This window comes from Excalfactoria chinensis, chromosome 4 (genome assembly GCF_039878825.1).
Source record: "Excalfactoria chinensis isolate bCotChi1 chromosome 4, bCotChi1.hap2, whole genome shotgun sequence".
NCBI lineage: Eukaryota > Metazoa > Chordata > Aves > Galliformes > Phasianidae > Excalfactoria > Excalfactoria chinensis.
The window spans coordinates 13,077,719-13,196,018 of record NC_092828.1 but is presented as its reverse complement, the minus strand read 5'-3'; the positions used below and the strand labels follow the sequence as shown (position 1 = coordinate 13,196,018).

The window sequence follows — 118,300 nt, the reverse complement described above, 5'->3', positions numbered from 1 at the left end:
TTAATAAGATCTTCCAGTCCTCACGATTCTATGATTCTGTGGAGCTGGAGGTGTAATATCAGCTATCAGCTTAAGCCACAGTTTCCTGCCCAGACCTTCCCATTTCTGTGCTCACTGTTTATCTGAGCTCTTCTTCTTGCTCACTGTACCTTTTTTCCCCTATCCTATTTGTTAGCTAAATCCCAAAAAGCACCTGGCTAATAAGCCATACAAAAGTTACTCCTATGGCAGCAATACCCCCATAATCCACGCAGACTGCATTCCACTGAACACAACGGGGTCACTGGTTTAATCGTGAGGTTTGTAGAAGTATTTGTATTGTCACTGGGCAGGCCAAGAGATCCTATGGTTTAATGCAAAAGCTGTGTTTGAATGAAATGCGCAGTCCCTGTGCATACAACATCACTGCCAGGGGAAACAGCACGCACAGCAGAACGGCCGTGGCTGGGACTGCGTGACCCAGGCACTGCCTCCATGCACTCTGTGGTTTAGGATTCTACTGGGCAAAAAAAAAGGATGTGAAATGAGGGAATCCCTGCTCTTAAGTTCCAAAGGTTTTGAGTGATGGGCATTTTGTAGAAACGCGTCATGTTTGAGACCCAAACATTCTTAATGCTGGTGGGTATAACAGAGAGAGAGGCAAAATGAAGATGATATGAGTGCTGACAACCTGAGCTGGAAGGGACCCACAGGGATCATCGAGTCCGACCCTTTGCTATGGATTTGCTATCCATAAAGATGGACAAAGGTCCGCAATCACTGTATAAATATGAGCAGTTCTGCACCAAGGATGGCGAGGGGTTGGCTTGGTGTAGGTAAGGACCAGAAGCAACAGAGTACATTTAAATGTTGGTTCAAGTTCTGCGTGCAGTGAGCTCAATTGTTATAGGAAAATAAGAGAGAGAAAGAAAGATAGGGAAGGAAGGGGAAGAGAGAGAAGGGAAGGGAAAGGAAGGGAAGGGAAGGGAAGGGAAGGGAAGGGAAGGGAAGGGAAGGGAAGGGAAGGGAAGGGAAGGGAAGGGAAGGGAAGGGAAGGGAAGGGAAGGGAAGGGAAGGGAAGGGAAAGGAAGGGAAGGGAGAAAGAAAGAGAGAGTGAGAGAAAGAGGGATAGAAAAGGGGAAAAGGGAAAAAATAGAAATTGGAAACACCGTTTTGTTGGAGATGGGCAGAGGAAAGCTGTGACGCTGTACCTGATAACACCAAATGAATCCATGCTACGGGCGTTATTAAAAGCCTGAAGCTTTTCATGCAGCAAATGCGTTCAGTGTAATACAGTGAATATTCGTAACAGTGCTCCAACAGACAGCACGCACACGAATGGATGGAGCAGAGCAGTTTAGGTGGCACACGCATGACTTTGGGGCACTGTTCGATCCGTTTCTGCTTCCGTTCTTCTATCAGAGACTGCACATGAATCCCACCCCTGAAAACTCCTGGAAACAGATGAGAAGCCGAATGTAGGAGTTACACATCGAGGTATTTATTGCACTGGGAAACTCGGAAGCTTCGGTTACTGACTGTGAGACTCACCTGGCCGTTTGGATGTGTTGCTTTGCTTGTTATTAGCAAATCCACTGAATCCCTGCCCGGGCCGTTTTTCTGTCCTGCAGGAAAATAAACAGGTCGGAAGATGACAACATCTAACTGCGCAGCAGCGGCAAAGCTAACATAAAAGCAGGGACGGAGCGGAGGAGCGGACTGACGCGTTGCCCGGGGACGGCCCCGCTGCTCCCGGGCCGTGCGCTGTGAGAGTCCCGGGTCCTGGCCGGGGTCCCTCGGGGCGGACGGAGCAGCGGGAGGAGCCGTGAATCGCTTCGCCCCGCGGCCCCGAGCAACGCCACGGCCGGCAGCGCTCCGGCAGCTTTGCGCTTCGGTTGTAAACGTCCATAGGAATGTTGTTGCTCGGGGCTCCCAGCCCCAGGGACATTGCTTTTCCCCATATAAGGACTGTGAGCGGAGAAGGGCACTGCCGCCCGCTATTAAAGCCCTCCGAGCTCATTTGCAAGTCCGTGCGATGAAAATCCCTTCTTGCCGCCGGCCATCTGCACGCTCCCCACGTTTGATAATTCGGTTCAAATCCAAAAATCAAGATTATTTTTTCTTCTTAGGGAGGGATTCGGGCGCTGCATCCCTGCCGCCGGAACCCACGAGTCCGGAGAGGCGCAGGGACGGGGCTACGGTGACCCGACGGGGCTGTCACCGCCGTGCGGCCACGTTACCTCGCCTCGGAAATTGATGGGCGTCATTTAAGAAATAGAGTCGAAAGCAGACGAGATTTCCCCGCAGAAGCAGCGAGTTGTACGATACGAGCCGGCATTCGTTGGTGGCACAGCCCAGGTGCAGTCGGACCTGCAGCCGCTCCTCGGGAGGGAGCTACGTTTGTGCCGTTGCCGTCTCCCAACGGAACCCTGGGAAGAGCCGTCGGAGGCTGCGGGGTTTGTATCTCCGTGTATGTCGGGAGATGCAGGGACATGGTGATGGGATGATCTCCCCAAGCAGGACTCCGCTACCAGAGGGGAGACTGAAGACTGAATAGAAGGAAAATGTCATGGTAAAGGTGGTCAGGCGCTGGAACAGGCTGCTCAGAGAGGCGGTGGCTGCCCCATACCTGAAGGTCAGGCTGGACAGGGCTTCGAGCACCTGATGGAGCCGTAGGTGTAGCTGTAGGTGTCCCTGTTTGTTGCGGGGCAGTTGGACTAAATGGCCTTTCAGGGCTTCTTCTAACTCAAACGATTCTATGATTCTGTGACACGTCCTCCTCTGTTCCGGTGCCTCAGCGCAAGAGTTGACGGTCACCTGAGAAATGTTTGGGCTGATAGATAGGAAAGTATAAAATAAAGTAAAATAAAGTAAAATAAAATAAAGTAAAATAAAATAAAGTAAAATAAAATAAATATTTTTAAGAGAGGGGAAAAAAAAAACACAGAAAAAAAATGGAAAAAGGAAATAAAAGTAAATAAATAAAGGAGGAAAATAAATGAAGCAGACGAGCGCAGCCCCCGCTCCCCCGGAGCCCCGCAGCGGGCAGTGCGGCCGGGCCGCCTCTAGGGGGGGCAGCCGCCCGCAGGCAGCCCCGGCCCGGCTGTTCGGGAGCGGCACGGCGGGGGCTGCCCGAGGAGGGTCCGCGCGGAGGAGCCGACCCGGGATCCCCGGTAAAGCGGCCGTGGCGGCGGGTTCGGCTCCGTCCCTCCCTCCGCTTCCCCTCCGCAGGCGCAGACGGCCCCGCCGCCAATCCCCGGCCCTTACCCCGCTCCGTTTCCCCTCCGAGCTGCTGATGTGAGGCCGACGGATCTCCGGGGTGTGAGAATAAAGGTCGACATGAAGGAAGAAGGAAGGAAAAGAACGAGCGCGGCTCAGAGCCCCGCGCCGCTCGGGCAGCGCCCGCACAGCCCCGCACCGCGCTCTCCGCCTCGCACACCCACGCGGGTGACGCGCGGTACCCGAGCGCCCCGCGGTCTCGTTCCGTTCGGTTCCGCTGCCGTCTCTTTCCGAAGCGGCCTCGGTCCGGTCCCGCCGTGCTCCGGACGGGTCCCGCCGGCCCCTCCCTCGGCCTCCGCGGCCGCCCCGTCCCGCGCCGCCCCCCCCGCCGGGCCGGAAGGGGTTAAAGCTCCGAGCGCCCCGCCGCGCGCCCCGCGGAGCGGCATCGCCCCGCGGCGGGGAGCCAATCGGAGCGCGCCCCGCGCGCCCTCCGCCCAATGGGGAGGCGCGGGGCCGGCGCTGTCACTTGGCGGTGAGGGATGACAGCGCCGCCGGGAGAAAAAGCGGAGGGCGGGAGCGGGGCGGGACAGAGCGGGGCGGAGGCAGCGCCCGCGCCGCCAGGGACCCGCGGCGGCGCCCGGTGGAGCGCGGCCCGGCCCCGGCCCTATGGGCGGGCGGGCCGGCGGCGCACACAGCCTGCCCCCGCTGGCGCCCGCCCTCCCGGCGGCACACAAGGGCCCGGCAGCGGCGGCGCGGCCGCGGCCGGAGGCGGCGATGCGGGCGCCCAGCTGAAGTTGCGGCGCCGTCGCTGCTCTCCGCCCGGGGCCGCCGGGCCATGGCCGTCCGCGGCGGCGGCACCGGCACCGCCCTGACGCCTTTCTCCATCCAGGCCATCCTCAACAAGAAGGAGGAGCGCGCCCGCGGTTGGCGGCTGTGCTCTGCCCGCGCCGAGGCCCCGCCGCCGCCCGTCCAGCGTCCGCCGCCCGCCTGGGACTCGGACTCGGCGCTGAGCGAGGAGCCCGAGAGCGAGCGGCGCTCCGAGGAGGAGAGCGCCGGGGGCAGCGCGCGGCCCCCCGAGGCGGCGGGCAGGGGGCGGCCGGCGGCGGAGGCGCGGCCCTCGGAGGCGGCGGCGGAGCGGGACCGGGACGGAGCGCGCAGCGACAGCGAAGCGTCGGCCGCCGCCTCAGGTATAGCGGAGGGAGGGGGGAGGGGGTGCGGCGGGCGGAGAGCGGGGAGGCGTGGGGGTGGGCATGGACGTGGGGTGTCCCGGTGCCCGCGGGCCGTGACGCCGCGCTCTGCCCTGCCCGCAGGTCGCGGCCCGGCCGAGGAGGAGGAGGCGGCGGGCGGGAGGCTGCTGGCGGCCGAGGAGGAGGCGGCGGCGCCGAAGCCGCGCAAGAAGCGCTCCCGCGCCGCCTTCTCCCACGCGCAGGTGTTCGAGCTGGAGCGGCGCTTCAACCACCAGCGTTACCTGTCGGGGCCCGAGCGCGCCGACCTGGCCGCCTCCCTCAAGCTGACCGAGACGCAGGTGAAGATCTGGTTCCAGAACCGCCGCTACAAAACCAAGCGGCGGCAGATGGCGGCCGACCTGCTGGCCGCCGCCCCCGCCGCCAAGAAGGTGGCCGTCAAAGTGCTGGTGCGCGACGACCAGAGACAGTACCAGCCCGGCGAAGTGCTGCGGCCGCCCTCGCTCCTCGCCCTGCAGCCCTCCTACTACTATCCCTACTACTGCCTGCCCGGCTGGGCCCTGTCCTGCGCCGCGGCCGCCGGCACGCAGTGAGCGCCCCGACGGCACCGCCCCGACGGCAGCTCCGCGGCGTCCCGGACAGTATTTATTGCTATTTTATTGTTATTTTTATTATTAATATTATTCGGACGGTCGCTCAGCTTTCTCCCCATCCGCCCCGGCGGGCCGAGGACTCGCGGCCGGGCAGCGCCGCTCTATGGGATCCACGCTGCGGTTCGGCGGCTGCGGACTGTTGGTTTCTTTGCTCCGTCCCTCGTCGGATTGGCAGAGACTGGCGTGGGAGAGACAAAGAGAGAGTGTGTGTGTCGGGATGGGGGGGGGGGGGGGGGGGGGGAAACACCCAACGCGCCGCGGAACCGAGCGCAGCTCCGAGGAGATGAGAACGGATCCCGGGGGGCTCTGAGAGAACCATGAGCGGGGCCGAATGTACCCAGCCTCTCCTACCCCCCACCCGCTGCATAGGATAACCTTGTCCCCAAGGGTGAGATCCGCCCCAACGCTCCAGGCTTCTTCTTCTTCTCCTTTTATTTTCCTCTTCCTTTTATTTTATTTTATTTTATTTTCTATTTTTTTTTTTCCTGAGATCTTTCCGTGTTCGGGGAGGGGAAGATTCTGGATGTTGTCGCACTTTCCGGTTGTATTAAAGTTCTCGTCCTTCTTATTTTTATATTCAATGGGAATCTTTCTAGGCAGGCTTTAAAACAAGCAAACAAACAAAGCAAAGCAAAGGAAAAATCGCTGTAAGGGGAAATGCTGAATGCCACCAAGTGCCTTCTGTTCTGCAGCCCTCCTCACAAGTGTAATTACGGGCTCTTTTCCCTCGAGGTAAACCCATCGCTTTCTTCCTTTCTTTCTGTTTCTCCCTTTCGTGGCACTGTGCACTCAACGACGTTACCGACCCCCCATTGAATCGTGAATGTGTGTAAGCAGCCCGCTGTATTTTTGTTTTGTTTTGGTTTTTTTTGTGTTTTTTTTTTTTTTCTTTTTAATTTATAAATGTTACGTTCCCACCTCGTTGTGCCGCGTGTGTCGTTCCTCGGCCTCTCGCGGGGGGGGGGGGAGGGAGGAGGGTTGTGGGGGTGATGCGAAGCTCCGTGGGCCGCTCCCGGGGAATAGAGGTTGGGTGCGGCGGACACGGGCAGGATACGGCGTGGGGGACAGCGGGGAGCACGGAGCCCGTCGTTCTGGCGGAGCCGGGACGGGAAGAGCGTTTACAAGCTCGGCGATGGCCGGAGACGGCGCGCAGCCCGACTTCGTGCACCCGCCGGGGCCCCGCAGCCGCCTGCAAACGGCCCGGGACGGGAGCGCGGTGCCGGCGCTGGGGCCGCGTTCCCTTCTCCGTCATCCCGGGCCCCGTTTATAGTTTCGCTCTTCCCAGGCTCCGTGCCGCAGCGCTGCGGGTGGGACCCAGCGGGGATGCACTCAGCGAAGGGCCGGGATCGAGCCGCCCGCTTCGGCGTTGGGTTTGATTTCAGTTCTTTTCTCGTTTTTGCCCTTATCCAAGCGGACGGGGCGCAGCCGCAGCTGCGAGCTCAGCGGGTTCCGCAGCCGGTGGGCAGGGAGCCGCCGGGGCTCTGCATGCAGCAATGCGGGGGGCGCTGACAGCGCCGAGGCCCCATCCTAAAACTATTTGCCTTTCTTTCTTTCTCTCTTTCTCTTTCTTTCTTCTTCTTTTTTCTTTCTTTTTTTTTTTTTTTCTTTTCTTTTTCTTTTTTTCTTTCTTTCTTTTTTTTTTTTTTTCTTTTTCTTTCTTTTTTTTTTTTTTTAACCATTTCCTCCCACCTTTCTCTCTTCTTTCCCACCCGGGAAAACGAACAGGGCTTTCCCACCATGAGCAGAGCCCTACGTGCCCCGGCTCCGCACCCCGTTCCACGCCCCGTTCCCTCCCGCAAGCCCCTCTCGCCCCCCACGGACACGGAGCCGCCGGTTCCGACGGCATCACTGAGGGCAGCACGGGGTCTCGCCCTGCAGGGCGGGCGGCACCGGGTCACTGTCACACCGCTGTCCCTCGGTGTCACTGCGTGCTCTGTGACGGACAGAGCTCAACCCGAGGCCCTCCTTCCCCGCAGCGCTCTTCGTTTCGTTGTTTCCCTTCGTGGCCGCGGGCGGATGCAGAGCGGGAGGGATCGCCCGATGCGGGACAACGTGCGGGGACGGCGGCACAGCCCCGAGCTGCGCTGTGGGAGCCCGAACCGCTGAGATGCGCTTTGTGAGAGACGGAAATGGCTTCAACAGTGGAACCGGGTGAGGTTGGGAGCAACGTTCGGCACCGAATGTCTGAGCGCCTCCGATGCCGTCTTTCGGCGTTGGCAAAACGGGAGAAACGTCGCTATTTGCATCGGGGAAATCGAATCGATGATTTGATGGTATTTCGCGGCAGTTCGGGGCCGTTCCTGTCCCCGTTAGAGTACGATGTGAAACACAAAGCAGCGCTTTGTGCCTTTCTGTCTCTTCCCGATGATAAACCGCAGCGCACCGCCCGGAGCGGCTCCGGGGCCGAAGGGATCAGCCCGGTTTTAGGGCACCGCTCTCAGCCCCGAACGGGTTCGGCACCGCAGCGCAGCCCCCGTCCCAGGGCAGAAATCCCCTCCCGGCGACGTGTCCCGGCCCCGGGCTTTGCCCCAGAGTTCGGTTCGGCTTCGAGACCGTGGGAATGTTTTACAGCCGGCCGTGAGCAGATTGCGGAATTAGCGAAGGGAAAAGCAGAAGGAAAGAGAGATCCGCAGCTCCGGACAATGCGATTGTTGCCATAGAATGTGAATGGCGTACATCTCTGCCTGTGTCTCCCCAGGCGCCTGTGTCGGGGTTGAATCACTTTCATGGGCTCACGGAGCGACCCCGCGACCCGAGGCCGCCTGTATGCAGGTGCCCCCCCCGCCACGGGGAGATAAACCAGGAAACCACGGGCAGTTCCCTGCACTCACACAGCGCTCGGGTAGAGATCAGCCTCTCACCTCCAGGAGGGAGAGGATCCTCGGGAGCTATTGGGATGCCCATAGCCCGCACGCTCCCTGACCCTGCGGGTACCGTAGCCAGAGAGTGCCCCGTGCTAGTCTGCTTTGCAGGATCCTGGCGGCTGTGGGAAGGGGCTCTGCCCGGCACCCCTTGGCCCGAGGGTCGCAGGAGGGCTGTTCTGTGCCTCTGATTCTGGGATCGCTCGGCCGTCCGAGCCCCAGGGGCGCTGAGCAGCGGCCGTGCCCTGCATTAACGGGGCGTCCATAGCGAGGCCGGCCTTAGTGTCGCTGTCTAGGGGTTTCTTGGGAACGGGGCTGCGGAGCTTTCAGGTACTTTTAGCCCCAAATGTGGCTCAGTAGCAATGAGATCGAAAGGATGGAAGCGCCCTGCGGCGGGCAGAGCCCTTCCTGACTGGGACAGAGACCGAGAGTGTCCCGCAGGGACGAACTGTGCCACCAACGAGGGATGTCTTTCTTGATGGGAGACAGCGGGGAAGGGGGAGTAAGGGGGGGAGGAGAAGTGAAGAGCTGTATGCTGGTGCCCGACGGGGCTTCAACCTATCACTGCTGTTATTATTACCATTATTACTATTATTTCTATTCCCGTACTTCTAGATCTGAATCATTTCTATTTCCGTTGTTTCTATCATTTCTATTTCTTTTCTAAAGCAAACACCCAAAGCACGGGAGCCCAAAAGGCTCTACACTCTAGGGATACGCAAGCGGTGTCCCGGCACAGAGCTGCCCCAACCCCGCACAGGGGCTCCCCCCGCGTTGCAGAGCGGAGCTGTGCGCAGCCCTCAGGCTGTCGGCATTCTGCCCGCAGCTCTGCGCCGCGCCGCTCCGCACACGGCCGGGGAAATAAAGCCTTCGTGTCGCAAAGGACTCGAGTGATAATTGGGGATGAAATGCGCGTGGAGAGGACTAATATTATTTTTGGCTTGTGCGGGAATAATACAGATTGGTGAAGCGGGGGAATAAAGGAGAGGAGGGAAAGCTGGCTCGGGGCTCGGGGAGCAGCGGGCTGGGGGAGCGGCACGGGCAGTGCTGGGGGTGCGGGAGGAGCGCGGGGCCGCTCCCGGACGGTGGCACCGCCGCACAGAGGAGATGGCGTTGTGCCGCCGTTGTGCCGCCGTCGTGCCACCGTTGTACCGCGAGGCTCTTCAAGGAAGCAAAGCAAACAACTGTTTGGCTTCGGCTAATTAAAAGAAATCCGTTATTGTTTTTAAAAAGGACGATTCGCAGCCCCTGTTATCCAATTAGGAGCCAACAATCGCCGCGAACGGGAAATTTCTGCTGCTTTTTTCCCAGAGAAGGCAGCAATAGAAAGATCCGTGCGGTCCTTTGGTGGTTGCGAGCGCTGCCCTGCGGGGTGCGGGCCGTCACTCTGTCAGGTGTCTCCGAGGCTGCTTTAATTTGTTTCCATTTTGACCAATTTATCGGATTACAGAATAATAACGATGCCTGGGAGAGACGGGAGCTTTGCTCGCTCACAGCGGAACCCTTTAAGCTGTGCTTTGCGCTCTGCAGCCACGGCCCCGCGGCCCCGGGCGCGTTGGGCGGATGGCAGCGTCTGACCGAAAGTAGTGCCGGAGATGCTCAGATATCCGCTTCGTTGTTTCTGACTTTTTCTTTCTTTCTTTCTTTATATTTTTTTTCCCCTGTTTTTATGTTGCTTTTAATTCCGAACAAACGACTTGGAGAAAGAAGAATTAGAAGCGAAGGGAGAAAAAAAAATATAGAGCGAACACTCTCCTTAAGGGGGGAAATGAAAAAGAAACCAAACAAAACAAAAAGCCGACAACGACATTTTATCTTATGGGTAGAATAGAGAAATGGAAATCGCTTGGAAATTGCTCGTCCCTCAAGAAGAATCTCATTCTCAAAGCCCTGGTAATCAGAGGCCCCGGAAGCTGCGCGTTCCCTTTGCCGAGGGCCGGGACACGCGGGTTCGTCCCTCGCGGTGCCACCGCGCAGCGCTGCGCTGGGCAGCTCCGCTGCTGCCCCCGGTCAGTGCCCGCACCGACAGCGGCTCCGGCACCCCCCCCCCACCCCCCGTCCCTCTATCGCCGCTGTGAAGGAGCGGGGAGGGTCCCTCCGTGCCCGCCGTGTGTATTTGTAGTTTGATTTCACACGTCAAGGGTAATTTCTTCATACGACTTAATGGACGCGGCTTGACATCCATAATGATCGCTAATCATTCAAATTATTTTTGCTAGCGCCCAGACATGTTCCAGTTGTTGTGATAGATCGCGTTTCACCCATAATGACGGACAATTACCATTTCTAATTCGCCGACTTTTGACACCTAAATCCACGCACCATATGTGTCTATGCGGCCGCCGGCCCCGACGGCTTTCGCTCCACTCCGCCGGGGATGCCCGGCACCTGGGATGCCCCCCCCCTCCCCGGCCCGAACCCTTCCCCAGCAGCCGGCCCCGGTCACCGCGAGCCCCTGCAGCAGCTCCGTGCCACGGATGACCCTCCGAAAGCCGGAGGCTGCCTTGCGGGCGATGGCCGCACGCTTGTGCCTGCACAACGATGGGAGCCCCGGCTCTCATCAACGTGAGGGTGTACAGTCCTATAGAGGGAGAGAAGGAAAGGGCGGTGCGGAGGATCAGCGGTAAAACGAACTGGAGCGGAGCTGCTTTCCATTGAGAGCCTTTCCCTGGTGTCCCGGTGCGGGGTATTTTTCACGTCCCCGCGGGCGTCGGGACTCCCCTGGAGCACCTACTGTGCCCCCCACCGCCCCTCCACCCCGGACACGCACCCCGAGTATCATTTCTCCTCATTTTTAATTTAGTTTGATTTGATTTTGAACGAATCCCAACGAAGGGTGGGGATGGAGGGGCCGAGGTCGGATCCCGGCTATGCATTGCTGTCCCGCACAGCGCGGTTTGTTGTCGCCGTTCCGGGAAACATTGTCAGCCCCGCAGTGACAGCAGCAGAGATGTCCCAAGAGAAGCCCTTCCGGGCACCTGCTGCCTGGAAACTGCGGATCTTCATTTTAAGGAAGCAAGCGGTCTATTTTCTCAGTTTCTAAGCGCTTTCGCATAAGGACTCTGCGGGGGTTGCCTGCCTGAAGGTTTCCAGGGATATCTTCTATTTCTTCCTTTCTTTCTTACTTTATTTGAGGAGGTGGAGGAGCATCGTATCGGCGTGGCCGAAACAGGTTACAGAGTTGCCCTGACGGCAGCTTTTGAAGGGCCAGATGCTGTTCTGTTCCCTCTGCTTGTCTGGAACCTCTGCACCCCTCCTCCTGCTCTTGGCGGACCTGCCCAGGTTTGGGTCAATAGGAGAAGCTCATGAAGAGCTCTTATTTGTTTTTAATTACATTCACAACGACAAAACTGTTCATTACTTTTGTATATTTTGCAAGTTCGCGTTGGTTATTTCATGTCAGAGGTCTTCCTTACTCTTTCTTCCATTTCTTTTTTCTTTCGTTGTAGAAACAGGCTTAGCGCCATTCAATTAGCATAAATAATAATAATAATAATAAATAAATAAAGCCAGTGCAATTCTGAAGTGTCCTTGTTCGTGTAGTGAAGCTCAGTGAAAACTTTGCTCGGCTGCAAGCGAGAGGCTGAGGGTCCAGAACGGTATCATGCAAAGTAACAGTCCCACGGCCCTCGGTGGGAGCAAGAGAGCGGCAGCGTTGGGAAACAACCCCCAAACTCAGCAGAACAGGAACTGTTGGCTACCATCATGGGGTTGGACAGACTGATGCGGTCCCCACCGAGACCTTGCCAGGTGTCTGGGCTCCAGACGGATCAGTTTCTGCGAGGTTTGATTTGGGGTTTCGGTCACAGGTTTTGGACCACGGTCACTCTTTCTCACCTTCACCTGCTCACCCGTGTCAATTGCAGTGAGCCTCCAAAGGCAAGAGACAAAGACACGGCATTTAAGAACTAATTAATACACTTTCCTGTACGCCTTTGACAAAGATTGGGCGCTAACTACACGCGTGCCTCTCGCTAGTTACGGAGGGAGCTGATATGAATACCCGGGGGAAAAAAATATCCGTCTTTTTAACAACCTAGAGCTCTGCTCTTTGCCAAGAGAAACCTAGGTGAAAAAAGACAAGCAAATTTCCATCGACAGAAGGTCGGCTTTCCTTGGTAACTTCGGAAGATACCTGTTTTATGCTTCTACACACCAACTCAAACCCGGAGGCTTCAGAGATCTGCAAGGAAACAAGATTTGTACTGCGGCAAATACATTTTCTTTATCCCTTCCGTGGGGTATTTTCCGGGTATTCCGGGAACACAAAGGACCCTTCGCTTCCACAGGGAGCACCAAGCGATCAGTGATGCCCGCTTCTGCCCCATCTCCCCGGGGCACAGCCGAACGCCCGCAGTCTCTTTGGCACACCGCGTGTGACACTGCCACCTCGTGTTCTGCAGTGTACGATATCTGCTACAAAACAGGTCACTGTCACCAAGTTTCAAAGGAAAGGTGTACTTGCAAATAAAAACGGTAGTAGATTCTGCATACGGTTTAATACGAGCTCTCAGAGGGAAGTGCCAAGTGCCGTTTTTTTCTAAGACACTACACTGCAGCATGAGCTTCTACCCAAAGAGCAAATTTAAGCACATTTGAAATCCGTTGGAACTTCTCAAAGGAGAAGCAGGCTTTCCTGCATCTATCATGCTTCACGTCAGGCTTTGCTGATCCCCCAGGTCTTTCCAGTGTCCCGCTGAACATGTGGGAATGGTTATTTGCCATGTCTTGGCAGCAACATCCAAACAGGGAGGACAGATGATGTGAACTGAGGGCAATATACTGCTTTATACCCACCAGGAAACAATGAAACATTTGGGGAGCTGGAAAGGGCAGGGTGAAATGAGGACAACAGAGGCATATCTGGAAATGCAGGAAGTCTGACAAATTGTGACTTTACTTTTAAATTATCTCACTTATTTTTCTTCCTTACAGAGAAGGCCTATTGACATGTTAATAGGAAGGACCCAACAGCTGTTTAATCTTTTCATTTTTCCTTTCCTTTCCTTTCCTTTCCTTTCCTTTCCTTTCCTTTCCTTTCCTTTCCTTTCCTTTCCTTTCCTTTCCTTTCCTTTCCTTTCCTTTCCTTCCCTTCCCTTCCCTTCCCTTCCCTTCCCTTCCCTTCCCTTCCCTTCCCTTCCCTCCCCCTCTCCCTCTCCCTCCCCCTCTCCCTCTCCCTCCCCCTCTCCCTCTCCCTCTCCCTCTCCCTCTCCCTCTCCCTCTCCCTCTCCCTCTCCCTCTCCCTCTCCCTCTCCTTCTCCCTCCTTTTGGTAAGCTATGACCTGGATTACTTAAACAGAGTTTTCTTTTAAAAGTAAAATAAGTGTAAATTGCAAATCACTGCATCCTTTTGAAAGTATTTAAGTCATATAAGAATGGTGTAATTAGAGTAAGTGATGAAAACTTTATGGTAAGAACTTCAAAACATGTCAAATTATTAATGAACAACTTGAAGAAGGTGTTGCAAATAATGTTAATTAAAAATGTCCATGTGCAGTCCCTTTGAGGGCATATGTATAAATATCTAACAGTTTCTATCAGGGTCTCAGTTTATACTGAAAACGAGGAAGTCCTTATAATTCATAACTATTAGGAGGCTTTATGAATGGTCTTTCTCATATTTCCCACTGGAAACTATTAGATAATCTGTTTTTATTGTACAGAGCCAAACATTTGGCTTAGTATTTTTGTTTTAGCGCAGACCACAGAATCATGGGGATATTAGCCATCTCATAATTTTTAGGGGTGCCTAAAACCGTGTACATTTATTTTCGTCTTGAGAGTTTCTTAAAGTTACGATCTTTGATCCTTGTTCTCCTAAAAATGTTACCCAAGATACATATAAAACAGGCATTAAAGGAGTTTCCTACCCTATGTTTCTTCATTAGCCATCTACCTTACCACCCACCAATGCTCTGGATTTAAGAGTCTACATAATTGAGTCTGTAAATTAATAAAAGCTCCAGACAGCTGGAGCAACCAAGCAGTAGATGGTACATTGGCCTTAATGTTCTCATATTAGCACATTAAACAAGAAGAAAGGGAGCTTTTAATTGTGCCTTTTTATTTTTAATGACAAGACATATTTCTTCATGCAAAGTTAGTTAATGTGGGGGGTTGGGGGGGAAGGGTTGGGGGTGGTGGGGAGAGGGGGGGGGGAATGACACAAATCCAAATTAACAGAGATCTAACAAAAGGACATCTTCTGGACTGAAACACTGTAAATAGGAAGCAGTGTACCTCAGGCACAATCTGAACTGGTGCTCAGCATTCCAAACTCTGAGTTATGGAGTTACTCAGTGTGTCAAAATGGCAGCTTGTAAATGTAAATTTTATTAAATGCAGAGCAATAAATTTTTCTAAGTTTCTGTCATTTTGAATTTTAGTGGCTCACATTGAGGCCTCCAGCCTTTTAAATCACAACTTGTACGAACACAGCTCTACACCAGTCACCATCCTTAAATGCATGCTTTTAAAAGCTTCATTATTGCATTTGCTCACAAAATATCGTTGTCAGAATCCAGGTATGCATGTCTCATGTCAATGATAGGCTGACAGGCTTGTGCCTTCTGTTATGTTTACATTGCATATTGTATAAAGCTTTCTTCTCTTCGTTCTCACTAGGCAGAAAATAAACCAGGGTTAGAAGTGATATCATTCTTCAGACCAGCCAGATTTTCTCCTTTGATCTCAAAAAAATTCTTTACATGCTCATGGCAAGAGTCTGGCACAAAGATCCTTGGATTGCACTTGAGAGTCATCAAACGATTCAGGGCAAATGAAAACATACCAACACACACCAATTAATGCTAAAATCTAGCAAGGAATATTTTGGAAAAGCTCTTGGATGACAAAATGAGATCAGTGGAGATCTCTGGTAACATTTCAATGCATTAACAGAGCTTCAGGACGAGGAGGTTTCGCGTAGGCGAAGGATCTCAGGAACTTGGCCAAAGAGCTCAGACATTTATAAGAGCAATTCTCTTTTTTCTTTCCTTTCAGAAGATCACAGCTGCCACTGAAGCACCAAAGCAAAGTGTCAGAATTGCACAGCATCCAACAGGTTTATGATTGCCAGTGAGAATCTAGCATTGAGCCACTTCACTTGATGTGCTCCAGTTGTCACATCCACACGAGTTTGTGTGCAGCAGCTGTATGTGCGCATGTGTTTGTCCATTGAAGGGAACCCTATCAAGTCCAACATCACATTTTCTTACACAAATGTTTACTCTAGTTCAGAATAACCAAAGTAAATCACACCAAGCTTTTCAAATGGCATCGCACTGTGAGAAAGATGAGGTGGAGTCAGCATAATTGTATGCCTGCATCTCGTTTCTCTTAGCACTCCAGGTTTGCATTTTTCATAGTATTTAATTTTCATAGTATTTCACAGTATTTCACATCCATTACAATGTACGAGTGATGAAATTATTTAATATATTGCCAAGTGAAAACAAATCTCTTCATTTTGTCATTAACTAGAAGGCATTCTCCCTGAAGAGAAATTTGGTAAAATACATAGGATTGGAAACACTATCAGATGTTACAAGGGTATGTGGTAGAAGCCTCAATACATTGAAAAGAACACCCAATCTCCTGTTAGTAACACTCGCACATTGTAGAAACTTTAATTACATTGTCTACTTAAGTACAAAATTAGTTACATAAATTCTATCAATGACATTGTTTAACTTTTTTTTGTGGGGTACTTCCCATTAATCTCTTCCTTACTGATCGCTTTCTGTATTACAGAATCACAGAATCACAGAATGACCCGGGTTGGAAGGGACCTCAAGGATCATGTAGTTCCAACCCCCCTGCCTAGCAGGGCCACCAAACATACGCCTTTACTAGATCAGGTTGCCCAGAGCCCCGTCCAACCTGGTCTTGAACACCTCCAAGGACGGGGCATCCACAACCTCCCTGGGCAGCCTGTTCCAGGACCTAACCACTCTCCTAGTAAAGAACTTCCCCCTAACATCCAACCTAAATCTTCCCTCTTTTAACTTAAAACCATTTCCCCTAGTTCTGCTATTATCAGCCCTTTCGAAGAGTTTGCTCCCCTCCTGGGAGTAAGTTCCCTTCAGGTATTGAAAGGCTGCAATGAGGTCACCCCGCAACCTTCTCTTCTCCAGGCTAAACAAACCCAACTCCCTCAGCCTGTCCTCATAGGGGAGGTGCTCCAGCCCCCTGATCATCTTCGTGGCCCTCCTCTGGACCCTTTCCAAAATCTCCATATCTTTTTTGTACTGAGGGCTCCACACCTGGACACAGTACTCCAGATGGGGCCTCACAAGAGCAGAGTAGAGAGGGACAATCACCTCCCTATCCCTGCTGACCACCCCTCTCCTGATGGAGCCCAGGATCCCATTTGCCTTCCGGGCTGCCAGAGCGCACTGCTGGCTCATGTTAAGTTTCTCATCTATTAGGACCCCTAGGTCTTTCTCTGCCGAGCTGCTCTCAAGGACAACTCCTCCCAGCCTGTACAAGTGCCTGGGGTTCTTCCGGCCCAAGTGCAAAACCTTGCACTTTGCCGTGTTGAACCTCATTAGGTTCACCCGAGCCCAGCTTTCCAGCCTGTCAAGGTCCCTCTGAATGGCATCCGTTCCCTCCACCGTATCGACTGCACCACTCAGCTTGGTGTCATCAGCAAACTTGCTGAGGGTGCACTCCATTCCCTCATCGATGTCATTAATAAAGATGTTAAAGAGCACCGGTCCCAAGACAGACCCTTGAGGGACACCACTCGTTACCGGCCTCCACCTGGACATAGAGCCATTGACCACCACCCTCTGTCTGCGGCCTTTCAACCAATTGCTTATCCATCTAGTTGTCCACCCATCAAATCCAGTTCCCTCCAATTTGGAGATGAGAATGTGATGGGGGACCATGTCAAAGGCCTTGCTCAGGTCCAGGTAAATGACATCGGTCGCCTTCCCTTCGTCCACCGACGCCGTCACTCCATCATAGAAGGCCACAAGATTAGTTAAGCATGACCTTCCCCTGGTGAAGCCATGCTGGCTGTCTAGGATCACATGCTCGTTCTTTATGTGATCAAGCATGTTGTCCAGGAGGATCTGTTCCATAATCTTCCCAGGCACGGAGGTGAGACTCACCGGCCTGTAGTTACCCGGGTCCTCCCTGCTCCCCTTCTTGTAAATGGGAGTGACGTGACCCTTCCTCTAGTCATCCGGGACCTCACCTGACAGCCACGACTTCTCAAATATGATGGAGAGCGGCTCAGCAACCACCTCAGCCAGCTCCTTCAGGACTCTGGGATGCACGCCATCTGGCCCCATAGACTTATACTCATTCAGTCTAAGGAGGCAATCTCGGACTTGCTCTACCCTTACAGTGGGGAGGGATTTACCTCCTTGGTCCCCACATAGAGGTATGGGGGTGCAAGACTTAGGGACGTGAAAAAGACTAGAATCCTGGCCACCAGTAAAGACAGAGGTGAAGAACTCATTCAGCACCTCAGCTTTCTCTTCATCTGTTGAAGCCATTTCTCCTTTTAAATTTACCAAAGTAGGTATGTCCGTTTTGGCCTGTCTCTTCTGGCCAATGTACCTGTAGAAGGTTTTCTTATTGTTTTTCACGTCCCTCGCCAAGTTCAGTTCTGCCTGCGCCTTCGCTTTCCTGATCCCACGTCTGCAAATCCGGACGGCATCCCTGTATTCTTCCCGGGTGACACAGCCTTGTTTCCAGAGCTTGTACACCCCTTTCTTCACCCTCAGTTCTCTCAGCAGGTCCTTACTGAGCCATGCCGGTTTTCCACCTCTCCTGCCCACTTTCTTAATCAGGGGAATGGAGATCTCTTGTGCTGCCAGGAGGGCATCCTTGAAGAGCAGCCAGCTCTCCTCAACGTCCTTGTCTTTGAGGGCAGCGCGCCAGGGGATCTTGGCCAGCATTCCATTGAGTAGCTTGAAGTCTGCTCTTCTAAAGTTCAGCGTCCTGGTCCTGCTCTTTGCCAGGCCCACATCACTTGAGATCACAAACTCAACCAGGGCATGGTCGCTGGAGCCCAGGCATCCTCCAACCTTGACGCCTCTGACGATCTCCTCAGCGTTGGTGAGCAGCAGGTCCAGCAACGCTTGACCTCTGGTCGGTCTGTCCAATACCTGAACCAGAAAGCTATCATCAATGGATTCCAAGAGCCTTCTGGAGCTCTTGCAGCTCGCCGTGTGGTTTTTCCAACAAATGTCCGGATGGTTGAAGTCCCCCACCAGGACAAGAGCCCGTGAGCCAGACGCCTCACGCATCTGGAGCAAGAAAGCCTCATCAGCAGCCTCCCCTTGATCAGGTGGCCTGTAGTATACCCCTAATACCAGCTGACCTTTATTAGTCCCATCTCTAATCCTAACCCACAGGCTCTCAACCTGTTCTTGACTGTTTTTCATGGGGAGCTCCTCACAGTTTATCCAATCTCTGACATAGAGAGCGACTCCCCCACCCTTCCTACCTCGCCTGTCTCTCCTAAAGAGTCTATAGCCATCGATGGCAGTATCCCAATTGTGGGAGTCATCCCACCATGTTTCTGTGATAGCAACAATGTCATAACTTTCAGAGTGCATCATAGTTTCCAGTTCCTCCTGCTTGTTACTCAGGCTCCGTGCATTAGTATAAAGGCACTTCAGCCGGGCTGTCCGTCTCACCACCTTCATAAGCGATCCAGGATCTGCTAGAACAGCAGCATCCCCAGCATCCCCCTGCCCTACTCCCTCCTTTTGCACTTTGCAATCATTGCCCGCGGAGTTCAGTACAATCCCTCGAATGAACCGTTCAACCCCAGCAGCCCATGTTTTGCCCCCTTCCCCCTTCGTTCCTAGTTTAAAGACCTGTCAATGAGACCCGCTAATTCTTCAGCTAATACCCTCTTACCCCTCAGGGACAGGCTGCGTGCATCAGCAGCCATCATGCCAGGTGCAGTGTAGATTGCCCCATGGTCAAAAAAACCAAAATTCTTGTGTCTGCACCAGCTCTTAAGCCATCTATTTAAGAGATGGGTTTTATGGATCCTCCCTGTACCTTTTCCTGACACCACGGGCGTAGAAGAAAAGATCACCTGCACTCCGGCTCCTTCAAGTATTCGCCCCATTCCCCTGAAGTCTTTCTTGATGGACCTCAGGCTTTCCTTGCCAACTTCCTCACTGCCAGCCTGAATTATTAAAAGTGGATAGTAATCTGAAGGCTGAATCAACCTAGAAATTTTCTTTGAAATGTCCCTGACCCGTGCCCCAGGAAGGCAGCACACTTCTCTGCGGGTAGGGTCGGGCCGGCATATAGGGCCTTCTGTTCCTTGCAGAAGGGAATCACCTACAACAATCACCCTTTTGTTCTTACGTGTAGAAGCAGTCTTGAGGCTTCGGGGTGACCGCTTCACCTGAGGCAACTTCAGGGGTGCACCTGTCTCCCCACTCTCACTAGTCCCCCCCTCAAGTTCCAGGGCCTCAAACCGGTTTTGCAGAGGCACCTGGGGAGCCGAGGATGGTCGGGGTGGGGGATGCCCCTTCCGCCGAGCAGGTACCCGTTTCCACTCCTCCTCCCTTCTCAAATTACTGCTGGGGGGAAGAGAGGACAGGGGGCTCGCTGCAGTGCTGCCTGCTGGCTGGTTCCCCTTTACCACCTGTGTATGAGGTGGCAGGGACTGACATGCTCCATTAGGAGCTTCGGCTGAGTGTTGAGAACTTGAAGCTGAGAGGGACTGACACCACCAGTCGATCTCCCTCTCACACTCTTTTATAGTTCTCAGCCTCTCTACTTCTTCCTTCAGGTCAACTACGAGGCTGAGCAGGTAGTTCACCTGGTCGCAGTGAACACAATCACTGCCTCCCTCACCCAGCACTGCAAGGGCCAGGCTCTGGCACTCAGTACAGCCAGAGACCTGCACTCCAGCATCTTGGGTTGGGGGCTCAGTCTGTGTTTCCGCAGACATTTTGGCAGCAACCTTCCTATGAGGCATGTGCAGGACCTCAGTCTGGGTCTCTGCAGTCCTCTTGGTTGCTGCCTCCCGTTTCTGAGAGATTGGGACCCTTGTCTGGGCCTCCTCAGTATTTGTCTGGGCCTCCTCAGTATTCCTGGCAGCAGCCTTTCGCCGGGGAGCACCCATGTTGAAGCAGAATACTTACCACAGCTGAAACAGGAAGTCAAGAGGTGCACGAGCCCTGCCTCCTCCTAGCCGTCTCTGGTGGGCAGAGACTTCACAGAGACTAGGTTGTTCCTTCGCCCCTGCCCTCCTCAAGGCTTTTTAAAGAAGAGGCGAGGGTGGAGAGCCGTTGCCTTGGCAACGCCCCCTCCACGTGTAGCCTGGGAACGCCCCCTCCACGTGGGCCGCTCTCTCTCGAGCTGCCGGGCTGCTCCTACCTCGGAAAGTCCCTGGATGAGGGAAGAGCCGAGCGAATCCCCTGGACACCCCGCGATAAACAGCCTCAGCTCTGCCAGGGGCAGCTCCGAAGCAGCGAACCACGGCGATCAAAAGACCAAAAGAGTCCACGGCGATCAAAAGAGTATTCCTCTGTTTTCTAATAGCTTGGCTAAACCCAGATCTGAGATAATCATACCATAAAGCTAATACAGTTCTGTTTAGAACACCTATAGTTTTGGCACTGGTAAATTAAGTGTCCTCAAAGATCAAACACCTCCTAGGTGAGGTTGGGAGCACACTGACTAGTGCTGAATGAAAGTGTTTTGAGTGAGACGTGGGTTTTGATAACACACCAGCAGAAAATCAATACAAAATGGAGTTTTGAGGTATCTCAGATGCTATTTTGCCTGTCAGACTCACAGATTATCAGCAGTTTTTTTCTCATTTTACTTTTATTTGTGTGCAATAAGAAAGATGGACAGGAAAGGTCTCTAAAACTACAGCCTTTTGTCATTCCAGCTGAGCTACATTATCACAGAGCTGCAAGCCTTACTGTATTAAATAATACCAATAATATCCAAGATGGTATGTTTATTAGAGCTCCCCTTGGCCAGCTGCTGACTCTGTCTGAGATGCCCCACTGCCCAGCCAGCACATCAGCTGGTTTGCTGCATATCCAAAATTGCAGAAGGAATACTTGCCCAGGCTTGCTGCTCAGGGCACGGCTGAGTCCTCAGTGAAGATGAATTCATATGAAGGAAGGCAGGAGGCTGTGGGATGGGAGATGTGGGTGCACATTTGTTCCTCCCAAACTTCTTGCTGCGGTGGTAACCGCGGGCAGAGGTGTGGAATAAAATAACGGAGGGAGTGAGGATGATAACATCTTGTACTGCTGCAGCTGTTTACCCTCTGTGAGTCAGAGCCCTCTGTCACTCTGGTTGGTTAGTGACAGGAATGCCTGCTGGGCACAATGGATGTTTCAAAGTTGATTAAGACATTATGTTTAGTTATTCAGATGGGGATCATTCTTCTGTCAAAGCACAGCGTATTTAATGGTGCAGTCATCCTTGTCTTATTTTGCTGATGTGTTGCACTGACGTGGCAAACAGTTCATGGAAGTAGCATCAGGCCTGTTCATCTCCTGCCCTGCATCGTACATAGGCATCAGAAGCACAACAGAACATGAGTAGGAGACTACTATACGGTGAACAATCTCAGTTCACTTAAGCAGTTTACACATCTATAGCCATTGGATCATATTTGCTTCTTGAAAATTGCAACTTTTCAAGTTTGACATGAAGGAAGAATGAGGAATTTGCCACGGTCATAGAGGAGAACAGGGAAATCATGAGGTGGCTTTATTCACTGTGACAGGCAACTGTACTGGGTCACCAGTACCTTCCAGTTGAGATACTTACAGAAAAGCAGGTGGAACCATGGAGGAGTGGAGGAACAGGCTCTCACATCTCCACATCTTGATCTTGGTGTAACCGGACTGATAACAGACTTTTGCTATGGGGGCTCCTTAAAGACCCGCATAGATGCATAACCATGAGTCTATCCAAAAGAGATCTCTTTCTGGGAGAAAAGCTGCTGGAACAGAAGTTCAAGTTTCTCCAAGCAGATCACAACTCAGAATATTTTTCCATGCTATAGAGAGACCAGTAAAAGAAAGGCTAGGAGTCTTGGGAACTAATTAGGTGAGATCACATGGAAAACATGGTTGGCATGTGCTGCAGTGAACACAGAATTGTGTGTTCAGGTATAGCAGTCACAACTATAACACTTGCAGTTTAGTGGTGGAGATAAATGCATTTCTGGAGAGGTCAAGGTAAGAAGTCCTGTGTTCTAATCTTGCATTTGAGGCTGACATCATATATGACTTTGAGTAGGTCTTTCAGACTTGGCAGAAAAGGGGTTGTAGTGAATTTCCCATGCCAAGATTCATTCAGCTCATGTATGTCCAGTTCTTTGGGTAGAGATCAATAAAGAACAGTGATAGGAAGACTGACCATAAAAATGACTGAAGGGATACATTCATTATCATGGATATTTAAAAAATCAGTTGCAATCATTTATTTATTCAGTAAACAGAGTTTATCTTGTGAATTGTTCACAAGGAGATGATATCTTCATAGATTGATAGATTATATAAAAGCGTTTACTGATGTACTTCCAACTGATTTCTCTTGGCATAAAGTTCAGGGTGAGAAAAGAATAATTGACAAAACCCTTGGGTAAGTGGAAAATATGATATGTTGCAACACAGATTTACTTCGGGTAGATTTTGTCGGATTGATGTGACAGCTTTCTTTGCTGAAAGATCTTTTTAGACAAGGGAGATATCATCTAGGTAGGTATAGTCTATGTGGATTGACAAAGATAGCATATCTACTCATCAAGTGAGAAAGGTGAAAATCAGTAGATAAACTAAAATGGGTAACTAGCTGAAGGGATAATTATTGTGGTATTACTGAAAGAAGATGTATCACGTCAGTAGGGATGGGCTACCTCAAGGATAAGGTTCACCTGAAACCTTGAGGAATACATTTCATGATAAGCTCACCACAAAAGCAGGATCAGTCTAGTGAACTGATAAAAGGATTTTTGAAAGGTATAGCAGTGGCTACAGAACTGGGCCGAAAGAACTCGACAGCTGTGGACTGGAATACTTGATGTGGGATAAGGTTCAGATATATAAATTGACTGCTTTTGGAAACTAGCAACCAAATATTCAGGTGTGTACTACAATGGAGTAAATTTTCTTCATGGCAGCCAGTATGGTGCTATGTCTTGAACTGGTAACTAAACCAGCATTGATAACACATCAGTGTTTCACTGTTGTTGAGCAAGGTTTGCACAACACCAAAGTATCTTCGCTTACTCCCAGTGAGGAAGCTGGAGGCAAGCAACAAGCTGGGACAGCTGACTCCAGCTGACCATGGGGATATTCCATATCATATGGTATTGTGCTCAGAAACGGATGCTGGGGGAAAGGAAGAGGAAGTAAGAATGTGCAGGATTTCTTTTCCTAAGAAACCATTGCATTAGCTGAGGCCTTGCCTTCCAGGATGCAGCTAGACATCTGTCTGCTGATGGGAAGTAATGAACCGCCTCATTTTGCTTTGCTTGTGTGTGCAGCTTTGCTGCCTTTGTTTCTACCTATGAGTTCTTCTTGGTTCCATTCTTCTGATTCTTTAGATTCTAAAGAAGACACTGGTGATTTAGGCATTACCTTCTGATATTACCTTCCTAGATTCTATTAGATACTCCTAGAATTGTTTTCCATGTTCATTACAAAAGGATGAAAAATGTTATGACCTGACTGTTCACCAGATTGGTAACAGGTCAACACTGTGAGAAAGAAACAATCCTCTATTATTCTAATGAGAAGGGAAATTTCAGACTTGCACTGACTCAGTAGAACTTAGACTTACTTTGTGTGGATTTAAGTTGTCTCTCCTATAGATGAGATCTTGTTCTCTAGATTGTTTTGACCTCCTTTATTTCTCTAGCTGTTATTATTTAGCCTGGCTGTATCTGGACTTTCTACTGAGTTAGCTAACACACTTTCCTTCAACAGTGAGGAAAAAGTGTTTACCACACTGCAAATGTGGTGTGGCTTTACTAGCAAATTTGGCTAATGGAAAGACCAGAGAACCTGTTTGTGAATTCACACAACCAGAGAGCAAATTTCCAGTGTGGGTTTTTCATGTTAGCTATGGCCAGAATTTCTGTTAGTGTCTTAAATACCGGCCAGGTGATATTTAGCCATTTTCCTTTTCACAGTGTAGGGAAAATTTAGCACCCTTCACAAATAAAAGAAAAAAAAAAGGGAGAAAAAAAACACCTAATATTTACTTCACTCTTCTCTCCCTGGCATAGACAATGCAGAAGAAGATGTGTTATTTAGTACCAGACGCCTTTGCCTCTTTTGCGGCAGGGTGGATGAGGTTAGCCATCTCTTAAACATTTAGCTTGGCCCCCATATTCCCATGCCTGGTGAACCTCACTGGTTCCATTTTAGTGGGTATTTCGTGGAGAACAGCTGGCTAGTGGTTCTTCCCCATTTTATTATGCAATGTAGTTCATAAAAGTGTCGGCCTTTGGTTTAACCATATTCCTCTGTGGAAAGTCTTGTTCACTGCAGCGTCTGGGCCAGAGACGTTTACATCACTGTAATCACCAAGCACTTAAGACAGTTATTCCTTAAATGACCTTGGGTTAGCAAGAAGCAAAATGGAAGAATGCTCGTCCAAAAAGCAAGTATTTCCAACTTGAGTAGGAACTGTTTTTTTTATGTGTATTAAAAACAAATGATTATTTACCATTTCCATTCAGTTGCCTGTCTAGTCAGCTGCAATAATTATTCAGTCTGACTCAAGGCACAGTAAGCAAACAGCACAGAAGAAAGATGACCTGGCAAAGACATTAGAGATTACACCAGTGAAGAAGAAACTAGTAAAAAATAGAAGAAACAGCAGAACAAGAAGTAGTGGCTTGTAGTGGAGGACAAGCTCTCAGACAATCAAACAGAGAAATGCGTTGTTCCCATCAAGTGCCGAAGCCACAGTGCAGATGAGAATGGCAGAAAGGCTGCAGGATCTCACACGTGCTGTTCCTTTTTCTATCAGTCCAATATTTACACCTCATTCATGTTGACCCCCACCTAATGCCAGTGTTTGGGAGGAGTAAACCCAGCTCTGACACAGGGAAGGATGGCACAATTTCTCAATTCTTTCTATAACTATTTTCCATGGATGTAGTGATTTTAGTTTGTTTTGCACCTGAAAATAAAGAACCAGATTGAATTAAGATTTTTTTTTTAAATTTATTTTTTATTAATTAATTTATTTTTTTTTAATTCACTGTGTGCTGATAAAGGTGGGAGATAAAGTAGTAGCCTCCGGCAGCAGCAAAAGCAATCAGACTTAACTTACAGACACCTGAAAGTCTCAGCTGAAAGTGAAAACCTACCTTGACCACACATAAGCCTTCTGACATCTGGCTTGTTTTTCTCAGCAACCTCTCAGGGACTCTTGCAAGGTGTTTCACATACCCAAGTGTCCACTGACTGAGTACTATCAGGTAAGGGAAATGAAATTCTCTCCCTTTATCTGAAGCATAGACATAGGAAACTATCCTTACAGTTTGGTTTCGTATGCAGAGGGTGATTTTATTCAATAGAAAATTATCAGCCTAACAGGCTGAAATGTGACTGAGGATGGGATTATAATTAGCTTAATATTTAGAAATTAGATTTAATTTGGAGATTTTCAAATTACTTCCATCTCACTTTGTCAGTGAAAATATTCTCAGGGCTATTAGTGATGTTTCTTCATCGAGGAATAAGATACAATATGTAGAGAGTATAATTAATATCAAAAGAGAAAGTATCTAAATACTGATTATCTACTGAATACCATGCATTTAACTTCCATGCTGTTGGGTGAATAAGGGACTCCTACAAGAAAGTTTTATTCCAAGGCAATTTTCAAGGATTCTTAGCATCCAATCAGTGCTGAAGAGAAAATTCAAATTACAAACATGCTTCTATCATGAAAAAAAGAGTCTGCAGTGTGTTCAGTTTGTTAATTCCAGGACTTTTCAACATAGCTCATATGTGTCCTTAGGTACAGAGTATCAGGCAGCCCAAGACCAGCTTCCTTCCAGCTATAAAAAGTTGTTAAGGCTTAGAAAATAATTAGTTAAGAACGCACTTTCAGAACTATGTAATTTAGTCTCATACACAGATTTTTAACAGTGAAAAAGAAGTTTAGTCAACCACTTAACACTTGCAATATAAGTAACCCATACACTTAACAAATGCAAGGAGGCTTTTCGGCCGAGATGTCTGATTGTGTGTTTCTACCAGTGTTATATTTCCATTTTAACTTGAAAAATCATACTTTAATATCTAAGCACTCATCTAAATAGATAAGTGATGCAGCCTCAGGACATTTAATCTTGCGGATGCTACAGCAGAGATGAAATAGCTCTTCTATATTGTTCACTCATTTAGATGACAAAGCTAAAAAAATCAGGAGTTTTTCTAGAAGAAGAATGAACATGTACTGGGAAGGAACGTAAAGGTGCTGCGTGCTCTGTCAGTGCAGAGTGGACATTTTGGTACACAGCCCAGCCCTTCCCTCTGGGCTGGAGCCTTGGCTTACCCAGCACGAGTTCTGCAAGGGCTGGGGCAGCAGCAAGGCTCTGGCACCTGCGTGCAAAGGTGTTCCTTGACTGAACTGTGGTCCTCAATGTGGGAAAACATTAAGCTTAGCTTCTGGTGGAAAAATTGTAATAAAAATGAGAAGCCTGGCTTGTGTTTTACTTGCTAACCTAAGCTATGAGAGCATGGGTATTAACATCTTTTCTGGAGAAAGGAGGGAGAAAAAAGCCCTTTTGCTTCATGAGTTGTAGATAGCTTGATTGAGAAACTTTAAATTCATCTTTTCCTGTTCATTTTCAAGGAGACTACAGCAGAATCGGCTGGAGTGTGGATGGTTCCACCAATATTCCCAGTGGTTTATAAGTTGTCTGCCCTGATCGGAGTGTAGAGCTTTTAAATGCCTCATGGTAAGAGCTCAGCAGCCCTGTATGTGAGGAGCCTTCAAGGAAAGTTCCACATTCATCCCCAGTGCCCTTCTTCCTGACAAATGCCACTTGGCTGGCTGTAACCTGATGCTGATCCTGTGACATTCCTACTTAGGACAACTTGCAGTAAGATTACACTGAAAATGATTCAAAGTGGAAAATACTTGATGAGTAACATGCTTAATTTGTTGGGTTTTTTTTTAAGCATGAGAAAGTGACATAGACGTGTGTCTGTCTGGTTTTCCATTAGAAATTTGGGCCTTTTCTCCACTTTTTTAAGCAATGTCACTGGGAAAGCTTTTGGCCTCAATTCTGCACACAGATGAACACACGAGTAATTTTCTTTGCATAAGGAATCGTGATTCCACTGAGGATTCAGTAAGACTGTGTACTTGTATGACTGGAAACTTCTAACAAGTCTTCCAAGCAGAAAACCTGAGAGAGAGTGAAACAGGGATGATTATCATCCAGGTGTTATACAGAGTTGTTTTAAATACTCTTAGCTTGGAATCGCATCAGGTAAATATAATTTACATGATTTATGTTGTCACTTCTGTTCAAGTTGTTTAAAGCATACACAAATAATTGTTATTGGCATATTGGAAGGGTGTGTCACATATGGGTGTGCAGAGCTGGCATTATTGCATGCATAGAGTCTGGAATAAAGAACATAATTCTTAAAGTAGCTGATATAACCAAGCTGGGAGGGAGGAAAAGTTTTTGGAGGAAAAGTTTATGAATAGAGTTGTACTGACAAATCGTTTGAGCAGCCTGAAATATAGCATGACATTCCATGGGGACATGCAGAAAGCAACACATCGAAATACTTCAATCATTCAAACCTTAAAGTGAATGACATTTCGATAACAGGAGGGGATTCAGAGTATTTATTATTATTATTATTGTTTTCAGTAAATCAGAAGCAGTATGAGTCAGTAATGTCATACTGTGAAGAAAGCAAACCTCATACTGGGATATGTAAACAGGAGTCTGGTATACAAGACACATGAAGTAACACTTCCACTCAGCGCTCACAGAGCCTCAACCAAAGTACTGTATGCAGGTTTTGGCACAACGCTTCAAGTAAGTGGAGAGGGGCCAAAGGAAAGTAACTTGAATAATCAGAAGTCCAGAAAAGACAATCCAGGGAACGATGGGAAGAAGGGGAGTTGTTTAGTCTACAGAAAACAAGGCTGAAGACAGTTTTCAAACACGTGAAAGACTGCTGTCAAATGGAGGTTATAAACCGCTGGTCATCGTGCTTAACAACACAATGGTTTTCAGTTTGGTTGGGGGTGAATTGTTATTACTGTTTATCTACATGGATGGCAAAGCTCTCAGCAGATAGAGACATCACAGTTTTCAGTGTCTATCTGGAGGCTCTTGGAAGCAGCTGACAAAGATGGCTGAACTGCAGCTTGGAGACCTGCCACCTTTCTTAGACCTGTTAAGATGGGTCACAGGCCACAGCTTAAATTATATCCAAAGGCAATCTCCCAGGGACTTGCTTATTTATTATGTCCTTTCCTAGATCGGGAAGTGGCTGGACCAGAGCTGCCCTTTGCCGGAGGTTAATGGTGTGGAGGGCTGCAGGGTGAGGGGCGGGCATCCCTCTCAGCACAGGGTTAACGTGGTTGGTGACGGCACACTGGTGGAGCTTCTGTCTGTCTGCAGTGTTTTGAGCTGCAAAGGGAGAGTGCACAGTTCTGACTTAGCCTTGATCCAGCACTTTTCACCTCACTGTTTTGGATTCCTGTTGCTGCTTACAAATAATTGGAAAAAAATAATAATAATAATAAAAAAAATCTAGCAATAATTTTTTTAAGGCCGTGCCTGAAACTGGGTAGGAATTAAGGCTGTGAGAAAGGAGCACAGCGGTATTAACTCGGAGTTCTGGGACTCCTGATGCACCGTCGGACTGAGATCTCTCGGAGCGGCCGCCGGCAGCTCTGACCGCCGGCAGACCCGCGGCACCACTCACGTCCCTCAGCACGTCGGGGGCAGCAGCCGGCAGCCAGAACCAATCTCAGCCCCCCGACATCCCTCCTCACGCACTCCATCCTGCCGTCCCCGACCAAGCCCGCAGGCGGGGCCTCGAAGGCCTCCATCCCCGCCCCATCCCCGCCCCATCCCCGCCCCTTCCCCGCCCGCCGAGGCGGTCCTGGCTCCGCCCCACGCCCTCTGACCCCGAGCTCCTTAGTTACCGCGCGGGGCGTCACTCCGGGCCGAACCACTGCCGTGCTGAGCGCGGTGCCGGGCTGAGCCACTCGCCTTCCTGCTAGGGGGGGTGAAACGGAAAGCCTCACAGCTGCCCCCTGCGTGCGCCCGCGGCGGCTGCCGGTCTCGCTGCGCCAGCTCCTGTCCTCTCCCCCTTCCTCTCCGCTCCGTCGTTGGTTTCGTCCGGTGCGGCCCATAGCGACGGCGGCCGCGCTGAAGGAAGATGGCGGCTCCGGTTTGGGCGCCGCGGCCAGCTCCGTGATCGACGCTCGCTCCTTCCCTTCCCCGCGGCGAGCATGTCTGACTCGGAAGAGGAGGAGAGCCCGGACCGGCAGCTCAAGCTCGTGGTGCTGGGGGACGGCACCGCAGGGAAGGTCAGTGCCGCGCCTCCCTCCCCGCCTTCCTCCCCCCGCTCGCCCCCTGCTCGGGCCCGCCGTTCTCCGGGCGCAGCTCCGTGTCCGCTCCGCGCTCGGCGGCGAAACTCTGGGAGGTTTCGGTATCCTCGGCTCTACTGGCGGGGCTTGCCAACGAGCGGGCGTGCGCGGCTGTAATCTCCTTCTCCTGAGCTTTAATAAACAGAGCGGCTCAGAGCTGCTGTCCCGCTGTGGGCCGCGCGGTGCCTACGGGGAGCTGCGAGCAGGGAGCTGTCGGGGTGCGCTCCGTGCAGAGCGCAGTGCCTACGGGGCGCCCGCAGCGCTGTGCGTCTCTCTCATTAGGAGCAGTATGTGAATGAAAGCTGCACGCCAGTGTTTACGCCACAACGTGATCAGTTGTGATTACAACCCGCCCTGTTGTTATACGGGGCCTGAGGCCTCTTGTGAGATGCTCCCATAAATACTTGTTTGGTTGCGTATTTGAAGAACGCAGGTTTACCTCTTGCCATTCATTTCTGATAAGGGAGGCAGGAAGTTTGCCTCGTGCAGTTCAGATGGAAAGCAGAATTACTCCAGGTGGAATTACTAGAGCTGCACACCCTTAACAGAAATAAGGCAGCAGTAGTGTTATGTTCGTATGATGCAGTAGATGGACTGTGTGATGAGAGAATAATAAATGCACAGGAGCGATGGCTGGAGTGCTGTTTCATGGATGGCTTTTGCCAGGAGTTTTCCGTTCAAATGGAAGAATCCTTTCACTGCTCCCATTCAGCGCCTTGTGGTATCACCTCTTGCTGAACAGGGATTTTCCTGCATTCTTGAGTTTTGATGCAGGCTCATGCTGGTTCCCACCCCTCACTTTGGAGCTGCCATTCACCAAATCTCTGCTGGCTCCAGCAATCCTGCTCATTGAGTGCAGCTTATTTTCCGCGAGCAGCAGCTGCATTGTGGTGGGCTGCTTTTCCTCCTGTCCCCCCTAGATGATGCTGTAATAGAGGCTTCTTCCAGTCATCTTTATGGCCTAGCAGCAAACATGTGCAATAATGGATTTATTGTAAGATCTTGTAAAATAAAGAAGTGATTGGGTTTTGAAGTGGAAGGGTAAAACATGCCTAGTGATATTTCAGGCACCTTGGAAGACTAAATTGTTGAAGGCTCCTTTTCTTTGTTGTCTACTCGTTTGGCTGAAATGTTGAAACATGCATACGTCTATATGTTTTCAACTAGCCTGCTTCTCACATCTGTTTTACAGCTGGTCTTTGCACACATACATACTTAGTCTCTCATTTGCTCCACAAGATGTTGTTTTTTCCTCTTCTTCTGTCACTGGGATCACTGGAGAGGTGTAGGAAATAATGGAATGTATCTTTGAGATATCGCGTATTGTGTGCTTAGTGTGAGACTTTTCAGATTTGGCTTCTTTCCGTTGCTTTCTTCCCCTCCGCCCCTTTTAAAACATATTTGATTTCCTCCCTCTTGGCCATCTGGGGCTGTCTGGTCTTCAGTTCTCCATGAGAAAGGGAAAGAAAAGACCTCGTTGTGCATCAGCAAGCTGAAGGTGGAAAACTTTTCTTCTTCACATTGTCTAGAAGCAGCATGATTAAGGTTCTGCTGAAGTGTTGGTGGCAGTTTTAAAACAAATCAGTATCAGTCCCAAGCTAAGGGTAATATTTATGTTTACTCTATGTAGGAATTCCTTCCTCTGTAAGGTGAGGGAGGGGTGTTGTGCTTCTATTTGCTAATTTCATGGTGGCTCAATGAATAACAGAATACTTAGTTTTAAATCAAGGAGTATGCACTGCTGGGGCAAACTTGAAGGAAGCAAGATTAGAAAGGGAGGAAGAAAGGAAAGAAGTGTGAGGCAGTAAAACCTGAAAAAGCATTAGAATAAAACGAAGGCAGTAAGAAAATCGAGGAAGGTAATGGTTGGTTCATAAGATATTAATGAGAGAGCAAAGGAAACAAGCTGAAAAGAAACTCGGAATCAGAAGCAGAGGTAATGTGACAAGAAAAGAATCCAAGAATTATTAATAGCAATTGGTTTCTTGCTTCTGATGGTGAGAAGGATCATAGATGCCTAAAGCTGTGTATATAGGTTCTAAGTCAACTTGCTCTTCCCACGCCAAAATGATTTTTTCCATTCAAATAAACAAGGTCAAGTGTGGATTGGAAGGGAAAAAGCAGACATTATCACTCATGTGTTCCTTCTCTTGCTATGCACAGGTTGGTTTTTATTGGAGTAGGTAACAGTTCTGGTTAGAACCACACCTGTCCTGGTCTACTACTGTTGAAGAAAGTTTTGGGCCACTGGAAGCAAATGCAGTAGCTTTTCACGGGCTGAAACCGGGGCTGTGGGAGAAGGGGAGAGGCTGAGGTTCTGCCTTTTTGCCATCCTTTGCAAATGGAAACTGAAACACCTTATGTCTTCCATTAGTGGATGATGAAAATGAACTCAGCCTGCTGTAGGGGTATTTGCACGTGGTTAAATGTAGGCTGGAATATGGAGTGATGTCCTTGTCACTTTAGGCTTTGTTCTGATACCTTCTTGAAGTGTTGTGCTAATTCTGGATCTTGTCATGCTTGGGTTCAATACATTTGTAAATGTTGACTAAAAATTGTCACTGTTCCATTTTGAAAATGGAAAACTGCATCAAGTGTCCTGTGTGGATGGAGCTATCTTCATAGATAAATGCTTGACTCTAGAAGTCCTGGTAGTCTTATCTATGTTAGTGAACAAAGGTTTGTCAGTAGTTAGGAGTGGAAAGGCTTTACCTTCAGGTGACAGAACTGCTTCCTCTGCTTGCAAAAGGCTTCTTGTGCCCCAATCCACAGAGCCAGACTCTTCTCAGTCAGAAATTCCGTGTTGGACAATTACTTGTTTTTATATTAGTTTATTTTTCTATTTAGCCGAAGATTTTCATTTTGTCTGTCTTAAGATTCTTGCCAGCAGGGATGGTACCCAAATGTTGCTGTGCTTGGAGAGCTACAGTTTGGTCTTTGAGGAGGGTGGGAAGGGATGGATAGATGCTGCTTTTTGGTTCTCAGCTGGTTGGTGAAGTTGTCATATGAATGGAGATTTGAGACTCCAGCACAGTATGCTTGCATCCCATTCATTTGGCTTTGGTTTTAATTACTTAGGACAGTGATACAATCCTTTGGCTTTACTTTCTGAAAGCGTAACTCTATGGGATTTCATTCGAGGGATTGCCTTTGGCAGGCTGATAGTAAGTGTCAGAGCTGCCTATCACTGCTTGTTCTGTTCCACTGCTCTGCTGCTATTTCGTTAATACTTCTCTTTTCTTTTTCTGTTTCTGAGTGTGTGGGTATTTAGGAATGGCATGTCAGCACAGTTCCCGGAGTCTGTTGATGACACTGAAAAATATAAACAAGAAATTCTCGTCTCACCTGCACAATTTCCTTATATCTTTATTTCCAAAACAGCTCCTCAAATATCCTGTTGTATTTCACTCTCAGAATGGTGTAATTTTTTTGTGTGCGTATATTTACTGTTGTTTTGGTTACTGTATGTCAGAACTCAAAGAACTTCAGTTGCTGATGAAGGGGGGCTTGTAAGACCAGGATTCAATGCTGCGTTGCTATTCAGAACAGCATACAAAGTTTATTTTATTTTTTAAAATGCTTAAGTGTGTGAATGTACCAAACTAGGCTAAAGTCAGGGGAGAGGTGATGGCTTGCTTGGCTTAGTAGTGGTGTGGTGGAACAAGGCCTTCTTGGTATTATGTTGTCTTCTGATCTCTGGATTAATGGCTGAGAGTTTCTGCATTGAACCTAATCTTATTAAAAAAAGTGTTCTAACCATCTCATTTGTTTTTAAAGGTACAGTTCTGCTGGACCATTATTTAACTTTGTTTTACACAGATAATACCAACCCTATCTTTACAGGCATAACTGTTATGCAGCCTTTCATGAGAAGCGTGGTGAAGAGCAGCTTTATGACTGATGGGGTTATTTGTATTGCTGAGGTACTGAATGTGTAGTGGGATGATTCGCTGTTTGCTGTGGTGAAGGAGCTGGAGCTCTTGCTTGCGGTGTTTTGTGGATAAATGGTTGTTGTGTGAATAGAGAGCTCCAGTCTGGTAACCCAGCGCTAAGGTTTATTAGAAAAAAATTGAGAAGGGTTTACTCAGTGAATTTCTGATATAAATTCCTTTGCATGCAAGAGCACGGTGGAAGAAAACAATTTAAGAGAGCTTTGCTATGCTGTTGATAACTTGCTGCTCTTATTGGTTGACTGTTAATTGAATGTATGTTGTTTATTTTTGCTAACACCCTTAGAAGCCCACAGGGGAATATTGAATGTCATGGAGTGATAAAGCTAATATTTACTGAGCCCTTAAACAAGAAGGGAGTGGCTGCTTATTAAATAGGGATCCAAATTAACATATTGGAGAAAACAGAATGCTGATATAGTCAGATGATATTTTAGTTTGCTCTCTGGATACTGATATTCTTTTATGGAAAGGAAGAATGTGCAGTAGATATGGTGTATTTATTTTTTCTGTGGTATTCTTATCTTTAAGGTCCTGACAGATAAAAATAATGTCTTTATAATACTGCAGTGCTAACCATTGGCATTAAACAAATCTAAACATAAGCACTACTGATTTTACTGAATATTACAGAATAAATTTGTCTTGAACTGTATTTTTTTTTGTCTATGATATCAGTATTACTGTCACATAGTTGTAGGCAGCACAGTCTTCTCATGGCTCATTCTCCATGGTCTTCTTCCTTTCCAGAATGATATAAATATATAACCATAGCCATGCAAGTTCACATTTACTTCTTTCTGCTCCCATTTACTTATTTTTAATTTCCTCTGGGCTTGAATTCAGTGAAGTAAATTAAATGCTGACATAATCTTTAATTTATTTATATTATATTAATTACTTCAAAAACATATCTTCTAATCTGAAATTATCACTTATTATATGTGTGGCAGTGATAAGAATGTCAATGTGATTGAAAACAGTGTATCTCCTGTTATTTACTTCACAGGTAATTGTATAGTTGAATACATGTTTGCCTGTTAATACTTGAGCTTTAATACTCCAGCTCTTCTGGTCATGTCTTCGTGCCAAAAAGAGTCAGTTATCTTTTCTCCCTGTGTACGTTTGACACATTACTAGCATAATTCAGATCTTTGTTACAAGAGGTCCGTTAACAGAACTTGCTTATTCTCGCTTTCTTAGGACTGTCAGTGCTATTTTACTATTGCATTTTTAGCTAAATGTACTCTAACAGCAATCTCTAACAGCTGACATGACTCCCATCTTCAGGTCTTGATGGGTTGAAGTCTGTCAGAAGTTCCTTTTTGTTTGTTTGTTTTCAGGCAGGATTTTGTGAAGCTCTCAAGTTTCTCTGTATGTGCGAGTATATAAAATATCTTCTATTTGTCTGCATTTACTTTGTTTTTTATATTTCAACAAGATATTTTACATCAACAAGAAATTTCATGGCGTGTGTCACTAATTGGATGCTGGTTATGTTAACTACCTGACATTCATATTCAATGTATTTTTCCATGTACAAACTTTTCATTTTCTCTGTAATTGCATTTCTCTATTCTCTTAACACTAGATTGTGCTGCTTTCATATGGAGATCTTAAATTGCCAGTGAAAGAATGGAAATGCTGTGCTTTGTTAATTCATGCAAGTTATGTATCCTTTTAGCTGTATGTAGTAAAAACTGATTCTTTACTGTGCCTTCAGGGCATTGGTCTACTTTTGTAAATCCATGTAATATAAATTGACGGCATAAGTTTCCAAAGCTCTGTCTAGAGGAATGATTCTGCAAATGTGCATTTTTAATGCGGGTTTAGTCTTCTCTTTGTTGAGGTGTTTGCAGTCTCTCCTCCTGTCTTAGCCATTGTGTAGTAGTTGACTCTGAGGCTTCATTGTCCAGTGGCAGAAATCTTGCCTTGTTTTGGGTTCCCTCTGGGGCTCTCCACTGTGCAGATATCTACTTTTCCCACAGCCTCCCCTCCAGAAAATAACTGGTCAGGGTTTGGGGTGTTCTGGACCCTTGTTTGAGAAATGCACATTTATCGAAAACGAGCTATTCAAGTATAGATAGTGTCTCTTAGTACACTCAACTTGACACAAATCTAACGGCACCTCATTCAAATCTGTGTAATATTTTATGATATGAAAATGCAGTGTCTTTGAAATGCCGAGGAAATATGTGTCTGCTGATTTCTGTGGTGGCTGTTGCTACCTCCTCTTGTTGTGTTGACTCTATCTGGAATGCTTAACAGTACAAATCCTTCAGCACTGTTAGCATGCGTTGATTTAGCAACTGCTTAACTATATTTCATACTTCTTGGTTTAACTTCGAGCTTTATACTGTTTAAAATGACAACATAATTTGATATTGTTCTGTTTTAGACATCCTTAGCCACGCGTTTTGCCCAAGAAACGTTTGGAAAACAATACAAACAAACCATAGGACTGGATTTCTATTTGAAAAGGATCACACTGCCAGGTAAGAGAATGAAGACACTATCACTGAAAGATTAGGGCACAGTAAAAGCCGCAGAAACAAAGTAATGTATACTAAATATGCTCAGTACACTGCTTTTTATTGTAAAATAGTTAAAAAAGAAATGTTACTAAGTAAAATTCCTCCAAACGTATTCTTGCCAGGTGACAAAGAGTTGTGTATTTGCAATGTGGGTTTAAGATCTGAAGTTAAACACTGCTGTCTGTATTCATGAATTTTGTTATCTCTAACTGCCAAGCATAAAACAATGAAGTGGAACTTTAAGTACGCTTGTTGGGAAACGTATCTGTGTTTTGAAAGAAATAGTTTTATTTTTTGAAATGAAATACATGGTGTATTTGGGTTGTGTGTGCGAAGCATAATGCAGCTATGGAATCGCAGCGCTCTAATATGTGAATGCTGTTTTATGCAAGGCAGCATGAAATTGCTGGCATTTAATAGACCACTAAAATTTAGGGTCCCTCGGCACTCATAAAAATACAGTTTGAGCATTCAAGATGTTTCAGTTCGCGACGGCAAAGAAACTATTTAGATGCCAATTGCAGCACGCAGCGTGGAAAATGCAAAGAAATAATTCAGAAAGAATAGCTGCTGCTAGAAGCTTGTTTCTGAACAATTGGGGTTTAAAATAAGTCTTTTCAGTGACTTGCGGTTACTCAGTTTCCAAGCCTGAAAGTTTTTCATTAAAATCAATTTCTTCTGTTTTCAGAAATCAAAGTTAGAGAAACGTTAGATGATGGAAGTTGTAGTGAGTGTTGATCAATTTGATGTAAGTTCTGTGTTTTTTTCCTTGGGAGGTGGAGGGAGAAACTAACTCAGATAGTTAAAATATTAACTCTAACTTAAAGTTGTGAGAAAATACAGGATTCCTCAACTTAGTTTCTTAAAAATTACATTGCCAGTAATATTTCTTGATTATGTTTATATATTTTCCTAAAGTGAAACAGAATGATCTTTTCAGGCATCCTTATGATCCCTGATTTGCTTTGGTGATTTTGCTGCTTATGGCGATACTTGCAAGTGGAATATGTCCACAAATCATGCCGTTTGCATGCTCAGAACTTGTATTTTGCAAGTTTTTTTTTTCCAGTAGTTAAGCATGCAGAAGCTATTAGTACAGTACTGGGATTCTAAATGTTCTTCTTAAGTAGAAAGCATAGAAAATTATCATCTACTGACCCATTCCTATTTTACTTCTAGTTTATTTTTTAATCAGAAAGTAGATAAAAATAGCACCAAAACAACAGCAAAGTCTTTGCATCTGTTTTACTTGTTTATTGTTAACAAAGTACTAACAGGCATGGAACGTGTTCCTGTTTGGGAAAAGGCATTTTTTCAATAGGTCGTCTTTCAGTTTTTGCTCGTGCCCATATGTGTATGTAGGGAGATGTAAATCGGTATGTTTTATAGGTAAGGTGGGCTGGTGGTGGGGGGAGCAAGAGAGGGGGGTATGATTTCTAAATACTAGTGTGGAAAGCATTACTTAAGTAAATGGATTTTTCTGATTTCTTGATTAGTTCTGGGTTGGCAGAGCCGTTCTCTTTACATGAAACATTAATCCACGCTGCTACACAAGAATTATAACGTGTATATCGGTAGGAAAACGAGCTGTGATTTCTCTGTAGGAGAGCTGGCAGTTGGCTGTTTTACAGTGCTTGAGATTTGCTCTTCTCCTCTAAGCAATGTTTCAGAAGTTGAAATTACCGATTACTACAATCTCATGGAAGTTTATATCGTGGTGTATTCAAAATCCATCTTCTTCAATAAAATATTGACATTGTTATTTTTAATAAGAAGTCTATTTCTCACCAGTTCTTTTAGGAACTAATGCAATCTTAAAATAAGAAAGGAGAATATTTTACTTGCTGAAACAACATGGCTTGATGCAAATACTAATCTCTTGACTATTTATTTGTTTGCTGTTTATTTCATTGTTGACTTAATTTAATCTTTAATTGTGAACACTGTCTTCTATTATTTATCTGCTGAAAAATTTATGCAGTTTGTTTGAATTTTTTGCCTTTTTTTTTTTTTTTTCCTTTTCCAAATGTTAATTTGTAAAGTGTATTTTGTGATGCAGTACTTTGTGTAGTCTGGATTCAGCAGTAGTGTAGGTTTTACTGCTTAAATAACTTGTATGTTAGTCAGGGGTTCTGCTGATAGAAATTCTGAAGTGCCACAGTCAAATACCTGTTAGGGAGGTTGTGGGTGCAGTCCAGTAAACAAGATTCTTCTGTGAAAAGGGTTTTTTAAGTCTTCAGTGCAAGAAGTGGGCAGGCTTGTGTTTTAAGTTCCATCCTGACTGTGCAGCACTTTAAGTAAGGTTAACCAGTGCACCAAGTGTACCTCTGCAGGGTCAGTGTTCAATCAGCCCAGTGGCTTCAGTTCATACCTGAAATGGCTTGGATACCTGCACTGTGCTGCCTTAGCTATTTTGGTTTTGTACTTGCATGCTTTTTCTACAGACTAAAGTAGTGCTAGCATTTTCCTGTTCTGGGATTCTTCAGTTACTTTTATTGTACGTTAACTTTGTTTCTAGGAATTGTCTTATTTTATATGTAGGTTGTTATTTTGTTCCCCTTCTCCATTGTGTTCCTATTTAGTATATTAAAAAGCAAAGCAACAAACAGATTTCAGATTTCTTCACAGAAAACTTTTCTCTTGCTCTCATAGTCACTTATGGGTTATTTGCTAGGCAAATGGTCTGGCATTCTTCCTTCTGTCAGAATAATCTTAACGCTTTTTTTTCCCCCTAGAATCGGTCTGAGCACAAAGCAAGTATTACAGGATACATATATATATATAGGGGAAAATTAAACATTGCACAGGGAATGATCAACAGGATTTCAGTAAGGCTTTAATTAAGAGCCATTTCTTCTTTTGTTTCTTTTTTCTGTTGTTAGTAAAGAGAAGTTAACAACTCATAATGAGTATTTTCAGGCGAGGAGTAGAATGCATACAACCAATACAATACTTCAGCATGGTGGGCTTCTGAGAATATTTGTTGGTTTACCTACTGAGAATGCACAGTCATTTCGGACTGCATGTTCACCAGTTCATCCCATCCAGCTGATGGAAGACTTACCTGTATTGTTTGCAGTAACTTCTGTTATGTTGTTTAAAAAGAATCAATCAATAAATAGTAGATGCATGGTCAAAACAAATAAAGCTTCTTATTCTATGAAAGGTTGCCTCAGCTGGAGTTTTGTAATGTATTTACCAAGCTCCTTTTGCAATTTCTGTATCTTAATGTTGATGGAACTGTGTGTACCTTAAGAGTACTCGGAATAGATAGTTTCATGTTCATCCCTGCATATTTGACCAAAGTAGAACTTTAGGATATTTGTGTTTTTAACCAGATTAAAACATCATAAAAAGTGTAATGTGGAGTAATTAGTAGCACAAATAGCATATATTCAGCTATATAGTTCTTATTTTATTTATAGTCATGGAATGCTGGGATGTATTTCCAAGGAGCATACTTGCACAACTAACACGTAAGGCTGTTTGGTTTAAATTGAAGGCTGAACAGATCATGTTGCGTGAAATAAAGTTGTTAATAACTTGAAGTAGCTGAACTGAAAGTATGTGTTACCAGTCCAAATTACTGTATTTTTTCACTCAACTCAAATGTTGTGATAGAGGATTTGTCGCAATGTATATCCTTCTTGGAGTAAAGTTCATAGCTGTTTATGATTGAGTACATAGGATTGTTATTACTGTGAAATTATGTGGAGATGAGAAACATTTTAGTTATAGGGGCTTACTTATTAGTTTAGTGCTTTTAAGACATCAGTGCAGTTTTGTATTATAATGTTAGTAAGCATGTTGTAACACAGGCTGCTGTGTGCACATGCATAGACTGTGGATTTGAGTTTTTGGCCTCTAAAATATGTATGACTTGCAGGGTATTAAATATTCTGCTGCTTTTTTTTTTTTTTTTTTTTTTTTTTTAATTTTTGTAACCCTGTTTTGAAAGCCTGTTAACAGTTTCAACAGTCTTCAGAACTGATATTAAAACTGTTTAGAGTAGAAAGGCAGATCTGTTCTTGGTGTAGATTCTTGGAAGATGAAATTATGTAAATCATATTTAACTTGGTTGTCCGCTTTGGGGTGGTGGATAGAGGAAATTTAGTTGGCTTTGGCAATGTAGACTTGTATCTGCATCTCTGAGTTAATGTCAACCACATAATTCTTTACAGTAATTTAAAGAGCATCACTACCAAAATACATTTACTCTGTGAATTTTTCTTACAAATGTGGAGGTGGAAGACGAAGGGGATACAGAACGTGAAACAATATGGTTAGGTTGACACAAGTACCTTCCACTTCCAAGTGCTGCACTGTAGAACTTTCTCTGTGAAGTTATTATGCATTCCTTGAGTAAAGTATGTTGTATAACTTCTAGTCAGAATGATAAACTTTGTGTACGATTTTGTGAAGTAACTATGTTGGAATGTGAATATTTAGCTATGGTTTTATGACACTGTAATGAGTTACCTGGACACAAGTGACATTTCTTTTCCCAAATGACGGTTGTCTTTGTCTTTAAATTTGGTTACTATTTGTGTTATACTTGTAAAAAGCTATTACTGTTGATATGCTAAGAGATATTACCTGCCATGATAATATAAATTAATTGTATCTAAGCTTTCCAGGTTACACAGTAATCTGTATAATTTTCTTTTCCAGGAAATTTGAACGTTACTCTTCAAGTGTGGGATGTAGGGGGACAAACAATAGGAGGCAAGATGCTGGATAAATATATTTATGGAGCTCAGGTACAGTATTGATTGTGATATAGTCATTATGTGGAATTAATTGAAACTGTGTTCTCAAAATTATGAATAGCTTGCAGTGTGTTGCTTTGTAGATCTTGAATCTGCTGAATCTAAACATAATTGATATTAACATGCTATTATAGGTTGTTTTTTTAAAGCTGATTTAAAAAGCAAAGGAAGTGTGTGCATTTGTAGATCTGAATAACTCAAGAACAGATGTATGTTTCTGTGTTTTTTTTCTCTTGAGTTAAGGAAAGCAATCATAGTAAATAGTAAAGGTGATTTGAGTATCCACATGGCTGATACAGTGACTGCTTTTAGAGGAGATGCCTCCTGGGGAGAAGAAGTAGAAGGAGGAAATTAAGAGCAATCCTACACCATTAAACTCATACATACAACTGAGGTTATAAGAGGGCAAACAAAAGGAGACAACCAGGTAGCTAAGTGTTTCCACAGAACTCCAATCCATGAATATTTGTTTTATTTTTATTTTATTTTTAAGCTAAGTAAGCAGTATAAAATGAGTGGTAGATTTAGGTAGGTGCTTTATATTATAACAGAGTTATGAGCTGATTTAAGAGGAAGTACTATTTGCCAAAGTTTCTAACATGATTGATCCTAAAACGTACTCTGTTCTTAAACTTGGAGTTGGTAATGAAAACAGTAGGCATCACATGTTTCAATATTGCATTTATCAGAAAGCAAATTCATCCTTTTTTAAAATCTACAGTAATTTAAGCACAAAGAATATGGAATTCTAAAACTTGGATAGAAGTTTTGTACTGATAAAGACAACACAGGAATGATTAATTAGGGAGATTAGATATTATTAGTTGCTAAATTCATAAGTTTGCCTTTATTTAATCATTTTGTCACTTTCAAAAAAGATCTAAATGTTTTCAGCTGTTGCATCTGTTCTATAGTTTTTTTTTTTCTTTTTCTTATTTCTCTAATAAAAAAAATTTGCTGCCTGTGAAAGATACACCAAGCAACAGACTTCCATGACAGGCAGAATTTGATTAATCACAAATTGATGCCATATGCCCCAAGTAAACTCAGTGAAAGAAATAAAAGGCAATTAACCTTTTTCCTATATTGAGTTTGGTGATAAACCTTAGGAGTTCCTTATGAATGATGGTACATCATAAAGTTAATAATGTCAGTGCCCCAAAGTAGGTGAAAAAGTTATCAGTAAGTTTAAAGGCACAGTGATATGTTTTTTAAATCATTCATTAACAACAAAAAAAAAACCTGCATTCAATCTCTTTTTGTTTCTCCCACATCTCTTCATTGTAAGCCTATTTTTTTTTTCCCCAAAGTCAACTTCTTTATTAGATTTCTAGTCATTGGAGCTGATTTTCAACATGCTTTTCTATTAGCTTTGTAACAGCATCTTTTGAAGACAGATAAAACTATATTTTCATATATATGTAAAACACCAAGAGTAATTCTGAAAAGCACCATTTTCAGCTTTCAGGCAGAAGCTTATTTAATGTTGAGCATCTGTATCTTTGTAAAAGAAGGAGAAAGATGAAGTAGAGTAAGTAGGAGTATTTAGAAGGAAAAATATTCTGTAAATAGACAGTAAAGCAGCAAGAAACAAACTGGGAGGAGCTAGCGTGGAATTAGCAAGGTTAAATTAGGTCCAACCAGCTTGATTGCCTTCTATGGCACTTTGCAAAGAGGGGAGCAGCATATGTCATTTACCTTGACTTCAGCAAGATCTTTCATGTAATTTCTCCTGGTATTAATAAAATAAAAATAAAAATAATAAAAAACAACCAAAAACACAACACCAATGGAGATACATGTTGAATGTATAGATCACAAAATGACTAGTGAAGTGTACAGAAAGCTGGAAGTTTTCCATAGCTTGATGCCTTTCTGGTGTCTGCTTATAAATTGATTTCCTTAGGGGTTGATACTATTTAATGTCTTTTATTAATCCTGTGAACAATGGAACAAAACATTGTTTGTAAGTTTGAAAGTAATGCCAAACTGGGGAGGAAAGGTCAATGTGCTGAAGGTGAGAGCTGATCCTGAGAGAGACCATGATATATAGTAGGAATGGGTCTGCAGAAATGTGGTTCAGAGATGGCAAAGACCTTCACCCAGGACAGAATAACCTTGTGCAGCAGTATTTGCTGGGAATCAACTGAAGAGTGACCAGTGAAGAGCCACCGAAGCTGTTTAATGGATCGGAGCATCTCATATATGAGGAAAGGTTGAGAGAGCTGGGACTGTTCAGTCTGGAGATGAAAAGGCTTGCCAATGTGAAGAAGGTTAAGAAGGCATAGCCAGACTCCTTTTATTGGTGCCCAGTGATAGGCAGTGGTCACAAACTGAAGCACAGTACCGAAGATTGAGGAACACTGATTTTACTATGACATTTACCAAGATCTGGCAAAGGCTGCTCAAAACAGACTGTGGATTCTCCCTCTGTGGAGATGCTCAAAAGTCATCTGGACATAGTCCTGCACAGGTGCTGTTGTATTGGACTAGATGAGCTCCAGGTGTCCTCTCCATCTTCAGTCGTTCTGTGAAAAGTCTTTGGAGGTAGAGTTCTTGAGGGGGAGAGGTTGGGGGATGCAAGTCAAACAAAGTGATTATCCTGTTCTGTGACATTTTTGTGGCTACACTGGAACACTGTGTTCAGTTTTGGCTTCCTCTGTACAAGAAAACTTTTTAAATACTGGAGAAATTCTGGCAAAGGCTTCTATAAAAGAAACATGTATGGATGTGTTATACCTGGTCAGCTTTTGTGGTGCGACTGGGATTTTCAACATTTCAATTTTGAAATTCAAACAGTGTACATAAACATAAAGCAGACAGTTTGGATGTGCTCTAGAAATTGTGTTCATCTGCATGTATTTTGCAAGTCTGAATCATTCTAACTTATAGTATGTGTGTAGAACAGCACGTGATGTGCCTCCAGTGTGCATCATGCTTTGGTATAGTACTTGCAGATAGCTGTAGCATGGTTAACGTTGTTGCTTATCTGGATGATGAGACTCAGAAATCACAAGTGGCTGAGCTCTTGGCTTTCTGCTCAGCAATTCAACTGTGTGGTAGACCTACCTAAAAAAAATAGACTGTCTGTAGGTGGAAGTTTTGAGAATCTGCACCAGTTTAAATCATTCACTCAGTTGAAACGTGATCAGGACAGCAGGGGGAGTATGCAGGGGATCCATGGGTACTTTTTTAGAAGTTACTGGAAGTTTTCTGATTGGAACTGAGCCAGTTTTACGGGATAGATCGTATAGTTAAGTCATGGTTCCATTTTTGATGGAGGTCCCTCATCTCCTTGTCATCTTTAAAAGTAAGAATGCCAGATTTGACGATGAGGAAATACTTAATTTCCTTGCATGGTTGCAGTCAGAGAAACTGCAATTCGCTTGCTGTCCTAAAACACTTGATTTTTTCCCTTTTTTTTTCCCCTCCCCATGGATCTAAAACTGCCCTTCCCATGGATCTGTTTCTGCATCCTATCGTGGTAGTTGAATTTCGCTGTTGAACCAGTAGAGTTCTACAAGCTGGAGAGAAGTCTTTGATCTTTATAAATGAAAGTTGCTAAGAAATGACTTTTTTTGTCAGCACCAATTAAAGCACGTTTATCTCAGAATTGCGAGAGGCCAAGAGAGGTTAGATAGTTACCACAGCTGAGCTGATGAACAGTCCTATTTCACGTGACTGAGTTGCCACAATATAATGTATTTAAGTACCCATATCCTCAATATTGTTAAGATAACAGTGGTTAATTATGAGTACATTGTAAACCTTTTTTTTTTTTGTCCTGTAAAAACAGTATTTCTGCAGATTTGCGAGGTATTACTACTCAGCTAAAATTCAGTTTTACTCCAGGGGAGAATACTAAAAATTTGCTCTAATGTTTCATAAGTATTTTAAAAAAAAACCATACTGAAATCTATTGTAGAAGTAGGGTGGATGGGGAGAAGCCTGAAGAGCAAAGCAGTTTTTGTAGTTATTGTTTTCTGTTGCTTTCTTTTATTGTGACAAATTCTGACATGAACTTGACATCTTTTAAGTGTTGATTGTCTGGTATGAATTTATTGCCTGGTTGAATATTGTTACAGTACTTCTGTAATTGCGGTTCTCTTGTATAATAGTACTGTTGCCGTATGTGTGGTAAATATCTCAAATGTTCACATCTCTGAGCTGTAATTGCTGTCCCTATCCATATATCCAGTTTGAAGTATCCTAACAAGCTGGCATGTGCTACCTCATCAATTGGTTTGTTAACAGAAGAAAGAGTACTGCTCACTCTACCTTATCTAGAGACCAAGGAATCATTTCTGCAATATTCTCAGTTCCCAGTGGCTTATTTTTAAAATATATCCTATAATTCTGAGAAAGAAAGTACTCATGTATTGTGCTCATATAAACAAAATGCCTCCATTATTAGACTGCAATTGTGTAAGCAGGGTCTATTTGCTCCATTGCTTCAGATGAGAGAATTTAATGTGCTGTTCATATGGAGAACAATATGCCATGTTTTTAACCTTTTTCATGGCAGAGAACATGCTACTTTTTTGTGTTATTAAAGAAAATGCCAGTGTTAATTTTCCACCTCAATTCCTCACGTACAATAAGGAAATAGCAGATTTTACAGTATATAGAGTACAGAATGAGTAGATAGTTTGAGCTTATGGAAAATATATTTCTTTTGTGAAAGCAATGATGGAGTTTCTATCTTCGGTTAAAAGAAAAAATGAGAAATTTTAGCTGTGGCATTATGCCTGGTCCTTATTCACAGCATATTAAGCTGCTTAGAGAGTGCTTTTGTGGCAGAAATCTAGGCAGGAAGTATTCTTTATGACTTGGATGGTGTGCTGCGTTTTTCCCAGAGTCTGAAATGTTGTATTTGCCAAGTATAACAAGTACTGACAAGGTTCAAAGGAGAGAATGGTTGAGAAACGAAAGTGCTTTCATGGCAGTGGTTTATTTCATGGAGAAGGGGGCAAAAAGGAAGTCAGGTGAGCTCTAGTTCCAAACTTCATTCAGTAATGTCTTTCATGGTAAATCCACCATGAATGCTCTTTCTTCTGAACATACAGGGCAAGAGCACCTGTAGCAGTGTAGCATTTTGTGAAGAATTAGTAGAAACGGAGTTAGTCAACATTAAATGCTTAATTCTTCAGCGCTGAAGACACTGCTGACTTGACTCCTGTTGCAAGCAGTGTGCTGTGTTCACTTATTTGCAGAGAAAGGAAGTGGGGACTAAAGGGGGGATCTCAGTAGGATCTGTTGCCCTCCTCTGAAGCCATACCTGCATGAAAGCAGCTTTTCCTTTAACTAGTCATAAGCTCTCATTCAAACTTACAGCCACTGTTTACGTTCCTACTGTGAAGAACCTATCTCTATTACCTCAGTAGCCTCCTCATGGATATGGGAAGGCTGCACAGGTGTTTCTTCTTCATGTTGAAACAAGTCTGGTTTCTTCAGCTTTTTATCACAGGACAAGTGCTCCAGCCTCTTGTTGTCCTGGTGGACATCTGCTGAAATTACTGTGGTATATTGATATCCTGTGGAGCCTAAAACTGGATATGATCTGACAAATACTGCTTATAATCAGATCTCTTGCTCACGTGGCTAATGCAGCTCAGAATCCTGCTTGCCATCCTTTCTGCCAGGGATCATTGCTGACTCTGATTTGGCTTGCTGTTTACCAAGACCTGACAGTCATTTTCAGTTCAGCTTTACAGTCAGTTCCCAGCCTGTGTTATCTATTGCTCCTCAGCTAAGGTGCTCTGCTCCTTGCTGAATGTTGAAAGGTTCTTGTTTGTCCATTCCTTGAACTTGCCTATGTATGGAATGGTAGCCAGGCCCTTAAGCATACTGACTTAATCCTCCCAGTTCAAGTGTCATCTGCAAACTGTGAACACACAAAAAAGGACTCATGCAATCTTCTCTTGAACCTTTTACCTTCATTGTGATGCTTGTTATCCATCAGTCTAATGTTTGTTAAAGCATTCTAGGTTTTTAAAAAATTTTCTGATGTAAGGATTTCTAAGCTTTTGGTGCTGTTATTTATCTTCTAACCTACCCTTTTCTTGACATTGTGTCCAAATCTGGATGCAGTACTTCACCTGGAATGTTTCATGCCAATGTGATAATTGTTTTTGTGGCTACAAAATAAGATTCAACCACGATCTACTGTAACTCCTTGATCCTTTTCTGTAGAACCTGTTAGAAAGCCAGGTGTTTCCTATCCTTGTGCTGTTGATTATTGCTTCCTTTGAACTTGTCATGGTACTTATTGAACTGCATCCTATTATTTTTAGACTGTTTCTCATCTTATAATCTAAACTTACTCAAATACTACTGCAGTCTTTGCTAGTTTGTTGTAGCCTTTGAAATTAATGCTCGCACTGTATTTTGTCATCTTGTGTCATATTAATGAAACAGTTAAGCAAAGCCTGAGCCTGGACAAACCTCAGAAAAGCCGTGCTTGGAAAATCTTTTCTGTTGACAGTGAACCATTAAACCAACTAGTTTTGTGTGGATCTTTTTTTTTTTTTTTCTTTTTTTTTTTTTTTTCTTTTTAAGAATATTAATGAATATTTAATGTGAGGGACAGTGTGCAGTTGCAGGGATATTTTCCAGATGTGAGCTCTACAAGCACAATAGAATCCAATTCTAACGTTATTCCTTATGAACAAGATACTCAACAATGCTTATTTGGAGTATTTGTTACTTGCAGCCTGGCCCGCAGCCTCTGAAATACACGAGGCACTCTCTTTTTCTTTCACCTCGAGTACTGTGTCCAGTTTTGGGCACCTCAGCACAAGAAGGACATGGAGGTACTGGAGCAGGTCCAGAGAAGGGCAACGAGGCTCGTTAAGGGCTTGGAGAATCAGCCCTATGAGGAGAGGCTAAGGAAGCTGGGGCTGTTTAGTCTGAGGAAGAGGAGGCTGAGGGGAGACCTTATTGCCCTCTTCCAGTACCTGAAAGGTTCTTACAGTGAGAGTGGGGCAGGTCTCTTCTCACTACTGACTTGTGACAGGACGAGGGGAAATGGCCTCAAGTTGTGCCAGGGCAAGTTTAGGTTGGATATTAGAAAGAACTTCTTTACAGAAAGGGTGGTTAGGTACTGGAATGGGCTCCCCAAGGAGGTGGTTGAATCTCCATCCCTGGATGTGTTTAAGAGCCGTTTGGATGTGGTACTCAGGGATATGATTTAGCAGAGGTTTGTAGTTGTGGTATTGTTTTGTGGTTGTTTTTTAAGAGATAGGCTACTGGTTAGGCTGCGGTTGGACTTGATGATCTTCAAGGTCTTTTCCAACCTGAGTAATTCTATGATTCTATGATTTTTCTTGACTTTTGACTGCATTTTTAGTATTTCTTTGAAAGGCAAAAAGATTGCCAATACTGCATCTTGCTTGTCTGCTACAGCAGTTAAGGGAGGCATATGGCCTTTCTTTCCAAAGGAGAGTGGAGATGCAGTATGTTGGTGTCACGGGCACAGGTAAATCTAGGTAATCCATAACCCGGAACTGGAGTATGAACCTTTCAATGCTCCATACTGCACATGATGTTATGATGTAGAATATTGACAGCAACACCACAAAACCATGACAGTTGGGCAGTATGTAGGAATATGTAATTGAGCGTGTTTTCTGTTGCAGAAATAAGTCTCTGTCCAGTGCAATTTTTACCTTGCTATATGATTCTATGATTTGTAAGAAATACCTTTTTTATTTTTCATATTGCACATGCTTTTTGGCATATTTCCGACATAAATAATTGTGCATCTTCCTGAATTGCCATTTTATTCTGCTTTTGTAGATCAGCTAGTGTTTGAATTTGGATCACTTGTAATGCAGAAGAAACACTGTAATAACATGTTTATTATATCAGCTTGTACTGACTCTTGTTTAATTCCTTACAAGATAAAATGTGATTAATTTTAAATGACCTATTTTACTATAATAATAAATTAGACTTTACCATGTTAAAAATATTTTTACAACTTGTAACGTTTTAAATGTATTTTTTCTTCAGGGTATTCTTTTGGTGTATGATATTACCAACTGCCAGAGCTTTGAAAATTTAGAGGACTGGTATAATGTGGTTAAAAAAGTGACTGAAGAATCAGAAATGCAGCCACTTGTGGCCTTGGTTGGAAATAAAAGTAAGTTATTTGTATTTAAATATTAATTGGAACACTCTGGATATTGCTTTCCATTGAAGAAAAGTCACAGGGCATATATCACTAGTAAATTGAAACATGTGCTGTCTTGTGCAATCTTATGTACGTATGGCATATTTGGGTGCACCTCAAGGTTCTGGGCGGTTAGGTTGAGGGACTTGTTGCAATCTCTCTGCCTGTGTTTTCTTTTCTTGGAGAGCAGCATGCAGGAGTGGAAAGATCTCTCATCCATGTTTGAATTTGATAGGGCTTCAGGATATAATCATGGCATACTTCTAGAATGGAGAGCTGGGAAGCATTCCTGGATCTGATAACAGGTATATTTCATGATTCTGTATATCAAGAGACTGGTAAATTAAGGGCTGGTATCTATTACTTAAAGTAAGCACGCTGGGCATGATGTTTATGAGTCATTTATTAGACTTTTTTTACATGCTATTTCTGATTTTGCACAAGGTTACTTGTTACCTGCTGTTCTTTGGGATTATTATTATTTTTAACTTCTTTTTCATTATATAAGTAAGATATAATGTTCTTCTGCCCAGCAAAGTATACCACTTTATGCAATCATCACCTGTTTAGTTCCCCAGATAGATTCCAAATTCCTTCATTTCCAGTTAAGAAATCTAGAAGCATCCTTATTAGCATATCTGAGGTTTGAATCCTCACTCTCACTGTTTTTCTAATAAAGATGAGAGCAACATAAAATAGTTGCAGAAATAAAGTGGTGGAAGCAGACTGGGGAAGGAGTTTTTAATTTCAGAAAACAGCAGGAGGAACACTGTACTTGCTACCTACTTTCCTTTCCAATATAAGTTGTATATAAGGAAAGAAAGCAAAGTATTGCTTACATGTGATCCTAAGGATGCTTCTTGTTGCACACATGAGCTCCTTGGTGTCACTCAAAAGAAGGTATGTGGGAGATGCTTTTTACTTTTATTAGTTTCAGCTGGGTCAGAATCGTTTTCTTTAGAGTGTCTGGTATGATGCTACATTTTGATTCTAGAAGAACAACAATGTTGTAACACTCTGATGTTTATAGTTGCTGCTCTGAGCAATGTTATAGAGTCGAGGCCATTCTTACTAAGGTGCCCATTCATCAGTCACATCCAGTTTCCAGGAGGATCTGTTCTGTGACCTTTCTAGGCATGGAGTTCAATCTGACTTGCGTGTGGTTCCCTGGGTCTTCCTTTTTTCCTTTTCCTTCCTTTTTCCTTTCTTCTGAGCATACGTAGCTTGGGCTTAAGCTCTCATTTGCAGCTTACCTATTTATTTCAGACAGCATTTTTCCATTTTGAAGTGGTCTCACCTGGGATTCTTTTGTTGTGCTTCAGGGAAAAAGGAAAAGGGAATATAACTATAGTTAAAAAACAAAGACCAAAAAACAGCAGCTTGGGGGGAGAAAGAGAAGATGAAAAGTTTTTTTCCTTCCCAGTGACATATAGAAAACTGTTCACTAATTCTATCAGATAAAATTGTTTCCTTGGATAATCTTGTTACTGAAAGCAGGTTACTTCAAGTACAGCACTTTATAAGGATATAAGCCTTAGTGATTTGTTTGTTTTGTTACAGTAATTTGGAATCACTCTTAAATTTGTTTGGAGTTTCTTCATACCACACCACAGAAAATGTTCAATTGTGATTTAAATGAATCAGTGCTAGTTTTGACTTTTCCATTTTACTGTCTACTGCATTAGATTAAAAGAATGAATATAGTAAGCTATTTTATGTCCGTTGAAAGCATAATAATTAACCTCAATGATTGGAAAATCCTGCTGTGATAGTAAGCAATTAAGATTTACTTATGGAACACTAGGAAGATAATTTCTACATACAAAGCTCTATTTGGTCTGCAGTCTCTCATCCATCAGAACCTTAATTGAAAATAATAGAACAATGTGAATTGAGATCTGTTCCTACTGGGTGCTTTATATATATATATATATGTATATATATAATGTATATATATACACACACATACACACACACACATATACACATATATACACATATATATACACACATATATACATACATACATATATATATATATACACACACACACACACACATACATTTCACTCCTTCCCTTTTTTTTTTCCATCTGTAGTTTCTATCAGGGAGAGTAGAAAGCTGATTTCAGTCATGTGTTATGAAAACTGAATCTTGCCCAGATCTGCATTGTTCTGCTTCCTCTTGTTGGCAGTTAATCCTCTATCTTCCTCTATCTTCTTATCCTTTATTTTGTGCATCTGTAAATGACCAATAGAATTATAAATTTTAATGTCAGATTTTTTTTATTAATCATAAATCATGAGATCATAATCTTAAATTTTGCATTTAAGATTAGAATCTTAAATGTTACTTTCTTTGTAACTTTATTTTTATTTGATATGAAGTATATTTAAGCTGTCCTTACATCTGTGTTGCTATATCCTGCTTAATTTGTACTTGAAATAAAGGTCTGAGCCTCACTGTAAAGATTAATGAATGCTTTTGAGCTTCAATGCAGTAACTTCTAAGATATGTTGCTATAGAATACTTTGATTTACATTGTATGTTTCAAATTAATCTATGGTTATTGAGTGAATAGAGTTTATTTTTTGCTCTTTGCTTACAGGTAGTAATTCACAATGTATCTTCTGGTCATTAGTGTGAAGTAGAGAGGTTTCATGGTGTTATGTATGACTGATGTATTTCTTTCCTGTCTACCTTGACTACTACTTTATATATTTCCCTTTGCACTAATCTATGAGCAGACTCCTCAAGTGTCCTACCAACATTTTCAGTGGATATATTGTAAACAAAAATTAACCCAGGTTGCATGGGAGCTACACTCACTTTGATTTATAGTTACCTAGATGGTCTTAGGTTATCTGTAGCTTATGTAGGGGCTAGGAATTATCAGGTACCAGTGTATAGTGGATGGATGAATGATTTCTATCCCTAGAGATATTAACCAGATCCACTCCTCAATAAAGACTAATAACTCAGATTTTTAAACAGTCTTCATGACAGATGAGGGCACAGAGGAGAATGCATCAACACTAATTAAGAATGTTGACCGTTTGTTCGTCTTAGCCATGATTAATTGATCTTGGAGTGGTATCTCTGAACAGGAAGTGATATGCTGTTACATTGTGAAGTTTAAAGGTTATGTTTTAGTGTACCCTTTAACTTGCATTTACATACAATGTAAAATCTTTTTACCTATCTTATCTGAATTCAGAAAGAAACATTCTTCATCCCTGATACCTGTAGTGTTTAGTATGCTGTACTAATGAGAATGTGATCTGTAACAGGACATACCCAGTCTGGGTTTGTACTCATTTACTGCCTCAGCCAATTAGTCTCTCCATTTGTACTCAGGACATTTCTTCATTAATACTCTTTATGGAACTCTAGCATATTAATGTTTAAAATTACACATTCACTCTCATTCCTTCCAATCTCCCTCAACTACTTCCTGTTCTTGTTTTCTGTGGGCTTGCCCTTGTTAGGTTCTTTACCTTTATTTAAGACAAGTGTTGAACAGCATTGCGAAGACCCGTGTTCTTCAGAGTCTTATACCTGATTAAACTGAAGTTCCTTATGCCTGACAGCAGGTCCCGCACATACTCATGGGATTGGAGGGTAAACTACTTACATGTAGAAATTCCCTTAAAATGAAAACCTTGTCCTGTGCTACGGTCGATTTACCAACTCATTTGAATAAATGTAGAATGCTACCCTGTTTTAAAATATGTATAGAATGTTTGTCTTGACGAACTTGTAAGATTAATAGAAAATTGCAGTCATATATTTCATTTTTTTTCAGTGGCCAGTTGATTTTTATGAAATTGTCAGTTAGCTTTTATAAAATTATTTTTATCTAGAAACTTTAATAAATGGTGAAATTACAGGTGAGAATGATTTTTTTTTTTTTTTTTTCATCGTAATGTTATATTTCTAACACAGTGTCTGAGTGTGTTAGATATTACTTTAAGGATGGGAGCAATCCAGAAGCATACAAGATTTTGAGCAATAAAATTATGTCACTGAGCAAGCATCTATCTTGGGAGATTCTAATCATAAACCATGCTTGACATCATAGTAGTGGAGCTGGCTACCATCAGCCCAAAGTAATCTATTGCTGTTCTACTGCCATGTGGACAAATGTAGTAAATTATGATACATATGCTATAGGTGTGGTTCTTCTTAGAAAGTTACCAAGCTCACAGAAAATCATAGAGAAAAAAGGGAAAAAGAGTGTGTGTGCAGAATGTTTATTGCTATTCTTTAGTACTTAGATGTATTCCCTTGCCTGAGAAGGGAAGGCAACTGATGGGAGATGTCATGAGGAGCTGGATGCATGTACTGCATTCTGGCTCAGATCTGTTGTAATGTCTGTTGCATTTGGTCACAAATCAGCCCATGTTTTAATTGTACCCTTCTTTCAGAATCCTTCACAAAGTCATCACTTAGATGGGAAGTCATGGTGAATACAGCAGCTGCTAAGCCAGCTGGTTAAAACAAGGCTGTTGCTGCTGGGGAACCTGCATGTGACTTTGATGGTGGCTCTTTAGGGATGGAGGTACTTCAACAAAAAAGGAGAGTAAAAAGGAGAAGTCTGTTCTGTTGTGCTGCTCAAAAGACAGTTAATGATCATTGTCGTCTTCTACCGTGCTTGTCTTGAGATGACTTTCTGATGTTCAGCAGATAGGGTTGGCCAGTAGGGAACATGCTCAGTTTTCTGCTACAGTGTGGGATGAGGCTGAATAACATGTACATTTTACTCATAAAGTTATTTTGCTCTTATACCAGCTGTCCAAATCTGAGGTATGTATGGTTAAGCAGAGTGCTGATGAAACAGGTGAACAAAGCTCAGCAAGTTTGCACTCACTTAAACCAGGGCAGATTAGATATTGTGTGAACTGCTTGCTGGAAATAACAATTTTAACATTCTAGTTGTGTGGTATTGTCACGGGTTAACAAGAAACTGGGGGTAGTTAAGAATAGTCTAGTTAGTACTCTGTTCTTATGCTATGCTTTCTTACCTCAATGAGTGTGGATAACTTGGTCTCCTCACAATCCCGTGGTTAATCTTGAATCTGCTTTTCTCTTCTCTCTCTTTTTTTTTTTTTTTTTTAAAAAATATTTTTACTTACATATATACACACACATATATGTGTGTGAGTATGTATATATTTGCTTACATAATTTTTGTGTGCTAAGACCAGTTTCAAAGAACTGGTAGATCGTTGTTTGTGTGATTGGAACTCAAATGCTGGTGTGATAGAAGTACCAGTAAATAGTATGTTCTCATTCGCTAACAGTTGTGCTTAAATTCAGAAAAATCTTTAAAGATGTCACTGAAAATGGAAATAGAAATAAACTGTTTAAATACAGAGGTTAGAACAGTATATATGTCCTATTTTTATAATAATACACAAACGAAATGCTGAGAGATCTCTTGCTGTTTCCATGGATCTTGTCCACAGTTTATTTAGTGATGTAGACACACATCTAATAAAAAAGATGCTGCATAAACCATAGTCCAGGCTGAATGTGCTTCTGTTTTTGGTTTAGGTAGAAATGTTTTTTCTGGCTGCGTCCTTCATACTTAGGTCTTCTTACAACAAATGGAAAGCCCTTAATTGTACCTCAGGGAATAGTTAATCTACAGTGGACATATGGTGGACAAAAGCTGAGTCTAGTAAATGAAAAAAATTATAAACAGAAAATGTGTGAATGTCTGCACAGACTGAGAGTCATGGGAGATACCGTGCTGTTGGATTGTAGCTTATTTTAAATAAGTTAATTTGCTATTCTTTTTTATTGTTATGTAAATGGAAATCACTGCAGCATAAGCTACATGGTTTTGAACAATTCAATGTCTGTTTTACTGGATTGAAAAAGAATCAGAAACAAAAACCAACTCAAAAAACCACACGCACACACAAAAAAATCCCCAACAAACCTGTTTTTAAGCCAGGACAGAATTTCTGTTCTTTGCAAGTGTTCCATCTCTGCCTTTGCCACGTGATATAAGTGCAGTTTGACTTCACTTACGGACTGAAGCTCTCTGAAATTTTTAAAAGTTATAACTTCTGATTGGGGGCAGTTAATCAGTGTTAACCCTGAACAGCTCTTGGGCTTTATGGATTCCAGCATTATATGTGGTTGCACTGCTCCAGCAAAAGGTTAAGTATTAATGGAAAATGTTCACAGCTCTTTTACTTAAAGAAAACATGTTACTTGTAAGTTTTCTTTTGATTTTACTTTTACAGTTACATTGAATGTCTTCATTCATTTAGCCATCCATAAAGCAAATATTGTTGCACATGCAGTGGATAATAAGTCTTTTTAGGACTACTTGTGTGGTATGTCACAGATCATTAACTGCAAGTAACCACCTGACTTAAGGGAAGTCTGGAAGCATCATTACAGTGAAATAAGCTTTTATTTCTGTATCACTGCAGCACATTGATTTGTAGGAATGTCTCCATTAGCTACCGTGGAAATATATTCTCATATATTATTATTAAAGGAAGTTGATGATAGAGAATAACCAATGTTCAAGTGTGAATAGGGCGTTAGTGCTAGGATTTTGGACAAAGCAGGGAAGAGAGACAAGTGCTATTGTGGCATTATTTTCTGTTTAAAGCAGATGAAACTTACCTTTTTTCAACTGCTTCACAGTTTTAGAGTCAGTAAAATGTAGCAACAGTTGTACTGTGTTTGTGTGTGTGCTGCAACTTCAACTGAAATGCATGCAGTAACTGAATATATTTACTACTTTGTACAAGCAGAAAATGTGGAAGAGAAGTTTCTTCCAAACCAGCAGGGAAAACATAAACTTTCTCTATTTAGCCCAATGAATTATAAAAAAATAATTAAAAAGGATTTTTTTTTTTAATTGCAAATAACCAGTAATTGGTTCTGATCAGGTCAGAGGATGAAGGGTAGGCTATGCTATTAAGGAGGGTGCTTATAACAGATTTATTAATAAGATTAATACCAGTTTGTCATATATGAAGGATTGCAGGTCTGAACCAATGTCCTGAAACTGCTTTAGATAAGTTGAAGTTCTCACAGACTTTAAGATAACACTGCAGGAGCTGTGTTGCTCTTCTGCAAAATAATTTGCTGTCAGATCCAATCTTATTCAGGTTAGTATTTCTAATGCTTAAGTTTTTGATGGTGTAAAATGAGCTGCATCGCATTTTCTACATTCTTCTGCATTTCTCAGTGTGGGGAATCTGAAGATAAAAGAAATTGCAGTTGGTTATACAGATGTAAACTTCAGAGCAATTCTAGTGACCTCCTGAGCTGCTCCAAGTTTACTCTGATGTTTTCATGACTAGCCCATAGACAGTAATACTGTTTTGGATTACTCTTTTTTATTTTTTTCCTTGCAGATCCACGTGGTCTGTCTTTTGCATCAAATATTGTCCAGTAGGTTTACTTATGCAATAATACTGTATTCGTATGTGCTGATTAGAATTCATACATATTTTGAAATACATTTTTCATGTGTGTGGGTTGCTCTGAAAGTAATACCTCCTATTTATTTCCATGGGACCTACAACAGATACAAAGAACACAGCACCACTATTTGATAGAGCAAATTCTCAGCTACAAATCATTCAACATGGTCACCACCATTAGCTCTGCATTTTGTTTAGTGATGAACAGGAACCTGCATGCTGCCTTCATAACAATCTTCATCAGCAGAGGTGACCACTGTTGCCAGTGCTGAAAAGCACCACCCACCATCTTACTGCGTTCACATCCACTGCTTGGTCTTCATAAACATTCAGCAAATGTTGATGAATTTCTCCATGCAGAAGAAATGGTATCCACTGACATTCAATCTGATGTCTTTCCTTCATCTGCACTTCCATGTCAGACACCATTTTGTCAGGCTGCCCCCCTGCTGCCACCTGTCACACAGCAACAGAATGTAATGGAATGTTGTCAAGAGGTTCAACCTCTACTGCTGTACCACCAACATCCAAAGAGAGCAGGGCACGGGAGTTGTTGGTCAGTCTGTTAAGTAGATCGTTTCTAAGATTTTATGTTCTGCTGCCCACGTAGAAAATTGTCAGTGTATAAAGGCTGGTTTTGCTTTCTGTTGGTTTGGCTTTCATTCTCCTTTTACATCTTCCATGAATGATGTATCACAACAAAAAAGAAAAATCTACCGTGTCTGTCTGATTCTACACTTGTTCAATTATAGAGTATTACTGGAGTTTTCAGTTTTGATCCATCAGTCAATTCAAAGAATACTGTTGTGGCACTTTATTGTGGTACAGTTCTTTAAGAGCAGTATTTACTTGTGATGCTGTGAAGACAGATATTTTCTAGAAAAGACTGCATCAGGAGTTGTAAAGAATGCAGTGGGAGTTCAGGATGTGGAAAAGCTCTCTGTTTTCCTACAACTTATTTATTGTGTTCTTTACTCTGCTTTTTGTGCTACAGTAACTATAACACCTACTGATACCTATCAGGAGCTGTTACTGACAATGGCTGGATTTTGTGATGTTTGAACTTGGGGTATTGCTTGTTTGTTTATGTGTAAGCATTTAAGAAATTGTCTTAAGCTACACAGAGCAATTCACATAATGAAGTTAGAAAGTGTGATCACTGTAAAATCTCTGCATTGCCAGCTAATATACTGCCAAATTGTTGATTATTGATTTTCTCGGCCTGGCTTTATAAAGAATAAACCTCAACAGGTCTTTGGCTTACACAGTACCTTCAGCAATTTTATTTTGGGAATGGCATATCAAAAAGGTTTTTAGATCACAGAATCATAGAATCACACGGTTGGAAACTTAGTTACTGGTGTTGTTGCATCTTTAAGTGGCTGATCACTACAGTAATAATGCTGGTTTCTGAGCACAGCCAGTACTTTTTCCAGCTGCTTTATAGTGATATCTTGAAGCTTAAAATGTAATCTATATGGGTAAGCCACAAAAGCCACTATATATTAAAGCAGACTCTGACAGTAAATCAAAATTGAACAGCTGGCAACACTACTAAAGTCATAAACTTATTTATTAGAAAAACTAAACAGAAGAATTATATTAGAAAGAGAGGAATATGTTCTACAGACCAGTGGATATAGTTTAAAACCTGGAAAGTGCTGTAGATTATGGGCCCAATTTATTAACATCTGTTCTGGCAGTTTCTGTGAGATCCTTATGTTCTTTACAATAAAAGTGTGAAACATGTTTTTTCCCCTCCCTGCACCCCCCCCATACTAATCATGCTTTTCTGCAGTTCATAAAACTTGCTTTGGGCCTTATGTAACTGGGCCTGTCTGCTTTACACACTTGCTAGAGTAATTACTATTCGTGAAAGAGTAAGTACTATACTGACGTCACAGTCCCACGGTACACAGTTCTCCTGGCTTGTTCCAACCAGTCTTTTTGGCTTCAAAAGCAAGGAATGAACACCAAAGTTTCCTTCATATATTTAGACTTAAAGCATGGCAGTGAATAATGGAAGTGAGTCACTAGAGAGTAAGATGGACAGCAAAACGTCTTTTATGTGGTCACAAAGTTCTCTATAATGGAAATGTACTTAAAAGTCAGTTGTTTAATATATTTCATATCTTTGCACACAGGCAGTCACCAGAAATAACTTTATTGTTCATTATCTCTTAATTTTGGAATAAATGATAATATAATGAATATTTTAATAATATTTTGATTGTGATATTTCCGTGGCATACATTTCTGCCCTATTGACAGCTGTCTGGCAATAAGCTTTAAGTTATTTTGGATTCTGCTTTGAGTGGGAAATAAGAAACAGAACATCCAAAACTGACTGCCCGTCAGTTGTGCTGCTTTGCCTTTGAAATGACTCTGACTGAGATAAATTTTAGAGATTTTAGCAACATAAACCCTTCTGTATATTCAGGTTTGGCCTATGCAGCACAGGTGATGATATTTTGCACTCTAATTCTTGCTTCATGTCTGGCAGTTAGACGGAACTCAAATAGATCATCGTGAAATGTTGACAGTTTTATTTTCGCCCAGTGCATAATCTGCTAGCATGCCAAGCACTGCCGCCATCAACAGAGTGTCAGATATTAGGAAACCATGGTGCAAAGGAGTCATTGGGCAATAAAAATGCTTCCTTTGTCCTAAACAGGCTATGTTCCTTTGCTGATGAAAGTGGTTACACTTCCTTTCCATTTGAACTTGATTAGTTTTACCACATTACCCTCTGATATTAGGCTGTATATATGCTATTATAGTTGTTTAATCTGAGGAGAGCGCTTCCAGTTTGCAGAAGGAAAAAGAATAGTTCTGGTATCCTTTGGATGAAGAAAAACTATCTGGGAATGAGGCGTTTTCTGTTTATGTGCCATCTGCTTTTGAACACTTACAGTGCGGGTACGTCCTGCGATCCTGTGTGTTGGCCATATCCATTTCTCAGAAATTTTGGTCAAATTACTATATATATTTATATTTTTAAGTTGTAAAACATTAAGGAGGTATATTTCTGCCAAATCTTCATTGGCCATTGATAGTTCCTTTTGCCTCTTTATGAAGTGATGGTTTAATATTTGATTTGTGTATGTCTGTGGGGCTGAGGGCAGCAGTACTAGTCACCTAAATAAAAAGTTGCTTATGCAGCCAATTCATACTTAAGGAACTTGAGTTTTCTTCTTGCTCTGTCTAATTTGAAACATGTTTTGCTAATTGGTTCACTATGAATCATTTTATCTGTCAGTGGTGTACAGTATATTAATCACAGTTCTCAGAGCGTGGCTTCATTCACAGTACGTTCAGCAACGTAAATGATCTATTTGCTTTATATTTATGTTTCCCTGCGGTGAACTTTTGTTTGTTGGGTTTGGTATGTTAAAGTCCACAAATGTAATTTATATGCACCTGCATAAAACATTTCACAAGTGACCTGGGTTTCATTTTCAAATTGTCTTGGTTTCTGCAAGGAACTGACCCAATAGAAATCAGGTATTTGCATCATCAAAGACAATATCAAGTTATGTCCCAGGGGAACATTAAGCAGGGATCCAATTTGTGGTGGTTTTTTGTGACCTGACTAGAACATTCTGGATTCCTGGTTCTGATTATCTCGGGTTTTCACATTTGTTGTAAGTGATTTGCTTTATTTCTTGTCCTTGAGTTTCTTGTTATGTGTGTGGACAGGGGAGGGGAACAGAAATCACTGCATCACTAACATTTGCTGTTTGCCTTCCTCTACTAGTTGCTGTTGTCCTGCCTGGATTTCATCTCACTCTTACGCAATTCTTTGTTCTCTCCATTCTCTCTATACCTTGTGCTTGGTGCAAAGGGAGTGCTCTTCGCAGTGTTGTTTTTTTTTCATTCATAGATCATCTGCATATGCTCCTTAAACAGCCAGGTATAGACACTAGGTTTTTGTGCTTTGTGATGGTATCCTGGTATGGAGGAGTATGGGTTACAATGGACACTTCTTCAGTATAGAAGACATCTTATAAAAATTCTAGCAGCTTCTCTGTCTGAGTAAACTTGATTGATGAACTATTAAGGTCTTCTGGTTTATATAGTATATGTACTACTGCCCTGGAAAAGATTTCATCTTGAGTTGCTACAGTCAGGAGGGCATATAAATCCATGTGAATTAATGTGGCATTTCCTTCATAATCCTATGAATTTTCTGCCTTAAACGTATGTTTATGCTTTTCATGAGTGTTTGAGTAGGAAAGACCCTTTAAATACTGTGATGATATCTAGAATTATTATATTGTCATTGTGTGCATTTTTATTTAATATGTACACGAAGAAATAAAACTTGACATTTTTATTCTCCTTTTAAAATGTATGTGGTGCCATTTATTAAGTAATTAGGTCATGAGGGCAGAATTTTCATGAGTATGCCAATGCTCAAAAATGTAGATACCTGTCTGATGGGATTTTCATACGTGGCTTAACCATTGCCTCGTTACCCAGTAGTTGTTACTGTGCTTAAAATTGTCCCCTTAGGCACGCTTGCATCTTCAGTATCCAAGTACATTTGCAAATCCGATTTAAAAGGTTTAATTATTCTACAAAGAGACCTAAACACCAGGGAAGGCAAAATCATTGGCAAACCAAACCAGTAAATATATGGCAATATTAGCAAGCCTAGTTCTGACTACTGTGTCACATAAGATGTATTTGGGAATAAAATTGCAACCTGTGAACTCATTCTGGAATTAATTTTAGAATTGTTCCAAGGGAAGAACAGAGCAGATAACCAAATTCTATTATATTTGAAAAATGTAAGTTAATTTTGGACAACGTTTCTGAAGAAACATAGGGTTAACTTGCCATTAGCTAATAAAATCTCGCTAAGTGTGGCGTGCACTTAGTTTTGTGAAACTTGCTTTGTATGTTTACTCTACCTCACTTCTTGTTCTGGAATTCTTTTCCCTAGCATCAGCACAGCTGCATCATCCATTTCCATGGTCCTTTTAACCTCCGCTTTAATTAAAAAAAAATTAAATCAGATGCTGTTTAAAGCTTCCCGTTTAGTTTTGGGAAAATAAAAGTTCACATCTAGCTTAGGAGTGTGTGAACAGCTGTTAAAAGCCACAAGCAAAACGATACTTATAAAAGTGGTGGGGGGAATTTTAAGAGCAAGCTGCCAGTCTGACTGTAGCTTTCAATAGTTCTTCACTTTCAGCCAAATGGTTTTAACAATAATTTTCTTTTAAAAAAAAGCAAAACAAAAAACCCAAACCCTGTGTTTTATGGAAGCAGCAGCCCAAGCAGTTAGGTTGGTGGTAGTAGGAGGCAACTTGCCATTTCTCTTTAACTTTTTATGAAATTTTTCTTTGAATCTGGGGAAATTGCTCATTAGAGAGATTGGAAGGGCTGATGTCCACCAGCGCCCACCCACCGTGCAGGTACATCTGTCTCCATCTGATTCTAATGAGGGATCTGGTTCACTGAAATTCCCAGAGTTCTGAGCCTAAGCATAGGAGGATAGTCATTCACTGGCACTGTGTTTCACAGGTATTTAGAGTCCTGTGCATGACTGCAGCATTTTAAAGTAACAATTTCTTTTATGAGTTATCCAATTTGATTCTCCTGTTAGACATAAATATGCAGGGCACTTATCAGGTGTTGAATATTTGAAAGAAAGAGGGAAGACAGAATGTTCCTTGCCCAGTCCTTATAGTGCATTGTGAAGAGCTTTCAGAGGGGAGAAAACAGTTCCTTCAGAAACATTCTTTCTTTACTGTTGTTGAGAGGCTATTGTGTGAAATGTTCTGTGGCCTGATAATGGTGCATGTGTATCTCTGAAACTAGGTTGGGCAGTTTTCTTAGGGCTTGCTTAGACCCTTAGTTGTTCTGCTCTTGAGTGAGATCATAGAATCACCGAGGCTGGAAATGACTTCCATCAGTGCCATCCCCACAGCACCTTCCAAGACATAGGATGGCAGTTGATCTGAGCAGGCATGTTCAGTGCTGCCAGAATACGATGCAGGGAGAAAATAATTTCCTGTATCTCAAGCTTCTTGTGTCCCTGTGTACTTGGTACTCATACAGAACTTGTGCCTGGATGTGGGGCTGTTTTCATCCACACTGAAAACCCAGCAGATTTTTTGACTGTTAAACTTGCCTGGGCTGTGTATAGAAAATGTTAGTCCAGCAGAGCAGACTTTGTGCCGATTCACTGAGGTGAGAGGTCTGAACCACACTTTCTAATCAAATCTCTTGACTGCAAATCTGTTTTTTGTTGTTGTTTGTTTGTTCTTCTTTTTCTTTTTAATTGAGGTGTCTGTTTTCTTATAACCTCAGCAGATTATGACCTGTGTTAAGCAGTGTTGTCACTGAAACTGGCTAGGTGTGTTGCTTTGTTACGCCGTTAGCTCTTACGTTGGGGTTTCCACACCTATACTGTGCTTTCAGTATTCAGGTCAAAAGTTCAGTGTGGCTGTGATTTGACATGGCTGCCTAACCACTAACTAAAGCCAAAGCTGTAGGAATTATGTGTGCAAAACCCCCATGCTCTCTTAACATACTTTTAAAAGTGAAGAAGTGTGTTAGGTCACAAAGAAACTAAGAAATCATCAGGGCTATGCTAAAATTTTAATAGATAATATCTTGGGATTACTTAAGTCCAAGATGTTAACTTCTTGACTCATATTCTCCTTTTCCTTTTCACACCTAGCAAGGGAAGTGGTTTATCCTTGAGAGCTCCTAAGTATAATAAGTAGATTGGTTATAAACCAAGAACAATTTGATGGTGTGATTAACCAAATAATACGAGAAAGCACGCTTTCAGCATCTAAATTCCCCTGTAAGTCAGATGTAGCTGATTGCATTTCCCTAACTTCTGTAAAAATTGTATGAAGCAGAAACTCTTAAAATCCTCTTTAGTTTTAGAATTAAAAAAAAAAAAAAAAAAAAAAAAGCTTGCAAAAAGAAGTCTCAGTTGAACCTCTACTTTTTTGCTTAATATTTTCAAATTAAAGTAATTCTTGGTTTTAAAATAAAAAGTTGAGTGCACACACGTGTCCAAATTCAAGTGCTCTCAGTGTCTCCACAACACTCATAGTTTGAGAAAGTGGTTTCACGATTGGTTTAACCCAGTTTTGCTTTTGCCAAAAGTTGTACTTTGCAGAGGGTTCAGTTCACTGATCCAACCTCAACTGAATGGAGTAAAGGGAACAATCGTTATTTGAATGAACTCATGGATTTATTTCATACTGTGGTGGTGCTGTCAAAAGAAAAGATTTGCGAGTGCTCAGCCAGGACCATCCACTTTACTTGCAATTAAACTGCTGAAGAAATGATTACTTCTAATTTCAGGCCATCCTCTTCCAATGAATCTTTCTTTAGGTGAGTTTTTTGCTGAGGAGTAGAAGAGTCTGAAGGAATTGGGTTGCTCTGCAAAGCCAAGTGGCCAAAGTAGCTCTGAGGGCATAGATGATAATTTGTTGGATCTGTAATGATTGGAGCATTATTCTTATATCTTTGGATTGTTTACATAGTACATAGCTTTTTAAGAGTTGAACAGAGTTTCTTTCAGTCCTTTGTAGATACCTTGATGTGTTGGTTCCACTTGCTCAGATGGGACTGGTTAATATTGTAAAATGACAAAATTAGTTTGTTCTCTTTTAGTTTATCATCAAACTGATGTCTTTACTTTGATGGAGAAAAAGCTGTGAGCAGCTGAGATGAGAACAGATTTCATGTACCCTGATGAATCTCTTATTGAGGGGAAATCTTTTAGCCTGATTGACTGATTTAGTGATATTAAAATATGTGAGGTGGCAAATGTTGGAGTATAAATACTCTGAATTCAGCTCTTGGTCAGTTTAAGAAATAGCTAATAAGGGCACTACTGATAGTAAACTTATTTTCTCCTTTTGTAGTAGTCAAAATGTGTTATATTTCTTTGCTAAGCAGTCTTTTTCTTCTTATAAAATCTAATTAACTACAAAGTTGAGTTGTACTGTTAATTTTTTTTTAACTGCCAGTTGAAAACTGTTTGGCTTGGTAATAATTACTTACAAAAGCTTCCAAATGGAAGAAAAGCTGGGCTGCTGTCAAAGAGGATTTGATACACATGGAACAGTTAAGCAGTAATAAATTGCCTAGTAACTGAGTAATTTCACTCAAATATGTGCCAATCTTGCATCTACACTGGAAAAAGTTTGGAAGAAGAACTGAAATGATGTCTGAAATTGCTTAATGCTGGAGTTTTATTATAATAACAATAATACTGACTTGGCCTGATCTTTGAACATTTAAGGCTTGTTTTTATATCCCGGTGAATGACTTCATGTTCACTTATAATTTTTGTTGTGGGAGAGCTCCCAAAGGGGTCTGTCTGTAGGAGAAACTCAGTGTCTCCAATCCATTATTGCATCTTCTGGAATCAGCAACGAAGTCAGGCGTGGAAGGGCCCTGGAAGTGACCTGGGCTGGCTGTGTTAGGAGCAGGTAATTGAGAACATCAGATGAAAGTGTCACACCTAAGAGGGGAGCCAGCTTTATAACGTGGCTGTTTGATATGAAATCAACAGAGGCATTCCAGTAGAAATGGTGTGTATGGATTAACTGAGAACGTTGGGGTGGATCTTGTGAAGGAGGTATTATTAGGTAAATGCTTTTTATAGGAACAAGAAGATTTTTATAGCTCATTTCCATGGCTTTGTGAAATACATTACTTTGTAATGTATTTCTATGCATTCTTTTGAGATAACTGTTTCAGGATCTGCTATATAAAAGATAAAGCTCTTGATGTTGTAGTATGTCAGGGTTTCCTATTTTTGGAAGAAATGACTTGTCCAACTATATCTAGTTTACAAGATGCTATAGCATGATTAAGTATAGACACAGTTACAGGTGTATCAGACACTTCAGTGTAACACAAGAAAACCCAACCATATAATTATAAACTGCATCTAATCTCCTTAATAAGAACATGCGTCTTTAACAATGTGAAAGATTTACTTTTCCATATTCACTAGTGATACTGACTCTGATTTGCCTGCCCTTCTCAGTGCTGACAGGGGTTCAGCCCCCTGGTGCTCCCAGAGGCTGTAATTTTATGATGGTCCGTTTTTTGATGAAGCCAGTTTACAGCTTTGAGTTACCACTCCTGTCCTGTAGGAAATCAGATTGGTGGCTTGAGCTGGGTTAAAATGAATGTAGCAAAATGGAAACAGCTATTTTTAGCGTGGATCAGCTTACTGAGCTTTATAATCTCATATGAGCTGCGTGGCCTCCTAAGCAGGTGAGGAGTAAATAGTGCCTTGTGGCATGAAGGTGGGAATGAACTACCAGGAATGAGATAGGACAGTGATGGTTTTTTGAGCTTTGGTGCTGGCATTGGTATGCCTTGAAGATATGGCAAGAAGCTCTTGTTGCTGCCTGTAAAAGACAGATGACAATGAATGCAGCTGGGATTTAAGCAATGCGTGAGTATTCCTAAAATCCTCTATTTATAAAATTATAAAGAAATTTATTTTTTGTCTGTCAATCCACTAAATCTTTTGAATTTTAGACTGATGAAGTCATTTAGATGTTGTCCTAGCATTTAAGTAAAGGTTACTTTACCTTTTCCTGGCATGGATAAATTCTGTGATGAGGTGGGTAGGTGCATCAGAATTTGTTAAAATATTTGAGAGATGAAGAGAGGCTGACCCATGTGTGGCTTGCAGATATATTGGACTAGCACCATCTTCTGAATGTTTGCTACATTACAACTTCATGCTTTAGCTAAGGTATTGAGGAACATGTAAAAAGGGATCACTCAGCTTTGAATTTCAGTAATCATAGTGCAGTGATATATTTTTTACATTTTGTTCAGGTAATGAAACTGTTAAATTGAATCAGGACGTAGAACATCTCTAACTGAACTAATGAAAAAATCAGATTTTTAAAATGCTTTTATATATATATGACAAGGTGGGAAATTATCTTATGGAAAAAAAAAAAAAAGAAATCCATGATTTTCTCAAAGGTGAGTCCAGCTCTGTCAATATAAGCATTTATTTATGTTGTTTCAGTAATTCTGAATCAAAATGTTTCGTGTGGAATTGGAAGTAGGGTCTGTTACTATTTTTCTGCCAGCAACTTTTGTTTCGTAATGCTTGGGTCAGTTAATAAGGTTCAGTATAGGAAAGTTTGGTAACTACTACCCAAAATGTAATCTGAAGAGCAACGTGCTTTCTCGACACAACACAATGAAATTAATTTGCTCAGAGTTCATATGAACGTTTTAAAAAAGCACATTGCAGTTGTCACAATGTTAACATTTTCTTACCAGATCATATAATGTCGTATTTCATGTATGTTCTTCTGTAACAGGCTGTGTTATGTCTTCTCTCACAAACATAGATTCTAAATGGCATAAGCTTTTCTTTATAATATTGTTGAAACACTAGCAGTTAGAAAAATGAAGTACCATTTGCAGCTTGATTTTTGTGTGTTTGTCCTTGGTTACTGTCATATGAAGGATGCTGGTAAGAAAAAAACAGCAAAAAAATATTTATTACTTCTAGAAACTTCCTAAGAAGAAAGTGAGAAGAAAAGCTGCAGCTGCAGTTTCACAAATACAAAATAATTATCACATACTTTTATCTGTATTTTAGTTGAGCGTCAGTGCTTAATTAACAGCATTGCCACAACTCTGTGATAGTCTCCATAATGGTGTGGCTGTATCACTGCTAATTCCATTTGCCATTTCATTGTCTAGTGCCAGTGTGTCAGGGTGGGCTGGAGGGGACTTGCACATCCAGTCTGTGGATGGTGTGTAGTTGCTGGGCATCCTCAGTTGTGGTATGTTTGACTATAGTTTGATTTGTTTTGTTTCACTTTTTCAGTTTTATTTGGTAAATAGGTCATTCCCAGCTGTGTTTGAGTGCAGTGGTGATTGCTGTGACTGCTTGGTGATAGTATAACTGGGTTGATATGGTAAGGAAAGTCAGCTGGAGGTGTTCTGCTGGTATAGCTACTCTCTTATCTTAAGGAAATAGCAATTTGTAAAGACCTTTGAGTCCAAATTAACAGCTTTAACTTAAAAAGGAAGAAAACCTAATTGCTGTTACAGTCTTTGTTGGCACAAAGGTTAGGAAGCCTGAACACAGGCGTTAAAGAAGATGAAATACAATTTAGCGTATAAAGCAGTAAAATGCTTCAGTGGAACCTCCTGTGATCTTGGGCAAGGCTTTATGTTTAATTTTTCATTCATGTTTCATTTTTCACTTGTAAAAATAAGAATACCGTTTGCCTAATTTAGTCAGAAAAGAATTAGGCAGCACACTGTAATTGCTAAGTTCTTATAAATGAAGGCGATAAGGGCTGTGTCTGAATCTGACTGGCTAGATAAAAAGCAGTAGTGAGCAAACAGCCTTACTTCAGGAGTAATTTATAATCTCAGCACACGTGCAGAAGGTAAAATCTGATTAACCCAAGGTGTGAAATTAAAGAGCATTAAAGCCCTGTAAGATAATGCTTTTGAAAGACAAAGGCATTAATCTGCTCTTGCCTGGCTAATCATACTCCATAACACTGTGCAGAAAAAGCATTTCATCTTCTTTCATTCATGTTCCCACTTGAAATGTGAAACGTAGCCTAAAGGCGTGTTTGTATAGATATATATACTGCAGACAGTAAACAAAGATACATGGTAAGATAATCTTCACAGAGGTCTGTGCTGCAACATCTATGCACCTTGTGCCCAGATTAATGCATTTAAAGTTAATTGGTTCCTCTCTGTGACTGCTCTGCCTGCAGTACAGATGTATCTTCAGTCATCTTCAAGCAGATGACTTCAAGAAACACCTCTGCTCCTTCTCTCTTCCTTTCTATGCTGTGGCGATACCCTTTCATAAAGAAAGGAAAATAAAGGAAAAAAAAAGTTGTTATTATGTTTTAATTGCAAGATAATAATGTAACTTCATTTGGTTCTGTTTTTATTTTTTGTTTTGCTTTGTTTCTTAATATACTTTTTTGCCTACTTTTCTTGTTTCCGAAAGTATATTCATTAGGAGCATGGGTGAGGATGATCGGTGCTGAACAGAGGGGATCACATAGTAGCTATCAGTGCAATCTTACTCTGTTCAGTCAAATGAAAAATGGTGGCAAAAATTTACTGCCAAGAATTTATTGAAAAATGAAAGTGGGAAACGTCTAGCTGAGAAAAAAATATTATTTTATTCTATTTAACTGTCCCTTCAAGCTGTGTGAATCGTTCATCTGTCATCTTAGCTTTGAAAAGAAACTTGGGTGTGTGATTTTTTTTTCTTCCCCCTCTCCTTCAGAAAAAATTTTACTTGGGTATGAAAAGATGCCTGCTGTTTGCATTTGCAGAGGTTAACATATCTTCTTAAAAAATGACCTGTCATCTACCAAACGTTTTGCATGCTTATTGTTAGGCGAGGATCCCGTCCCATTGTTTCAGTGTGCTGAAATCTGTTTTAAATCTTGGAGATGTTAACCCAATTAACCGTTTTGAGCTTTAGACAAAACACTGTTGCCCTTTATTGTTTACCAGTGTTTGAAAGTCTCAATTAATATAGCATATTTTTATGTAGGAATTTTAATATAAAGACAAGAGCTTCCACCTTAAATATAAATCAAAGAGAACTTACAGTGCTAAATACATTCTTTCTTATTACTTACTAATTAGAAAAGATCTTAGAATTGTCACCCTTACGCTAAGAAGCTCATTACAGAATTTTGAGTCTTTGTTTTTCTTTGAGAGGAAAGAGAATTCCAAGTAGGTTCTGTAGAAATAAATGGAGGCTCATCAGAGGTATATGTGAAAATAGGCAAACCTCGCTTCAAGAGCAAGATGCTGTTGTGCTTTTAACTGAGGAGACTTGGAAATTGTCTGCTTTATTTTCCCATATTGAGCATACATTGTTTATCTTGTCTCTGTAGAAATTTCTGTATTGGTTTTGCAAGAGCTCTGGATGTGTATTTGGTACTTATAAGGTTATATTTTTCTTCAGTAATTGACACACATATTTGTTGATAATTTTAGTTTTTTAGAGGAGGAAGTGTTAAGATGCTTTGTGTAAATCACAAGAGTTTTTAAGCCTTTTTTTTCTGCTTTCTGGAACTGTCGATTTCCTGTTATAGCTGGAAATGTTAAGTATAGTGTTTTAAGTATTAAAGTGCAGCACCAGCTATTATTATTCTCCCTTAGCAAGTCTTCTAATATAACATGTGATTTGTTACTACATCCTCATAGGGAAGCATCAGCAGCAGAGTGTACATGACAGTGAGAAAGTAAACACATGCTTGCAATCAAATTAATGTATTTCATCTGTCTTCAACTAATAACAATCTGTCATGCTATCTATCTGAGAAGGGGCATAAACAGTTTATTTTGTGTTTGGAATAACTTCCTGGAGGTAGTTAATGTGACATGTAGTTTGTCTGACATGAGTATAACCAGATCAACACTCTAGATGTTTTCTTGATAACATAAAAAAATTACTGAGAAAATCTGTACTTGGAACTATATTTATATTTCCTTGAGCTTCCTTAAATCAGTCGTGGTATAGTTTTCAGGACTTCCATGAAAGAGTTTTCTTTTCTTGGCAGCTATACAATTTCAGTGTGAGAAAAAGATTGAAAGTCCTAAAAAATTTAGCTACAAAAAGCTGCAATTTGCACTCTGGCATTTATGCTTGGATTTCTTGAAAACTGTGTGCAAAATTAATTGGGAAGCACCAAGTCAAAACTGATTTTTAATAGAGCTAGTTCTTAAACTGGTGAAGTTTGATAGTACTGCAGACTCGCTGCAGTTTGTCAGATGAATTGAATTGGTTATAATTTCTGCATAATTCTAGTTCTTATAGTATTATATTAGTTACTAACTGGTCATAATTAGTAATAAGATCAGAAATATCATAATTTTATAAAGAGCTTCTGTGTCTAATTAGAAAATGAAAGTGCCTTTGCTTGAAGTTCTAAGTAATCCATTCAAATATTCATGGAAAATGAAGGCTCAATTAACTAGCTCCATCCTTCTGTGGGGATGCAGTAGGTTACTTGTAAGCTGTGCAATAAAAAACTGGGGAGGGTTTTCATTGATTTTTTTCCCTCTGTTTTCTTTGGAATGATGGCAGAGCTAGAAGAGAATCTGGGTAGTATTGCTTATGGCAGAGGAGGCCTGAGAGGGGCTCTTCATGGCTAGAGCTGTATGCATCAGTATGCATCAGGATTTCTGTTTTATTCTTTGGAATAAAACCTTAAGGAAATCTCTTTTTTATTTCCTTGTTCAGACACTTCTGCTTTTGCACAGGTGAAGCAATCTTCACACTGCAATTAAACTGATTGCTTGTTGAGCAGCAATGCTGCATGAAGACAATACAGTATAAATGCTGTCTTCATGGCTCTGTTAGGTTTTCAGGTGCTCAAACTAGGTTTGTTCTTAAGAAGTGAGGCTGAAATTGTAACAAAGATGAAAAATTTGCCACATACAGTCCCCCCCATTTTTTTACGACCCTGGAGTATTTTCAGAAGGGAAAATATGTACATAATTTTAAGCACATGTAAATCAAATTAATAAATTATTGAAGCATTTTACTTGTCATGTCTGTGTGGGCTAATCGTGATAGCTCATTATTTAAACATTATGTAATTGTATACCTTGTGTGAACAGCTGCAAATACTTTGCAGAAAGATTTGTATTTCGTTTTTCACAGCATACTGTAAGAGAATATATTTTTGTGCACTACCATAGATTAACATAGGTGTTTACTCATAACTTTCAAACTATCCTTAATTATCTTCATATGTAAATATGAAAGTTATAATATGTGTGATAATTATGAAGCAAGGCAGTTGTGAATTCACTCATGTTAATACAGATTTTAATGATAAATGCAGCAAATAATAAATAAGTTCAGCTCAAAATTAAAACTGTCCATTTATAACGGATTGCCTTGTAGTTGTTACGCTTGCAAGCTTTGAAAGACTCGGATTTGGATGGAGAAGCATCGTTTTACTGAAACACTCTGAATTGTATCTTTAAAGTTTCTTTTCCTACTGATGCTTTAGCAAATGGTTAGATTAGTTATCATGGGAATGAGTAAAATAACCTTATAGTGCCATACAGTTTGTAAATGTAATCTCACAATCCAGGAGAAAAGCCAGCAAACTACTGCATTCAGACTTGCTTAACATGCATTATGCATGCCACTCAGCTGTTTATGACATTCTGAGCAAGTACTGTCACTATTTTTTCAGCTGCTTGGAAGTATCTGTTCTAGTTATGTATTTGTGTTTCTTCCAAAATTACCTGAAAGAAAGATTATTGCAAAAATCAATGCTTTCTGACTTTAAAAACACTTCGAATTTACATGAAACTATTCTCTAGTGATGTTATGTAGGAAGACATTGGCAGTTCTGGGGGAAGGGTACATACGTAGCATAAGTAGCAGCCTTTACATTCTGCATAAATGATGATCTGGTGTCTTTTATAGTATGTGCAGTTACTTGCTTGGGTAGCAATATTTAAATCAAAGTGAACTACTGTTAGATTTCTGCCATTTTGAAAGGTGATGAAGCCAGAACACTCATCATTTCACTGATTAATGATACTTTAAAGTACTTACTGGCTTCTTGTGTCTGTCCCAGCTGAGTTATAACTATTGTTATACATATTTATTGTTACCATCATTTAAAGGCAAAACAGCTCTGGGTTTTGATATCACGCATTATTACTTGAAGCAATTCTAGTGAGCTAATTTGTGTAGTTCATTTTAGCGGAAAGGATGAAAAAAGCCAGTATTTACATTGCTTAGCTACTGTTTTTTCACCTGTGTGATGGAGATCATGGAAGCATGGTAAGCTAAACTATTATGGACCCACCAGCAGAGACTTTTTGCAAGCTTCTGTTATCTTAGAGGAATGATACATACAGTTAAATAGCATAAGATAAATAGCTTAGCTATTAATTTATTTAGGGTTAATAGTTTGAGAATCTTAAGACAAAAATAGCAGAGCATTTCAATTGAGTCTGAACTGCTGTTGAATGGCTATGTGTAGTGGAGACTGTAAATCACCCGCTTCCTAGTGTCCTTGCACTCCCTCACTGCTAACCAAAAAGTAAAATGTCTGTGGCTTACGCATAATTTCTCAGGTAAAGTTATACAGGAATGTGACTTACAGTTGATTACTTGTACTTTCTCAAGAGCTTGCTCAGAATTTTTACCAGACATATCATTCCTAGCCTTGCAGACAATTGTTTAAAATATTAATCTACTGTTATCTTTCCTCTTTAATGTAGCACTGTCAATTAGCTTTTCACTGCAATTAAGTGATGTATATCAGCAGTTTGAAGAACAATGAAAAAGTAGTTTCTCTGTCACCTGAAGATGTGAACCAATGCAATCTCTCTAGTCCCAGTTTAAGCCCACAATTTTATCCTTGTCATCTTTGAATTGCCACTTGCTCCACAGAGGTGACTGTGATGTTCTTTGACTTTCTTCCTTATTTAGATTCTGCAGTTTTCTTCTTACCTCCTTTTCTTGCCTTCAGCAATGCTTTAGATGGAGCACATGGGACTTCTATGAGAGGGAAGTTCAAGACTCTTTTTTCACCTCTCTGGATCTGTCTCCTGCAAATCAACATTGAAAAGCAAGCCTTTCAGCAAGCCTTATTTCTTGCTACAGTAGACACTAATCAGTTCTAGTTTCTTCTTTGAGGGGAGAGTTTCATTTGCATCTCTTAGGTTAGGTGGAAGTAACTCATGAATTTCCAGTCTATTTTTGTTGTGCTGCTATGTTTATGTGGTATCTGTACATACTACACATGTAGATCTGTTACTTGAGAAGCCACAATTATTTTGCTGCCCTCAGTTGAAGTGACTTTTCCCATCAGACAACCTTGAAGACCAAATAGATATTCTTGCTGTATTCTGTAAAACTTATCCATTTGGGTCTTCCTTTAGCTTTTAATTAGAAGAAAAGCATTATTTATTGATAAGGATAGCACAGTTTGTAGGCAAGCACTTGAACCAAAGTAACAGTTTCTAATGTTTGTATATTTTAGGATCTCACTATTTGTGAATAGTTAAAGTTCTTTTTCCTTTGCAAACAAAATCCTTGGTCTCCTTTTGACGTCTCCTTGTGGTTTCTAGCCATCAACTTAAATTATCCTTGGTAAAAACAGAGCTATTAATTTCCTCCTGCTATTGTCATCTTCCTCATTTACTTCAGATGAGCAGGGTGACTGAACAGTCTGGTGTGGAAATGTCCATCTATTTTGGCCTTTCTCTAAATGTTTGTGTTTGATATAAGTCCAAATCTTTCTCTGTGACCTTCATTAGGGATGGCCTATCATAATCATTAACATGGTTAAAATGATCATCTTTTGCATCGTAATTGCTGAAATTCCTTTTTATTGGCAAGTGCAATGTTATTGAGTCATTTAGAATATTCAACAAAATCATTTTCCTGGTTTATAAAATCATACTGTATTTATCTTTGATTCTCTTCTTTCTAGCCAAAAGTTATTTGTCTTTGCCTTTAAGCTTTTCATGGCTTAAGTACATCCTTGTATCATCCTTCATCCCAAAGACACCTATTCCCGCTGCGGAGTGATTCATTGTACCAGCCCATATTGGCCAGCTATGAGGTTTTTTTGTTTGTTTTATTTTTTGTTTTCCTCTTTATGAAGTTCCTACATTTCTTATAAACACCTATTTAGAAAATAAGTTTTCTCCTCCAGATCCCTCCTAAAGTCTTTTCTTTGACATGTCTAAATAAAAGCTGGATAAGACTTATATCCTGTTAGCTATGAGTTCTGCTTATTCTGCTGACCAACATTGGATGTTGAAAGAAATAAAATAATAACAATTAAAAAAAAACAACTAGGGGGTAATTATTTACTGCATTTTAGCAGATCTTCAGTAACTGTCTATGATTGTGTCCTGCAACTTTGCGTGATTAAATATTTATTAACACTTGAAATCTTTTTCTTGTACTGAAACTGTGCCCTCTTTCATTGAGTGCTTGTAACATGAATTGCCTTGTGTTTACCCTGAGCTGAGTGTGCGCATATGGACAGGCACCTGGCAGTTATCTTCTGTAACAGTAACTGCACAGTTCACAGCAAACTGCCCAAAATTTAGAAGCCATGGGATGAAATGGGAAGAAGAACTGAGAATGGCACAAATTTCAGAAACAAGGTTATACCCCGATTTTTACTTCCAGTCTGTTTGATTCTGGGATCTTGCATGCTTTTAATTGCTCTACTTTAGTAAAACACGCCCTGCTGACCGTATTTTATTCTTAATATTTCCTCAAATAGAAAATAAGGAGCATTTTGTGGTATGAATTCTTAAAAGGCAGAACATTTTCTTCTTTGAAATTCATTTACCTTTTGTATGCTCTCATGTTCCTGTGACCTCTGTTTTTTTCCTCTTGGGAAAGAGAGATTGAGAGAAATTGTTACTTGTGAGTTTGCAGAGGCTCTCTCCTGGTAGTTATTTTTAAGAGAAAGGAGTTAAAAAACCATTACATAGACTGTACGAGGCTTTTTACCAACTTTAGGATTTATCTTAATTAATGTTTTTGTTCTGCTTATTATTGGTAAAGCTGTATATTCTACATTTAATATTATGAAGTACTGTACTACAAACGTTAGTGTTAATAGCTTAGTATTTTAGTCCTTCACAAATTAATGCCTGTGGTAACTGGATGATTTTAGGCCTGTTCTTATAAACAAGGCCTTACTGATGTGCGAGGAACAGTAATATGTGGCAAAAACTCCACATTAACCAAAGTAAGCAGTATAAATGGGGTGTAGGAATCCCCTGCTAGACTAAAAATCTCCAAGAGAAAATCTCCAGAGCCTACAAATTAAAGACCTCCAATATCATTTTAAAATAAAGCCTTTTATGAAGTATGAGAGCATTTTTTTCAGCTGATAATCAAATGACACTATTATGCAGGCTTACTAGATTTGCAAATTTACAAGTTTTTACAAGTCAGTTGGGTCCCTTCCTCAGGAAATCAGTTTAAGTTTTTTTTTCCTGTATTGACTCAAAGAGCCTGGTTGTCCTTAAATCCTTCTGAATATATTTGCCTTATAATTTGACGGCAGAGAGTCAACACCCTTATAGGAACTGTAATGCAATAAAAAGAGAAACTTTTCAATATAGTTTCCAGTTACCTTAGGATCAGATTTGGAAAAACTGGAATGTGCACAATAAAACCTGTGCAAGACTTGAGCTCCATGTTGTGTTGTAGGCAACGAGTGCTTTTTAACATCAAATACTGTTTGAAAGCTTTACTTTACTTCCAATGGTTATAAAATGCTAAAAATGAAAATGTGCTGGAATGTGGAATTGAAGACTTCACATATAAAGTAACTAACCATCAATGTTTTTATTCTTTTTATTTTATTATTATTATTATTATTATTATTATTATTAGAGTGAATGTTTTTGCTCTACTGTGTTCTGCAGTAAAGTTATTTACAACTCATTTCAGGTGTACTTTGTGAACTCCGTGTCTCTAATTTATGCTGGACTAACATCATACCTGTAAAAAAAACAAACAAAAACACACAATTTAATTGTTTCAGATTTTTTTTTCTTGCATGTAGTTAGCGGGAAAGTTGTTACCAATTGCTTGTGTGAATCCATAAGCATTTTTTTCCTTTAGATGTGTATTTCTTATGTTGTACAATGCTCGTGATTTCTGTATTTTTGATATGTTACAAAAAGAAACTGACACTTGCATGCCTCTGCAAATAATAAGATGACATATGATTTATTTATAATGAATGAGTTTTCTAAGACAGATAACTACACAAAGCAACTCTAATGTAGTAATCTTTTTTTCCCGCTTGTTTCTAGTTGACTTGGAACATATGCGCACAGTGAAGGTTGACAAGCATCAGCGGTTTTGTCAGGAAAACAATTTCAGTAGTCATTTTGTGTCAGCCAAGACAGGAGATTCTGTAAGTAAGAAAAGTAAACTCTGTATTGATCTTTCTGTGGATGTATACGTTCTTTATTAACTACAGCATCTTCTCATTTGATTTGTGGGTTGTGGTATAGATCATAGTATGGAAGTACTCTTGGCTAGTATATCATTGTGAGAAATGAGGCCTGTTGGATCTCTGCTGTCAGCCTTTGTTCCAGGTGAAGTCTCATCTATAGAGTATCAACACAGAAACTTTTAATGGTTGATAATATCACAAGATCCTGTTACAATCAAAATTTTTAATATCGGTTCTGAGCCAGAAGACATTCTCTCTGCAGGTCCATTCAAACTTGAACTTTCTGGTATTTGTAGTGCTTTGCCGAGCATATTTTGGAATGATCATTTATCTCAGACCTAACTTAGATACTTGTTTTAGTTGGACGTGTATGGAAAAAAGGTTGACTGTATCAGTCAGATGAAATCACATTGTATTGTTTTTCTTGATTTCTCTTGCATGCCTAATGACTTTGTGATTCCCGTAAAAAATAAGTCTGTCTCTGTCTCACATGGGCAACATAGTGTACTTTATTTGAGTATTACTGAAGGGTAAGACCATGTCCAATTATATGGAAGCATAATTCTGTAAGACAAATGGCATCACTTGTTGTTTTAAGATATTTGATGAAAGCTCAATTACTTCTAGAGTGGACTGCCAGATTTTATAATCTGTGTAATTATTGTGTTATACTGCTGATACAAATGCAGTGAATCCTAATTCTCCTTAGAGTTTGTGTTAAATCTTTGGCAGGAATTCTTGTTTAAAGTCTGAAAATGTTTTTCTTATGTTAGAAAGAGAAGACAAATTCTATAATACTTCATGCAGTGAAGTTTGCATGTGATGAAATGTGTACCTTTTTCAAGGAGACAACCATTTTGTGGTAGAGTAGTGGTTTTTATAAGATAGATGTAGTTAACATTACAAATTAAGAAGGAATCTTTATTATGTCTTTTTAATTGATGATGTAACTCATGAATTACAGCAGCATCCCACTGTATATGCTAATTGTACTTTTTTTAACTTACTGTTTAAAAACAAAAGTAAATCTGAATGTACCTAAAAGCATTAACCAGAACTTTCTGTCTAAATATCTACTGACAAAAGAAGGTATGAAGAATAGTTTACAGTAGTTCACTTTTAGTTTTGGTATAGGTTTGAATTAACTGTTTCCACTCTTGCTGCAGTTCATGTATTTGGGTAGTTGTGCAGGGAAGACAGGGTGTTTATTCTGGACAGTGATTTAGGGAGAGGCCTTCCGTGGCTGCTGTGGGTTTGAATTAGAAGAATCTTGCATGTTCAATTAAGGTCGATGAAGCGATTTGTTTTGTTTACTTCAGATCTTTCCAACAGACTCAATTGCAAAAGATAATTTTATATACATAGAAAAATCTGAATGTCTCCTTAGAGGAGTATTAAACATCATGAAAGATTTACTGTAGCATAACTGTCATGCTCTCCATTGAACTTCATAACTAGAGCACTGAGCTCCCACTGGTGCTTTGTGTATGAAACTTCAACACGGCAGGTGATTGGTTTACTACACCACAGAGTGTGGTTGGGCAGGTCTCTGGAAAAGGTCTGCCCATTTCCTTGCTGTATGGGTGTTAGTACAGTAGACTGATAGTAGACCAAGTAGTTCAGAGAAAATAAAGTGATTTTGAAAGTGACAGTGGCTTGTTGGTTTTGCCTCTCATTTGTTTTCAGCTTCCATCTGAGCTGGAAGAAAAAAATGTGTGAATGTTTTTTTACTTTTTTTTTTTTTTAAATTTTTCTTTGCAAACGACTGATACACTTCCAAAGGCCTTACCTTCTGGAGCGGCAGCTCTATGGTGAAAAGCCCAGTCAACTGGCAGGTTGGGCTGTGTGCTCAGTTGCACAACCACACAGAGCATGAGACGCAGCTTGACAGTATGCTGCATTCAGCAGCAGTGCAATCTTAAACTGTTCCTGTTTAATATCTTTTATGTCCTTTAATCAGATTTAAAATGCAGCTCCCTAAATGGTAAGTTTGGTGGACTGTATTAAGATGAAGTAAAGGGGAGTTACTTAAGATAGCCTTCCCACCCATTGTTATCTGTCAAATCACATCTGAAGTCTAGCAGCTAGGCTGCTCCATGCCATGCCACATTTTGCTTACTTCTTAGATATTTCTGTTCAACGTAACACATACAATCATTTGTAAGACTCCCGAACAAATGTATCATTGCTTGGATTTGATGTTCATAATGTTTTTGAAACATAGACAGCAGAGATTTTGGTGCTGCTGATGCACAATTCAGTTGTTCTGAATTTCAGAAATTTACGTCTTTATTGCACAATACACTGGTAAAATATTTTTGTGCTCAACATTGGTGAATACCCTTATTCATATTTTATAGCACTGAGAGCAGTATTTGAGAGGTGGGTTGTGTAAAAGCTTGTTTAAACTTAAGCCTCTGGAGGCAGAGTAGAAGTGTTGCCTCACAATCTAGTGTACTGTTCATTCCTCGTAGCATTGTTGAGTTATTTTCCCCAATTTTTAAACAAAGTTGAATGTACAAGATGAGATTGTTCTCAGATCTGTTTTGCACAGGTCACAGTTCTCTGTATCTCATTGTTTACAGTTCGAGAATGGGTTGATATATTTGAAAGAACTTTTAGGATGTCTGTTTTTAATCATTTAAATACTATTTATTATTATTTTTTTTTCCATAGGTCTTCCTGTGTTTTCAGAGAATTGCTGCTGACATCCTTGGCATTAAGTTAAACAAAGCAGAAATGGAACAATCACAGGTAATTTTCCACAAATATGTTTTGCTTAAAATTTTATTTAGTTTAAAAAAGAAAACAAACACAAATCATGTTGCAAATTAACATCTATCCCTTAAAGTGAACTGTACTCATTCTACAGAGACAGTTAGCTACCATCACAACAGCTTCGTAAAAATATAATAGTCTTTATTCATCATGATAAACTTGCTGAAGCAATAAAAGGCATGTTCAAAAAACTAAAGAAAATAGTTTGAGAGCGATTTGTAGTATATAAAAATTTTCTTAGAAATTAACACACCTTTTCATGAACGATGTTCTTATCTGTATATAAATTACTGTACACTGATATAATATTGTTTATGATACTTTGTTTTAAAATTCTTTACATACTAAAGCAAAATCATTTTGTAACACTAAAAGCTTGAGAGATAGAAGGCATAAGTTTCTGCAAGTGTAAACGCTCAAATTGACATTCAGTATAGACATATGCTGAACTGAATAGGAAAAAAGCTACCCAGGCCTAGAAAAATAGAATGGCCTGGGTTGAAAAGGATCATCACAATGATCATCTAGTTTCAACCTCCCTGTTCTATGCAGGGTTGCCAGCCGATAGACCAGGCTGCCCTGTTTGTCAGTTACAGAGTCAAGAATTAACTATGAGATGTCCTTTGGTTGGTTAATCTCAGACTTTTCATTATGTGAATTTATAATGCAGGAAGATGATGCTTTTCTCAGTAAGGTCTGTTTGCCTCATTGTAAGAGCACTATTTCCTACTTGTAAATTGTCATGTACAAATTAGAAACAAATATTTTTCTGATTGACTATACCCATTCTCTTGACAGACCTGTGGTATCAGGTGTTTGGGTAGCTAATATGACTTCCTGCCATTATTTTTCTTACTGTGCAAATCCCTAATAAATCTCTCTTAAAGGAACTGCATAACCTTTTGCTTTTGGACTTTGTGCTTTTTTTCTTTGTGTTGAGTTGGAGGATTTTCTGCCATCTCCTCTGTAGCAGAAAAGAGCTGAGAGGACAGTGTTTCCCAGCAATAGGTGTGGAGTCATCAAGAAGCATATTCTCTATCCTCTTATATTGGCTAATATTGAGTTAGAGGTGTGAAAACAGCAAATGCATGTAAAAACCTTGTTGCATATCTTTCTTTGAACTGTAACACAGATTTTTACTGTTTCTGAAAAGAATATTTCATGTAATCATTGCATGCAAAATAGTTGTAATGAGAGCAGCTTTATGACATTTTAAATTAATGGGAAAAAGTGATTTCATTATTTAAAATTTAAATTGTAATTCGTGTAACTGTAGGTACTGGAATCAGACGTTATTTATTTAAATCAGTGGATGTTAGAAGAACTAAAATGTGTTAATTGTTCAAATAAGCAAACAAGCAAGAGCTTTTCCAGCATAGCCCCTTTTCCTTTACCACCACCTCCTGCCAGGTTCCTGCTTCTAAATATAATTTTCCTGTCAGGAAGACTGTGAGCACATAGGTTTAAAGCAAAGGGTTTTACACAAAACTGTTTGAGAAATCTCAGAAGCAAAGATTATACTACTGAGACAACCTTTACTATGTAATGATATTTGGGATTACAATTATTAAACCAAAAAGTGGCTGAGATGGTGACACGGTATCCTAGAATTGCTAGATGCTGTTAACATTAAATGAGTAGCCCCAAAATAAGTCAAAAAGTTTAATAAAAGAAACCAAACCGATGACACAAAATATATCTTGTGTACAGGTTGGTCTCCTCCTTTTTGAAATATATAATAAATATGTAATTTCTGAAAGTGTTTCACCACTTCAGTGTTTACAATCTGTGTTGAAGTGGTTAACTACAAAACTGTATTGCAAATAGTAAAATGGCAAAATATACTTATGAGTGAATGCCTAACAAGCAAAGGAAAAGAGTTTCAAAAAGCTATGATTTGTAGGTAAATAAATATTGAGTGTAGTTTTTCAGTATTTGTGTAATACTGAGGCACCATTCACCTATTGTTCTGAACTGTATAATGATTTGTATGTGAATAAATAATTGCATAAAGAGCTCCTTAATTTTTATTCGACTACTTAGCTTGCATTGAAGCAGTGATCTTACACGTGTTGTTGTGTCCTGCAAACTCAGATTTAAACTTGTAGATAGGTATGCAAATTCCTTTAGTTAAAATAAGAATATGAGAAAAGAGGTTATATAGAGTATTGTAGCTTTGTAAAGAAAGCGTCTATTTTTAAGGAAATAACCTCTGTGTAGACTTGTCTGAAGAATGCTCTACATTCTAGTTTGAACTGGTGCTGGCTTTAAGTAGGCTTTTTCCTACCTTATAAATAATCAGCATTTTTAATGGTGTTGAACATATCTATGGAATGTACAATATGTTGATAGGACAAAGTTGATATTATGCCAATTACGGTTAATATGCATAGTCTAAATACTCACTATGGCCCACATTACTGTTAATGCAAATCTAAGCTGTAGTGATTTAAAAGAAATAATCCAAATTTAAGAAAAGAAAAAAGGAAATAAATCCAGACACAACACAAGCAACAACAAAAGAAAAAGCGAAGCCTGTCAATGGATGTGGTTAGAAAGGAAATTTCATTGTGTCCTCGCTCAGGTCCAGCAGAAGTCTCTCCACGTGTAGCTGAAGAGAGAAACAGTCTGACTTTGCAAGATTCTTCTAACGAAGCACAGTTTTAATTTGCTCTGAATAAGCAATAATAGTTTGCTAACAGTATGAGGTTTGTTCCCTTTGAGAGTGCTAGTTTGAGCGGGCAGTAAGAATTGTTCAAATTTAAGTCAGTGAGAAACTAAAGGGAATTGTACTTAAGTGTTTGTCTTGTTAGCTGTAGCTTAAGATTCATTGTTGTATTTGGTTCCATACTCTGGTTAGTTCTTAAGACTGGAAACGGAAAGTATGCATAAAATTAGAGAAAGAAAATTTTAACCTTCACAGCCTCAGAGAGACGAACAGAAGGACATTTCTTGAGAGAAATTTCTTAGTCTGCAGTGGAAAAACTACTGAAGTAATATGTAGATGCTGCTTCTCAAAAGCATGGAGTGGATCTTTTGGCTGAATGGAGGTGGTTTTAGATGATTCCTGGTTTGCTACAAATAGTTTGTGTGATAGAGATTCCCATGTGTGTATATGGAAGAGGGGAGGGAGGGGAGATGTTTGTTTTTTGAATTTCTCTCCAAGCAGCATTAGACTTCCTTAAGTTATAGAATGGCTATGTCAACGTGCTCCTTAACATTTCTAGGTGTTTAATACTCTACCAACTGGACTATAAAAATAGAGAAATAAAGCTATAAAGGGAACAAAACAGAACACAAGAATAAGTGTGACTTAACTCAGTTAATTTGAAAGCATTCTATTTGATTTCTTCTTTGAGCAAAGAGTAAAATGCATTTTAGTTTTACAAATGGGCATTGTTTTCTTCCAGGATCTTGTCTTTGAATTTTCAGTATTCTGTGTAAGGTGAGGTTTCTTTGTTTTGAAAAATGAGATGGTTTCTACTTGTGTATATTTGAGCATAATGTCATGAAGCTGCCATTACACTTGGGGGTCAACTTGGATGTTAGGAAAAGGTTCTTCACCAGGAAGTGACGGGCATGGAACAGGCTCCCCAGGGTAGTGGTCATATCTCTGAACTGCCAGAGTTCAAGAAGAACTTGGACAATTGCTCTCAGACATATAGTCTGATTTTTTTTTTTTTTTTTTTTTTTTTTTTTTTTTTTTTTTTTTGTGGAGCCAGGAGATGGACTTTATGATTCTTATGGTCCCATCCAGCTCGAGATATTCTATGATCACGTTTGTCAGAGAACATCAAGTGTCTTCATTCAGTTTAGGTGTTAACAAAGAATAACATGGAATACTGACTTCACGTCAGGCACCAGCAGTGAAATGATTTATCAGTTATGATTTATTGTATATTTCTTCATGGTTACTGGTTGCCTAATGCTGAGAATACTCTTCATAAATTATTTCTAGCACTTGTGATTTTATGACTGAAGATCATGTTTCTTTTCTTTGAAAACAATTCCAGTTGTCACAGTCACTAGGAGGATCGTAGAAGTCACCTGTGGTTAGCAATAAGAATCCTAAGCACACTACTTCAGCTTGTATGAATTTGTGGGGCTCTGCTTGTGGCTTCTGTGCTTTGGTGGTTGGCAGAACTACAGAAATCCTTGTGAAAAGTAGATGTGGTCTCAGTCCCCCTTCAAATTGACTGCTAAACTGTTAATTAAGTGCAAGAACAAGCCTTAGAAATTAAATTATTTGCCATGCATTGTGTTAGAAAACAGCTGCAGCAGATTAGGATGTTAATGCAACCCAAGATATTTGTTACTGCCCTTTTGTTGGAATTTATCACTCCCGCAGCACAATCAGAAAATGGAAGGTGACTGTGTGCCTTGGCCACATCAGGGTGAAGTTCAACAGCTTAGCTTAAACTGCTGATGAAAGTTGTTTTTAAGTGAAGTTGCTAGACTTTGTACTGAAGAGGATGAGGTGCAAGTACACGTTACATTCCACCATCTCTCCTTTGGCAGCAGTGATCTCCAGCATAGGAATAGAGCAGGCATTTGGGGGTGGTAAGTTTTTAAACTATCTCAGCTAGAGCTACTAAATCTTGTCTGTTAACATGCTGAGAAGACTGTTAATCAAACCTTTCTTTGGTCAAAACTGTGATGAAACAAAGGAATAGATCACTGTTTGTGTGTGAATGGAACGTGTTTTTAAAATGGAACCATTCCAAAGTCAGAAAATTGCAGATTCTGACTTATTTTCAGTCCTCGAATTCCGCTCCTTTAATTCACAAGGGTCTGATGAAATTTGAGGAAATAGCTCCTCTACTAATCAAATGTTTTTCTTTCTGTATTTTTTACTTTCAACCATAGTATAAAAACCGCATGGGGTGCAGCTTTGTTCCTTGGCATTGGCAGGAGGTAGCGTTTTTGTAAGTGATTTGTAGTTTTCTCTTTTGCTGTATGCCAGCTCAAGAAATGAGGGTGGGTATGTGCCAGCTTTGTGTAATGAAATGTTTGTCAGGTAAGTCAGATTGGGAATTCAGAGCACCTGCATCAAGTAAGTTTATTTCTCATTCCTGACAGTGGTTTGAATCTTGGCAATTGTAGATATGTCTCGCATAGATACAGATACAAAGAAGCTCAAAGTTTTTAATTACCATAAAGTTAATAAAATAAATACCGCAATGTATTTTTCCTTGAACATGTGAAATTCCTTTAGAAAATCCTTGTCATTTATGTTAGTCAGCTTTTGCTACAGTGTGCCTAAACACAGATCACTAACCTAGCCTTGTTTACATGATGGGATTTAGACCAGTGTTTTGAGGAACAATTAATTGCCTACTGATTGCAAGATTTTTTTCCTTAGCTTTAGTCAGAAGATTGGTATGATGAAACTAGGTCTTGTGAGGTCAGATAACACTGTTTAATGCTAAACCCCTACTACCGCTTCACATGGATTTAGCAACCTTTCCCTTGATAACATCAGGACAGGAGTCTAGTAAATCACAAACGTTGTCTACTAGATAAGATAATACAAATGTGATCAATTAAACTCAAGAGGAATACATCAGCAGCTAATAAATTCAGATCCTTTACCAGGCAATTCAATTACTAGTATTTGTTTGACATAAAGGTTTTATTTACAGAGGTAATCTTTAACATGTACTGCTTTTACATGCACATCATCCAGTTTACATATTGTTTCCTTCAAAATAGTGACATACATTCATTTAGACATTCATTTTAACTTTAAAAATATATTGTGTAGAAGTTGGAGCTTTTAAGAAAAGATTATCTTATTTTTCATAGCAGATCTTCTCTGTAATTTTTTTTTGCTTAAGTTATATGAATTTCTTTCCCCTTTGCATAAGCATTCTGTTAATAGAAAGCTTTTACTAGATTTGTTTTGACCTTAGGAAAAACAAAAGGAGTTTCTTTTTATCTTTCTTTTCTATGAAGTAAAATCAAAGCTGGCAGCTTTGGTGTGAGGTTTTAATTTTTCACTAGTTTTTGGTTAACATTTAGCTGCAGTGTAAGAACGATGTAATGGAAACGATATGCACATACTGCTAATGCATTTGTTACAATTGCTGATAGGAAAGATGACTACTGTAGAATTTATTTACTGTAGGCTTAAAGGAAGAGGCTATTCCCATCTTCCACTGAATTCTCTCCCATTTTTTATCCTATTTCTATCCGTTCTCCTCCTCTAGTAATTTTTTGTTGTTTGCATGCATGAATATTTCACTGTGATGCTTTGAGAGAGTCCTTGAAGAAGCCTGAGAATGAGACAGATGCTGATCATGATGCTTTCTGCTAGATAGGTTCCTGTTCTGCATGGGGCCTGAAAGGAAATGCACTTTGTTTTAGCTTCTGCACTGTCATTTTATGTCATTCATTCTTCCTTTTCAACTACTGATCAATCTTTCCATTTTTTTTTTTTTTCTTCCTTTCCCTTTTCTTTTTCATTCTTCTCCTTCATCTCTATTCCTATGTTGATACATGATTGAACAGCATGTTGTCAGGGCAGAAATAGTGAACTATCCTGAAGAAGATAACCAACATCACAATACTGCCAGCTGCCAGAGCAAAGTCTGCTCGATGCAGTAGTTCAGGTATTGATATAGAATTTGTTTTTTTTGTTGTTCGTTTTTCAACCTGCATTGCTTTTACATGAAATAACATCTGCAGTAGATTCTCTTAGAAGTGATGATCAGTAAGCAGAAATAATATGTAGTACATTAATTTGAAGTTTTGTGTGCAATTATGAGGCATTTCTAATAACCCCTTAGTTCATAGAAACTTGGTAATACTTCATGTTATAGTATTAAGAGGGGCTTTCAATGCTGGAAGGTTCTGAATGTTACACTGATGAAAGTGGGCAGAAAGCTGGAATCTCTTATTTCCCTCCCCATGTAGGAGAGACCAACAGTTCCATTAAATGCTTTGTTAATAGAATGAGTATTATCTGTTATATTTTTAAAGAGAAAATGAATATTTATAGTACAGAGAAGTTCTTTTTATGTTAATTCGGTCTTTGGTTTGTATGCCTACTTATGGCTGTTTGTAATTGAAATTTGCTTTGAATTCTGCCTGAATTTTCCTCTGAATTGCTTAAAGAGGCAGAGATGAATTACCTGCAATTGTATACCATAATCTTTGTAAAACTGTGTTTTACAATTTACATGCAGAACAATTCTTCAGGAGAAAAAAATGCATTCACTGCATTCACTGATTTTTTTTAATAGTTTTTTTTTTTTTTTTTTTTTTTTTTTGCATTGCTGCTATTTATTAGCCCTGTAAAACAGTCAAGAAAACTTAGCAAGGCACTTCCTTCTGCTTAGTGAGTTGGCTTATTTACACTGAGAAAATAACACCTGATCAGACTTACTGTAAGACACTGAAGAAGATGGAACTGTGTCTGTTTTGCAAAATTTCTTTATTTTCCACTCTGTGTTTCATAGTAAAATATCTGTTGAGTAGTTTACCAGCCATCAGTTATTGTATTTTGATTCTGATTATTGCTGTGTTTTTTCTTTTCTGACAGAGGGTGGTGAAAGCAGATATTGTCAACTACAGTCAGGAGCCTGTGACGAGAAGCGTTAATCCTCCTAGAAGCTCAATGTGCGCAGTTCAATGACTGTATTATTCTTCTCTGTTTTGATACTTTTGGCTGTCCTCCTATTTTGACACAGGCTCTGGGATTGCCAGGAGCTTTTAACAGTCACCATCACTACAATGTAATTACAAGTTTCAAAAGCGTGTTGCACCATTTTACATTAAGAAGCAGCAGGCAGTTTGGTTTTTTCTTTGGCTGAAAATGAAATGTCAAGACCACACACTTTGAAAAATAAAAATCTACATTCTTTGAAATTATATTTCAGTAAAGCAGTAGAACCGTGTTTGTTTTCTCCTATCTGTTTGGCTGATACTGGAATGAAAATGATGAAGAAGTATGATTATGGAAGTTTTGCCAAAGCATTTCTTTTTTCTCTATTTTTTTTTTCTTTCTCCTGTGATCTAAACTAGCATTCAGCAAAATATAACTTGGGGAAACTATTGATGGAATACTTTTAGACAACTAATATATTTTACTTAGGGATAACTTGGAAAGTATTCCATAACTGTATATACATAGTGCAAAATGTATAAATTGTACCCAGGAAGAATCTGTGCTTGAAATAAAGCTGTAATATAAAAGTAATTACTTTTCTGAAGTCTCAAGTTGTCTTCATGGATGCTCTGAAAAAAGCTAATGTTTTGTGTATTTTTTATTCCCACATCACTATTCTTGCGGTAGTAGATATGCTCATAAGTCTACATGAATATGGATGAACCTCACTTGGCTGTTTGGGCTGTAAATGTTGAATGATATATTCAGCGTGCATTAGAAACTGTTGATAGATCAATTAGGATCGGTCATTTTTTATTAACTGAGTGACTTATTTTTGGATTGAGTCTTTCTTATTTCTGTTTAAGAGCTAAAAAAACCCCACAAAACAACAAATAAAAAGCAGAGTCCTGTGTGATCATCATATTTCTCCTCTGTTCCTTTTCTAGCAGTCTCTTTCAGACATACAGTTCTTTCCTGCCACATCTACAGTAAGGTGAGGAAAAATTTAAGCCAGCCTAATTCCAAGCTAGAAAGCTTTTCCTTTTTTAACTCTAGAATGCTTTTTCTTATAGAGTATGACAAAACATTTGGAGATGTAGGAAATTAATGAGGTTGAGCAAAGGAAGCTTGTATATTTCAAGTGGGAAAAGTGTCAAGGTCTTTCAATTAAGTGTTCCTATAGAGCTGCTGAGGGAAGAGTTTAAATGTTAAAACAAATATGTTCAAGAAATTCCAAGTGGCAAGAATCATAGAATGGTTTGTGTTGGAAGGGACGCTTATGATCGTCTAGTTCCAGCCCCCCTGCTATAGGCAGGGACACCTCGCTCTAGACCAGGTTGCTCAGAGCCCCATCCAGCCTGGTGTTGAATACCTTCAGGGAGGGAGCATCCACAACCTGTCCCAGTGTCTCACCACCTCACTGTAAGTAATTTCTTTCTAATACCTAGTTTAAATCTACCCTCTTCTAGTGTAGAGTCACTTCCCTTCATCCTGTTGCTATATGCCTTTATAAAAAAAATCCAAGCTTTCCTGTAGGCTCCTTCAGGTACTGAAAGGCCGCTGTAGTTTCATCCCTCCCCGAGTCTTCTCTGCTCATAGAATGTGCTATTTGATATTATTTTGGTATATTCAAAGTTAATTGGAAAGTTAAGTTCATTTTTAAACTGTTCTGTATGCAATTTAATGTGTAGCTTTATAACTTAATGACTTAGTGTTGTGATATTTTAGCATTGAAGTGTGGGATCTTTTCTGAAACAGGCTGAGTTGCTGAGAAAGATTCAACAGTAGATGAATTTCCAGTGAAGTATATATTCTAGGGTTACCGTTTGTGTTCTTCCTGTCACCTGGAGCTCGTATCCCACTGCCTAGCGTTTAACTGTGAGGTAAAAGGTGAACTGAAAGGTGAACTGTCTTTCGCTTAACACTGGTTGAGATCATCTGCCTCAAAGAGTCATTCTGAAGTAGCTGATGAATTTACGAGCTCATACTCTCCAAAGCATCCGGTAAGGTTTTTTGTTGTGTTTTTTTTTTTTTTTTTTTCCTTTTTTTTTGAACCTTGAGTATTTTATTTTTCTCGATGTTCCTGTGTCTGTACTTCTGCCCATACGCTCAAATATCAAGCATGTAAACTCACCATCTCTCTGAGACCTCGCTGGAACATCAAGATCTCAACGTTTCTCCAGGACTTACAAATCAACTTCATAGTCCTGCTTCCCAGCGATCATGTTGTATGGTTGTAAAATGTGAGTATTTTTGGCATTTCAAAAGAATTTTCCCACTCTTTATGGTGAGTTTATATCAAGTTTTGTGAAAAATGGCAGAGATAAGTTGCCTATCAGTTTGTATTGAAGACCTATCAAAAATACTTGGTACTTAGTTGGCAAAAATCCTCCATTCTTTTCACTTTGTTGGTCTTGATGCTGAGGAATTTCTGTCTGCAAGAGCAAAAGAAGCAAATGTGAAGGAATTTGTTTGCTGTCGGGATGCTTTTGGCACGCAGGTTTAAATGGTGGGAAGATTCACCTCTCTAAACTCATGCCTTCTGATGAAAGTTGCCTGTTGTGTAAGTGGTAGCATTTAACTGGGTAACAAATTACATTAAGAGTAACATGGCTGGCCTGTAACAAGAAATAGTGAACAAATGTAGGTCTACTGAAGGTGTTTTGCAGTGCAAACTGAGGCATTCGAACTTGGAGATGCAGAAAATGAACATGATGAGCCCTTAGCAATTTTGATTTAAAAAAAGTGTGCTTCTCATAAAGATTTTTCCTAATTTAACTTTTCAGAAGAGAAGCTTTCTCATAACTGGTTAGAAAAAGCTCATTATTACCTGAACAATCAGAAACTTCTGCTTTTATGTACATTTGGAGTAGCCTGCATTGTGGTAGCTCAGAGACATCCTAGTCCAAGCTATTTTACCAGTGGATTTTTCTGTCAGTTTGTGAGCTTTTATTCTCAGTGTATTTTTCTACATGTCTTTGACTTGCACACCCTTCTGTGTTTTCTTCCTATTGATCTCTTCACCATTTTTTATATTGCAGTCCTACCTCCTCTGTATGTGTTTGTTTACATTTACGAGACTTTCTCATTCTTCCTCCCTAACATCCGTGTATATTATTTAGGCTAACCATGACTCTTGTGTCTTCTCTGCCCCCAGCCCCTCCTTTTGCTGCCCCTCTTAACCTCTTCAAAATTTCTGTGTTGTATACTGACTTCCACTCTCCCTGCCTTTCCTTACCTTAGCCATCCCATTTAGATCCATTACCTGTCCACATTTTAATCCTTACAAATGAGCTTAGCTCTTTTTTGCTCAGCTCCGGGGACCCCACCCGAGCCGTTGGATTCCAGCTGCAGTGTAAATCCTGGGCAGTGGTAGCTGCCTTTGAAGTGTTGCAGCAGCTGTTGGTGGAGATTCAGGGATGCCTTTGCCATCTGTATGGCCTGTGTTCCACCGGGCTGAGCAGAAAGGTCAGAGATAATTCCAGAGGATTAGGCAATGTGGAGAGAGGGAGTCGTGTGTTTGGCAGAGAAGGCAAGGGCTATCTGTAGGCTGATAGGGAGGAACAGACTGAATGGAAAAGGCGTGTGGCAGGGAAGCAGGCAACCAGCACCCTGTATCCAGTCTCTTGCAAGTAATACTGCGCTGCTGGCCCTCAGATTGCCCACACACCTGGCTTAAGTGTGTAGCATATTGATGAGCTTAAACATTTCTTGCAAGGTGAGAATTGGTTGAGAGCAGTTCAACAAACAGCAATAAAGTTATAAGCAACATAGCACTCTCCCCAGGCGAGGTGACATGTGCTTAATGTCCACTGACATAGGGGGGTGGGGGGCAAGCATGTTGTCTCCTGGAGCTGAGGCCAGACGAAGGGAAGAAACTTGTTCAGTCCCTGATCTTACACAGATGCACACTGATGAAGTGATCCGCCTGCTCAGTCAGTGCTGTTGTAAGGAATCAGTGCAGCAACAGCTCTGTAGCTAAAAGCTGTGTTTGAGTTGAACTGGATGCTATGGTCAGTGACATCTATTGTGTGCTCGATTATCAGCACTTCCAGGATGTGCATTTGATGTGTTGTCTGTATGCAACTTCCTTCTCTGATTCTAAAATTCATGGGGACAACTCTTATTTCATAAAGAGAAGCATGATGCTGTTTTCCCTTGCGACCAACTGTTGTGATTGCCAGAACCTGAGATGAGTCCGTGAGCTCCTCCCAGTGTACGGTTCTTTTGACAGTTCACACATGAAAACATGAGTTCTTTGTAATTAAACTCTTTTAAGCTTGTCATGGGTGCAGGTTGCAAAACCATGACAAAGCTTTAAAGAACAAATACAAGGTCAAAATGACATATGTTCTCTTGAGCAATTTGGAAATTGTTAGTGCTATGCAGTATATGAAATCATGTTTTTTTTCTTTTAATGTCTACCTTATGTTATGAAAGTGGTCGCTTTTTCACAAAAGAGCTTTGTAACCATTGTTTTAAGATGATTGTGACCTTTTCATACAAGTTGTAGTACAGAGTACTGGTCAGAAGGTGCCCCTATTGCATGTGTTGATCTGAGACCCAAGACTTAGGATTGCTGAACAAGAGGAACAAGTGGCATTGACTGAGTCACTGTGTACTTTGCTGTGGGCAGATCACTGCTCTGAGCTGGCACAGCAGCTGTAGCTGACTGGAAACTGAACAAAATCTCCATAATTTGGTATCTTTAACTCTTTGGAAGTCCATCTTGGTATATCTGACTGGAACTGTGCTGTTCTATTTATCTTTTGTCGTTGACAGAAGACTAAACTGATGTTCCTTAACATAATTTAACATTATATAGTAATGTGAAATTTTCTGTGAGGGGAATTTAATTTCATAGAGTACTTGTGTTTATTTCTGACATTAGATGAAGAATTTGTACGATGGTCATGCTGTAGAAGTACTTAAAGCAGCAATGACTTTCATAGAAGTGGTGTTTACAGTGCTGACATCTGGAATTTTAGCATTATTTCCCAAGCAAAGATGTTATTCTACAATGCTGTACTTGCATTCTTTCTCTTAGTGCAAGTACTGCTGCTTAACATATCCATCTGATTTCTTTAGGCTGTCTTTATTTAAAAACAACTCATAGCCACTTAAAATGTCAAAATAGCTGAATGCTGCTGAAAAGAAGCAGCCAAAACTTATCTATGTTTGTGTAGGGGTAATGGCATCCATCTGAGATTAAAACACCAGTCCAGATAATTATCTGTAGGAAACAAATTTATTCTCTGATTTCAGTTACTATGAATAGAATGTGATTAGAATTTAATGTGCTGCAGTTTTATTTGCAAAATACACAGGTCCTGTATAAAACCTCTTTTTATAATGTACTCTCCAGAAGCCTTGGGGATCCCTGTTTAACTTGCAAATGCAGAGGTTTGATCTTCCCCAAATAGAAGATAGTGAAGCTCCTGAGTTCCACGAACTGATTTCTATTTTCAGCTCCCCATAGAGAGCTGACTGTTCAGCCAATTTAAACTTTTTTCTACTCCACTTCATCTTCGTTCATTTTGGCACTGATGGAGCTTTTGAACTGGAAAATTTCCAGTTAGCTAATTGGCCTTTTGCCTTGTTTTATGTGGGGGTGATGTCAAGTGCTGAAATAACCAATTGACTGAAAGCAATCTTGTTTCAAAGGTTGGTCAGAACCAAACCTAAGAAGGTACCAATTTCAGGTTTGTTTTGTATTTAACCGCTACACTGAGTTCCTTATTCTGGTGGACAAACCTCTGAGAAGAATATAGATTTGAGGTCAAGAGCTGGTGTTTGCTCAGAGACCACATTTAGAGCACTGAATTCTAGGGGAAATAGCTTAGGAATCCAGATCTTTTTTTAATTTCACTTTCAAGACTTTTCTCTATATCTATGCTCTACTCTCACGTTGACAGCCAACATTTCTATAAAGATAGGATTTAAGTCCCTGCTTAAAATACAAGTTGTGTTAATTATTCATCTTTCAGGACTGTTTTTCGTTTCAAGATGATTTGACTGAACAGATTACGTTGTGTGAGGCAGCACTGGCATAGGTGAAGGTGTCTGCTGCTTACTAATGGTCAACTTTGCTAGTTACGATCTGCTGAATATCCTATACTCCACTTTCTTCTTTCTGCTTTCCTTCTTAAAAAAACGATTATAAATAGCAGATAAGATGGATTTTAACTAGTTTCTCCCTCAGAAAAATGGATCATGCAAACTGCTTCAGGCAAACATTTTTTCTTTGCCAGCTCAACTCCATTTCTGTCTGTTCCTGGGCTGATCCATGCCAGGTAGCTTGCGAGATCATGACCTACTAATCCTTTTTGATTTCTGGTGAGCTTTTAAAAACAAAGTAGACCAAGAAACATCAAAGGAGGATTTGAAAGGCACACACTGTGCCCTGAGAAGTAAATGTTGCTTTGGAAAGCATTCTGTCCTTCGCAGAGAGCTGAAGGCTGCGGTTCAGTACTATTCACCAAAAGCACTTAAGCATATGCTCAAAATTAAGCACATATTTAAGTTCCCTTGAAGTCTACAAGATTTAAGTACACACTTGAAGCTAAATACATTCTGGCATGCTTTGCTGACAGAGAAATTCTGGCTCCATTGAAGTGAATGCCTTTGAAGCTAAAGTTCATTCAGGAATTTCAGTGTTGTTTCTGAAATTTGCTACCCATTGTGAAGAGTGTAAACTAAAGCCACTCCCAAGTTCGAAGGAAAACAAAAATAAAAAAGGTATTTTTTAGATACTCATTTGCCTTTCTAATGCTTCCTCCATGCATGAATGGCACAGAGTGTTGAGAGGGGAAAGAGGATAAAAATACGAGTTGAGATGTAGTTCTGCTGTATGATCAGGGCGTTTGCTTGTTACTGAATGAGTTGCCATTTTTGGAACAACCATTCTTCAGGTCCATGAATCAGAAAGAGCCGGAAGAATCTGAAGACACTGGTTTAGGCGTGTCCCACTGAAATCAGAGTACTGCACCTATAGTGCTGCAAAGCTTATCGAGCTCCCTTTTGGAGCATCTGATGTGGAAATAAAAAGGAGCTTGTACTTCTTGCTCAGATCTGGGGAGGTATTTGATCATCTTGGGAAAAATGAAGTGTGATTTCTGGATATATTCCAGAATATGTCAGAGAATGGTGAGGCAATGTTTAACTGCATAATGGAAACTAGAGGGAAATTTTGACATCCCACTCATCAATCCAATTGCTTTTTTATCTCCCCACTGTCTTGGAAAGACAGCAAAGTGTAAACCAACATTTGGCACAAATGGACTGCCTGTGCCATTTAGCAGCAATTTGCATGTAATTGGTAACAATTATACAGACAACTCATTTATAACATCAAGTGAGCTCACAACCTAGCATAAGCTGCAAGAAAATGAATCGTATCCCACCAGTAATCACACGCTGATGTAAGAAAGAAGATGGAAGTCCTTCGGTTTAATCTCTTTCCTAGTTTTGTCATACAAAAATGGATAAGAAAGCCACAGCAGTTGTGATTTGATAACTACTGACTTTGTCTGGTTCTGGAGGTTTGGAAATTCCAGCTGACTGTTCCCATTTGCAGAGCAAATCCAGTTCCTTGCAGCAGTTCTGTATATTTACATGGCACTCGTGTTGTTACATAATATGCAATGTTGTCTGCTTTTTGCTGCTATCTGTGTGTGCACTGCAAAATAATGCATTTGAGTTCATGCAATTTGGCCCCATTAGTAGAGTTTGGTTAAAACAGAAGTAGGGGGAAAACTCAAAGTGATGGACTCAAGGAAAATGTGTCAGTTTCAAAATGAAGGTGTTTTTGTGCACTTTTGCTTATTTCTGTACTAGCACAAATCACACACACGAAAGAAGGTTGAGTTCAGGGTCTGTGCATAGCCTGCATCATTCACATCCTACATAGATCTGGGGAGAGGCCATGAGGAGAGGCAGAAAGATGTGACAGGGTCTGCACAAGAACTGGGCTGTTAGCTCTGCATTTCTTTATGGGATAAAGTCCTGTAACTGGTTTTGTACACATTTTTTTGATGCATCAATGTGATAAATTATTACGCACATGAGACTCCACTTTTCAGTAGATAGTTTTCAGGGCAGATTTTATGGCTTTCGTGAATGAAAATTTGGGTCTTATAAATAAGCTGTAGGAAATCTGTCTCCTGTGTATTTGGCAGCTTGTCATATCCTAAACAGCAACTACGCTTCTGCATCAATCCATTGAAGGCATGTTATTGCAGAAGAGTTGTTAGCAATGACTTATATTCACAGAGTCATTTTTGCTTGTTTGTTTTTGTTCTCTTAATGCAAACGTTTACATTGAAATCTTTAGCTTTATTTTAAACAGTGGTCATCTCACCTACTATTTTTCTATTGGATGAACACAAGTGAGATTCATTTTCTTTTGAGTCTGATTTTTCTATTCTGTTCTATTAAGCAGGTATAGTATAACTGAGTATTTTTGCATCCTTACCTTCCATTTAAGCATGAAGGCTCCAATGTGCACCTCTTAGTGGGAAGTTGGGTCTCAGGTCTGGCACATCCCTGTCTTGACTTACACTTGCAAGTTCATGAACACATCCCAAAGTTCCTTCTAAGCATCACTGACTTTTCTTGCTGTGGCTTCTAGTGTGATGTAATGTTGCTTACACACATCCGCGTAGCTGTGTGTATAAGTACACATAGAAACATGCATACACTTGTACCTGTGCCTTGGTAGTTGGTGTTAGTACAGATTTGGATGTGATTTACTCACAGTTCTAATCCCAATATTTCAGTACTGCTAAAAGCATGTGTTAGGTAATGTGGCTCAAACATGGAAATAGCTACAATTATTATATTAAAATAAGCATTTATTAAATGTAGCTGACTCTATGCTGTGTTGACTCTGTCAATACAGTAACTTACACACCACCAAAGAATGCTGCTGAGCAATGGTGCAGTGTTGCTTTTGCTGTTGTGGTGTAGAAATGACATGCTTGCTTCCAGCTCATCTACTTCTAATTACACGGTATGATGAGAGCTGCAATGAGAAGTGCAGAAATGGGAAGATAGCTGGAGAATCTTGTTGTCATTGATCCAAAACACTTCTCTCCCTCAGTTCCACTGCTACAGTAAGGCAGCACAATTACTTGACCATGCTGTAACCTGGTCTAGAAAAATGACCCTGCCAGAAAAATGTGTAAGAGGAGCATGAAAAGATATTGCACGCATCCCTTAAGCACAGCTGAGGGAGCAGGGAGCTGTGTCTCAGATACATCCCTAATATTTCTGTGAAGAAATATTCTCATGGACTTGTGCTCCTGGGAAAATGGGCGCACATGGCAACAACAGGGGAAGATGGTTATTGTGCAACGTTAGGGTGGTAATGAGAAGGGACACCAATTTTGCTAATTAAAATTACTCGTTGGACTCTGGTAAATATTGAGTAGTGTTTCTGTTTAACATGGCTTTCACCTTCTCCAGACGGAAGCCAAATAAGGCTTTCTACATTCACATGCGAAACTACAGAGGGGCTGTCCTCAAGTTCCTGCTGTTCTGGATTCTGTGTTCATATATGGAATAAGTGGTGGTATCACAGAACTGTGGAGGCTGGAAGGGACCTCTAGAGGTCATCAACTCCAATCCCCCTACTAAAGTAGCTCCCGAGACCAGGTTGCACAGGTAGGCATCCAGGAGAGTCTTGAATGTCTCTGGAGAAGGAGACTCCACAACCTCACTGGGCTGCCTGTTCCAGTGCTTTGTCACCTTTACTGTGAAGAAGTTCTTATGTGCATTTGTACAGAACTTCCCATGCTTCAGTTTGTGGCAATTTCCCCTTGTCCTGTTTCCACGCACTGCTGAGAAGAGTCTGGCCTCATCTCTTTGCCTCCCTCATTGATCAGATCCCCTCTGAATCTTCTTTTCTCAGAGCTGAACAGACACAAGTTGCTCAGCCTTTCCCCATGGGAGAGGTGCTCCAGGCCCTTTATCATCTTTGTGGCCCTCTGCTGGACTCTTTTCAGGAAATCCCTGTCTTTTTTGTATCAGGGAGCCCAGAACTGGACACAGTTCTTCAGGTGAGGACTCAACATCAGGTATTCACCATCAACATCAGATGTCCATTGTGAGGGTACTCATGACTGCCCAGCACCAAAAAGCTAAGTGGTAGTTTACAAACATCTTGTTGGGGCCCAGTGCTGGGTTGCATAGCTTACTGTGCCCCAATGAGAAAATGTCTCTTCCTGTGATTAACAGTGACATCTAGTCAGGTATTGTATCTGTTGTGTGTTGAGATTATAAGGTTTCTTTTCCTTCAAATCCAGATTAATACTTCATGATCCAAGCAGATAACTGGAAATATAATGAAGTGGGTTTGCATTATTCACCTGGACAGTGCATGTTTTAGAAAGCATTAAGACTATCAGCAGTACAACATATTAGGGCAGAAAGGAGAGGCTCAAGGGTGTTTCCACACTAAGGCTTCAGAACGTTTGCTTAATTTTAATAAAAAATAGATAGATTTATAAAGAACTGAAGTTTTATCCACCCAGCTATGCTGTACTCAGTCTGCTACCCAACTGGAGTTAGGAGATGGGTTTCATACAGTTGGACGCTTGCCCTCGGTGACTAATTGGTTACCATTTACACTCATAGAGTCATTGACCTTTCAATTTGTAATTTATGAGAGAGTCTTACATCTGATGATACTTCAAAATATTTTAGATCTTATTCTTTATCCAGAACAGCTGAATAAATGTTGTAAAAAGTCACTGGGATTTGATAAAGCCGAAATAAACCCAAGCACATTATTTTTGTCAGCGTGCTGCCGACTTTAATTTTTATTTAACTTCAGAAGTTTCACTTGGTCTTAAAGTTGCAAGTAGGAAAAATGTATCCAGATTAAAAAGGCATCTGCACTACACTATGCAGAAATGTTTGGTAGGTGAGAATCTGCAGAGGAAGATGCAGAGATGCACATATCTTGAAAGGAACATCTGTCATCGTGCTTGTGACCAACCACTCCATCAACACCAGTTGTTCCTCAGCATGCAGGTTTGTGATAATTTGACTACCAAATGTCAGTGTATGGAAAATTCCAAGAACTTTTTTTCAGCTGCTGCCCTGTGTGCATTACCCCTTCCTCTTGCTGCTGCTCTTATGCAGGGGAGTTGGACAAGGTGCCCTTTAATGGTGTCTTCCTACTCAAATGATTCCATGATTCTGTGAAAAGAAATTTAATTTGAAGCTTGTTTAAAAATAATTTCAACCTGGAAGCGTAATTTCTTGTTACTGTTGTTTTTATAAAAGCTCACATTTACGAAGACTGACAGAGTTAACTCAGAGTGGGTAATATATTTTACTTTTATTTCTTGCATCTTTCTTTCTTTCCTCAGCAAACATTGCTGGGAAATGGACCTTTAGTAGTGCAGAGTGAGGGCCCCTTACACTGAAGGTGGACTTTGTAAGTGAGTTTTTCTTGCTCTTCCAGGTGACAATTTTAACCCCACAAAAGTATATCTATATATTTAACGAGTTCCTGTTCCCTACAAGTTGGTATTTTCTTTTGTAAAAACTGTCAGCAGAGCTGCTGCAATTTCTCCAGTGATTTGCCGTGTTATGTTACCCCTTCCAGTTCCCTACTTTCAGTTCAAAGAAGCTTTGCAGGAACATGAGAGGAGTTTTGTCAGCAGGGGTTCAAGGCAGTCGGGAGAAAAATCTGAAGTACTTGTCTGGCTGGAGTTACGTCTTGGATGGAAATCTTACTGTCTAGGTGTGGCTCCAACCAAGAGTAGATGAGGAATTGGGTGGCTGAGGGCGTGAGAAATGGGAAGGCGGCCGCCAGCCAAAGGGATGGGGACCAAGAAGAGGATGGAGATGGGATGCAGTGAGGGTGTGTGTGGTGAGCGCTTGGTTACCAGAGCAATGTACAACACCAAACAGCCCGCCAGGAAATGAGTTCTGCCCTCACAGTAAGGTTTTCATTTGGGTGTAGTAAATAGAGGAATGTACCGCGCCTTTCTCAGAGCAATATCTGAGAGAGGGTATCAAATGTGTGTGCAAGCAGACAGTACTATGGGGAACAGGCAGCCCTGGCATTTTGCTGACTCCTTGGTGTTTCCCTTTGGAGCCTTAATGTTCCTCCATATGGCTCTTTTGAATATAATATATATGGAATATAATATGCATGTATAAATAGTTATACTGGGGTGGAGCCAAGGCTGTAAGGCAACATTTAGTAGAGTTTAAAGCCAATTGTCTCGCATCTTAATTAAGTTTTCAGATAGGTCGAACTAGCAATGTTGTAAAAAGGGACATTTTCAACTTTTTAAGTATAGCATAGAATCACATCCCTCAAGATTATTCCAATTTACCACAAACGGATTCTGTAGAGAATTTGTTCATGTTCTTAATGTTCAATTGGTAATCTGTGAAAATTCATTTTAGTCTGTGGGATTTTTCTTATACTGGTTGCTACAAATTATCCATGTTATGTGATCATTCCTTGGTTTTGCACATTATTCTTTTTGTTTCCTTATGGAAAGCTTTAAGATTGAAAAATGTGCTATCTTGTTCTCTGCTTCCAAGTTGCTTAAGGAATTGTAACAGTTATTTCTGTACTGTGAAATAAGGCTTTATTTTTCCTGTAAATGCAAAGCTTGTATCCATGCCGTGCAAGGGATGGCTCTCAATCCTTGCGTAGTCCCTGGCTGGCTCCTTGAGAGCAAGTCTGAGTTCAAGTGGGATCCAAGGCCTAAGAAGCAAGCAGGGCGCAAATAGCCGTGCAGTGAATCACCAAAAGGCATAATCCATGTGGGAATGGTATTTGCAAGTAAAGTTTGGTGTGTTAGACTAGGGCCGTGAAATAAAAGATGTGGAAATATTAACTTCTGTGATTATCTGACAAGTGAGCAAAATTGCCAATAGTCACTACCAGTTAAACTTGGAATTAGTTAGTCATAGCAGGCTGGAGGGTAAAAAAAAAACACCAAACAAAACTCAAGTACCAATATGAAATGCCAAAAATAACTGTAGATAAAACAGAATGTTTCTCTCTTTTTTTTTTTTTTAGTCTCTCTGGCCTCCTTGCCCCTTCCCATCTGGTCCTAATTTTGATTTTATTTTATTTTAAATAATCTTTAAGACATCAAGAGCATTAGGACTTTGCAGCTTTGGAGTTCTGCTTTTCACATTTAAGTGAAAAGAGCCAAAAGAGCATACCTCTGGAGTATGTTCATGGTTCAGTAAGGAAAGGTTTTAGAATAGTGTGAACCTTAGAATGTTTTCAATATTGGCTTGATAAATGAAGTTGGAAAATGTTTGGGGGCAGTTTTGTTCCCTCTTGAGTTTTTTATCAGCCTTGAGGGGGATACTGCTGCCACTGAGATGGATGGAGAGAGTTCTCATATCGATGGAGAGATACAAGTTTAACACTGTGCTATTGCTGAAGTGACATCACCTTGTCTATGGGATGATGCAATTAGTGATCAGCAGCATCTCTCTGTACCAGGAAGCAGCTCTGGCCACCCCTATACATTGTGCAAGAGCTCAGCTGGAGCAGGAGCTCCTTCTATGTAAGACCAATGGTTTGCCAGGTGCCTGCTGCCTGGGATAGGATGGCAGGGAATCCTCGGCATGTAGTGATGCTGGGAACAAGAAGGTGGTCACAGTCAGACCTGCTGTAGACCACAGCAGTGCATCTACTTCATGTTCTGATGATCAGAGGGAGGAAGCAGGTTTGTCTGTTCTTCCTGGGAGGTCCTGGCTATATCAGAATGAAGGGTGTTCAGACTGGGCACCCAAAATACTTCTTAGAGAGCTGACTGTAGATGTGCTGAGTACTGGTACCACGCATTCTGTAGTCATAAATCATCTACAGAAGTCTTCCCCAGAACAATGCCACTTCCTCAGGTAAGATTTTGCTTTCATATCACAGTATTTGCACTTTTTAGTTTTAAGGGAAGATGTGAAATCACAGGAGTGTTTCTGCTTTGAAAGCATGCTGTGACGTCTGATGATGAGTGGCCATCTGCCTTTTTGGGAATTTCACTATGTGAATTAAGTTGCAGTGGTGCAGGCTATGGAGTTCTTTGTATTAAGAAAAGAAAATGTTTGAACAAGAATAGTGTAAGTGTATATATATGTGTTTAACCTATCTTTTCTTTGCCATGGCTAAGAATGCTGCATCATTAATATTCTGTGTAGTAGATAGTTTTATGAGGAAGGGAGCTATTAGAAGTGTAAGATTTACAATTCCTTTGTCTAACTTTGTGAAACAATATTAATTTCTCAAGCTACTGCGTAAAAGAAAACATGTCAGTGTTGATTTATACTCTTTGGTCAAATACTCACATAGAGTTTGATCCATCTGTTGGACTGTACAAATTTTTAGAAAGATTAATTGAAGCATGTAAATTACGCCTTGTTGAGGTTTCTCCTTGTCTAACTTTGTGTCTGTCAAATAGATAATTACACTGATTAAGTTTGTCAGAGAAAAGGAATTCTAACCAGATGTATGGATAAATGTTTTGTGCTGTTACAGCAATTAAAATGTAACAACTTCAGGAAGCATTGAATTTACTAGACTTCATAAAAAGGGGGTATTTCAATGAAACCACCCATGAGATTTTATGGAACCTAAAATATTTAAGGTATTTGTTATGTTTCGTTATGGTATTTCTGTGTTTTCTCTGTGTTTCTGTGAATTCATAAAGAAATACAGTGTTCTGAACAAAAATTGTTCACCTGTTTTTAGTAATTGTGTTCATTTGCTTAATGTCAGACCTACTATAAGGTCTGCGTGGAGTACTACACTCAATATATTATACAGTTATAGATTGAATTCTTATTATTGAGGTAGCAATAGAGTCATAGAATAATAGAATGACTTGGGTTGGAGGGTACCTTGAAGATGATCTCTTCATCTCTTCAGATGCCCTCTGCTGTGGGCAGGGCTGCCACCCACCAGCTCAGGTTGCCCATCCATCCTGGGCATGAATATCTCCAGGGATAATGCAACCACAGCTTCTCTGGGCAGGTGTGCCAGTGCCTCGCCTCCCCCCTTCCCCCCCCCCCCCCCCTCCCCTTCCCAGGTAAATTTACAGACTCACACAATGACCCAGGTTGGAAGGAACCTCAAGGATCAAGAAGCTCCAGTCTCCCTGCCACAGGCAGGGCCACCAGTCTCCACCTTTATTAGTAGACCAGGCTGCCCAGGGCCACATCCAGCCTGGCCTTGAACACCTTCAGGGATGGGGCATCCACAACCTCTCAGGATGGCCTGTTCCAGCACCTTAACACTCTCATAGTAAAGAACTTCCCCCTAAATCTTACCTCCTTCAACTTAAAACCATTTCCCCTTGTACTGCTGTTATCTAACCTTATAAAGAGTTGACTCCGCTCCTGTTTATAAGCTCCCTTTAGGTACAATTAGGCTGCAATTATGTCACCCCACAGCCTTCTTTTCTCCAGGCTGAACAAGCCCAGCTTCCTCAACCTGTCTTCATAGATCATCTTCATGGCTCTCCTCTGGACCTCCTGCAACCGCCCTCTGTCTTTCTTGTATTGGGGGCCCAGACCTGAACACAGTAAATGGGGCCTCATGAGGGCAGAGTAGAGAGGGACAATCACCTCCCTGTCCCTGCTGGTCACCCCTCTTCTCATGGAGCCCAGGATACCATTTGCTTTCTGAGCTTCAAGAGCACACTGCTGGTTCATGTTAAGTTTTTCATTCCAGGTGTTTCTTTGCAGGGCTACTCTCTAGGACTGCTCCTTCCAGTCTGTACAGGTGCCTGGGATTCCTCCAGTCCAAGTTCAAAACCTTGCACTTTGCTATGTTGAACTTCATTGGATTCACCCAGGCCCACCTTTCAAGTCTGTTGAGGTCCCTCTGAATGTCATCCCTTCCTTCCACAGTTCGCTCCCAACATCTAACCTACATCTCCCCTCTAGTGCTTAACTAATAGCAGAATAGGAAACAATGAGAATCTCACAGGCTATGGAATGCGAGGCACTTTGCACAAAGCCCAGTTTATAAAGACCAACCTAGACTCAACAAACATTTGCTGCAGAATGAAGTTTGTTGCTATGAAGTAATTTTCTTATCAGACAAATATGAGAGAGTATTGGTTCCGAGCAGGGCTGCAGTAGTCTGGGGATTACAAAAACTAAAAACTTAAGTGCATAATTTTGCCATTTATTGAGTTGTGCTGTGGATTTACAGCACAGATGCCTTAAAGTATAGGAATGTAGTAGGCATGTGGAGACCAAGAACAAGGAAATCAATGTATAGGCTCTTGGAGGAAAATCCATTGTGAGTTTTTGCTGTATGAATTTTGCTTTTGGCTTCAGCGAGATAAAATATCCTAAGCCCATTATCACATCTTCTTGCACACAGTAATCATTAATTGAGCAACGTGGGGTAGGAGTTGGGATTGCTTATTTGAATGTTATTTCTTTGTAATAATCAGAAGCAGACCTTTCCCTTTTGCTTACTAATGGCAAGAACATATCTACAAAAGGATCTTTAGTTAAAACATAAATGTAATCAAAAAGAAAAAAGGTCACTGATGAATAGGAAAAAGGTGAGAGAATAAAATACACAATAGTGATCTGCCACCATCACATGGTCATAAATTCTTCATACTTCAATGTGAATAGAAACTCCAGCTATAATAGCCTAATGATTAGTTGTAATCTATCTCCATCTTTTGTGTGCAGTTCATGTTTATTGAAACTTCATGTCAAGGATATATCTCATCCAATATTTATCTTATGTTTGTGCATGTGGAATAATACTAATTCCTAACTATTATTTTATTATTATATAGAATTTAGGACTCTGCACTCCACTTGATTATAATTCATGGTGTGCTGAAGTTTAGTCTTGCTAAATAACCTCTCCATGATGAACTGTGCAGTGCTGTTTCTGGATAGAAGAACAGAAGAATTGGTGTCAATTGGATTTTTACAGTAAACTTGAGAAAAGCTCGGCTTCTAGTAGAAAAGTAACTACAACGGGATTATTTCATTGTGGCTAACAGTACACTTAAGACAAATTAGTTATTTTTAGTTCTGTCTGTCATAAGCAGTTCTACATGACAGCTGGCTGATTAGGCATAAATTGGCATTCTTCAGTGTAACTGAGACGGCCCTTCCCTTCTTCCAGTCTTTGCAGTCCCTCTGCTAATCTGACAGCTCAACAAAGGTGACCGGTTGTCTTTGGTTTTGAAAAGAGTTCAGGTGATCTAAGCCCAACAGCTGTGTGTTTTCTCCCAGGAACATCTGGCACTCATCGTGGTATGTATTGTTGGATGTTTTGTTTTACATGTGCCAATACTGCCTTAAAGCTACTAGAAGGCCAAAGTTTATTTTGGCTGAGTAGCCAACTATTTAGTATACACAACAATTTTAAATTGCTCATTTCCCTCCGAGCTCCTACAGCTGTTTTGATAAGTTGTAAAACAAAGTAAAAAAAAAAAAAAACAACAAAAAAAACTAGACAAGACTGCAACTATAAGATGGATTCTCTGGTGCATCTGCACTGGGCTTGCAGCTTGGGTGGCTGCAGGTCAGCTATAGGAAAGAAAAGAGATCATTTCGCACTGGTATTCATCATTACTAGTAACTTAGGACAAATATTAATATTAGTGAAATCAAAGATCCTTGAGTCCTAAATGGGCTATAGTTACTTGTAATAAACTACTTAAAACATGATGAATAGCTTTAAGACTGTAGCCTCTTCAGAAATTAAACGTCTATTAAATACATTTTTGGATCTTTTTGATCACCAGCATGGATTTTTTTAAATTCAGTATATTAAAATGTATCCCCTACAAGAGTGAGAGTCAACTTTACCACTGGTTAAAACATGGATGTTTTTCCTGAGCAGCGCATGTATAATAGAAAGATGACTTGGAGGTATACTTTTATTATAATAGTTTCTAATAATTTTTTGACTGTAATAACTTCTCTAGTGGGGCTACCAAAAGAGAAACTGTGACAATTGTGAAAGCAAATAAGATTCTTCACAGAGGTTTAATTCAGTCTAAATATGATTCCCAAGAAAAAAAAAGACCGAATCACAGAAGTTCTGCTGGGAGGTCACCAAGGAGAAACGATTCCAGTTTGTTCTGCAGAAGTCCACATTTAATGTCTTGGTAAGAGTGTATTCAGTAGCTTGCAATGGAAACATCAGGTGGTATGTTCTCTTGTTTGCTTTCTCACATTTATCACAAATCACAGAGCTGCTCAATTCTGTGCAAGACACAAAAAGCGAACGGTCCCCTGCTCATTGAGCTTAGTGCTCAAAGATGGAAAGAGAATATGCTTTGGGAAACCCACTGGAAGGATTAGTTTTCAAGTTGTATTTTTAGAAGGAAGAAGATGGAATTAATTCAGAAGTGAGGATGGCATCATATTCATCATAAACTCCACTTGTGCTGCTCTGCTACAAAATGTGCCAAGCTGTCCATTGGACCAAACATTTCAGAATAAAAGGCCATATAGGACATGCTGTCTTCATGTACAGTAAAGGACAAAAAAGGTAGTTTAGTGTAGTACAGAAGCCTGCTAGCAGTTAGCAGGGAGAAATTAAAGTGTTTTCTTTTTGTTTTTTAAATGGGAAGCCTGCCCTTTCTGAATGGATGTTCCATTAACTTTACGGCAATGTGGAAAAAGACACAGTCAGAAATAAACGTGATGGGACAGCCTGGAGATACTATTGTCTGGGGGAAGGCATGAGACAATTTCTAAGTGGTGCCTTGAAGGTAAAGACAAGCCTTGCTTTGCTTGGAAATGCTTCCCACGAGGGTGTTAGGAGAAAACAGTAGTGGGTGTATGCGTAATAAGGGGTGGAAGGGAGAGGCAGGAGAGGCATGGGAAAGTTGGGTGTGTTTTAAGTGTTTCTACATTGTACTTATACTTTCAAAGCTGTTATCCTGCCTCTTGGGTAAATAATATTTAGAAAATATTTATAACATATACAGTCAACTTGATGTTTAGGTCTTACAGAGCCTAGAAAAAAAAAGGAAGTAGCAGTAGTGTTAACATACTTCAACCCTTGTGTACTGAAATTGTAAACTCATGGAGGAAGAATTGTGCAGGGATATGTTTGCGTAGTGCCTGATGCAGTGGGTGCCTGGCTTCTGTGTCCTATTATACTTCACATAGCAGACGAGAAACATAACTACATTAAACCACTGCATTTTTAAATTATAGTTCAGACACTAGTGATCAAACTGGTGGTAAAATGGGCTTTTCAGTCTGCATTTTCACATGTATAATTTGAAATTAAATCCTCAAATAGGCCAGGAGAAGCAAAACTGTAGGGAGAGCAGATGTTTGGAGATGAGAGGCCAGAAAATTAGTGGGAGGAAGAATGGGCTCTGGGGTTTCCTTTGTTTCACCCATATATTTCTGTAACCCATACAGCTGCAAAATTTCCTTAGTTTGGCCAGCCACCACCTCCCTCTTCTCCCCTCCACATGTGGCCTCCTCCTATCATAGAATTATGGGATGGCTTAGGTTGGAAGAGACCTTCAAGACCATTCCTGCTTGTACCCACTGCAGCTGCAGAGTTGGTAGCGTGCCTTAGTCATTTCAGGAGCTTTTACATGCTGTTCTTAACACATACCTCAAATATTCTCTTGGAAGACACAGGACAGTATCTTTCCTTACTGAGTAAAATGTACATATATTTTTCTAATGATGGTGTGAGCTGATAAAATCTTGGTGAGACAGCACAGTCAAACCATTTATATAAATTTTTTTTCACAGGCTTTTTCTGTTCTCCCACATATATGGCTCTGGGCAGGAGTACTTGCATTTTTGGTGCAGTGACAGCTTCCATGCTGGTCTTCTTGGGCAGCCCTGTTAAAATCCACCCTCTTCCCCTCTGGAATGGCAGAGAATATCCCCCTTCTGTTGTTCTGCCCACTCTGTACAAATATGAACCCCACTGGCTCTGCCCACAGAAGGAGAGCAAGCAGGTGAAGCCCAGTTGCATGTGCATGAGGAGAATGTTGCTTAAGGCAGCCCAGCTATTGTGGGAGGCTTAAGATAAAAGTTGTTTTTGCGTTAGGAGTGCAGCTGTGGAATATCTGACCTAAGGCTCAGTAGCTACCAGGGACTTTTACCTTCAGCATTCTATGGTATAAAGTTTCAGGAGTGCTGATTCAGTCCTGCTAATGTCTTAGGTGCAGTGGATACTGCCTTGAGCTCTTCAGCCTGCTTTGCTGGAGGGCATGAACTCAAGAATTTCTCTCTTCATTTTATTGCATAAGACAGACTGACACCCTAGCTTTATCAGAGTGTTGGGACTGCATTAGTTCTGTTTTGCCTTTTGTTGTTAATACTGTATATATATATGTATATATTTAATTATTATTATTATATATTTTTTTTCAGAGCAGAGGAAGATATTCTCTGTCTCAGAGGGAAGGCATGGCCTAAAGAGCAACAGATCAGGTCAAACTGCAGAAATGATAATTATGATATTTTGTCGGCAGTGTCATTTTGTCAATTCGTAACCATCCTGAAGAGGTTATATTAGCTGGTAAGCCTATATATTAAAAAATGACTATACTCACTAAGGGTCACATGCCATTTTAATTCAGTTGGCTACACGAGGTCTCTCAGCTCTATTCCAACTTGTACATACAGTATCTATTTTTCCATGTATTTCTTTTTCCCTACCCCTTTCTCAGTGCGTAATGTGTCATATGGCAATCTTGGTGCTATTTTTTTAAATTTCCTTGCTAAATGTACTTTGCAAGTATGCTTGCTTGCTTGCTTGCAACAAGTTGCTAATATTCATTACTTGCTAAAAGTATGTCCGGGCTTGTTGCTTGTGTTGTCTACAGTGTAGCTAAAGGGCTGTCTGGGAATAACTGAAAGCAGGAAAATTTGTTTTGGTTTCAACTGATTGTTGTTGTTAAATATGAACATTGTTTTACCTTGCATTTTGTGATACCTGCTTTCTTTGGTTGCACAGTCAGGTAAATGCAGAGCATGGAAGCTCTTGCGAAGATGATTAGAAAATCAATGGGACAATATTTAAATTTATGAATATATGGACTCAGTTCTTTCAAAATAATTCCCATTTCTGGATGTTTGTAATTTCTGTGTTGTAAACCAAACTAATTGGTCAAGATTATAAGTCTGTGTCACTGATCCTGCACTTGTGTCAACCTGTCAGGAGAGCTGACAGCAACCAGCATCAAAATTTAACAAGGTTCATTAATCTTTTCATCTCATAACCCTAGATTTTACTGTATTTTAACTGACTTGTAATATACCAGCACCCCTCTTTGTATGGACCCTGATACTATAATCCACTAACGGTATTTAGGGGCAATGGTGTTCTGATTAGCTTCCGATGGTGATTAATCCTTTTCTTTTTTCCCCAGATGGCAGTTGTTTATATCATTGGTAGCACTCTTAGTTCTGACCAGCCTTTTCTTATCAGCCAAGTCCCTTTTCAACACCTGGACGTGGCAATGGATTTCATGCATCAATGCCTAAGAGCTATTTTAGAGCCATTAGCCCACCAGTGCTTACAGATGTAAATGCTGCACTCTTGAAGCACCATCCTGCTTCCCAGTCCCCATATTCTTCTTTCTTTCCCTCCCTCCCTCTCCTTATTCCCTAAATAATTTTAGAGAAATGCCAAAATTAAGGCTTTCCTTAAAATTAATTTCCAAAATTAAGACTTTTAGCAGCCTATCCTGCCTTTCTATGTGCCTTACATTGCCTTCCAATAGGGAGATTAAAAAAAAAAAACAACAAAAAACAAAAAAGGAAAGGATGTTTATTTTAATGTTGTTTTGATTCTATTTAAACATCTGCCTGTTGTCACAGTCTCAATTTGGAAATCTGATAATGCTGTGCTCTGAGTTGGCCAGTAGGTGTCAAAATAACCTGTCATTTGAACAACAGCGATGTGTTACCAATGGGAAGCTGATAGTCATTTGCCTTGGTGATGTTTTATGAGGAGCTGAGGTCAACGAGTATCCTTGCATTCTTACCCAAGAACAGAGGTGATTCTGAGGCAACTTATGGAGTTTGGTGCTGCTGTAATGAATAGTTTTGCAGACTCTTTCAAATTTGGCTCAGTAGACATTGAACATTTGCCCAGGATAGGAAAGCCATGTGCTTCTCCGCTTTACTTTTTCCTTCACTTAGCAAGGTGGATATACACTTTCTAATCTATGTGTATCTTTGTAATCTGTCTGTAAACTTAGATGAGCACCCCTCTTTACTGGTGTTGTTGATTTTGCTTTCAGCCCTTTTGTTCCATCATGTTGGCCTTAACTTGATTTCCCTGAGTTTCTTGTGCCTGAGAGGAGACAACAGGAGATGAACTTTGCCTTCAGGGGGCAAGGTGTCTCCTGGTGACCTTGAGAAATGAAACAGTTTAGTTGGCTTCTGTCCCTCATTGAAAAGTTATGGAGACCATTTACATTCTTGGTGCATTTGGATTAGGAATTATGCTCATTTGAGACATTTGGTTTAGAAAAAAGGAAAATAATGGATGGTTTTCGTACTGTCTTCAGAATCAGCAGCTGACCTCACATTCAGGTATTTGTTTATTCATTTCAATTTGAGGTGTTCCTGCTTAGTAATGCACAGGGATATATTTTGCAGTCTCAGTTTAACAGTATGAAGGTAGGCACAGGCCTGCTGTCCTTAAACTTCATATGCTTGTGCAATTCTGCCTGAGTATTGTGAAGGGGAATGCTTATCTGCATCTATAAATGTAGATCTCCTAAACCACTTGTTGTGTTTTTGTTTACTGAACAGAGTGAAATACACAAGCAATGAACGCAGGCTTAATCTATCTCTTTTGGGGAAGGATTTCTATTGGATTTCCTGGATTCCTCAATAAGTTGTGAGTCTATATGAGGATGACCTGACCTTTGTAAGGATGCTGTTGCTATTAAGTCCACTTTATTTCAAGTTTGGTCACCTACAAGTGACACTGAAGCCTTTTGGCTTCAATAAGTATTCCAGGCAGATGTCTGGCTGGAATACTGCTCTCTTGTAAATCAGCCTCTTTTAACTGTGTATAATGGTGATGGACAAAATTAGCTACAGTGGGAGAAGAGAAGTAATGATTTAGCAGAAGTTTCACTGAGAAAAAAAAAAATTTGCTTTTATTTGGAGTTTTCACTGAAAGGGAGAACAAAACTGAGAACACTACTGACATAAAAAACAGATGGATATAAATCGGTCATAAATGCAGCTGGGCTGGAAATGAGAATATTCCCACCCTCCAGAGCTGTAAATTTCTGAAACAGTCTTTCTAATGTAATGAATGAAAGGAAAAAAAAAACCTATGAAAAACAAACAAACAAACCACATATTATTTGTAATGAATTACATAAGAGCAATTACCTGAACTGATACTTGTGAAAGCCAGAGCTGATGACCTGAGGAGTCCTTCCAGGCCTGCTTCTATTGAAAACAATGTGCAAATCTCTGTGCTTCCTTTTTTGTCACAGGAAAAATCAGTAGAAAATATTAAAGTACAAAGGAAAAAAAAACAAACCTAAAAGAAGCCAAGAAGTAACTCTGATAGGAGGTGTGCAAAGTGTAAAGGCCAAAGTGAGTCCCTTCAATGAACGCAGTGATCAGTCAGGATTTGGTCTGAACCAGAGAACTCCAACTGATGAGATCTTGGTCACATGTCTGGGAGGTCTTTTATCTTGGCTTGGAGAGCAAAATGTAATTGCTTCAGTGAGATTTAAAATTGAAATACAATGCTTTGCTATGGTGTAGAGTCCTGGCCTTTCAGCCTTTACTCTTTCTCAGATGAGTTTCTGATCCTTAATGCCACACTAGAGCAACAATAAGAAAAAAGTAAAAAATCTTTTTAATACCTGAAAGTAGCTGCCAGTAATAACACTGGCTTATAATGAAGCCAACAAATACTGAAATTTGAACAATTTGTGAAGTCAGTAGAAAATGTGTAACCACATACTCAGGCAAATAGGCTTTTCTTATATAATAATCACCCTACTCTTATAAGAAGCAGATGCAATTTCAAAGCAGTAGAAAATATGCGGGCTGCATATTGGAACACACTTATTTAAGAAATCATCTCTCCAGAAGCACACAGCTTCATGTTTACCGTCTCTGTCTCCTCCTTTTTCTCAGCAAGGTTGTTCTGCATCCCCCCTGCCACCCATCGAAGGTGCACACCACCCACCTCGCTCATGCTCCATTAAGCTCTTGTGCTAAACAAAAAAGTTCTACTGAGCTTTCATTTATCAACTGTCCCCCTGAAGTGCTTTACGCATTTCATCAGGGATTTGCAAAGCTATTCACGGCTTCGGAAGCACAGTGCTGGAGAAGCGTGATCGATGGGGGAGGAATTTGGTAACTGCCCGATGCTGCTGAGTGGCCCTGTAGAGTGGTTTGGGACAGGAAGTGAAGGAGCAGGAGATAATGCATGGAGAGGGTTGATAGGGCCCTTGTTTAATATTGGGTGGGATTTTTGAGTGCTCAGTCATTAGAGACTCGCTTTTAAATCTTGTTCAAATGATGTTTGTGTTTGAGAAAGCCATATTTTAACACACGGCTGGATGTGGGTCTGGACCTGTCCTGGGAAGGTGTTTTAGAGAGACAAAGTGCAAAAATATTTCATCTCTTCAAAATATTTCCTGCACGTGTATACAATGTTCAACTGATGGATGGTGATAAATACACACGTAAAACCCTGCATAGCATTGATTCAAGGTAGAATGTTGCCCTGTAAGCACAAACTTTTAAAATCTTTATTACCTTGACTTACCTCAGTGCTCCTTCCAACTACCGTCACAGCTTAATGCTGCTTATCCTATTAATTAAAATAGAAATGCCTTCCTAGGCAGTGTTTTCTCCTCTCCTTCTGGACCATGACTGGTATAATGTGGTGTGATCTTTCCATGCTGAAGTTAGAGGGTTTGTTCTTGCAAAGAGCTTCAGAGGGTGGCTGTCTGAGCCCCTCTGTTCTGCCTGGAAAAGTGCCGTGTCTCCTCAGCTGGGTATTCTCATTGCTTAGCACATTCCCCGCAGCCCCTGACAAGAACGTTACTGTGGGAACAGGGGAATGTCCAAAGCACACTATGTTCTGGCAAATCCCAGCTGGCAGGCAGCCCTCTGGGGTCAGTGCTAGCCAGATGTGACGTGGGCTGCTCTAAATCAGACCACTGGCAAGCTCGAAGGACCAAGAAATTTTTTGCTGCATCCACTTACCCCCAGCAGATACTGGGGCAGCTGAGGTTAGAGGCTAACATAGTGCTTCTTAGCAATTTTGAGGTGGAACATCCATCACTGTTTTCCATGAGGAATTAAATGGTACATTGAGTTTATTTATTGACATGAGAGGCTATACAAAAACATTTTCTCTCATACGTGAGAGAGAGAATTGTGATGCTTAAAGCATTCATTTAATCCAGAATTCCTATCATAAAAACAAGGGACTGACAGCGATGTTGTTTACAGTTTTAGTTAATGCAGAATTAAATGGGACTGTTCTTGTGGCCAGCCATAAATAATGCTGATGGTGCTAAAATTAGAAGATAAATTATTTCTGGAAGCACCTGAATACTGTAGCCAGGATTGGGGTCCTGTTGTGCTCAGCTATTTATAAGCATGGAATAGAAAACTATTTCTGAGAAGTTACTGGCAAAAAAGCGCATGGCATGGACAAATAAGCAGACAAACAAAAAGTGAAACAACTAACAGTGACCCTATGAATGAATTATGTGATCATCACAACCATATGTTAGTGCTACTTTTCATGATCACAGGTGAAATTATACTTAGAATGAATAATCTATCTGTATATCTTAAATACATTTTATTTAAAAAAATGCTGCTGGAATAAAGACAGCAGCATTTTATTAAAGTTGTGTCACTAAAGTTTTAATTCTTATGCTGATAATATTTGTCTTATAAATTGTTGTTGCCATCTATGATTTCATTAAAAGAGCTATGTTTTTTTAATAAGTATTTTAACTTTCTCTGACATGTTTAGTTTAGTTGTGTTGTAATCACAACCCTACTGAAGTGGTGAAGAATAAATAATAGATAACAATGATGAATGAAGTCAAGTATCTCAGAAAATAATTGCCTGATCCACCTTCTGCTGAAATTAATGAACAGATTCTGACTGACTTTGGAGAAAACAAGTGGAGAACAGACTTGTTCAGAAGACTTGTAGGGGGATTCCCCTGGGATTCAGTCTTAGAGAGTAAAGGGGTCCAAGACAGCTGGTCGCTCTTTAAGAAGGAAGTCTTGAAGGTGTTGGAGCAGACTGTCCCTCTGCACTGCAAAATGAGCCCGCGTGGAATAAGACCAACGTGAATGAATAGGGAGCTGTTCTTAAGGCTCCAGAAGAAGAAGAGAATCTACCTCCTGTGGAAGAAGGGATGGGCAACTCAGAAGAAATACGAAGTTGTTAAGATGTGCAGAGAGAGAATTAGAAAGGCAAAAGCTCAGCTTGAACTCAACCTGGCTGTTGGGGTAAAAAGGAACAAGAAACTCTTTTAGAAATATAGCAACAGTAAGAGGAGGACCAAGGAGAATCTCCATTCTTTACTGCATGAGGCTGGGAATGTGACCACTGAGGATAAGGAAAAGGCAGAGGTTCTGAATGCCTTCTTTACATCTGTCTTTAGAAGTCAGACCAGTTATCCTCTGGGTACTCCACTCTCTGACCTGGTGGTCTTGGCTGGGGAGCAGACAAAACCCACCATGATTTAGGAGAAAACAGTCAGAGACCTGCTACTGCAACTGGATTGCCACAAGTCCATGGGGCTGGATGAGAGTGCTGAGGGAACTGGTGGAGGTGACAGCTGAGCTGCTTTCCATCATCTGTTAGCATTAGTGGATGGTTGGACTGGGTGATCCTGTAGGTCTTTTCCAACCTTGGTGATTCTATGATCTGTCAGTACAAGTTGCAAACTTTATGAAAAGTTAACTTGGAGAGTTAAGCCATCTAGACTCTCACCCCTGGGGCAGCAGTAATACTTTAATTTTTAGGCATGAAAGGGGTTATTATTATAAATCCAGTTTATTTTTCTGAAAGTAAGTGGGTTGTCCTTTTGCATTATTGATTGTGGGTAACTTTGGAAGATCCGGCTGGTCTTATGAAGGTCAGAATGAATTATGATAGAGGCATGGATGCATGTAAAGTTGAGGTGGCATACCAAATAACAGGCGCTATATGGCAATGAAATACAGATTTCTTTTGAAAATCACCAAAAAATAATGTAACATTTCTCAGTTAATAGCAAAAACAAAACAAAAACAAACTAGCTACGAGATAGTTTAGTGGTTTGCTGTAGCTACGGTAATGGGAGGATGGTTGGAGTAGATGATCTTGTAGGTCCTTTCCAACCTTGTGATTCTATGATTTTATGAAACAAAAAAAAACCACCAAACAATGGGCATCCAAGAGTGGTGCTTATTTACTGAATGTGGGACTGAAGTACCAACTGCAGAATCAAAATTCCTCTGACAGGGGTTACATGATGAATTTGTCTCTTTCATGCATGAACATTAATATCAGTCTGCTCAAGAACTTCTTCTGGATTGCCAATTGAACTGCAGTTATGTTCTGTTTCCTGAAGGAACTGTAAGGTAATGGTGAATTGTTCTTTTTCTGTCAAGCCACTCTGAAACTTCTTCATTTCTATTTGAGAGACAAAGTATTTTCCTACTTCCACCTATTGGGTCTATGTAATACCTGAAGGTCAGTTTGCCAAAAAGCAGAATTTCCATATAAATGACTTATTCAAATTTTCATGCTGAAGCCTGCACCGACTCCAGGAGAGGAGTGGTTTGAGGTAAGAGTTGACCAAAAGCTCTTTAACAAATGGCAGAAAATTAGGGGAGTCTACAACAACATGAAGTAATAGATACTTGATGAAAGATTTTGTTGATTAATAAAAAAAGTAGTATTTTGATGACAGAAAAAGAAAGCAAGAGGAAGACTTAGACATTAACTAGATGTATAACTTGGCCACAGCGAATATTGCTCCTAAAAACAATTGGAGAATGTGAAAGCTTGATGGAGATAATAGATTATGGGATGAGTTCTTTACACAGTGGAAGACCAACCAATACTTGTTTTTTTCCTGTAAGCAGCTCTGTAATTGAGTTGTAGACTGGAGAGGTAGTGGAGATAGAAGTGACTGCCAGTTTACATAGATGTGGAAGCATATGGAGAAAAGGTAGAGGTAGAGCATGAGTATTTGGATCCTTTGATGGAATTGGGAAAGAAAAGGAAAGATATTATTGTCTAATGCATTGAATGTATAGAGGAAATACAAAAAGAAAAGGAAGATTAGATATGAAGAGGAGAAGCATAGCAAAGAGTTTGTAAAAGCAGGTGAAAATAGAAAGATATGAAGGTAGAACAAGACCACTTGAATGGGAGGTAGGAACACTAGATAAGGGGATATCCTTCACTGTACCTGGAAAGGTATAACTTAAAGGGAGAAGCCATACAGAACTGAATGAAGGATGAGATCAGTGGGGAAGAATTCAATATAGGTTTTTGTGGCAACTGTACAAAAGGCAGGAGAGCAGATGGAAGCCAGAGTGCCTTTCTTTTTCACACAGTGCAGGAGAGCAAGACATGTTTCTGTCAAAACATGAAGAAAATAACGAGAGTGAGAACTTAAGGAAAGGCAGTGGGCAAAGCAGAACAGCAGGGAAGATGGACTGGGTCACTGTCTGATGGTGGGAACTGGAGGGATCCTGACAAGTCACACAGTTGCTGTGACAGAATGAAGGAGGAATAAAGTTAATATTAATAGCCTTCCCTTCAAGCATGCTTGTTTCCCTAATGGCTTTACTTTATGACACTGCTGATAGCCTTCTGACTCCCCACGATGTCACAGCCAAAAATATGTACAGGCCATAGGCTGTTCTCCTGTTATGCGTACAATGCAGACTGTGTTCCAATGTGGTGTCCAAGACTAATGTTAAAGGAAGGCTCTGCTTTTTATTTTCAAGGACTCAGGCTTTCAAAGCTTTAGACTGAGTGCCAAAAACAATTCATCAGGACCGCTTTACAACTCAGCAATACAAAACCTGTTAGGACACAGATCACCCGCAAGACAGAGTTTGGGGAGGAAATATGTAAATCACTGGTTGACCTCAGCATGATTAATGGTTTTTAACACATTGAGCTCTGTTGCTTATGATGTGAATTTTTACACTGGCTCACCCATGGCTGTTTATTTTTATTTTCTGAAGGAGGGAGAACTTCCATTAATTCGTGAAACTTCCATTCACATAGAAGTTAATGACAGTCCATGTATAACAGCAAAATATTTATATTGAGACACAAACGTTCCAGCAGATTCTACTGATCCTCCGCAGTTTGTTCCCCTAAAAAGCAGCATCTAACAATTATAACTCTTTCAAAATTTGTGTCAATCATGCCTCTCCTGAAAGGATCATATACTGGATGAGGGCAGTGAATGAGATCTCTTCTATAACTGGGAAACCATTCAGTCTCCACTCCTTGGGTTAAGCCACTTAAAGAAAGGATGAAGTCATTTTGATCTGGCCTAGCTCAGACCAAGCAATGGTCATTAGGCCATTATGAATTTTTAAACCCAAAGGTCTAACAAAGTGAAAGAGTGCCTTTTAACATGAAATGAGAACTGCACTTTGTGTCCTAAAGTACCTGTATGTTTCTAGGTTCTTGCAGCGATGGGCACAATGGATCTGTTTGTTTTGACTGAATTCACCCTCCCTGCTGAGCCTGCTTACACTCAGCTGCCTGGTCCTGTCACCTCTTCTGTTCACAAGACCTGCAAGAGATCCCCAAATATAAAGAGACCTCACATCTTGATTAATTACACTCTTCTGTGTGCTCATTGGGTGATATCTATGCATGGGTCATCATTTCTGATCCTATTTGAGCTATTTGTGCTGTGCACATAAAGGCTGGGCACACTGGATGGTGGTGGAGTGACACCAATTATGCCTTCTAAGCTAACTCATCTTCTTTTTGACAGGACCTCTGAACATACAGAGTCAAAGGATTCCCTCTACCTTGTCTTGTCCTTGAAACATGGAAGCCAAAACTTCTGGGTTTAACTGCAGAAGGGGTATGTTCTTGCTGGCAATGCAGGGAAGGGAGAATAAGAGAAGGGGACTTGTTATCTATGAGTCATAGGTGCAGTCACCTAGAGGCCTGGGTCTTTTCCATGAATTTCTGCACCAGAGTAAGAAATTAGGGCTTGATCCTTCTTCAAGTCACTTGAAAACCACCAGCAGACAAAAAAACTACTGCGTGAGAAATGCTGTTATGTTAGCTGACAGGGAGGAAGGCAGCACCTGTTTCATGTGTTTGTACCTTTAACCTAGAATTACAGCTTTCCTCTGGTTGACCCCTTACATAAGCAAAAAATCCAGATCTGTTTCCATAAGCTCATACTACTCATTTATCTCCCAAGAAACCACTCTCCAAATTTCAGTCTCCTTCCTTTGACTGATATTACTGGTTAATCCTGAGCTAAGATTAGAAGAGCGAATGTTTTATACAAGGTTAATACCAGTTAGTTCAAGTCTTTTAGTAGTTGGTACCTTTGTCACTTCAAATAATGAATGTGACGCCCCTTCAATTTTTTTGTTAATTGTTTTAGTTATATACATAACATATACATTTTGTTATATACATAACATTTTCACTATTGCTTAATTGCAAATCCAAAAGTTACAAGTTTAAGCTCCTTAGACACAGAGGCGTATTTAGAAACACTATCTAAGATTTTGGTGGGTTATTACTTGCTCTTTTTGTTAGAGAAATCATGCATTTGGAATTCTAGACAAAAGCAGTTATGCACAGGAGTATCCGTTTACTTTTTTTGGAGTGGTAATTCAGAGCCATGCCATTATGATATGTTGTTGAAATATATTAATGTAGAAAAAATTACTTTTTCAAGTAGTTAATACTACTGTCATCATTGTAATCTTTCATACTTGTTTCTTACACAGCTCATCATAACCGTGTGATATGTATCTGAAATATTAGGCATAACCTTGGAGGAAATGATACTATGTGGAATTATGTATATGCTCTTAGTTGGCCAAAGCTAAAGAATAATACTGTCACATCCGACCTACAGCAAATTGTTTTCCCTAGCAGCAAGATGGAGCACACCAGGGCACCCAAAGTCCTGAGTTTGTATGTCTTCATCCTTTTATTCTGAAGAATTCTATGAACTGCATGGTCAAGTGTAACCATCAGGTTAACATCTAAAGAAAGTATGGAACCCACCCATAGACCCAAGGGAAACTGGTAACAAAGGTATCTCCAAGCAAAGAAGATAATGAAGGTCCTGAAACAAAAATCACATATCAGATGAGATAATAACCTTATATTACCACAGTGCAATGGGATGTCTTAGAGGAGAGTAGGCAAGCGGGAGAGTTCATAGAGCAGGGGTGATGTCAGGCTTGAGCCAGGACAGACAGCAGTTTGTTAAGCCAAGCCACTGCTCTGTAGAGCTCTGACATCAATAAGCTACCTAGTTTC

At 40.9% G+C, this 118,300-nt stretch overlaps 2 protein-coding genes across 3 annotated transcripts; both read left to right on the top strand.

The window, feature by feature from the left end:
• Positions 1 to 4,033: 4,033 nt before the first annotated feature.
• Positions 4,034 to 5,097, top strand: NKX3-2 (NK3 homeobox 2). The gene is given in 4 exon segments (XM_072336240.1): positions 4,034 to 4,289; positions 4,292 to 4,331; positions 4,333 to 4,385; positions 4,509 to 5,097. Coding segments are annotated over 4 exon segments (816 nt in total). The 3' UTR covers positions 4,976 to 5,097.
• Positions 5,098 to 29,033: 23,936 nt separating this feature from the next.
• RAB28 (RAB28, member RAS oncogene family) lies at positions 29,034 to 87,369 on the top strand. 2 transcript variants are annotated; one of them, XM_072336146.1, is made up of 8 exons: positions 29,034 to 29,448; positions 35,857 to 35,953; positions 40,664 to 40,752; positions 48,775 to 48,904; positions 76,246 to 76,349; positions 79,068 to 79,145; positions 85,680 to 85,780; positions 86,713 to 87,369. In XM_072336146.1, exons 1-7 carry the CDS (start codon positions 29,371 to 29,373, stop codon positions 85,773 to 85,775), a joined length of 672 nt encoding a protein of 223 aa, XP_072192247.1. In that variant the 5' UTR covers positions 29,034 to 29,370; the 3' UTR covers positions 85,776 to 85,780; positions 86,713 to 87,369. The 2 variants fall into 2 exon arrangements, with proteins under 2 accessions (XP_072192247.1, XP_072192248.1); XM_072336147.1 differs by lacking the exon at positions 85,680 to 85,780.
• The last annotated feature ends 30,931 nt before the right edge of the window (positions 87,370 to 118,300 follow it).

What these genes read in the sequence shown, in the direction of transcription:
- RAB28 (XM_072336146.1), top strand. Translation starts at nt 29,371, where the DNA reads ATGTCTGACTCGGAAGAGGAGGAGAGCCCGGACCGGCAGCTCAAGCTC. An exon ending in GGGACGGCACCGCAGGGAAG is followed by an intron (nt 29,449 to 35,856) that starts GTCAGTGCCGCG and finishes GTTCTGTTTTAG; the next exon opens with ACATCCTTAGCCACGCGTTT. An exon ending in GGCCTTGGTTGGAAATAAAA is followed by an intron (nt 48,905 to 76,245) that starts GTAAGTTATTTG and finishes GCTTGTTTCTAG; the next exon opens with TTGACTTGGAACATATGCGC.